Raw genomic sequence first — 144,179 nt, 5'->3', positions numbered from 1 at the left:
TCGCTCTCCCTTTTTTGGAGTCACCAGATTTGCTTGATTTTTAAATGGAGGTTTCTCATGCATTTAACCCGAATTCACGGGTATGGGTCTTATCAAACCCAGATATTTCTTAAACGAGTTATAACATCTCATTAACTTAAAAACTAATCTCTTCAAATATAAAAATCCTATAAAGTAGGAATATACTAAAAATTAATATATAATTTATTTAAAAAAAGATATATATATATATATATATAATTTATAAACCAATTTTAGAGTAAAAAAAATAAACGGGTCTTGGGTCTCATCAAGCCCATATAGCTTTTAAACCGGGTTATAACATCTCATTTATTTGTGAAATAATTTATCATTAAACCATAAGTATATTATTAATTTTCATACAATAAAATAAATAAAAATTCAAAAAACTAATAAATATTAAAAAAATAATATAAAATAACCACTTAATATCGGGGATAAAAGATAGTATAACAATATTGGAATCAGAGATGGGCTTCAGGGTCTGATGGGCCAAGTATATTGGAGACCATGGAGCCATAGAGGCAAGCATTACCACAATTAGAGTTCGCTGGACTAGGCCCAACCATTATTCACATAATCACATGATTGAAATTTGAAGTTGAAGATGGTCTTTTAACTGGTGTGCATTTTTTAAGTTGAACTTAAAGCTTGTTTTATTAATAAACAACCAGTGCAAATTAACTCGCGCATTGCGGCAAGACCTTGACGTGAATTCGATCAGCATCGTTTCAGTTTGTTACCAAAACAGAAAACCCATAAATTAAAGTCTTAATATACCCAAAGGATATCAACACGTGTCCAATATTCCAAAAATCTTAACTTAAAACAAAACAAAATAATTGGTCTTGTTTGTTCGTTTCAGCGCGCTACAATTATAAGCTAAAAATAAAAGCTTGTCAGATTTAATAAAGAAAATAAACAAATAACAAATTATTTAGATCATACATGTCATTTTAAAAAACTAGATAGCAAACATACAACATGGGTAAACTTGACGGAGTCTCCATGTAATAAGAATATTTTTCATAATATAGAAACATAGATATTACATCAACATAACAGGTAAGCGGGCAACAAGCTGCGCCGCTATCTCTTTCTGAATTGCAAACCCTAACCTGCTAAAGACATACCCCTGCCCCTTTGGAGTCGACACATTGCTATGCACAACCAGTTGGACCCTGGTTAGGAAATGGATAGCTTTCGGAGCCAAGGAGCCAAAGGTATCAAAAGCCAGAGGGACAAAAACATGTTGGTTCTCTTCGCAGGCTTTAGCATGTTTCTCCACCTTCTTCGTTTAAGCCATTTTCATTGCTTGCCCAGCTACAAACCCATTATTCCTCAAACCAGCTAAGGGAGATACCCATGTGAGGTCAACACAAGCGTGTTTTCCCCCGGCCCAACCACAGACGAGCAAATCTGCCGGTCGTAGAGTGGATCTCCCTTCCGTGGGGACTGTAAGGAAGTTTACGGGGGCTTCCTTTTTAGCTGATATCCCAGCTCGCCTTAAGATTTCCCAAAGAACGTCCCGCACCCAATCATGTCGGGATTTGAACCCAAGCATCTCCTTGCAATGAACCGCATGCTCTCCGAATTTATCCAGGCAAGCCTTATGGCAGATCGGACATGTTTCGTCTTCTGGGTACATTGGGACCATCAAACGGTACTTAAGAATGGCCCTGTACTCCAAAAACTTCTCCCAGACTTTGAGTGATTTTGCCAAAAAGGGCATTCGCCAAAGTTTTTTGAGGCTTTGGTGGGGCGGTGTCCTTATTAGAGAAACCGCCAATGTCAAAGTCTGGGAGAGTGCCATTTAGGCGTTCCAGGGCCTGCACGTAGTCTGAGTCCAGGTTGACAACTCCGCTAATCCTTAAGATGTAATTCTGTAGCTTCCAAGACTGAGCCCTCGACGCTACAAAAGCGTAAACCTCAACATCATGAACCGAAAGAAGGCCTAACCCCCCCAAGCGCATCAGTAAGGATGCAAGTCTTCACTGAAGATCACCAAAGAACGAGCCTCCACATACAACTATGTCTTCGATGGCTTCTCGAAGCCCCTTGTCAAAACAGGATACCGCATCATCCATCATATGGGGGTGGCATGTTCGTAACCCAAAAAGCAACTTAGCAACCCCCATGCAAGACCTAAGCAGGAGGAGTTCGATCTAGGGATCCCTAAGGTAAGGCAAGAGTTTCATAAGATCAACCGCACGAGATGCTCTCCGCCTCGCCAACTCCTTAATAAAGTAGAGATCTCGACTAACAGCCCCTCCAAGGAGCTTTACCCCTCTCTCTGGTCTACCAATCCCACTAGGGAAAAGCCCATCTTTGACTTTCACCCCATTATACGCTGGCCAAAAAACCTCGGTTTTCTTAATATTAAGTTGCAGCCCCAATGATGGCCCTTCCGAGCTGATAATGTCCAGGGCTTTAGCGACTTCGTTGGCACCACCAATAATAGTCCCATCATCCAAGTACCAAGCATGAAATGGGAGGTTACAGTCATTTTGTACCTGGAGAACAAGAGGGTGTAATGCTAAGACAAAGAGGAGGGGCCCAAGGGGGTCTCCCTGCTGAACCCCAGTAGTAGCCCCTATACAGTCATCACCAACGTACAACCTAGCCGGCTGGGCATAAAGGAACTGAACCCATAGATAGATAGACGGGCAATGTTGATGAACCTCCCGGAGAAGGGCTGTGCGGTCGACCATATTGAAGGCGTTGGAGAAGTCCACGGTAAGCATAGCTAAAGAACCGCCCGCATGAAAGGAGTTAAGAAACCGGTTCGCGCTGTGAAGCACCGCCTCTGCCCCATTAGGGGTCCCTACCCCAAACTGAAAGTCCCCTAAATACTGAGTCATTTCCTTCCCAACCATCTTCATAGCCACTTTAGAAACCAACCTACGCCAGATAGCTGTAACACCCCGACCAAAGGCGGATTATACATCGGGGCGCCACATATTGTTTCATTACTCGTGACACTATTGGGTGTCAATATTTAATAAATACATTTATTCGCGCACGCGCAAGGTAAACACAAAATAACATAAATCATCATAAATCAATATATTATAAATCATAATATTCGAACAACAATAACTTGTCTTGATACATTTTAATCTAGGTCCAAAATAAAGAAAACTTCCTAGGTTATCTCGAGCTCCAAAACAGCTACTGCAAACCTGAACATGTGTTAAAATAAACGTCAAACACTTGCGTGTTGGTGAGAAATCAAGTTTAATACAATACATAGGTAACAATAAATCTGCGCGCAACATGTGTATGTCTGGTTTTCAACAAGGGTGTAATCTGATCGGGACCAACTCTAAGATTCATAAGACTGCCAGTGCTCACAATTGAGCTCACAAACAAGACAAACTGTGCATGTGTAAACAAAAGAGAAAATCATAAACGATAGTTCTCCCGTGTTCATCTAATGGTACCATGAAAACTGCGGAATAGACCGACAAGACGGTTAATGATCCACACATACAAATAAACAGCCAAGTCTACGTCCTCAACACATGGGATACTGCGCGACTAAAGTTCATAAACAGTTTAAGACTCTAAGTTTGTATGAACACATGAACATCCCAAAACATTAAAAATAAAAAGGGATTAGGTACGAGATTACTCACTTGATAAAGATGCGGTGTAAGATAAAGCAAGAACCAACTTTAAACAAGCACAAGTTAACCTATAAATAAGATTATTGTTTTAATGATTGGTTCTAAGTCTTGATTATAAGTTAGCATAATTAATAAGCAAATTATTATATATATATTACCGGAAAAGCAGGGCAGAACAGGGAGGAAGACGGAGGCAGAGAGGAGGCGGCAGAGAGAGCAAGGAGCAAGAGAACATGAGAGATTAAGTGTTTTGTGTGTGTAGTGTTATGAAAATATTATTATTATTATTTATAGGAAAACCCTAGGAGACATAATCCCTAGAAAAAGGGGAAAGATCTCAAAAAGCAAAAGATTCCAAAAGCAAAAGATATGGAAAGATATGGCAGCTGCAGAGGCAAGATAAAGCTGACAGGGAACAGTAAAAAGCATGGGCGGGTCAGATAAAGGTACAGGTCAAGCATGGCAAAAGCAGATCTCAAAAGATTATGTCAGTCACTTTATCTGTCAACCAATGGGGTTGGTGCGCATGCTGCGCCGAAAGTAACTTTTCAGACATAAAGCAGATTAGGTCAACAGCTCAAAAGATAAGACAACACAAAAGCAAACGGCTAGATTTAAACAGAAGAAAACTCGAAGGGTTCAGCGCGAGAAGGCTCGAGCGCGAAGGCAGACACAGAAGGTCAAGAGAGCGCGAGCGCGAAGGCAGACAGAACTAACCTTAACGCGTCGCGGAAAGAACTACATTTCTAAGCGCGCCGCGGGAAGAATCACATTTCTTAGCGCGCCGCGGGAGGAACTAAAATTCCTAGCGCGCCGCGGGAAGAACTATAATTCTTCGCGCGTCGAGGGATGAACTACGATTCTTAGCGCGCTGCGAGAAGAACTACAAATCCTTAGCGCGTCGCGGGAAGAACTACCGTTCTTAGCGCGCTGCGAGAAGAATTACAATTCTTAGCGCGCTGCGAGAAGAGTTCGTCTCGCGTATCGCTGAAACAGGTGGTCTTCACGCAGGATTCCTTGTAAGGGGTCTGGCGCGTGGAGCTGCGCAGACAACCTTAGGCGGGAAGGAACAAAGGACAAGCAAAGAGTTAGAAGAAAAAGAGGGAAACAAGGCGTAAGGGCGGGACGGCGACAAGAGGGAAAAGAAGGCGGAAAGAGAGAAGGAGAGGGACGGGACGGCGGAAAGAAAGAGAGAGAAAGAGGCGGGAAGGAAAATATATATTATTATTAAAAGTAAAATATAAGTATAAATATTAAATCATAAAAGAAAGAGATCGGGTCAGAGAAACGGGTACCTGGGTCGGGTCGGATCGGGCAGATGTCACAGTCTCCCCTACTTTAAGAAATTTCGTCCCGAAATTTATCTCGAAGTAGGTTGCGCAGAGAACAGGTGCGGGTACTTGATCTTCATCTGATCTTCCCTTTCCCATGTAAACTCGGCTCCGCGCTTGGACTCCCAGCGAACTTTCACGATAGGGATGCGACTGCGCTTGGTTTGCTTAACCTCGCGATCCATAATCTCAACAGGCTTCTCAACGAAATGCATAGATTCATCAACTTGAACTTCATCAAGTGGAATGTGAAGGTTCTCGTCAGCTAAACACTTCTTGAGATTGGATACATGGAACGTTGGATGCACATTACTGAGCGCGGGCGGCAGGTCAAGTCTGTAGGCAACTTTTCCCACACGCGCGAGAATCTTGAATGGTCCAACATATCGAGGAGCAAGCTTACCTTTCTTCCCAAAGCGGACAACACCCTTCCAGGGCGACACTTTGAGGAGAACAAGATCACCAACTTGAAATTCGAGAGGCTTTCGCCTGCGATCTGCGTAACTCTTCTGTCGGCTTCTGGCAGTCAGCAGATGATCACGGATCTTGGCGATTTTATCGGTTGTCTCTTGAACAAGTTCGGGTCCTGTGATTTGAGTTTCACCCACTTCGCTCCAGCAGATCGGGGAGCGGCACTTACGACCGTAAAGTGCTTCAAATGGGGCCATACCGATACTGGAATGATAGCTGTTATTATAAGAGAACTCAATCAAAGGCAGGTGTGAATCCCAATTACCTCCAAAATCAAGAACACAAGATCGGAGCATATCCTCAAGAGTTTGAATAGTTCGCTCAGACTGACCGTCAGTCTGAGGATGATATGCCGTACTCATGTCCAAGCGAGTTCCTAGCGCAGATTGGAGAGATTTCCAAAAGCGAGATATAAAACGGCCATCGCGATCGGATATGATGCTCAAAGGAGTACCATGGCGGCAGACAATTTCCTTGACATAAAGCTGCGCAAGTTGCTCAACACGGTAGTTTTCACGAATGGGCAGAAAGTGAGCAGACTTAGTCAAACGATCCACTATTACCCAAATACTATCATGTTTGCTTGCTGTCAAAGGTAACTTGGTAATAAAGTCCATCGCTACACATTCCCATTTCCACGTAGGAATTTCTGGTTGTTCGAGCAAACCAGATGGGCGTTGGTGTTCAGCTTTTACTTTAGAACAAGTCAGGCATCTAGCTACGAACACAGCAATATCCTTCTTCATACCGGGCCACCAATAAGTAATGCGCAAATCCTTGTACATCTTATCAGCGCCGGGATGAATAGAATACCGAGATTTATGCGCTTCACTCAGGATATCAGCGCGAAGATTCTCATCAAAGGGAATCCAGATGCGATTGAGATAGCAGAGAATTCCACTCAGATTGGGCACAAAATGCGCTTCCGCGCCACACGCTAACTCGGCGCGAAGGTTACCATTACTGATGGATGCGCGCTGCGCGTCACGAATACGCGATTCAAGGTTGCTTTGAATCGGCGCGAAGTGAAGCTGGGTGCGCGGCAAGATACAGTTAAGTTGGCAGGGTTTTCGGCTGAGCGCGTCGGCTACCACATTAGCCTTACCAGGATGATACCGGATCTCACAATCGTAATCGCTGATGAGTTCGTTCCATCGGCGTTGTCTCATGTTGAGTTCCTTTTGATCAAAGATATGCTGAAGGCTTTTATGGTCAGTGTAAAGGATACACTTAGTACCATAAAGGTAGTGTCTCCAGATCTTCAAGGCAAAAACAACTGCACCAAGTTCGAGGTCGTGAGTTGTATAATTCTTTTCATGAACCTTAAGTTGCCTTGATGCGTAAGCGATAACCTTGCCTCGTTGCATAAGAACACAACCGAGACCTTGGTTGGAGGCATCGCAATACACGACAAAATCATCATTACCCTCAGGTAGCGCAAGAACAGGAGCTTCACACAACAATCGCTTGAGCGATAGAAAGGCTTCTTCTTGCTTCGAGCCCCAAATATACGGTTTACCTTTGTGCGTTAAAGCTGTTAAAGGCAATGCGATCTTTGAGAAGTTCGAAATGAAACGCCGGTAATAACCAGCTAAGCCCAAAAAGGAACGGATCTCGGTAGGAGAGGATGGCGTAAACCAGTTCTTGATTGCTTCAATTTTGGATGGGTCGACATGAATACCCATCTTATTCACAACATGACCAAGAAACTGTACTTCATCAGACCAGAATTCACACTTGGAAAGCTTAGCATAGAGCTGCTCGGTTCGAAGCTTTTGCAACACCAACCGGAGATGTTGCTCATGCTCGGCCTTGGTCTTAGAATACACCAGAACATCATCGATAAACACAATCACGAAACGGTCCAAGAAAGGCCTACACACCCGATTCATTAGATCCATGAAAACGACGGGTGCGTTGGTTAGACCGAAGGACATGACCAAGAATTCAAAATGGCCATAACGAGTTCGAAAAGCAGTCTTCGGAACATCTTCATCGCGGATGCGCAACTGGTGATAGCCAGAGCGGAGATCAATCTTGGAGAAACAAGAGGCACCTTGGAGTTGATCAAAGAGATCGTCAATACGCGGTAAAGGATACCGGTTTTTAATGGTGAGTTTGTTCAACTCGCGGTAATCGATACACATGCGAAACGATCCATCTTTCTTTTTAACGAACAACACCGGAGCACCCCAGGGCGAAGAGCTAGGGCGAATGAATCCTTTAGCATTCAACTCTTGAAGTTGGCTTGCCAATTCTTGCATCTCAGCGGGCGCAAGACGATAAGGAGATTTGGCTACGGGGGAAGCACCAGGGACAAGATCAATACGGAACTCAACTTCACGAGCGGGAGGGATACCAGGAAGATCATCAGGAAAAACTTCAGGGAAATCACGCACAACAGGGATATCGCGAAGCTTCTCTTCAGCAGGTTTGACCACATGGGCTAAGAATGCAATACACCTTTTCCGCATGAGCCTTCGGGCTTCGGCGCAAGACATAAGTTTAAGACCGCGGGAGGGTTTTTCGCCGTAGATATGAAGATCACCATTTTCTCGAGGAATGCGAATCAACTTCTTGGCGCAAATAACTTCGGCGCGATTATGCGTAAGCCAGTCCATACCAATGATAACATCAAAGCTTCCAAGAGGCATAGGGATGAGGTCGATTAGAAAATCGTTTTCGTTAAGGTTAAGCGTGCAATCTTTAATCACAGAGTTAATTAAAACAGTTTCGCCATTAGCCAATTCAACTGAAAAATCTTCTTTTAAGTCGCTGCGCGGTCGCGCAAGCTTCTGCTCGAAGGCGCGAGAGATAAAACTTCGATCGGCGCCAGTATCAAAAAGTACAGAAACATAAAATCCGTTAAGCAAAAATGTACCATTAACTACGTCATTATTCGCTTGCGCTTGGTGCGCGGTTATGTTAAAAGCTCGTCCACGCGTTACTTGGTTTGAAATCTGGTTTACCGGATTCGCTTGTGTGATTTGCACTTGTAGTCTCGGGCACGCGTTCCGGAAATGACTGGGATCACCGCAGTTAAAGCACGATCTGGGTCGTGGGTTTTGGTAGGTTAGTTGTGGGTTCTGCGGGTAGACTGGTGGTGTTGGCGCAATTGGATTGGCGGGAAGGACTCTACAGTTTTCTGCAGGGTGACCAGCGCGGCCACATCGGGTACAAAGTCAACACGGGGTTTGGGTTGGGTGGTGAAATCTACAGGTTGGGCAAAAGGGATGGTTTCCTGTGTAAGGTTTCTTAGTTGGCGGGGCAGGGAGTGCTGGATTGGTTAAGGCATAGTTGTGAACTACAGGGGGAGTTGGGTAGGCTGACAGAGTGTTAGGCGCGTAAACTGGGGGTTGGTAGATGGGTTGCTGGACAATGGGCGGGTTGGTAAGCGCATAGGCCTTGCGCCTGCGCTTGAGGTTGTTACGGTTTGAGGGTTCAGGTTTGGTTTCTGTTGGTTCAGGGGCAGTCTTGGTGAGTTTGGTCTTCTCAGTTCCCCGCAGGAACAGGGTTCCTGCTCTGACATGGTTGTCGCTGAGCACAGCGGCCAACTCGATGGCGTCAGAGAGGGTAACTGGGTTTCTGGCCCATACAGAATCTTGAATTTCCATGGGGAGACCCCCAAGAAATTTCTCTATGGCTCGGCGGGAAGGGGTAACAAGGTGAGGGACAAGCAGGCTTAGTTCATGGAAGCGCGTCGCGTACTCGCGCGCTTCACCGCTGTATTGCTTCAAGTTCCAGAATTCCTCCTCCAGGCGCTTAACTTCGTTGGGAGGGCAGAATTCTCGCGTAAGAATTTCCTTGAATTCCTCCCATGTCATGCTAGAAGCAGCCTCTGCGCCACGCGCATGAGCTACTCCATTCCACCATGTAAGCGCTCTGGATTCCAGGACACTGGAAGCATATAGGGTTCGTCTGTCTGAGGGGCATTGGGTGTGGAGGAAAGTGTTTTCTATTTTCTCAAGCCACTGGAGCATCACGGTGGCTCCTTCAAGACCTGTGAACTTTGGAGGGTTACCCGCGTTGAAGGATTTAATGTTATAACTGGAGGTATTATTTTGGCTCAAGGCTTGGGCTATCGCGGCGGCCATTTCCTGGGAACGTTGCTGTCTACGCATGCGCGAGGCTTCTCTTCTCTGAAATCGGCGAGATAGCGGAGGCATTCTATAAAAATTTTAATTTTAGTTAATATCTTGGTTTTATCGCAAAGTATAACTTTATAAAGCTTGGTTTCGCAGAGTTAGATACTATCAAAAGTTAAAGTAGATTAAATGACCCTAAATGCAGACTTAATAAAGGTAACAAATTCGAATCGAGAATCGATAATTCATGCATCACCATGACTTTCCGAATTCCCAATTTAAAATATACGGGCAAACGAGTATTGGAGATTGACGATTCATGTATCACCATGACTTTTCAATCTAAAATATAAAATATACAAGAAAATGAGTATTGGAGGTTGACAATTCATGTATCACCATGACTTTTCAAGTCTCCAACCTCAGAACATAATCGTAAATGGAAATTGAAAATCAACTATTCATGTATCACCATGACTTTTCGGATTTTCAATCCCAACAAACGAATATGTAAGTAAAATCAATAAAAATCGAAATTCAACAAAAATCGAAATATCGCGAAATAAAACATAAAATCATATACTGCGCAAGCGCGAGCATATTTATAAACAACGAGTAATTAACAATAAGCGCGCAAACATGAGATTTCTCTCATGCGCGAGAAGGGACTCTTAGGTATTCTAGGCCGTTACGTCTAACCACCTATCCTAAAGTCAACGAGCTCTGATACCAATCTGTAACACCCCGACCAAAGGCGGATTATACATCGGGGCGCCACATATTGTTTCATTACTCGTGACACTATTGGGTGTCAATATTTAATAAATACATTTATTCGCGCACGCGCAAGGTAAACACAAAATAACATAAATCATCATAAATCAATATATTATAAATCATAATATTCGAACAACAATAACTTGTCTTGATACATTTTAATCTAGGTCCAAAATAAAGAAAACTTCCTAGGTTATCTCGAGCTCCAAAACAGCTACTGCAAACCTGAACATGTGTTAAAATAAACGTCAAACACTTGCGTGTTGGTGAGAAATCAAGTTTAATACAATACATAGGTAACAATAAATCTGCGCGCAACATGTGTATGTCTGGTTTTCAACAAGGGTGTAATCTGATCGGGACCAACTCTAAGATTCATAAGACTGCCAGTGCTCACAATTGAGCTCACAAACAAGACAAACTGTGCATGTGTAAACAAAAGAGAAAATCATAAACGATAGTTCTCCCGTGTTCATCTAATGGTACCATGAAAACTGCGGAATAGACCGACAAGACGGTTAATGATCCACACATACAAATAAACAGCCAAGTCTACGTCCTCAACACATGGGATACTGCGCGACTAAAGTTCATAAACAGTTTAAGACTCTAAGTTTGTATGAACACATGAACATCCCAAAACATTAAAAATAAAAAGGGATTAGGTACGAGATTACTCACTTGATAAAGATGCGGTGTAAGATAAAGCAAGAACCAACTTTAAACAAGCACAAGTTAACCTATAAATAAGATTATTGTTTTAATGATTGGTTCTAAGTCTTGATTATAAGTTAGCATAATTAATAAGCAAATTATTATATATATATTACCGGAAAAGCAGGGCAGAACAGGGAGGAAGACGGAGGCAGAGAGGAGGCGGCAGAGAGAGCAAGGAGCAAGAGAACATGAGAGATTAAGTGTTTTGTGTGTGTAGTGTTATGAAAATATTATTATTATTATTTATAGGAAAACCCTAGGAGACATAATCCCTAGAAAAAGGGGAAAGATCTCAAAAAGCAAAAGATTCCAAAAGCAAAAGATATGGAAAGATATGGCAGCTGCAGAGGCAAGATAAAGCTGACAGGGAACAGTAAAAAGCATGGGCGGGTCAGATAAAGGTACAGGTCAAGCATGGCAAAAGCAGATCTCAAAAGATTATGTCAGTCACTTTATCTGTCAACCAATGGGGTTGGTGCGCATGCTGCGCCGAAAGTAACTTTTCAGACATAAAGCAGATTAGGTCAACAGCTCAAAAGATAAGACAACACAAAAGCAAACGGCTAGATTTAAACAGAAGAAAACTCGAAGGGTTCAGCGCGAGAAGGCTCGAGCGCGAAGGCAGACACAGAAGGTCAAGAGAGCGCGAGCGCGAAGGCAGACAGAACTAACCTTAACGCGTCGCGGAAAGAACTACATTTCTAAGCGCGCCGCGGGAAGAATCACATTTCTTAGCGCGCCGCGGGAGGAACTAAAATTCCTAGCGCGCCGCGGGAAGAACTATAATTCTTCGCGCGTCGAGGGATGAACTACGATTCTTAGCGCGCTGCGAGAAGAACTACAAATCCTTAGCGCGTCGCGGGAAGAACTACCGTTCTTAGCGCGCTGCGAGAAGAATTACAATTCTTAGCGCGCTGCGAGAAGAGTTCGTCTCGCGTATCGCTGAAACAGGTGGTCTTCACGCAGGATTCCTTGTAAGGGGTCTGGCGCGTGGAGCTGCGCAGACAACCTTAGGCGGGAAGGAACAAAGGACAAGCAAAGAGTTAGAAGAAAAAGAGGGAAACAAGGCGTAAGGGCGGGACGGCGACAAGAGGGAAAAGAAGGCGGAAAGAGAGAAGGAGAGGGACGGGACGGCGGAAAGAAAGAGAGAGAAAGAGGCGGGAAGGAAAATATATATTATTATTAAAAGTAAAATATAAGTATAAATATTAAATCATAAAAGAAAGAGATCGGGTCAGAGAAACGGGTACCTGGGTCGGGTCGGATCGGGCAGATGTCACAATAGCCCCCACAGCAATGGGCCGAATTCCATTATCCGGCTTTAATTAAGGGGTAAGGGGGGCTGAAGCAATAAACTCAGCGAGCACCTTGGGGCACAGACCCCCTAGCCATAAGTTGACGACTTCAGTGATGGCTGAGAGCAGACCCATGAAAGTCACTGATCCCTCACCACTAAGAGCGTCCAACAAGTGTTGCGCCCGCATCTCGTCTCTCCCGCATGAGGTCCCTTTAGGAAATGATCGGATACATCTAAGCACACAGTCCCCATCCACAGAGAGAGTAGGCAGGGCGACAGAGCTAGAAGGCAAGGACGGAGGCGGCACCACTGGGTGTTTATCAATGAGGGCTTTCATGGTTGAATCTCCGAAAGAGGCAACCCCACTTGAGCATAATACCTTGACTGCAGCTGTGAAATGACCATCCCTGACTTTCCTGAGACATTGTTTAATATTGAGGTTGTTTTCAGAACCCTCCTCCCCTCCCACCTCTCTTTTAGAGAAAGTGCTCCCCCCACGTTATCAAAGAGAGAAAGAACCAAGTCAGCAAAACCAGATCCATCTTTCCATGTAATTAACTTTAAAATCTATATTTAGTAATTTATTTAAGAAAATCAAAAGTTATTCAAAAGCATCTTTTTAGTGACGAACGCTCTTGTAATTATTTCTATTGCACTGTGTTAAAGGGTACACTATTTTATCACTAGAATATTAGCTGGTTTTGTATTCTCTACTAAGTATATTAACGGGTGCGATTGTTAACTCTTAGACCAAGTGTAGTGGTGCATGGCTGGGCACCAAACCCAGCCTAGTTAGCAAAAACCAGGCGCCACCATCATTACACCGAGCAAAAACCAGGCGCTACCCCTCTCCATCGCTCTCCATCGCCATTCTACTCACGCCCAACATCGTCATCATTAAAACTCTTGAATTTTTTTTATTGGTTCATCCATCACCATCACCATTATTAATAACTTGTTAACTAACTCCCATCCATTACATAAGTTTGACAGGTTAGTTAGTTAATGCCTCACTGTCTATGTGGCGATAACGTGATGACAACTTTAATAAACTAACCATGCTTCATAACAGATAGTCTTAATGAAAACATGTAACTGAGCCATTTTAAAATAGGTGATGAACAAAGGCATGCCACCATATTTTTCATCTTTACAATAAACTTAAACAAGGTTTTATGTGGTCTTTTTCTCAAGTGCAAATGATAACTTATTATGTGGCCCATCTAATCCTTTAGCTTACAAGTTTCAACTTGTTATAAAGCTAATCAATGGTGCAATTTACTGTAGAAAAATTCATAACAAAGTTTTTTCGTGTAATCTATTAGCGTAATGTATCTCTAGAAATATTATATAAAATTATACATAATTATAACTCAACATGTATCACACTAACTTGTTTTGAATGTGCCATAAGTCCATATCATAGTATCGGGTTTGTTTGGTTCGACTTTAGTTTTTGTTTACAGTTTTTCATGGTTAAACTAAAAACCATCTAGTCGGACCATAAACACCATACATGCAAAAATAAATATTTATATTCGTGTAACCAAAATTTAATGTAGACATTTGAATACTTAACCTGACCAATACAGCTACCCAAATATGTTGAGAGAAGAATTATCTTCTTTTAATTATTAATTTTAATGATATGACCATGAAAACCAAGCGTACAAACAATTAATATATATTATAAAACATGGGTTATACTCAAATTAAAAATCAAGATGATAGTTATCTTGAAATCTACATAAGAGAGAAAATATTAAACTTAGAAGCCAGGGTTGTCACCAAAATAATATAAGTAAAAGATTACATCTATTAGGCTATATGTAGTGGAATGACTATAAAATGGAGGTTTTGCGTCATATGATGCCCAGTCAGCAAATGATGAGTTTTTGTTTTTAATGTGTAATGGTGTTGTAGCTCAATATATATATATATATATATATATATATATATATATATATATATATATCACACTCACACCATATTATAATAATAATATGATGTGCACGAAGTGATATATAAAATTTTAGCCAATAATGACCAAGCACAACGAGTAATAAAAACCTAGAATACCTTAAACCAAACCACTAGCAACAGGCAAGTAAACCTATCGGGTGTAGAATAGATATGGGAAGACCGGGAATATCGAACCCTAGAGACACTTATTAAATTAACGAAACTAGTTCTAAAAGCTATTTAAAGTAATAATTAAGAAAATATATATTTTGGATTTTTTATTTATGTTATTTTAAAAACTAATAATTAATTAAACTAATTACTTATTTAAATTGTAGTAAATTAGAAAACTAAACTAACTATACCAAATTCAAATGAGAGCAAGAGTTACCTAGGCAAGGAATCCGAATTGTGACGACTCAGGCTTTTATCGGTTACGAGAAAATGTTATGGGAACCGGGAATCTAAAAGTATGAAGCTCTAGGAAACTTAATGGATCCTTAATCACTCTCAAGGTGTCACCTAAAAAGAAATCTTAGAGATCATGTAAAAACACCGGCTTATTAGTTCACCTGTCAGTTCACCAATTATGATTAATTACCCTATAAAACAGCTAACCCGTCGGTTTCACTATCTCAATGCACCTAAGTACACGGGGTGGTTTTTGAACAGTGTAAAGGACACGGATAAACAGTGAAATTAAGGCAAAAATAGGCAAACCTCCTGTCAGATAATTTAACCTAAAACCATAACAACGCAGACAAACCCGACAACTTATCACCCTTCGGATATTTAAGCTAGTAAGAATATAAACTTCTAATAATATGCCAAAAATCAGTTTCTATGGTAAATGAGCTCAATAAACCATAAACAAGTTGCAAACACACAGTAAACAACCCTAACATGCAACCTATAATCGAAAAAACAATCAATCAAGTAACATGTGAAACATTCATTCAGACACAAATCAAAAGTAAATACGCATGAGACACATCCAATAAAACTAATCAAAACTTTTAATTAATCAAAATCCCCAAAACAAAACCCAAAACCGACAAGTCCAAAGCAATCAACAAAACATCATCACAAGCCTAGACAGTATAACAGTTTAGTCACTCATAATTATGAATAAAGCAAAAACAAAACAAACAAACTGGTTCATCGAATAATAAAATATATATTTGACCTTCTTGTTCTTGCTTGCTTCCTTGTTTTTCTTTCTTCTTTCTAGCTACTGAACAATGTCGCACCAAACAGGGGTGCCCCCCTCTGACTTTCGTCCTCCTCTTTCAGCCGGCCCCCTCTTAATTCTTTGTGATCTTTTATTTCCTTTTGGTGGGCCTAACCTTATTGTCATATGAGGCCACAACATGAGACGTAAATAATGAATGGCCCTACAATTATTTATCTTTAGCCCAACAAGAATGTAGTAATAATATCCAGATCATTCGTTTATCAAAAATGATAATATGCTCCAATGCTCACGTGAGTCCTGTTTACCAATTCTAAAAACAATTAAATGAGACTTAAATTACATTCAAGTCACAACACTAACTAATATTAGTTTCTCATGTGAATTAAGCATATAATGTTTACGTCATTTAATTCTCAGTATATATTCATTATAAGCAATTACTTCAAATTAGTATTTATCAATATATGAACAAATTAGGGATGAATTATTAAAAACTAACTCAAAAAGCGATTAAATGTGTGAAAAGTATTTATGTAATAACATGTATAATTAAGACCACATCATAATAAAATCAAAAGAGAGAAGAGGCGATAAATATATGCCCCCCCCCTCGCCCCACAATTCGGCAGAGGGGGGGGGGTGTTCTTGCCGGAATTTGCCCCAAGACCACGCACACTAAGGGTGGCCTTAAAGTACTACCTAGTCTTACCGGTTAGTTTACATGAGTGAATGGGTACACCTAAGTACCTAACCAGGCTTACTAGATAATATCAAATCATAGGTAACACTCCCATCTTCCCTAAGTAGGATTTGCATATTGCTTAAAAGCTACATCATCTAAAATCATCCAACAATTAGAAAATTGCACTATCCCATAGGCACTACAATACTACAATCCAAGTCTTACTAAAATTTGAGAATAAATCAAGTTATGTACGTTTCGGTTAAATGATTTAATGAATTAAACTATTTATCAACGAATGTGTTAAGATAAATGATTTAGTTAACTATAAATTATGTTGCGGAGAGGACCTCTCACGTGTCTTCTCGGTTAGTTTGGTCAAGAGTTTTAGTGTCTCTTGTATAGATACCAATAGTCTTTTTGCTATGAATTCGTGTAAGTGGGTGTTGTATAAATGAAATATTTTTGTGTGGAGGCCGGAGCTAAATAGGATTCCTACTTAGGAGGCGCTAAGCAAGATGAATATTCTAACGAACCCCCCAAATTGTATTTTTTTTGTGATCTAGTCGGTTGAGTCGGTGAATGCATCTTCACAACTTGTGCGGTTGTGTTGGTGGTTTGACAAATGTTAGTGATTGGTGTAAGGTGGCTCCTATTTTTGTTTCTCATTTCAAAATCTATTGGAGCTTCATTTTCGGTTTATTTGAAGGGTCACGAGAAGGACGCTTTCCACGGGATCGTGATTTTTGCTTGTTGGAGGATTTGAATTGCTAGAAACGAGAAATTGTTCGAATGCAAAGAGGTCAAAATTGGATAAAATATATCAAGTCGGTAAACTTGTCGAACTGGTGTAAATTTTCTAGTTTCTTTAGTTGTTCCTATACTATGACCGAAAATAAAATATTAAGCAAAAGTCCAATTTGATTAAACTTTACACATCATCTTATAACATATTTACCCAAACAAAATCAATCAACAATCTTGTGACATTTTCTAATAATTTTGCAATATGCCAATATTTGACCCTGCAGAAAATAATTGATGTCAAAACAAAAATAATATATCTTGTTATCATGTCGTGGTTGTAATGATAAAAAGTTTTTGAAAAATAATAACTAAATAAATTATTAAAATTTACCAAAAAAATGAAAGCTTGATGAAGAAAGAAGCTCGAAGATAGTAAAGTCCAAATGGGATTAAATACATACGGCATATCGTATCATAAATTCAACGACATAATGATGAGGCATATCCAGGCTACTTTGAATGACAAAACAAAGTTATAAATGAATTAAACATGATTATCGAATTAATCATGAGACCCGTCACTATGTAGCTAACCAACAAAACTAGAAATCATTACTTGTTGCTGGACATATTTCCTTCAAGAACCAATGCGCGAAAGGTTTGAACATGAACCTTAAATATCTAATAGAACTGAATCATGTGTCAGTGCGGATCCAGAATTTTTTTTCCTATGAATTCACCTTTTTTCAGTGTTCAAATTTCACACAATCAAAAGTTGAATTTTTCGGGCTATTTGGATCAGGGAATATTAATATTATATAGAACATTGTGTTAATTTGAAAAACATATAACTAAACTACAAGGTCGTTACAAATGGAGGAAAAAAAAATACAATTAATGAGTTGTGGAGACGTAAAGTGTGAATAGGTTTGAAAGTAATCGGAAGCAAACACACTTTTTTTAGCTATTTAAAACATGAACACCGAAAAAAGGTTAATTCATAAATGGTTCATTTGAGTTGTGCTTGGCTAGAATGTTACCTTACATGAATATATATGAGTGACTAGAAAATGAAATTGAATATAAATAAAGATTGAATGTAGGGTTGAAAGTTGAAACAAACTTGTCCACTTCATGTTTGCTTTATTGGCTAAAATAACTTGTCACCTTGACGTAAATTGTTTACTTTCTACCCATAAATAAATGATTACTGTAACTACAATACTACATGAAGACACTAAACCATTTGGATTGATTTCAATAACTAGTTGTATTTTATTGTATACATTTTAAATCAAAATCTCAATAATCATTGGTATAAAATCAAATCATAATAATTAATTTAACTAATGGGATTTCGTTATGGCATTATGCATTTTTTGATAATTGAGTTTTAAGGTTCGGTTATGAAAATATGGCATACCTATAAAAATCCGAAATAACCAAACTACAAGTCTACAATCGGAAATCAATATTCTAAAAAAAAATATATTTCATGTTAAAAGTTTTTATTACAATTTGTTGTAGGTAATATATCTCATTATCTCTTGCCTTATTTTTCTCCTGTTAACACGTTTGTTATTTTTTGTTTGACCAAAACAAGCTTGATATTGCTGAGTCTCTATATCTGGACCGAATCATTCATAACAAAAACATATATTTTGTAAAATCTAATAACCAAAATATGAGGTTGACTTTTGACCTAGAAACCATACCAAACTAACTCATCCTATATACCATTCAAAATATCAACTTTTACACCTTTTATATTCATTCATAGTATTAGTTATCAGTTCTATTTTGTTAATTCTTTCTAACAATATATTAACTAACAATATATTAACGAAGTTATATTGGTCGGGATTAATTTTAACTTTTAAGTTTCTAACTTAACAATTGTTTATAGACATCCTAATTTTAAATGTATTTTACTAACTTAAAGTTAACCATTTAGTTCTTATTTTTTTATGATGTGGACTACTTATGCACCAAAACATATATCTTACTACAAACTAAGAGAGAAACTCACACATATGGCCTACATTTCTAACGAACACTCGATCGTTCACCCTAAAAAAACTAACGGTCTTAACTTTCAGTTAGTAACTATTAGTTACTTGGCCCACATCTCTAATAAACATTCAATTTGCAGTAAGAGACATGCTTTTGCCACACAAACAGCCAACATCATAAAAAAAGCTAATGAAATTAGCGTTTAGTTAGTGTGTGCTGCTAGAGAAAAAAATACATTCAAAATTGGGACTATCTGTAAACATCTCCTGAGTTAGGACTAAATCCAACCAATAAACAACAGTTGAGATTCTTAAAACCCAACAACCCTAAAAAACATATTAAAATCAGAGGCTACGGAATCATACACAAGTTCACCAAATATTTATTTCAGTATAGATTAATCATCTTCTCTGCTTACCCGGTAACATATCGGAACCCCTCACCCCATAGTTAATCTTGAAACTATTGGGACTATAAATGTACCATTTCAAAAGCAAAGGTACACATTTGCTAAAACCACATTTTTACACTCACTTGTTATATGAGCTGTCTTTCTCTTCCCCATAAACACTTCACTTCACTTCACTTCACTCTTTTAACACTCAATTAATCATTTAATGTGATTACATTACACATTAAGATCTTTAATTACACCAAAAACAATAACCACAATCACCTTTATTATTATTATTATTATTACTTGCTAAATCTAAATCACACTCTACTTGTGAACCAATTTCATGTTTATATAAACTCAAAACCCTAATTCCAGACCTATACATTACAATGACTTATTACATCATTAATTAACTATGGCACAAACCTCCGACCCGAATACCCGCCCCAAACCCGACGCACCTGCAATACCTCCGTCTTCATGGGCCAAACGCACCGGTTTTCGCCCTAGGTTTTCCGGCGAGACCAATGCCGGTGATTCCGGTCAAATTAACAAGCCTCCGGTTGATCCACGTGTCAACGGTGATGCTCCGGTGACGGCGCTGGTGAGTTTGCCGGTGGAATCCGGTAAGGATGAGTCGGTGAAGAAGAAGAGAGATGAGACGCCAGCGGCTAGGGTTACTGCTAAGCCGGCGGCGGCGGCGGCGGTGGCTCCGGTGGCGGCTCGGGGTGGACAGAGAGCGGTTAGGAATGGTGACATGGAAAATGCGTTGCCGCAGATTGTGGAGGATGAGTATGTGACACGTCATCCGCATATGAAGTATGAGCTTAGAGATACTCCTGGTCTTGGTAATTATTATTATTATTATTATTATTATTATTATTATTATTATTATTATGCCGTGACGTATAATTTATATATGATTATTATACGTGACATGAATACACGAGCGTGTAGCAGTGAACAGAAGACGAATAATTAAAGGAATGAGGTTTTCTTGTTCGTGTTCGTTGATGTTCGTTTGTTTCCGGTACAAACGAACGGACATAGTTGAACATAGATGAATGAACATAACCGAATATCTATTAGAACTTAGAAATAAAAGTGATTTAGTGAATTTAAACAAACATAAATTAACGGACATAAATGAATGTAAACAAACCGTTTGTTTAACTAAACGAATCTCTTGCGAACGGTTGACTGAACATTTGGTTCGTTTACGGGCCTAATTAGACACTCTACAAAATTTAGTATGGCTTCCAAATTATTCTAAGTTGTGCAAAAATTCGCATCATTTTGTTAAAATTCATTATTTTTTCCTGTATGTGTAATAATTGCTCTGCTTTTATTATTGTGTTCAGTGCCCATTGGTTTCTATGAATTGCAACACTATCTATCAATGCTGGGCTCATTGGTTTTAATCCCTCTTGTTATTGTTCCTGCAATGGGTGGTGATCATGTAAGCACTCTGGTTAGCTTTAATACTTTGTATTTTCACTTGAATTAGTCTGATGAGAGTTGGTGGTTGTAGGAAGACACATCAAAGGTGGTTTCCACTGTGCTTTTTGTTTCCGGAATGACCACACTTCTACAAGCTAATTTTGGATCAAGACTACCGCTCATACAAGGTCCATCTTTTGTATATCTTGCTCCTGCCCTCGCGATAATAAAATCCCCTGAGTTTCTTGGATTGAGTGGAAATGTAAGCATACGTTTTTATTATTAATTTTATATTATCTATCAGCATGATTAAGCATTTTCTCCTTAGATTACCACTCATGATGACTCTTTTGTTTTATGCTTAATGTGGATTTGAATACGTTATCTGATATTGTGATGGTATATAATTAATGCTAGGTGAATATGCTTGCAAACCCACATTAGCATAAAAAACTTGTATGGTTTGTGTGCTTGTACTATTTGAAGATGATGACTTTAATAGAACCATAAAATTTAAGGTACACCTAAAACCTAAAAGTCCTCTAGGTAGCCAAGAAAGTAAAACATCAACTATATATGTTACCAACTTATCATTAACATACTTAGTGGCGGTTATCATTTATCAACCAGTTGGATTTTTTATTGCAAAGTTCTAGATTCATTTGTCTACATAGTACATACACCTGTTATATGTTATGTAAAAGTACAAGAATAAGAAAAGAATAACTCATAGAAGCCCAAAAAGATATAACTCATGCTAGGTGAATCTGATTGCATACCCACATTAGCAGAGAAGAACTTTAATAGTTTGTGTGCTTGTGACTCTTTGAAGATGATGACTTTAATAAGACCATAAAATTTAAGGTACACCTTAAAACCTAAAAGTTTTCTAGGTAGCCTAAGAAAGCGAAACATTAGCTATATGTGTTACCATTATTCCTTTAACATACTTTAGTGGTTATTATCATTTATCAACCAATTTGTTTGTTATTGCAAAGTTCTAGATTCTTTTGTCTTTATATACCTCAAAATTGACAATTCATTTGAACATTATTAAGTAAAAGTACAAGAATAAGGAAAGAATAACCCATTGAAGTCTAAAAAGATACAAAAAGGTTGCAAGTGGGCCACTTTTTTTGGCTATTACTAATGCCCTCCATCTGGCAATGTTTCTACTTTCTGTTTAGACACAATGTGGAAGTCTATATTCCTTGTTACATTCCTGCTTTGACCATCATTGTATGTCCTTACAGAGTTATAGTTTGACCATCGCATGATGTATCATACTATCACGAACCACATATTGCTGTATAACTAACGTTTACTATACTACAGAATTTTAAGCATATAATAAAGGAGCTTCAAGGGGCCATAATTATTGCATCAGCCTTTCAAGCATTACTTGGATACAGTGGAATAATGGCACTACTCTTGAGGTATGTGTCACTTCTCTTTCATTTAATGGCTTGTTCTTATGCACAAAGTTTGAAACACTATACAAACGGTTAGTTTTAGGATAACGGATTACCTTTCTTTTTTCCCCAAAACGGCTCACTTTAACCTGGCCAATCCTGTTTTGGCCCGAGTTCATTATGCTTAAACCCGTTTCCTGTCGAACTTGATTTGATCAGAACCCATTCTGAACCAAACCCGCTCTGACCCGTACCTGCCCAGTTTGTCCGGACTAACTTATGTCTTACTCTTCCAGATTGATTAACCCTGTGGTAGTATCCCTAACTATTGCTGCTGTTGGACTTTCGTTCTACAGTTACGGTTTCCCACAAATGGGTGCGTGTCTTGAAATCGGCATGGTGCAGATTCTAATTGTTATTATCTTTTCTCTAGTAAGTTATCTTCTACATTTCTCGTTTTGCTCTTGTTTACTGATTAGCTTAGAAATCTCACAATACTATATGTTTTTCTCATCTTTCAGTACCTTCGCAAGGTATCTGTTTTGGGACACCGCGTATTTCTAATTTATGCAGTAAGTAAACCTAATATCAATTTCAAGATTTAAACAATTTTGTTCAAGTGACAAATTGACAATGTAATATCTAATACTGTAGTTATATATTATTAATTTATGATTTATGATTTATGTCGTTAGGTACCTTTGGGTCTGGCTAGTACATGGGCTGTATCTTTTCTTCTAACTGAAGCCGGGGCCTACAAGTATGATGGCTGCGATGTAAATATACCAACTTCAAATATGATATCCGATCACTGCAGAAAACATGTGGCCAGGTGTTGGTACATAATGAATCCGTCGGCTACAGTATATATAGACACGACAACTTCGCCCGATATGTTCAGGCGAAGTTGTCCATAACTTCGCTCGTTCAACAAGTTCGCCTAGGCGAACTTGTCGACAACTTCGCTTGTTCAACAAGTTCGCCTAAGCGAACTTGTTGACAACTTCGCTTACATACATAAACATAAACTTAAACATAATTACATTACAGACTCGATTACAAACGCTAGACTATGAACTACTGACATTTATGTACCAACAGACTCCCCCTTGGCAGTAGCTTCATATCTTGATCTTCAAAACTTGTGTCTTGTAATCTCTTGTCTTCTCTCTTCAAGCATGCACTCCCTGTCTAACACATACAGAAACCAACTTCTGGTACTTCTTAGCTTCCTCTTTCCAAGCAGGAATGTAGAAAATCTTCTTAGCATGTAGTACCTGCAAGTCAGCTTGAGACAGATTGACTAAGTGCATAGGATCATACACTCTCATGATCTCTTGCTCATCTTCATCCTCCATGACCGCTTCAGCAGTTTCACAATCCACGTACCACCACTTCAAGTCTTTCAAGACGTTCTTGGGCATCACCTTCATCGGCACTTCTTTTAAATGACGGACTGGTTTATACTTCATAACCATCCATGGTTTGCCGTCTGCCCTCATCCCTCTATCTTTGTCTTCTACTAACTTCCCTTTCTGAGGCTTCAGAAGTTCAAACTTTTTATCTTTAATGGCCTCCTTCCAAACAATTTTCCCAATTACTCTCGCCATGTTATCATCACTTCTGTTTATCAGCCCCAGTCTTGCTAAGTCTTTCACCTCACACTCCGGTAAGGTATTCAGGGATCTTAACATCTTCTTGAAGTACTGAATGCCGTCGTAACGTTTGATCACAAATAGTTTCACACTCCGGTAATCATATGCCGTCGTACAACCAGCATATGATTCCCTTCTTTGATTCTGCATATCCCTTTATATTATAAAACTTTTTGAACATCGTCGGTACTGCTGGCTTCTTCGTCTTTACAAACCACTGAGCGCAGCCTTCCTTCCAGTTTGGCTGATCTTCCCACTCAGTGTTGTCAACCGCAGCATCTTCACATATAGTCGACTGTTCAACCACAGGGATCTCATGCTCTACATTTTCTTCAACAATCTCTCCTTCTTCTATCACATTCTCAACCACAATTTCTGCACCAATCTTTTCGATCTCATCGATTGGCAGAACATCATCTTCATTTATCAACTCATCATCCTCTAACATATCGTCTATCTCTTTCAGCGCATCAATCATATCATCAACAATCTCAACATCTTCAACCACATCCACATCATCACCAACAGCAACCACATCATCACCAGCGGCAGACTCCCCCTCAGCTGTGGAAGCCCTAAGAGCTATAGTAGTTCTTGGTAACTCACCACCTGCACCTTCCGGTGCATTGGGATCATCGTCTTGATCATTTCTTCTTTTCGTCCTCAGCTCGTCGCCTCTACAGCTCATCTCCCCCTGAGATGCCAAGAACACCTTCAAGGCATCTATAACTTTCCCGTGCTCAACCAGGAGGGATGCCTGCAGTTGATTTGCTTCCACTAGGCGTTGAATAGTCTTGGACTGCTCAGCAACGATCCGCTCTAGTGAAGCTATTCGTTCCGAGTCTGAAGTGGGCGTAACCGCAGGTGGTACACTTGGTAACCCTGCTGTGGTAGCAACAACTGTCGACTCTATGAATTGTGCAACAACCTCCGACGTAGTGAGCGTTGGAGGCGGCAACGATACGATCTCCGGAGCCGAGAGTTGTGCTGTGGTGGATGGGATGCTAACAGATGCAGTAGTTGCCACCACAGGAACAACTGTAGCGCTTAAGCTTGTAGTCTGTGCTGTAGAAGGGACCAAAAACATACCAGACAAGGCAGATGGAGCAAAACGTACCAACCGTGAAGTCTCTCCAGCTCCTACACCCATACCTGTCCTTTCCCTTCGTGAACGCTTTCTCACCAGCTGCACAGCTTCTTCTTCATCATCTTCCTCGTCGTCGTCGTCAACAGTTCTCTTTTGTTTCCCTACTGTTCTCTCATGCGTTACCATCATCCGTCTAGCCTCTTCCATCACATCATCAAAGTCAGCCTGTGGACCCGAGACTTGAATATTCTCTTGAGGATCAACTCGGTCCATATCAAACATTCCTTGGCCTCCCAACATGGCATCAAGGTCAATCTCTGCAGCTGACACAGCATCAGATACAGCCTGGGGTGCTGCCTCCTGTTGTGGTCTTGGGTCTCTGAACTCATCCCCTGCCGTAGGCACATACTCCGGGTTTATAAGGTACCCAAAGAGCGGAGTATGCCTGGGACGCAGCTCAGGCTTGCTTCGTGCGCTGGAAGTGCGACACTGTGCAAAGATACGTTTTGTCACACTTTCCACGTATCGAATAGGGCATCGTTGAGGCAGCGTCGGAGCCACATGATTTAAAATCATCTGTAGGAATCGTGGATACATTATAAACCGCTCACGCGCCACAGCCCTTCGTTGCCTATCGATCTCGTAAAAGATCATCTGGCTGAAAGAATATCCTTTATTATAAGTCAACGCCGTCATAGCAGACTGCATTGTCGCACCCATACCATCAGTGCCTGCCTTCCGTCCTGACATACATACGATCATAACGTGCATAAGGAAGCGCCACTGATCTAAAAGGAATCCCTTCCTCCGTTGTGTGTCCCCTAAGGGACCAGAATACCCCATCCTGAGGAACGCCCCATCACTGAATGGCGCAACAAACTCCGTTGGGTCATCCCTCGTCTCTTCAACAAACCGCAACGCCACCCGTATTTGTTCAGAAGAAAACTGAACAACTTGACCGTTTACGGTGGCTCGCATAACCGGGGGCTCAACCCGGCAATCGTACTCTACCGTCTGCCAAAAGTCTTCAATATTCGGTAGGGAAATAGACAGGGTAGTTGTTATTGCGTGATATATCCGTGAGCGCAGGAGAAAAGTAATTATCTCCCTATAGTCCTCCACGCCATTTGCATCTGGGTCAAGTGTTATGAACTGGTTATGAGCTGGGAAGAATTGTCTGTGATCATCACCGTCATCACCTGCAATATCGGAGCTCAAGTTCGCTGTATATTGTAAATAATGAAAATTTTACTGTTTGAAATCCTTATATAGGGTCAGAGTTGGTCAGGCGAAGTTACGGATAACTTCGCCTAGGTGAAGTTATCCACAAGTTCACCTGATTCAATAACTTCGCCTATATTTTCATAACCAAACCTTATAATTTTGAACAATTTGAATTAGCTCTTTAAAACTTTCCTTTAAGAAATAAACGACATGATGAATTCTAAGTAACCAGTTAAAAATTAATACAACTACAAAACTAAGAAAAACTTATAAAAATTTAACGAATAAGGGATCAAATTTCATTTCCCCAAAAAAAGTAATTTCATTTCCCCAAAAAAAAATTTTGACTTCAATCGCCCCGATCACGTCAAAGTCTTCAGGTAAACGGCAATCCTGAAGATCCAATGGATTAACTGGACCGACCACATACAAGTATGTGTCCTTCTAACTAAGTATGAACGACTAATTTTCAGCGACAGAAAGAAAACACATCATAACCGCCCCGGTCACTTTCAGTCATCTGGTTAATGGCGACCCTCATTCTCTACACGTAGAAACGAGGACCAAAACATATCCGAGGATATGTCCATCAAACTGAGGTAACCGACTAATTTTAAACAATAGTGACGTTTTTTTTTTTTTTTTTTTTTTTAAATAAACACAAAAAAACATGGTTACTCGGGATTGATCATCCCGTTCAGCTCAAATAGGTTTTGAAATCTGGATTTATCAAACGCTTTTGTAAATAAATCTACGAAATTTTCTAGCTTATCGACCTTTTCGACCTTAATCAGTTTCTTCTCAGCACAATCCTGTATGAAATGATGACGAATGTCAATATGTTTAGTTTTACTATGTTTCACGGGATTGTTAATTACTGAGATGGCAGCAGTGTTATCAATAAAAATAGGAGTGAGTAAGAAATTCAGACCATAGTCGCGCAATTGTTGCTGAATCCACAAAACCTGAGAGCAGCAGTTGGATGCTGCCATATATTCAGCTTCGCACGTTGAGATTGCGACTGATGTCTGTTTCTTGCACTGCCAGGAAACTAATCTTCCACCGAGAAACTGACATCCTCCTGTTGTCGACTTCCGACTCTGATTGCACCCTCCATAATCAGAATCTGTATAAGCAACCAGTTCCACGTCTCCTCCCTTCGGGTACCACAACCCTAGCTTCGGCTTGCCTTTGAGATACCGCAAAATCCTCTTCACACCCTTCATGTGAGATTCCTTTGGGTTTGCCTGAAAACGAGCACAAAGACAAACAGCAAATATTATATCAGGCCTAGAAGCAGTCAAATACATCAAAGAACCTATTATAGCCGATACTGAGTTGGGTCCACATCTGCGTCACCGTCTATTTCAGCTCTCAACTTGTGGTTGACGCAAATTAGAGTGTCAAATGGAGAACAGTCCTCCATCTGCTCTGGTATCAAAGCAGATGTGATACCCGTGTAAGATTCCGCACCTACGTAGATAGCGATAACCCGGGGTATGTGCCTGCGGCAGGGGACGAGTTTAGAGACCCAAGACCACAACAGGCGGCAGCACCCCAGTCGACAGTTGTTGCTACCACTGCAGGGTTACCAAGTGTACCACCTGCGGTTACGCCCACTTCAGACTCGGAACGAATAGCTTCACTAGAGCGGATCGTTGCTGAGCAGTCCAAGACTATTCAACGCCTAGTGGAAGCAAATCAACTGCAGGCATCCCTCCTGGTTGAGCACGGGAAAGTTATAGATGCCTTGAAGGTGTTCTTGGCATCTCAGGGGGAGATGAGCTGTAGAGGCGACGAGCTGAGGACGAAAAGAAGAAATGATCAAGACGATGATCCCAATGCACCGGAAGGTGCAGGTGGTGAGTTACCAAGAACTACTATAGCTCTTAGGGCTTCCACAGCTGAGGGGGAGTCTGCCGCTGGTGATGATGTGGTTGCTGTTGGTGATGATGTGGATGTGGTTGAAGATGTTGAGATTGTTGATGATATGATTGATGCGCTGAAAGAGATAGACGATATGTTAGAGGATGATGAGTTGATAAATGAAGATGATGTTCTGCCAATCGATGAGATCGAAAAGATTGGTGCAGAAATTGTGGTTGAGAATGTGATAGAAGAAGGAGAGATTGTTGAAGAAAATGTAGAGCATGAGATCCCTGTGGTTGAACAGTCGACTATATGTGAAGATGCTGCGGTTGACAACACTGAGTGGGAAGATCAGCCAAACTGGAAGGAAGGCTGCGCTCAGTGGTTTGTAAAGACGAAGAAGCCAGCAGTACCGACGATGTTCAAAAAGTCGTATAATATAAAGGGATATGCAGAATCAAAGAAGGGAATCATATGCTGGTTGTACGACGGCATATGATTACCGGAGTGTGAAACTATTTGTGATCAAACGTTACGACGGCATTCAGTACTTCAAGAAGATGTTAAGATCCCTGAATACCTTACCGGAGTGTGAGGTGAAAGACTTAGCAAGACTGGGGCTGATAAACAGAAGTGATGATAACATGGCGAGAGTAATTGGGAAAATTGTTTGGAAGGAGGCCATTAAAGATAAAAAGTTTGAACTTCTGAAGCCTCAGAAAGGGAAGTTAGTAGAAGACAAAGATAGAGGGATGAGGGCAGACGGCAAACCATGGATGGTTATGAAGTATAAACCAGTCCGTCATTTAAAAGAAGTGCCGATGAAGGTGATGCCCAAGAACGTCTTGAAAGACTTGAAGTGGTGGTACGTGGATTGTGAAACTGCTGAAGCGGTCATGGAGGATGAAGATGAGCAAGAGATCATGAGAGTGTATGATCCTATGCACTTAGTCAATCTGTCTCAAGCTGACTTGCAGGTACTACATGCTAAGAAGATTTTCTACATTCCTGCTTGGAAAGAGGAAGCTAAGAAGTACCAGAAGTTGGTTTCTGTATGTGTTAGACAGGGAGTGCATGCTTGAAGAGAGAAGACGAGAGATTACAAGACACAAGCTTTGAAGATCAAGATATGAAGCTACTGCCAAGGGGGAGTCTGTTGGTACATAAATGTCAGTAGTTTATAGTCTAGCGTTTGTAATGTAATTATGTTTAAGTTTATGTTTATGTATGTAAGCGAAGTTGTCAACAAGTTCGCCTAGGCGAACTTGTTGAACAAGCGAAGTTGTCGACAAGTTCGCCTAGGCGAACTTGTTGAACAAGCGAAGTTGTCGACAAGTTCGCCTAGGCGAACTTGTTGAACGAGCGAAGTTATGGACAACTTCGCCTGAACATATCGGGCGAAGTTGTCGTGTCTATATATACTGTAGCCGACGGATTGTTTAGTATAATGAGAGAGGAATCAGTAGTTGAGTTCAGTGAACGTGCCGAGAGTCTGTAATAGACGTGTTTCAAGTTATAATATATAACGTGTTCGTTTGTATCGCGTGTGATTGTTTTACGTATTCTACGCTCGTAACTACCTACGCAGGGATTCCGCACCTACGTAGATAGCGATATCCCGTGTAAGATCCGTACGGGAACCTACACCAGGATGAAAAGTTGCAGAGCTGATACATCACACGCGCTAAAATCTTCACCGTGGTTTAGGTTTCCATACCCGTTACAATGGGGAACGCCTGTTTTCAACTGGAAAATGTCGATTGTAATGTGCATGGTGTCTGTTATATCTTCAGTTGATTCAGTAAGTTTCAAAACTAAAAGTAACTAGTCGAATTCCCTGGTTTGATTCGTTACGGTACTGGTACAGTACTGGCACTCAGTATGACAACCAAAAGAAAAAAACCAAAGAAATATGGTCGTGATATGCCCAAGAGGATTTCGACGTGTTTTAAATTGATCGAAAACAATAAAAATGAACAAACTCGTGTTATGCCCATAAGGCGCCGAGACGTGTTTTACTTTGATCGAAAATTATAAAAACGAATGCGGGTACCGATGTCTTCAGTATCAGTTCATCACAAAAAAATATACCAGAACGTGGGGAATATAAAATTTTAACACACCTGCATTAGTCTTTTTTAAAATCAAAATTAAAAAGTAAAACCTTTGTGGCTACACTTCAAAGCATAAAAACATGGTGGTCAATCTATAAAAAACGAAAACTATACTATTTTAAATTAAAAAATAAAAAAACCGTGGCCTAACTTTAAAAACAAAAATTTTGTTGTCACTTTATAAAAAGATGAATTCTATACTAATTTAAATCATTAAAATAACCTTTTGTGGTCAAATTATAAAGCACAAACCTTTTATGGTCAATTTAAAAAAAAAAGAAAGAAAAACTTTACTATTTGTGGTAAAAATTCTCATAAATTGCTAGTGATTTTGAATTTATGGAAGTGTTATTTAATTAATATAGGTCGGATCGTACCATGCATCATCTTTATTGGTGGCAGCTAGACCACCTACACCAGGCGTCGTGAGCCGTGGGATTGGTCTCGAGGGTCTATGTAGCGTCTTGGCTGGCTTGTGGGGAACCGGGACTGGGTCAACTTCTTTGACCGAAAACGTGCACACGATTGCTGTCACTAAAATGGGGAGTCGTAGAGCAGTTGAGTTGGGTGCATTAGTTTTGATCATCTTATCTCCAGTAGGTAAAGTAGGAGGGTTTATTGCATCAATACCTCAAGTGATGGTTGCGGGCCTGTTATGCATTATGTGGGCCATGCTTGCAGCACTGGGCTTATCGAATCTGCGTTATAGTGAGGCTGGAAGTTCACGCAATATTATTATTATTGGGCTTTCTTTGTTTTTCTCGTTATCGGTTCCAGCCTACTTTCAGCAATATGGTATCTCCCCAAATTCAAACTTGTCCGTTCCCGCTTACTTTCAGCCTTACATTGTTGCTTCTCACGGTCCTTTCCGCTCACAATATGGAGGGGTATGATATATTGTTATCCATCTACCTACATACTCATAGACTACTTAGTATTAAGATAATACTAAATCAGTAATCACTTTTAACGTGCAAATGGTATGAAGTGAATAAAAAGTCAAGACGATGGCAATTTCGTGATTATGCTGAATAGAGTAATCACAAAAAAAATGCAAGCAGAGTAATAATAATTTCGCTATCCTTTCTAAGTAGCTTAATGATTATTACTCTACGTGTATTTTGTTTTTTGTCGTAGGGTAATACGAAATTTGCCCCTGCGGGTTTTGTTCCTTGACTTCTTACAGTTTGCGCACTATCCTGATATATCCTTTGTGTATATTCTATATTTTCTCATGAAGCTTTTGTTTATTATGCGGTTACAGTTAAATTATGTGATGAACACCTTGTTGTCCTTCCACATGGTGATAGCATTCCTAGTAGCTGTGGTTTTGGACAACACAGTGCCTGGGAGTAAGCAAGAACGAGGGGTGTACGTGTGGTCTGAACCGGAAGCGGCTCGACAGGAGCCGGCTGTTGCTAAAGACTATGGGCTACCGTTTAGGGTTGGGAGGTTGCTCCGATGGGTTAGGTGGGTCGGGCTCTAGGGGAGGGACCGTTAACCGTGAAAGTTTTTGCCACGAAAAGAGAATGGTTTTCTGAGCCGGATTATGGTCTAGAAGCGAGCGTGTTTGCGAATGGGGAGAATGAAGAATTAGGTGGATTTTTGTACATTAAAGAGAGGAGATTTGTGTTGTAATGTTAGAACTGTCAGGATGCGTTTGTATGTAGTTTGTAGTTGGATATTTTTTTTACTTGTTTTAATTGAGCCAACATTTTTCTTCTGGTTTTGTGTCGTTTGTATAATATTGTGTCGATGGAAATAGACCGAATGTGACTTTCGCACATAAAATTGCGAGAGGCGTTCTGTTACATATAATCCGGATTCAAAAGAAAAACGATACAGTGTTGCATGTTGAGTGAATAAGGTGTTTTGATTAAACAAAACCGTGCTCTGTTGTGTGTTTACGTAATAAAGTGATATGTCATTCTCACGTAGACAATCCCATTCACAAGGATGTCGTGGTTTTAACTGATTAAATAAAAAGAAAACAAATAAAATAATATGTGTGTATGTTATTGGTGGAAGGTGATGGATCCTCTTTCAATTCCACTTTTACCCTTTTAAAGCTTCGGCGAATTCTTCAATCTTCATTGGCGTCCCGCTTCGTCTGTACTGGTGTTGGCGCCCATTGATGCTGATGTGGATGACTCCTTAGCTCTCTACTACACAACCTAATAATTTAATTTACCGGCAAAAAAATGTATGGAAAAAATAAAAATATTTACTATTCACTCTTAATTTATTTATTATTTTTATTGGCTAAATGCCTAAATGCACCAATTGCTATCACATTTCTTGCTATATATGTTTAAAAATATTTTTTTATAAAAAAAGAAATACGGAGTTGTGTTGATTTTATCTACATTTAGTTATAACTTGTGTATAAAACAAATTAATATCAATTATTAAATATACTGACTGACAACGTTTTATATTTAATAAGTGCCTTTTTTTTAAAATATTTATATCAAAACATAGATAAAAACAAACATATCACAACACCATATATATTTTACAAAACTTCATATAGATATTGTAGAAATCATGTGTTGGGTAGGAAACATAAACAATCCCATCCCTTGGTTATTAGATCTAAGGGATGAGATTGTTCCAAGCAACACAATACGTTTTTTTATTGTTTTAACGGCAAGAAGGTAAAAAGTGTGGTTTTTAACAAAAAGGTGGCAGGTCTTTCGTCTTCAACAAATAGTCCAACTAACCAAATTGTTCGCTCCCGAATTACAGTCACCTCCGAGTAACCAAATTGAAGATCAAACAAGACAACTGAAGATCATCAACGAAATTTAAAGTGTTAAGTGCCTCTTATTTTTCATTGATTAGAAATATTAAGGTTAAAAAACCCAAAAAAAATTGGCATATGTGCTGCTTTGTTAATGCTGTTTGAACCAGACTGTCCATCTTAATAGTGAAAGATATTGAATATTGGAGAAAATGCCATTGAATGATCATGATCGTATAAGTGTTTGACCAAATGCTGGAAAATTGTAACCATGATTATTGGAAATTAAATAAAATAAGATTTTGCAACATGCCCTTTTTTATTTAATTATTAATTTTCATTTACTCTCTTTTTATAATTCTCACCATAAAAAGACTTTCTATTTGATCCTTCCTCATCATATATATACTAAAAAAGTTTATAGAAGAATGTATAACTAAACCCTATATTTACAATCTAAACCCTAAGTTTATAACTTTTGGTTAAATTATCAACACATAACAATCAATCACAGATCTTCAGCGTTAAAAACTTATCAAACACTTGCATAATCAATCGAAGCTCTTCCAGGTAATGTTTCCGACTTGATGCTGTTTAATTATTGTTTTCTGATACTAAATTTCATTTCACTTTCACCCCATTTTTATAGACTTCAAATTGGTATTTTTAATATGATGCCCACCAGGTGTTTGTTAAAATGCCTCTATGAATTTGCTTGTTTTATTTTTATTTTTTAATGATTGCAACTTATTAGGATGTACCCAGTCATGATTGCTTGTAATAACAAGTAGTATTTGCTTATTTACTAGGCACATATCATAGTTTTGAAGCCAAAAAAGATTGGTTTTTGCCCAAGAAAACAAATTAATGATAAATAAACAAACTTATTACTCAACATGAGTGTTGGAAAACCCTATAAACAAAGATTGTAGAACTCGTTAGTCGCTAGTCGGGCGCTGGGATGGGGACTGGCCATTAACCGGGATTAATTGGATTGGAACTTTTATATATAATTTTCAATTGTATACACACACACATTTTTATATGTAATTTTTTGTATATACACATTTTTGGAAACTGACTGGAAATTGCTGCAAAAAGTCGGCTGGAACTAAGGCTCAACTAGGACCGACTACCGATTACCCAAAAATTAATCAGTCACCGGCCGACTAGCAATTAATCATCCACTAGTCCCGATTTTTCCAACACGAGTAACTGTAAAAAATACTGATTAACATTGCAACCTTTTGTTAGGAAATATGTCCTTTTACATTGTGGTATGGTGGTTACAGGCTCTTTGAAGATGTTCAAGTCATTGGTTTTGAAAGTTAGTTCTACACGGAAAGCTTTCAATCAACAGGTACTATTGCGTACTCCTTCGTCCAGTAATTACAATGTTTGACTTAATGACTTGACGCATTTCAATGAAAATGTTTCACCATTGGTACGAAAATACACTTGTGTATCATGTTCATATTTGCTTTTTCGAAACGGGATTTAAGGGACAGTTCAACATAAAGAGACATGTCATCTTTTTTGTTTCCTTAGTTTTGTTTATCTGTTTGCTTTTACTGTAGCGTGGATTGCACACTAGAAATAAGCTGGCAATGGAATACATTGCAAAAGGGTGGAATGCATTGAAGGAGGTTGACCGAGTGATTGACTATTGTGAACCTAGAGATAAACGCCTCATCCCTCACCTTAAGGTAACTGCGAAATGCATTAACTTATGATATTCTTACTTGAATTAATACCTTTTTTGATATTCTTTTAATTTTCTAATCTTAGACTGCAAAGGATAATTTTGAAATGGCTCTAGAAGTTGATAATTCAAACACACATGCCAGATATTGGTTATCCAAACTGCACCTGAAATACCATGTGCCCGGTCAATGTAAAGCTATGTAAGAAGTTAAATATCTCAAATGTGAGAATATATTTATAAAAAAGCATTTTTAATTTTATTGATTTTGTAACAGAGGAGCTGCTTTATTAGTTGAAGCTGCAGATATGGGCGATGCAGATGCTCAATATGAATTGGGTCGTAATTTAAGAATCGAGGTTTAATATTACTTTTCATTTGTGAATATTTTGTGTGACTTTTTTTTCCCGTTAATTAGTATTATTATGGCTAGAATGAGGGTGTTTACACGGATCAACAAGCTTTTAATTATTTGGAAAAAGCAGCCGATCAGGTATATAAATGATATAGTTACTAATCATGCTTTTTCATGATTTGTTTAGTTTTATTTTTATTTGGGCTTGATATTTTTATGTTTTAGTTGCATCCTGATGCTCTTTATCTTCTGGGAGCTGTTTACTTGACGGGTGATTGTGTTAAGAAAGATATTGACTCAGCGTTATGGTGTTTTCATAAAGCTTCAGAGAAGGTTAATAACTCATAATTTGTTATTTATTAAAAAAAAAGTATATGCACTTGTTATACAGTTTCAACATCAATTAGATGCTCTAAAAATTTAGTATGGCTTCTAAATTGTTCTCAGTTTTCCTAAAATCCTAAGATTCATATCATTTCTTAAAAAGTTGTTCTTTTTTACCTCAAAAATCAAACTTAAAAATTTATTGTTTTTTGTGGGCAAGTCTTGGACGTTGATGAAAATACCATGTAGGTAAAGTTGAAACTTGTATTTTCTAAAATATATTAATTATTAATATGCAGGGTCATGCTGGAGCAGCAATTGCATGCGGGTCTCTTCTTATTAGAGGTATCTTATTAACTTTACACGTTCAGCTAATATAAATGTTTAATATTCAATTATCAAATAATCCCAGCTAAAAATGTACTTTTTGAAAATATTCAAATTTGTTGCGCTCATTTAACTTTTATCATTTTTTGTGCCTCTTTGCTCTAAATGACATGGATTTAATCTGGTTGTTTTTACCAGGCTATGAACTTCCGAAGTCTGTAACGAAATTTATATCAATGAAGGAGGTTACTAGTAGGAAATTAAGGAAGAAATCAAGTGAACCTAAACCTAATCCAATCCAATTGGCAAGAGAACAATTTGAGAATGCTGCCAAATTAGGAAATGATCTTGGATTTAGATGGTTAAAACGACTCGATGAGGAAGAAAAACGCTTTCTGGCTGCTGCATAAAATAGGTAAGCATACATACATAATATAAAAGTTTTATCTTTTATAAAGTATTGCATTGTGATGTGTTGAAAGAAAAATTAGAAGATAAAAAAAATCAGGATCCGTAGATGACACTTGTACTGCATAATAATTGGCTTAAGTTTGATGTATTATCACTTGTATGGTTCTAGATTATGATGCATATTAGTCTTGTTACATCAAAATAATTCTTGACCCGGTATTAATTAACCCAAGTATAGGATCCATCATCCTGATGATGGTTTTATGAAATAAATAGTAAAAATAAGTAGAATAAAAGAAGGTGTATTACTGTCACATTATTCATTTGCTTTTAATCATATGCATCGGTTTTGTGGGCCAACAGTCGGTTTTTTTGCTTTGGAACTGTCGATATCAGTTTAATAATTCGTCGATATCACAAGTTTTTTTTTCTTTTTATTTCTTTTTTCTAAAATGTTTTGAATTGACAAAATTAACAGAAAAAGAAGTCATTTCAAGTCACATTTTAAAATGAATGTTCAAAAATCTGCAAGTTTTCAAAAAACAAGTGTTAATTCATAATATGAATCTTCTCATGGATTATTCATATAATTTAGTTCATAATGTTTTTATATAGTTTTTTTTAATAAGTGTGACAATATATTTCCAGTTGTAAAACAAGATTGGACATGATCCCTATTAATTATTAACTTCAATCAGTACCATTGATGTTTTTAGCATTTAATAGGATTTAATATTCCAATTGAATCTCAACATACCAAGAGTTTGTCTCTAGTGTGATTTCGTTAATAACTCTTATCCAAATATAAAATACCAATTGCATTATTATACTCAGAAAATCTCAGATAAACACAGACATGTCTTCTGACATATTAGAAACAGACATGTCTTCTACCTTGTTCCTATGAATCCACAAAAACACCTACAAAATCACATTCAATCAAAAACCTCAATTCATCTACCAAAAATGTCGGATTTGGTTTCGTGTTACAATCAATACGCGGTTCAAGTGTCGGAATCATCATCATCATGTTCAAGTTACACATGTGTAACTTCCCCAAATTTGATCCCATCCGTCCAAACAGCCGTCACATCCTTATACAAAACCGCCCTCTCAACCGGAGATATCCACCTCATCACCGTCACATGGTATCGGACCGCCACTGCCCAAGGCCTCCACATCAAATCCGGAGACAGTCCCACACTGGTCTTCCGTTTAAACACGCATTCTGGACTCCTCCGGAAGAAAAAAGGCGGGAAATCCTTCAAAATCAACGGTTCAAAGTTTGAAATTTACTATGATCTCTCATCGGCTCGATACGGTACTGGTGTCGAGCCAGTAGACGGGTACTATGTTTTGATCGCGGTTGATTCGGAACTCAGATTATTAATCGGGGACGTGACGGATGAACCTACCGTGAAGAAACTCAAAACACGTAAAAGGATCGGTAAATTTTCATTAATTTGCCGGAAGGAATATCTCTCGGGGAACACGTTGTACTCCACAAAGACTCGGTTTGCAGATGCTGGAAGCTGGCATGATATTGTGATCCAGTGCACCCGGTAAAACGATAGGTTTAGGTATCCGGCTTTACTCGTTTGTATAGACAAATGGGTTGTGGTGCGGGTCAAGAGGCTGCAATGGAATTTTAGAGGGAATCAACCCATTTTTTTAGATGGGTTGTTGGTGGATTTGATGTGGGATGTTCATGACTGGTTCTTTAACCCATATTCGGGTTCCGGGTCTGAGTCTGGGTCGGGTCATGGAGTGTTTATGTTTAGAACAAGAAGTGGGTTGGATAGTAGTTTGTGGTTGGAAGAGAAGGGTGATGATAAGAAAAAAGGATTCTCATTGTTAGATTATGCCACCAAAAGCTAACAACACGGGGCGGATGTGGACCGACATGGAAGAGAGACTGATAGTGAGGGCGATTTGAAAGAAGTCTTCACGGGTGTGAGAAAGAGGGGAATGCGAGAGGGAGAGAGGCCGACGTGTGGATGGTCTAAGTTAATAATTTTTTCTTGCGTAAATAATTTTTTCTAGGCTAATAATGGTTATTAGAAATTTGAATGTTATGTGATAAAAGTTGTATATGAGTATTGGTTGATCCAAGAATCTCAAAACATTTCAAATTCGAAAAGAAAACCCGAAACATTTAACACGGATAATGGTTAAAAGGTGCAAATTGCTATGGTGGTGTTAAAAAGATCTAAATAATATAACTATATAAGTTTGATATTCATCAAGATCTAAATAGTATCAACATCCAATGATCAAATTGTTGTACTTCAATTACAAATTCTAATAAGTAGTTAGTTACATAACATTACAAGCTAAAACTCTAAAACAAATTATTATGTAATATCTGTCAACAAATCATTTACACAAGAAGTACATGTACACATAAATGAGAAGGCTATTGATGACATATAACGGTTGGATACATCATTGGCACTCAATATCCCATACAAAAGTCGACACGTGTCTACGAGTACCTATCCGAGACACTAGCTATAGCCAATAATAGGCACTTGTATCTTCCTCTTTATGGTCATGTACTCATGTAGCATTCATGAGACTCATTATCATGTTTTTAAAGTAACTTGTAAGCATGTGGCTTTTTTTCATGCCCATATGCATGTAATAATGTAATATGTATGTCAGTATGTGTTGCTACCTAAAAGGCTCACAAACATATTGTTTGTAGGTAACAAGAATGATCAAACAATACAACAAACCTAGTAATGTTCAACTAATTTGAATATGTGCTAAAAACTATTGCTTAGTCGTACTCGAAACTAGGGTGAATCGAGTCTAATAGATGACGTATACGTATTGCATACAGACGAGAATAAATTATTTACGTTTAACTGGTTACGGTAATCAGTAGCTTTATTGAATGTAGGTTAATGTTTAACAAACTACATTTCTTTTTTTTAACAGCTAAACGCGCACCCTTTTTATTATATCACCTTGCTTAGGTTTGAAGCTAGGTCACCAAAAAAGCTTAGCTTCTTACCACTAGGCTACAACCCGAGTTTTAACTACATATCTATAGTTAGAATTAGATGAGGTGAGATTCAATTTTTTTTCTGAACGAAAATATATATAATCTTATTTTGACAAATTTAAAGTGCAATGAGTAATTTTTTTTAAACAAGTACATGTATTTTAAACACAAGTGTAGAAACTTTAGTATAGTAAGTTGGGTTGCAAATAGATCTTTCTTTTTGTTGGTGTTCCCGAGTAACTCAAGGCTTAGACGTCAAAATCAGTCTAAACAGTTAACATCCCGTTTTAAGAAGACTTACTAAGACATTGAGGGTTGTTTCAAACGTCGTTATAAAAAGAAGGCTGGGTTGAAGGACTTACCTTTTTTTGAACGGCCAACGAACATAGAATGCCTAGGTACTCCGTACGGGGTGACCCAATGGCAAAAGGCCACCGCCAGCTGGCCCAACCCAGCAGTACAGAGCCCTTAAGCGCCCCAAGTTATCTTCAGTTCCGGGGAAAATCCACCCGCCCGATGGCCCACTGGTGGTAAAACCCGGTCACCCTCAGGATCGAACTAAAAATCACAAAGATCCCAGTCTTCCTTCATTAAGCCTCAAAAAAAAAAATAAGTGGGTTTGAACTTGAGTCTCCATTAAAAAACTTATGCTCTCTACCACTACACCACATTGGAAAGTACGGTTGAAGGACTCAGTGGGTTGTGCTAAATTATAGATGCATGTATTAAGTAACATTCTTGAGTAAAATAAGAAATTATGTTGGTTTGTTTACTATACTCACATTTAATTTTATAATAATTATCGAGGATAGTATATTGTTGGTCCCTGTGGTTTAATCTAACTTACGGATTTTGGTCTTTGAACATAAAAACTTGTGGCGTACAAAACCGAGTTTTTTCTCAAACCGAACCGGTTTGGGTTTTGCATGGTCAAAACCAGTTTGACCCAAGCCGGTTCGGTTTAGAAACATGTTTCGGCAGAACAAGTCGAACCAATCCAAACCGGTTTGATTCGGTTAGAATCGGTTTTAGACACAAAACTGGTTTTCAAACCGGTTTGATTGTGAAAAGGCCAAACCGCTTTACAAACCGGCAGTTCGGTTGGAACCGGTTTAACTTAAACCAGTTTTTTTGCACACCTCTAGGTGTTATTTAAAACTTGTGTCATATGCTTGTGGAGTAATCATGCTCAGTGTAGCAGACCCACTAGACATACTTGATGCTTGGACAAACCCAAATTGGACACATGAAGGGTTAATTTGGAAATGCAATAAATAATACACAAAATCTATAAATTATAAACCCAAACTTACAACAAATACGAGATATGTAAATAAATGTTTTACAAAGCAACATTGAATCCCTAATTTCACCCTCGCAGTATTTTATCTTACAACTAATCACACATTCGTAGTTCTTTTAATAACACAACAAAATAATAACAAATTGATTCATTATTTCTTGACAAATAGCTCAAACTTTTCGTTTAATTCTTCGATTTTCTTCATCCTCACCATTTCGCTTTCAGTAACCAGCTGCCAAAAATTGAACGAGATTAATTTAATTTACATAAATAAATATAATAATGATATACATGGGTGAGCAATAATCGGTTTAGTTTGATTAGGGTTAGAACTAAACCTATAATCGGTTTTTAGTGTAAATATGTTTAATGTCGGTCAAGTTAATTTGATCATTTGTGTACGCATATAACTACAACCGAACCTTACATGTGGTTATAAAATATCATAAACTGAACCATAAGTTTCTTAGTCGGATTAGCTATTTTGGTTATGATTTGCTTATTCTGTCTTCCGTTCATGGTTAAATAATGGTTAATTTATTTAGGTAAAACTAAAAATCGTAAAATAAGTGAAGTTACCTCCATAAATCTAGCAATTAGTTGTGCTTTCTCTTTGTTTTTCTCGTTAAATGCATCCAAAGCTTCTTTATACTCTTTTTCCTACACATAACAACAAAATATTTCAACAAAATATTATCTGAATAAAAAATAATAATAAATAAATAAACTTTTGACAAACAAATTTAGTACAACATGAACACTTTGGAATCCTATGTTTGACCAAGTCAACCTTCTTTGTGACAAAATCTCACCTTCTTTTGACAGTTTTGCCCCAACGACTTTAGTTCTTTATTGACCAAGTCAACCTTCTTTCTTACCATCAACCCTTCTTTCCACCTTGGATCCTCAAGTGCTTCAAGATCCTACACTCACATATATTCTCATTATTCATTTTCATGTTTAATAATTAGTGCTCTACCCGGTGACGGATCCAGAAAATTTATTTCATAGGTATTGATGTCAAAATTTTATTGAATTAACCAGGATTTTTAACGCATATAAAATATTAATTATTCTTTTTACAGAAACGGCCAACTTTTGTCTACCACACTTGGGGTCCGCCCCTGGTTCTACCTTTGGATTGAGTTTAAGTTTTTAACACGAAACCGATCCAAAATCTTAAGTTATAGCTTTTGAAAAAATAAACCCGACAAGTTCGGTTATTTTTTATTTTTTTTTATTTCAGGTATCGGTTAATTGTATTAAAACAATTTGGTTATGGTTTGGTTAACCAACCACTAGACCTTCATACTTAGATTTGGCTTAATTGAGTTAAGTTAATATAGACTTGGTTTTTGAAGTAATATATGTAAACAAATTTAATATATATTTAGTCCTGAATATTGATACGCATGTTGCCCATTAGTCAAGTATTTCCTAACTAAAAAGTTGTGACAACATTTTAATGATTAGGCCACAAGCATGAGTTCTTGGTTAATTCGGTTTTATACTTTTATAAAAACAAGTAAATGAAACCAATTGAGGGTTCAAATCCTGCATAATGCAGATTGGGGCGTATTTATCCTAGAAAATCTAGAAATTGTTGTTTGAAAAAGATAAAGGTAAATTAAACCAAACCGACAACTTCGGTTTTCAAAAATATTCAAATACTCACATTACGAATTTCAGCTAACTTTTTGGTTTCTTGTTCAACACGGCTTAATTGAGCTTGAACCCTCTCCTTGACCTCCATCTTCTTCTTAGTGATCTCTTCTTCTTTGGCCCGAAAAGCAAACAAGGCCGATTTTGATAACTCATCGTCACAATCAGTCAATGGGATAGTGTGACAAGTGCTCGCTCCCGAGCTCTTTAACCGGATCATCTTTTTAGACGATTGTTGTTGTTGTTGATCCAATGTTGTAGACAAGCATGCCATTATATCCAACAATGAAGAGTAACCTTTTTTAAGTACAATAATGGCTCTCTTTTGCCTCTTTGCAAGGTTGTGTTTAAAATGAGAACAAGTACTAGCTAACTTTTTTATATTAAAAATATAGATGAGGTGGAAAGCCCATTATGTGATTATGCCCAACTCACCAATGCATGTATTTTATTTTTTTTATTATAAAAAGGTGAGACCAAATTATTACCATTCATCTTTTTTTAAGTAAAGATGAGTTGAAGGGACCAGGCTTTTATTAAAAAGCAAACAAGATGGGCTCTAAATCAAAGGGTTTGCTCGAAGTTTTGGAATATGTTTTCAAATATTAGCGGGTAGTACTAGTAATATGGCATTCATATATTTTCAAATATTGGTGGAGTTGTGACTAAAAATTTGAATGGGCCAAAATGATATTAAAAGGGCCCAAACGCTAACACTTAAGGCCCACCAAATAAATTAAGTTATATACTAAGAGGGCTAACCAATTCTTGGGTTGGACCGAGGAAACCCGGAAACCGACCCAACAAAAGATAGAAACGACACACATCAGTGTGCATGGTTCGATTCGGTTCGGTTTTTAGCATTAACCCAACCTAACCGATTGGTTATCGGTTCGGTTCGGTTAATTTCGATTAATAACCAGTATCAAACTTGGGCTAAAATTTTGCTTAAAAATACATGAAATATATGTTTAAATACATGAAATGAATGCATAACAACATGAAATGAAGGTTTAAATATATGAAATTGAGATATTAATACACGAAATGGAGATATAAATACATAAAAATGATAGTATTAAACTATTAATGCATATAATACATGAAATAGAAGGAAAGAGGCCTGAAAATATTAAAAAATGAAGTGTTCGGTTCGGTTAATTTCGGTTAATTCGTTTTTCAGTTATATCGGTTCGGTATCGTCGTTTTTCGGTTTACGATTCAATTATTGCTCACCTCTACACTTGTGTAGTTCGGTTGTTCCTATTCTAAGGCTTTCTTGGTTTTGATCTTGGGCTTGGACCGAGATGACCCGATAAAGGACCAAAATGATTCGATTGAATAAGTGAATTATTATAATACAAATACAGTTAGAAACAATAATGGACATTGAGAAAAATAAACTAATGCTATAAATTCTGTCATTAATTTCATAACTAATTCAGGAATTCAGCGTAACTATTCATAACTAACACATAAGGGTTTGGATCAAAATTCAAACTAAATTGACATACTAACTATGATAATCATCACAGTTAGTACAATAATTTAATTTGTACGTTAACTTTTACAATACATAGAATAGAATATTGTTCACAAATTTCACCTGCTTAATCATTCCACGCTACACAAAGAGTCACGCCAATGGAAAAAAAATCGCACAAGTCGTTGCTATCCCCGTTCAGTTAAAAAGAAATTAAAAATTTAAAATGAACAAATGGAAGTTGAAAAAGAAAAAATGGTAACCTCTGTGGCCAACAAAACTAAAATGAGAGAATGATTACTCTTAACAATCCAACAAACCCCTTATAATCCCAATATAAAATAATAAATCCAACTAATTCTTATTTTATTTATTAATTATTATTTTTTTAAAAGTTGCGAGTTATAGTACATATGTGTATCATGAAAATTAGAATTTTTCAAAAACACGCTGACTGATATTTTTTTCACTATATTGAGGGTGGAATGAGAGATTCAGCTGATTAATTATTCCACGGTTCACAAATAGTCACGCCAATGAAAAACTAAAATCGCGCAAGTTATTGCAAGTTATCGCGCAAGTTTAGTGAAAATAAAAGCGAAAATTTTAAAATAAACAAATGGAAGTTGAAATGAAAAAAAATGGTAACCACTGTGACCAACAAAACTAAAATGAGAGAATGACCATCTTAATCATCCAACATGCCCCTTACAGGCCCATTATAAAATAATAAATCAACTAACTCTTAATATAGTTATTAATTACTATTTTTTAACATTTGAGAGTTATAATACACATGTGTATCATGTAAATTATAATTTTAATTAAAACACGATTATTGATATTTTTTTCACTATATTAGGGGTAGGGAGTGATTCACCTGCTTAATTATTCAACTGTTCACAAATAATCACGCCAATGAAAACAAAAATCGCACAAGTTGTTGCTACCCCCCCCCCCCCTCCCGGTTAAGTGAAAAAGAAAGCGAAAATTTTAAAATGAAAAAAAATGGAAGCTGAAAATGGAAAAACGGTAACCTGTGTGGCCAACAAAACTAAAATGAGAGAATGATTATCTTAACAATCCAACAAGCCCATTATAAGCCCAATATAAAATAATAAATCCAACTAACTCTTAATTTATTTACTAATTATTATTTTTTAACATTTGCGAGTTATAGTACACATGTGTATCATGAAAATTAGATTTTTTTTTTAAATCGCAATGATTGATATTTTTTCATTATATTGAGGGTGGAACGAGATATTCACCTGATTAATAATTTCCACGGTTCACAAATAGTCACGCCAATGAAAACCAAAATCGCAAAATTCGTTGCTAGCCCCGTTTAGTGAAAAAAAGCGATAATTTTAAAATGAACAAATGGAAGTTGAAAATAAAAAAATGGTAACCTGTGTGGCCAGCAAAAGTAAAATGAGAGAATGATTATCTTAACAATCCAACATGCCCCTTATAAAATAATAAATCAACTAACTCTTAATTTATTTATTAATTATTATTTTTAATGGTTGCGAGTTACACATGTGTATCAAGAAAATTAGAATTTTTATAAAAACGCAATGATTGATATTTTTTTCACTGTATTGAGGGTAGAATGAGAGATTCACCTGCTTAATCATTCCACGGTTCACAAATAGTCACGCCAATAGAAAACAAAAATCGCACAAGTCGTTTCTAGCCCCGTTCAGTGAAAAAGAAAGCGAAAATTTTAAAATAAACAAATGGAAGTTGAAAATGAAAAAAATGGTAACCATTGTGGCCAACAAAACTAAAATGAGAGAATGACCATCTTAATCATCCAACATGCCCCTTATAGGCCCATTATAAAATAATAAATCCAACTAACTCTTAATTTATTTATTAATTACTATTTTTTAACAGTTGCGAGCTATAGTACACATGCGTATCATGAAAATTAGAATTTTTATAAAAACGCAATGATTGATATTTTTTTTCACTATATTGAAGGTAGAATGAGAGATTCACCCGATTAATCATTCCACGGTTCACAAGTAGTCACGCTAATAAAAAACCAAAATCACACAAGTCAGTGCTAGCCCCAATTAGCGAAAATAAAAGCGAAAAATTTAAAATAAACAAATGGAAGTTGGAAATGAAAAAAATGGTAACCATTATGCCCAACAAAACTAAAATGAGTGAATGACCATCTTAATCATCCAACATGCCCATTGTAGGCCCATTAGAAAATAATTAATCAAACAAACTCTTAATTAATTTATTAATTATTATTTTTTAATAGTTGCGAGTCATAGTACACATGTGTATCATGAAAATTTGAATTTTAATAAAACGATGATTGATATTTTTTTTCACTATATTGATGGTAGAATGAGAGACTCACCTGCTTAATCATTCCACGATTCGTAGATAGTTACGTCAATTAAAACCCAAAATCACACATGTCGCTGCTAGCCCTGTTTAGTGAAAAAGAAAGAGACGGTTTTAAAATAAACAAATTAATTTCTTAAATTAAAACTTGGTAATCACAGTGGCCAAAATAAAATTAAAATAAGAGAAATCACCATCTTAACCATTCAACTAGCCTGTTATAGGCCTAATATAAAATAATAAATCTAACTAATTCTTAATTTATTTATTAATTATTATTTTTAACAGTTTCGAGTTATAGTACACATGTGTATCATGTAAATCAGAATTTTTAAAAAAACGCGATTATTGATATTTTTTCACTATATTGAGGGTAGAATGAGTGATTCACCTGCTTTATTATTCAACTGTTTACAAATAGTCAAGCCAATGAAAAACCAAAATCGCACAAGTTATTGCTAGCCCCATTTAGTGAAAATTAAAGCGAAAATATTGAAATAAACAAATGGATGTTGAAAATGAAAAAAATGGTAATCACTGTGGCCAACAAAACTAAAATTAGAGAATGGACATCTTAATCATCCAACATGCCCTTATAGACCCATTATAAAATAATAAATCCAACAAACTCTTAATTAACTTATTAATTATAATTTTTTAAAAGTTGCGAGTTTTAGTACACATGTGTATCATGAAAATTAGAATTTTTATAAAAACATAATTATTTATATTTTTTTCACTATATTGAGGGTAGAATGAGAGATTCACTTGCTTAATCATTCCACGGTTCGCAAATATTCACGCCAACGAAAAACAAAAATTGCACAAGTCGTTGCTAGCACCATTTAGTGACAACGAAAGCGAAAAATTTAAAATGAACAAATGGAAGTTGAAAATAAAAAATGGTAACTTGTGTGGAAAACAAAACTAAAATGAGAGAATGATTATCTTAACAATCCAACAAGCCCCTTATAAGCCCAATATAAAATAAAAAATCCAACCAACTGTTAATTAATTTATTAATTATTATTTTTTAACAGTTGCGAGTTATAATACACATGTGTACCATGAAAATTAGGATTTTTATAAAAAGGCAATGATCGATATTTTTTCACTATATTGTGGGTAGAATGAGAGATTCACCTGTTTAATCATTCCACGGTTCACCAAGAGTCTCGCCAATGGAAAACAAAATCGCACAAGTCATTGCTAGCCCCATTAAATGAAAAAAAGAAAGCGAAAATTTTAAAATGAACAAATGGAAGTTGAAAATGAACCATTGGTAACCTGTGTAGCCAACAAAACTAAAATGAGAGAATGATTATCTTAACAATCCAACAGGCCCCTTATAAGCCCAATATAAAATAATAAATACAACTAACTCTTAATTTATTTACTAATTATTATTTTTTAACAATTGCGAGTTCAAGTACACATGCGTATCATGAAAATTAAAACTTTTATAAAAACGCAATGATTGACAATTTTTTTCACTATATTGAAGGTAGAGTGAGAAATTGATGACCGTCGTCAAGTCAATCAAAAACCCAATTTAAACTAAATAGTTATAGCAAGTAGGGTATCGTATCACAAGGAGTATGTGGTCAATGTAATTCGTGTACAGAATTAATATTATGAAGTAACTAGTGTTTAGTGCTGATCACACGAGCAATTAGTTTTAGTTTAGAATTAAGCAACGAACAAGTGAAAAGTTTCAATCAATTAATAAAAGCAAATCACATCCGGGACTTCAAGTAAATAACTTACAGTAATCTCATGCAACCTAACAGATTAATCATTAACGGTTAACTACAGACTGATCAACTAGACAAAACCTTAGACATCAATAATCGCTTTACGCACGGCACTGGTTATCAAACAGTCCCTGCCAGTGTGACTCAGTTAAGGGCAATCATATGTTTTATCGTATTCAACCAAATCAAAAAGTCCTATGATCAATTATTATAGCAACTGGTAGCTAATCGTTCAGATCAACGTAAACCTAAACCGATTGAACAAACAGAAATACTAAACATCAATAATCATAGATTAACCATAAACAATTATATATAAACGTTCTTAGTTACATGAGAAAACTGAAAATAATACAAACTTTACATCGCGGGTATGATTCGGAGAAGTTAGCCGAGCCTCGACATCATGGAATGTTCAATTATGATGATATGGAACATGTATGTCATCTCGGTATGAATCTGAATGGTGGAATCACCCTCTCTAAGATCTGGTAACTGCCTGGAAGAAGTTCTCAGTGAAACCCTAACTTTATCCTTATATAGGGTTTTAAAATAGCGACTCCCGTAGTTTTACTTTGGTCCAACATATGATACTCTAGCTTCAGCAAATGGTACTCTGGCTCAGCAAATGGTACTCTAACTTTAGAGTATGATCTCTAATTCGGCAAACCATACAATAAAACTTCCTGATGTGCGTTGCTTCTCTACATAGCATAAGATACTCTGATTTCAACAAATGATATGCTAAACCAACTTTTACCCAGATCCTCCAGTTTTGATCATACACTATCACACATCATCCCGGGTCTTCATCTCGTGCTCATACAGGTCCAAATTAGGCACTTTAACGTCTATGACCTAAAATACAATAAACACGTATGAAGTATCGAGTTCCCACAATAAACAGTTAAAACTAATAAATAAACGAACTTAATTATATACAAATTAACCAACCATCACATCCCCACACTTATCTTTTGCTTGCCATCAAGCAAAATCTAAAGCAAACATCAACCTCCATCATAGGTATATAAATTATCACTATTAATACTAGTAAGGCTTAAGGTCATACCCAGTTTCCCAGACTGAAACTTTCTAGATTGACATCCCACAAATAAGGTTAAATGATATTATTAAAACAATTGAGCCGCCCAGACGAGTGTACTTTGTTTCCGGTTAAGGCATACATGTTCATACCCCTCACACTATCAACACTCCTCTCGGTTTAATATCTGGACTAGCAAAAGATATGCCAGTATATGTCTCTGCCCTCAAATACCAAATATGAGTCACAACTTAATAAGCTTGCAGGTCAGTCTTATCTCCACCCATTACCCACCGGTTGCATAAAGACTCGGACTAGGGTTTTTCTGAGGCTTAGGTTGGGTGCGGAATAGGCATATTTAGTGACTAAGGTGGATGAAACTCAGTAAACAAATACACAGACAAATGATAAAAAACAAACAAACTGCTAATTACAAAACTGAATAAGAACTGACTTTCTTTTTGGCTTTTTGCTGTTTATTTATTTATTTTTTTGCAAACTGATAGATAATACACTGAAGCAAATAATTATACAACTCTGACAAACACATATATACAACTCAACCGAGACATACGTACATTGTGTACTATGCTCAACAACTGACTATATACAACTCGATAACGAACTGGTTTTCATCACACAGGGTTAAAATATAATGAAGGCCAAGGCTGAAATGGTGTGTAATGTCTGGTTTATCAAATAAACAGGAATGAGGTCCAAACGGGCTCCTAGAGGGACAATGTAGGGTAAGGAAATTTATTTAGTGGAGGAAAAATGTATGTAAAGGTTTTCTAAAGTCCTAATCTCCATACAGGTGGTGGTATTAAGATCTCGATAAGAATGTGACAAGCAATTTCTAACTCTGTAAAATATACCGGTTTCCCTCAATCAATAGTGTAAGACATGTTTTATATCTATTATATAATATGTGTATTAAGTATAGGGGGCCATCTCACAATATGTCTGGAATAATGGGCTGCCGATATGAAACATGTATACCCGCCTCCTTGACTCGTTATCCCTGCCTAAACGACCCCATTTTCAACTTCTCTTTTTGAAAACATTTGTGAGTAAGACTATCGAGAAGCTGAAAAACCAACAATGACCAGAAACCTATAACTTGGCATTAATGACAATAATTAATAGTTAACAACTTTGGTTTCTCTACGAGGTACTATCGGGTTAAAATTTTCAAATTTCCCCCATCCCCACACTTGAGGTTTACATTGTCCTCAATGTTAAAATACTTAAACAATTAACGAACATTTGAGGGACGGGGTCGAAATTGACTTTTTGACTGTTAAGCAATTTAAAACTCGGGGCTCAAATGTGATGGTTCTACTAGTAATTATACAATTATACTTTTAAAATTTAAACTTATAAATACAAAATAGGTTATGAAACTGAAATCACCTGATATTAACGAGACTGGAAAGGGCCAGACCGCTCGCGAACTCTCGTAAATACTCGTATACTCTCGTCTCAACCAAGTACCAAAATTGGCAACCGACCCTGCAAAATCTCGAGACGTGTAGAAGCAAGTTTTTCACAAGTGTAAGACATAAGTCTTTTAAGAGTTATAAAAATGATTTTCGGTTAATTTTATTAAAACAATTACCGAACCAAATTAAATCGTTTCATAATAAATTTAGTTAAACAAGTTAAAACGTTAAAAGACCTAACTCACTTTCGTAGGAATCACGATTGCATTTAGCATATGCAACAAGCCTTGTAAACCTCCCGATAGCCCGGGAGGACGAGTGTGTGACATCTGATCCGACCCGACCCAGGTACCCGTTCTCTGACCCGATCTCTCTTTTATTATTTAATATTTATACTTATATTTTACTTTTAATAATAATATATATTTTCCTTCCCGCCTCTCTCTCTCTCTTTCTTTCCGCCGTCCCGTCCCTCTTCCTTCTCTCTTTCCGCCTTCTTTTCCCTCTTGTCGCCGTCCCGCCCTTACGCCTTGTTTCCCTCTTTGCTTGTCCTTTGGTTCTTCCCGCCTAAGGATGTCTGCAGCTCCACGCGCCAGACTCCTTACATGGAAGCCTGCGTGAAGACATCTTGTTCCTGCGATGCGTGAAGAGAACTCTTCTCGCAGCGAACTAAGAATGCATGTTCTTCCCGCAATGCGCTAAGAATGTATGTTCTTCCCGCGATGCGCTTAGAATTCTTGTTCTTCACGCAGCACGCTAAGGATTTGTGATTCTTCCCGCAGTGCGCTAAGGATTGTTGTGCCAGCCTTCGCGCTCGCGCACTCAGCCTTCCCGCGCTTAACCCTTGTATCTTCTGTTTAAATCTAGCCGTTTGCTTTTGTGTTGTCTTATCTTCTGTGCTGTTGACCTAACCTATCTAATGTCTGAATAGTTACTTTCGGCGCAGCATGCGTACCAACCCCCATTGGTTGGTAGAAAAAGTGACTGACATTATCTTTTGAGATCTGCTTTAGCCATGCTTGACCAGTACCTTTATCTGAACCGCCCATGCCTGTTACTGTGCCCTGTCAGCTTTATCTTGCCCCCTGCAGCTGCCATATCTTTTGATATCTTTTGCTTTTGGATTCTTATGCTTTTTGATATCTTTTGCTTTTTGAGATCTTTTCCCCTTTTCTAGGGATTATGTCTCCTAGGGTTTCTCTATAAATAATAGTATTATTTTTCCTAACACATCACACACAAAACACTTAATCTCTCCTGTTCTCTTGCCCCTTGCTCTCTCTGCCGTCTTCCTCTCTGCCTCCGTCTTCCTCCTTGTTCTTCCTGCTTTTCCGGTAATATATATTATAATTTACTTATTAATTATGCTAACTTATAATCAAGACTTAAAACAAATCATTAAAACAATAATCTTTAATTATAGGTTAACCTTGCTTGTTTAAAAGTTGGTTCTTGCTTTATCTATCACCGCATCGTTTATCATGTGAGTTATCTCGTATCTAATCCCTTTTTATTTTAAATGCTTTGGGATGTTCATGTGTTCATACAAAACTTGAGTCTTAAACTTGTTTTTGAACTTTAGTCGCGCAGTATCCCATGTGTTGAGGACGTTTACTTGGCTGTTTATTTGTATGTGTGTATCATTAACCGCTTTGTTCGGCCTATTCCGCAGTTCCGTTGGTACCATTAGTTGAACACGGGAGACCTATCGTTTACGGTTTTCTTTGTTTACACTTGCACAGATGTTTTCTCGTTTTTATGCTCAATTGGGAGCATGGATTGAACTATGATCTATGAACTATCTTAGGCTTGATCACAATCTGATTACACCCTTGTTAAACTCTAGACATACACGTGTTGCGCGCAGATTTACTGTGATTATCTATGATTATCTATTAAACTTGATTTCTCACCAACACGCAAGTGTTTGACGTTTATTTTAACACATGTTCAGGTTTGCAGTAGCTGCTTTGGGAGCTTAAGGACACGTAGGAAGTTCTTTATTTTGGACCTAGATTAAAATGTATCAAGACAAGTTTTCGCTGTTCGAATGTTATAATTTATAATATATTGATTTATGTTTGATTTATGTTCTTTATTTTCCCCGCTGCGCGTGCGCGATAAAATGTGTATTAATAAATATTGACACCAATAGTGTCGCGAGTAATGAAGCAATATGTGGCGCCCCGATGTATAATCCGCCTTTGGTCGGGGTGTTACAGATTGGTATCAGAGCCCGTTGACTTTAGGATAGGTGGTTAGACGTAACGGCCTAGAATACCTAAGAGTCCCTTCTCGCGCATGAGAGAAATCTCATGTTTGCGCGCTTATTGTTAATTACTCGTTATTTATGAATATGCTCGCGCTTGCGCAGTGTATGATTTTATTCCGCGATATTTCGATTTTTGTGAATTTCGATTTTTATTGATTTTACTTACATATTCGTTTGTTGGGATTGAAAATCCGAAAAGTCATGGTGATACATGAATAGTTGATTTTCAATTTCCATTTACGATTATGTTCTGAGGTTGGAGACTTGAAAAGTCATGGTGATACATGAATTGTCAACCTCCAATACTCATTTTCTTGTATGTTTTATATTGAGGATTGAAAAGTCATGGTGATACATGAATCGTCAATCTCCAATACTCGTTTGCTCGTATATTTTAAATCGGGAATTCGGAAAGTCATGGTGATACGTGAATTGTCGGTTCTTGATTCGAATTTGTTACCTTTATTAAGTCTGCATTTAGGATCATTTATTTTACTTTAACTTTTGATAGTATCTAACTCCGTGAAACCAAGCTTTATAAGATTAAAACTTTGCGCTAAAACCAAGATATTAACTAAAATTAAAATTTTTATAGAATGCCTCCGCTATCTCGCCGATTTCAGAGAAGAGAAGCCTCGCGCATGCGTGGACAGCAACGTTCCCAGGAAATGGCCGCCGCAATAGCCCAAGCTTTGAGCCAAAACAATGCTAATACCTCCAGTTATAACATTAAGTCCTTTAATGCGGGTAACCCTCCGAAGTTCACAGGTCTTGAAGGAGCCACCGTGATGCTCCAATGGCTTGAGAAGATTGAAAACACTTTCCTCCATACCCAATGCCCCTCAGAAAGACGAACCCTATATGCTTCCAGTGTCCTGGAATCCAGAGCGCTTACATGGTGGAATGGAGTAGCTCATGCGCGTGGCGCAGAGGCTGCTTCTAGCACGATATGGGAGGAATTCAAGGAAATTCTTACGCGAGAATTCTGCCCTCCCAACGAAGTTAAGCGCCTGGAGGAAGAATTCTGGAACTTGAAGCAATACAGCGGTGAAGCGCGCGAGTACGCGACGCGCTTCCACGAGCTAAGCTTACTGGTCCCTCACCTTGTTACCCCTTCCCGCCGAGCCATAGAGAAATTCCTTGGGGGTCTCCCCATGGAAATTCAAGATTCTGTATGGGCCAGAAACCCAGTTACCCTCTCTGACGCCATCGAGTTGGCCGCTGTGCTTAGCGACAACCATGTCAGAGCAGGAACCCTGTTCCTGCGGGGAACTGAGAAGACCAAACCCACCAAGACTGTCCCTGAACCAACAGAAACCAAACCAGAACCCTCAAACCATAACCAGAAACGTAGGCGCAGACAAGCCTATGCGCTTACCAACCCGCCCATTACCCAACAACCCATTTATCAACCTCCAGTTTACGCGCCTAACCCACTGTCAACCTACCCAGCACCTCCTGTAGTCCACAACTATGCCTTAACCAATCCAGCACTTCCTGCCCCGCCAACTAAGAAACCTTACACAGGAAACCAACCCTTTTGCCCAACCTGTAGACTTCATCACCCACCTCAAGTCCCGTGTCGACAATGTAACCGATGTGTCCGCGTAGGTCACTCCGTTGAGTACTGTAGAACCCCTCCCTCCAATCCGATTGCGCCAACACCACCAGCCTACCCGCAGAACCCACAGCCAACTTACCAAAACCCACGACCCAGATCGTGCTTTAACTGCGGTGATCCAAGTCATTTCCGGAACGCGTGCCCAAGGCTACAAGTTCAGATTACTCAAGCGAATCCGGTGAACCAAATTTCGAACCAAGTGACGCGTGGCCGAGCTTTTAACATAACCGCGCACCAAGCGCAAGCGAATAACGACGTAGTTAATGGTACATTTTTGCTTAATGGATTTTATGCATCTATGCTTTTTGATACTGGCGCCGATAGAAGTTTTATCTCTCGCGCCTTTGAGCGGAAGCTTGCGCGACCGCGCGATAACTTAAAAGAAGATTTTTCAGTTGAATTGGCTAATGGCGAAACTGTTTTAATAAACTCGGTGATTAAAGATTGTACGCTTAACCTTAACGAAAACGATTTTCTGATTGACCTCATCCCTATGCCTCTTGGAAGCTTTGATGTTATCATTGGTATGGACTGGCTCTCGAAGAATCGCGCCGAAGTTATTTGCGCCAAGAAATTGATTCGCATACCTCGAGGAAATGGTGATCTTCATATCTACGGCGAAAAACCCTCCAGTGGTCTTAAACTTATGTCTTGCGCCGAAGCCCAAAGACTCATGCGGAAGAAGTGTATTGCATTTCTAGCCCATGTGGTTAAACCCGATGAAGGAAAGAAGCTTCGCGATATCCCTGTTGTGCGTGATTTTCCTGAAGTTTTTCCTGATGATCTTCCTGGTATCCCTCCCGCTCGTGAAGTCGAGTTTCGTGTTGATCTTGTCCCTGGTGCTTCCCCCGTAGCTAAATCTCCTTACCGTCTTGCACCCGCTGAGATGCAAGAATTGGCCAGCCAACTTCAAGAGTTGACTGCTAAAGGATTCATTCGCCCTAGCTCTTCGCCCTGGGGTGCTCCGGTGTTGTTCGTTAAAAAGAAAGATGGATCGTTTCGCATGTGTATTGATTACCGCGAGTTGAACAAACTCACCATTAAAAACCGGTATCCCTTACCGCGTATTGACGACCTCTTTGATCAACTCCAAGGTGCCTCCTGTTTCTCGAAGATCGATCTCCGTTCTGGTTATCATCAGTTGCGTATCCGCGATGAAGATGTTCCGAAGACTGCTTTTCGTACTCGTTATGGCCATTTTGAATTCTTGGTCATGTCCTTCGGTTTAACCAACGCACCCGCCGTTTTCATGGATCTTATGAATCGGGTGTGTAGGCCTTTCTTGGATAAATTCGTGATCGTGTTTATCGATGATGTTCTGGTGTATTCTAAGACCAAGGCCGAGCATGAGCAACATCTCCGATTGGTATTGCAAAAACTTAGAGCCGAGCAACTCTATGCTAAGCTTTCCAAGTGTGAATTTTGGTCTGATGAAGTACAGTTTCTTGGTCATGTTGTAAACAAGATGGGTATTCATGTCGACCCATCCAAGATTGAAGCAATCAAGAACTGGATTACGCCATCCTCTCCTTCTGAGATCCGTTCCTTTCTGGGCTTAGCTGGTTATTACCGGCGTTTCATTTCGAACTTCTCAAAGATCGCTTTGCCTTTAACAGCTCTGACGCACAAAGGTAAACCGTATATTTGGGGCTCGAAGCAAGAAGAAGCCTTTCTAACGCTCAAGCGTTTGTTGTGTGAAGCTCCTGTTCTTGCGCTACCTGAGGGTAATGATGATTTTGTCGTGTATTGCGATGCATCCAACCAAGGTCTCGGTTGTGTTCTTATGCAACGAGGCAAGGTTATCGCTTACGCATCAAGGCAACTTAAGGTTCATGAAAAGAATTATAAAACTCACGACCTCGAGCTTGGTGCAGTTGTTTTTGCCTTGAAGATCTGGAGACACTACCTTTATGGTACTAAGTGTATCCTCTACACTGACCATAAAAGCCTTCAGCATATCTTTGATCAAAAGGAACTTAACATGAGGCAACGCCGATGGAACGAACTCATCAGCGATTACGATTGTGAGATCCGGTATCATCCTGGTAAGGCTAATGTGGTAGCCGATGCGCTCAGCCGAAAACCCTGCCAACTTAACTGTATCTTGCCGCGCACCCAGCTTCACTTCGCGCCGATTCAAAGCAACCTTGAATCGCGTATTCGTGACGCGCAGCGCGCATCCATCAGTAATGGTAACCTTCGCGCCGAGTTAGCGTGTGGCGCGGAAGCACTCTTTGTCCCTAATCTGAGTGGAATTCTCTGCTATCTCAATCGCATCTGGATCCCTTGTGATGAGGATCTTCGCGCTGATATCCTGAGTGAAGCGCACAAATCCCGATATTCTATTCACCCTGGCGCTGATAAGATGTACAAGGATTTGCGCATAACTTATTGGTGGCCCGGTATGAAAAAGGATATTGCTGTGTTCGTAGCTAGATGTCTGACTTGTTCTAAAGTAAAAGCTGAACACCAACGCCCATCTGGTTTGCTCGAACAACCAGAAATTCCTACGTGGAAATGGGAAGGTATAGCGATGGACTTTATTACCAAGTTACCTTTGACAGCAAGCAAACATGATAGCATTTGGGTAGTAGTGGATCGATTGACTAAATCTGCTCACTTTCTGCCCATTCGTGAAAACTACCGTGTTGAGCATCTCGCGCAGCTTTATGTCAAGGAAATCGTCTGCCGCCATGGTACTCCTTTGAGCATCATATCCGATCGCGATGGCCGTTTTATATCTCGCTTTTGGAAATCTCTCCAATCTGCGCTAGGAACTCGCTTGGACATGAGTACGGCATATCATCCTCAGACTGACGGTCAGTCTGAGCGAACTATTCAAACTCTTGAGGATATGCTCCGATCTTGTGTTCTTGATTTTGGAGGTAATTGGGATTCACACCTGCCTTTGATCGAGTTTTCTTATAACAACAGCTATCATTCCAGTATCGGTATGGCCCCATTTGAAGCACTTTACGGTCGTAAATGCCGCTCCCCAATTTGTTGGAGCGAAGTGGGTGAAACTCAAATCACAGGACCCGAACTTGTTCAAGAGACAACCGATAAAATCGCCAAGATCCGTGATCATTTGCTGACTGCCAGAAGCCGACAGAAGAGTTACGCAGATCGTAGGCGAAAGCCTCTCGAATTTCAAGTTGGTGATCTTGTTCTCCTCAAAGTGTCGCCTTGGAAAGGTGTTGTCCGCTTTGGGAAGAAGGGTAAGCTTGCTCCTCGTTATGTTGGTCCATTCAAGATTCTCGCGCGTGTGGGAAAAGTTGCCTACAGACTTGACCTGCCGCTCGCGCTCAGTAATGTGCATCCAACGTTCCATGTTTCCAATCTCAAGAAGTGTTTAGCTGACGAGAACCTTCACATTCCACTTGATGAAGTTCAAGTTGATGAATCCATGCATTTCATTGAGAAGCCTGTTGAGATTATGGATCGCGAGGTTAAGCAAACCAAGCGCAGTCGTATCCCTATCGTGAAAGTTCGCTGGGAGTCCAAGCGCGGAGCCGAGTTTACATGGGAAAGGGAAGATCAAATGAAGATCAAGTACCCGCACCTGTTCTCTGCGCAACCTACTTCGAGATAAATTTCGGGGCGAAATTTCTTAAAGTAGGGGAGACTGTGACATCTGATCCGACCCGACCCAGGTACCCGTTCTCTGACCCGATCTCTCTTTTATTATTTAATATTTATACTTATATTTTACTTTTAATAATAATATATATTTTCCTTCCCGCCTCTCTCTCTCTCTTTCTTTCCGCCGTCCCGTCCCTCTTCCTTCTCTCTTTCCGCCTTCTTTTCCCTCTTGTCGCCGTCCCGCCCTTACGCCTTGTTTCCCTCTTTGCTTGTCCTTTGGTTCTTCCCGCCTAAGGATGTCTGCAGCTCCACGCGCCAGACTCCTTACATGGAAGCCTGCGTGAAGACATCTTGTTCCTGCGATGCGTGAAGAGAACTCTTCTCGCAGCGCGCTAAGAATGCATGTTCTTCCCGCAATGCGCTAAGAATGTATGTTCTTCCCGCGATGCGCTTAGAATTCTTGTTCTTCACGCAGCACGCTAAGGATTTGTGATTCTTCCCGCAGTGCGCTAAGGATTGTTGTGCCAGCCTTCGCGCTCGCGCACTCAGCCTTCCCGCGCTTAACCCTTGTATCTTCTGTTTAAATCTAGCCGTTTGCTTTTGTGTTGTCTTATCTTCTGTGCTGTTGACCTAACCTATCTAATGTCTGAATAGTTACTTTCGGCGCAGCATGCGTACCAACCCCCATTGGTTGGTAGAAAAAGTGACTGACATTATCTTTTGAGATCTGCTTTAGCCATGCTTGACCAGTACCTTTATCTGAACCGCCCATGCCTGTTACTGTGCCCTGTCAGCTTTATCTTGCCCCCTGCAGCTGCCATATCTTTTGATATCTTTTGCTTTTGGATTCTTATGCTTTTTGATATCTTTTGCTTTTTGAGATCTTTTCCCCTTTTCTAGGGATTATGTCTCCTAGGGTTTCTCTATAAATAATAGTATTATTTTTCCTAACACATCACACACAAAACACTTAATCTCTCCTGTTCTCTTGCCCCTTGCTCTCTCTGCCGTCTTCCTCTCTGCCTCCGTCTTCCTCCTTGTTCTTCCTGCTTTTCCGGTAATATATATTATAATTTACTTATTAATTATGCTAACTTATAATCAAGACTTAAAACAAATCATTAAAACAATAATCTTTAATTATAGGTTAACCTTGCTTGTTTAAAAGTTGGTTCTTGCTTTATCTATCACCGCATCGTTTATCATGTGAGTTATCTCGTATCTAATCCCTTTTTATTTTAAATGCTTTGGGATGTTCATGTGTTCATACAAAACTTGAGTCTTAAACTTGTTTTTGAACTTTAGTCGCGCAGTATCCCATGTGTTGAGGACGTTTACTTGGCTGTTTATTTGTATGTGTGTATCATTAACCGCTTTGTTCGGCCTATTCCGCAGTTCCGTTGGTACCATTAGTTGAACACGGGAGACCTATCGTTTACGGTTTTCTTTGTTTACACTTGCACAGATGTTTTCTCGTTTTTATGCTCAATTGGGAGCATGGATTGAACTATGATCTATGAACTATCTTAGGCTTGATCACAATCTGATTACACCCTTGTTAAACTCTAGACATACACGTGTTGCGCGCAGATTTACTGTGATTATCTATGATTATCTATTAAACTTGATTTCTCACCAACACGCAAGTGTTTGACGTTTATTTTAACACATGTTCAGGTTTGCAGTAGCTGCTTTGGGAGCTTAAGGACACGTAGGAAGTTCTTTATTTTGGACCTAGATTAAAATGTATCAAGACAAGTTTTCGCTGTTCGAATGTTATAATTTATAATATATTGATTTATGTTTGATTTATGTTCTTTATTTTCCCCGCTGCGCGTGCGCGATAAAATGTGTATTAATAAATATTGACACCAATAGTGTCGCGAGTAATGAAGCAATATGTGGCGCCCCGATGTATAATCCGCCTTTGGTCGGGGTGTTACAGAGTGTGGTTTCGTGAGGGTTTATAGTGAACTACACCCACAAAGTTCCAAATACAACAAAATATACACGTACCTGGATTAACCACGGCAAAAAAAAGAACACGAAAGCACTCTGGGTTGCTTAATTGAAACCTCGTATATTGTCAAAAAAAACTTTTCTTAACACATGAAAATCCCAATTTTCCTGTGTGGTATCCCCACACTTAGCTTTTGCTATGATGGTACGCTTAAAATACAGTTAGTAATATAAAAAAAAAATAAAACAAAATGCAAACTTAAAATATACAAAATGTACAATTACCACCCTTTTGAAAATTTTATGACATTCAAGGTGCAGCCTTCTCGTTACATGCACGCTCCTCAAGATATTTCTCCCAACCTTTTGGAACGCCATGATCCTGCCATTTTTCATTTACGTCTGGCGGTTTCTTTACCTATTTCTTTTTCGTCTTCTTTCCCTTTCTTGTAGTTGCTTCCTCACCATCTCTAACTCCATGCAACATCTCATTCCATCCTTTCTCCTTCATGCTACTCCTTAGCTCATTCCTGTCAGTCACAAAACATTTCTCTTTTGTGTGATCCTTTCTCAAGGATTCACACTTGTCAACAACATGGTTAGTAGCATTTTCAAACAATGGTAACCGTTTATCAAGATCCCCACACTTAATCTCCAATATCCCCTTAGCACAATCAATTACCGCATGTGCTGTGGCAAGGAATGGCCTACCCAATATGACTTGCGGTTGTGTATTATTCACACGTTTGGCATAGTCAAGTTCAAGAAAGTCAACTGGGTAGAAAAATTCCTCCACCTGAACCATTACGCTAGTCACCATGCCCTGAGGAAGTGTATGAGTTTGGTCTGCCAACACCAAGGTGGTGTTTACCCTTTCTAACGGGCCAAATTCATACTGATCATATAAACTACCGGACATGATACTAACACATGCTCCAAGATCTAGAAGTGACCAATCAGTTTTAAATTTCCCTATTTGAATTGATAAAAGTGGCACTCCTGGGTCTTGGAGTTTACTTGAGGTGGTATTATTCTCCACATCCTCATCTCTCATGTTGGTCAACTTTTCATTAAAACATTTATCACAAGAACAATTTTCACAAAAAGATGTTTTATTTGCTTTTAATTTTGAGCTATTTTGGAAAATTGTTTCATTTTGACCAACACAATCATTCTCATCACTAACATCTTCCACCACCCCTTCAACAAACTGTGGTGGTGAATTAACTTCAACACTATAAATTTCAAAATTAGGTAAAAGACTTACCGCATTGATGTGCACATTGTTTCCCTTCTTGGAGCTTGAGCAGTAATGGTTCGGGTTGACTGTAGTATCGCTCGGGAGTTGACCTGCGCTCTTTTGCAACTTTGCCATATCTGTTGCGAGCTGACCAATCTGCTTTGACATTGCCTCTGCTGACTTATCATGTAACTCAAACTGTTTCTTTGTCTCAGCCTTATGATCTGTCATAAACTTCATCAATGCATCCAACTTGAGTGCACCGACTCATCCGCATTTCCCGAGGACCCCCTATGCTGGTCCTCATTACCCGATGAATTTCCACCCCAGTTACCGACTCTATTATACCCCGATTTTGATCATACGAACCCTGCTACTGTTGATAACCGCCATGGTGGTAATTACCCTGCGACCTGTTCTGGCTCAATCCCTGAAAGTTCGGGTTCAACTAAGTAGACGCGTTCCCGTAAAGAAAGTTCTGATGATTCCTCAGGCCTGGGTGATAGGTATTTGAATTCAACCCTTGACTATTGGAATCCCCGTAAGCATAATTAACTTCCTCGGGTTCATCCTCCTCGTCATCATAAAACTCGGGGCAATTTTCCGCCTTATGCCCGAGCTTACCACAATCTTCACAAATAGGGAATTTCACTCCAACTTTCCCGACTTCTTTCTTTTTACCCTTTTTAACCCAGCCAGTTCACGCTCTAATTCAACAATTCTCTCAGATTCACTCGTGACTGACTTAACTGACCTGGATGAAGTACCCCGTCTTCGTCTCTCAGCTGCTGCTGCTGCCTTGGAATCTTCACTCATAAACTCTAAAAATCCCAATCATCTTCCTCTGGCTGATTCAACAACTGACCATTACACGAGGCCTTAAGATGCTTTCGGTCCTCGTATGTCAAACCATCAACAAAACACTTTACCAGTTCCCACAGATCGATTTGATGATGTGGGCATTTTCTGATCATATCTTTATACCTGGTAAAGGCTTCGTGAAATAATTCACCCGATAACTGTGAAAAGTTTCGGATCTCCATTCGGGCTTCACTTGTCTTTGATTGCGAATAATTCTCATTTAAAAACAACTGCTGCATCTCGGCCCAATTCCTGACATTGTGCATCGGTAGCGAGTTAAACCAGTTATTTGCTTTGTCTTTTAATGAAAACTGGAACAACCGCAACCGCACCTCATCTTGATCATAAGTACCATCCCCAATTGACTCGCAGATAGCTGAAAAGTCAGTCAAATAAGAATACGGGTCTTCAGAATCCATCCCGTGAAAATGAGGTACGATGTTGATGTATGACGGCCGGGACTTAAAAGTCGGTTGTCCCTGCACTCGCACCTGTGGAACTAACGAGGATGTTCCATCTGAGATAGCCGGTCTGAACCGACTGTTAACACTATGAACTGGGGCCATATAATTCCTCCTTAGCCCCCCGGGGTTTCCCAAACCGCCCCGGTTAACCTGAATACCACGAACACTTTCGGGCCGTTCCGCCCGAATTACCCTTTCTCGACCCCTTCCATTTCTTTTAACTGGTTCAACCCGTCTTGGATTAACTGGCTCTTCTACCTCTGCCTCCAAATTTTCATTCCCTTCATTTTCCCTTTCATACCCCTCGTTCTCGGGCTCAACATCCCGATTCCTTCTAACCCATTGATCAACCTCGTTCTCAATCTCAAAACCCACGTTCCTATCATTATTTTCCCCCTCTTCTTCATCTTCTGTCGGAATACTCGGTTGAACATCATCGATATTTATCCGAACTCTATGGTTGGGGTCATTATTCGGAACAGCTGGCCCCGCTTGGTCAAAGTTGAGGTTTAGGTTTCGGTTTAGGTTTCAGTTTCGGTTTTGATTTCGGGTTATGGAAGCATGAGCTGAGTGGTTTTGGTCATTTTGGTTATTAAAGTTTGGTGGGTCAAGTATGTTATCTGGGTGAAACGCGTTATTTTGTGGGAGTGGGTCTTGGTTTTGGTTATTGTTCTGGTTCTGGTTTTCGTTTTGGTTCTGGTTCTGGTTCTGGTCTTCCATCTCTGAATTTCTGTTTTGTACTCGGTTCTGCCGAGCTAACCTATCGATTTCGGGCTCGTAAATTAACGGAGACTGTCGGCCCGAATGGCGGGTGTGCATAAACATGTAACCTGCACAACTAACACAACCCGAGTAAAATACAGAAAAATAAAATTAAAATTAAAACTAAAATAAACACAAAAATCAATTAACACGAAAGACACTAAGTGACTAACTCCCCGGAAACGACGCCATTTTTATGACCGTCGTTCAAGTCAATCAAAAACCCAATTTAAACTAAGTAGTTAGAGCAAGTAGGGTATCGTATCACAAGGAGTATGCGGTCAATGTAATTCGTGTACAGATTTAATATTATGAAGTAACTAGTGTTTAGTGCTGATCACACGAGCAATTAGTTTTAGTTTAGAATTAAGCAACGAACAATTGAACAAGTTTCAATCAATTAATAAAAGCAAATCACACCCGGGACTTCAAGTAAGTAACTTACAGTAATCTCATGCAACCTAACAGATTAATCATTAACGGCTAACTACAGACTGATCAACTAGACAAAACCTTAAACATCAATAATCGCTTTACGCACGACACTGGTTATCAAACAGTCCCTGCCAGTGTGACTCAATTAAGGGCAATAATATGTTTTATCGTATTCAACCAAATCAAACAGGCCTATGATCAATTATTATAGCAACTGGTAGCTAATCGTTCAGATCAACGTAAACCTAAACCGATTGAACAAACAGAAATACTAAACATCAATAATCATAGATTAACCATAAACAATTATACAAAAACGTTCTTAGTTACATGAGAAAACTGAAAATAATACAAACTTTACATCCCGGGTATGATTCGGAGAAGTTAGCCGAGCCTCGACATCATGGAATGTTCAATTATGATGATATGGAACATGTATGTCATCTCAGTATGAATCTAAATGGTTGAATCACCCTCTCTAAGCTCTGGTAACTGCCTGGAAGAAGTTCTCAGTGAAACCCTAACTTTATCCTTATATAGGGTTTTAAAATAGCGACTCCCGTAGTTTTACTTTGGTCCAGCATATGATACTCTAGCTTCAGCAAATGGTACTCTGGCTCAGCAAATGGTACTCTAACTTTAGAGTATGATCTCTAATTCGGCAAACCATACAATAAAACTTCCTGATGTGCGTTGCTTCTCTACATAGCATAAGATACTCTGATTTCAACAAATGATATGCTAAACCAACTTTTACCCAGATCCTCCAGTTTTGATCATACACTATCACACATCATCCCGGGTCTTCATCTCGTGCTCATACAGGTCCAAATTAGGTACTTTAACGTCTATGACCTGAAGTACAATAAACACGTATGAAGTATCGAAGTTCTCACAATAAACAGTTAAAACTAATAAATAAATGAACTTAATTATATACAAATTAACCAACCATCAGAGATCACCTGATTAATCATTTCACGGTTCACAAATAGTCATGCCAATGAAAAACCAAAATCACACAAGTAACTGCTAGCCCCAATTAGTGAAAATAAGAGCGGAAATTTTAAAATAAACCAATGGAAGTTGAAAATGAAAAAAATGATAACTATTGTGACCAACAAAACTGAAATGAGAGAATAACCATCTTAATCAATCAACATGCCCTTTATAGACCCATTATAAATAATAAATCAACTAACTCTTAATTAATTTATTAATTATTATTATTTAATAGTTGCGAGTTATAGTACACATATGTATCATGAAAATTAGAATTTTTATCAAATCGCAATGATTGATATTTTTTTCACTATATTGATGGTTGAATGAAAGAATCACCTGCTTAATTATTCCACGGTTCCCAAATAGTAACGCCTATAAATAACAAAAAATCGCACAAGTCGTAGCTAGCCTCGTTTAGTGAAAAAGAAAGCGAAAATTTTAAAATGAACAAATGGAAGTTGAAAATGAAAAAATGGTAACCTGTGTGGCCAACAAAACTAAAATAAGAGGATGATTATCTTAACAATCCAACATGCCCCTTATAAACCCAATATAAAATAATAAATCCAACTAACTCTTAATTTATTAATTAATTATTATTATTAATAATTACGAGTTTTAGTACACATATGTATCTTGAAAATTAAAATTTTTATAAAAACGCAATGATTGACATTTTTTTCACTAAATTGAAGGTAGAATGAAAGATTCACCTGATTAATCATTCAACGGTTCACAAATAGTCACGCCAATGAATAACAAAAATCGCACAAGTCGTTGCTAGCCCCGCTTGGTGAAAAAGAAAGCGAAAATTTTAAAATGAACAAATGGAAGTTGAAAATAAAAACGGTAACCTGTGTGGCCAACAAAACTAAAATGAGAGAATGATTATCTTAACAATCCAATAGGCCCCTTATTAGCCAATATAAAATAATAAATCCAACTAACTCTTAATTTATTTATTAATTATTATTTTTTAATAGTTGCGAGTTATAGTACACATGTGTATTATGAAAATTAGAATTTTTATAAAAACGCAATGATTGATATATTTTACACTATATTGAAGGTAGAATGAGAGATTCACCTGATTAAGCATTCCACGGTTCACAAATAGTCACGCCAATGAAAAACCAAAATCTCACAAGTTATTCCCTAGCCCCATTTAGTGAAAATAAAAGCGAAAATTTTTAAATAAACAAATGGAAGTTGAAAATGGAAAAAACGGTAACCATTGTGGCCAACAAAACTAAAATGAGATAATGACCATCTTAATCATCCAACATGCCCCTTATAGACCCATTATAAAATAATAAATCAACTAACTCTTAGTTAATTTATTAATTATTCTTTTTTATTAATTGCGAGTTATTGTACACATGTGTATCATGAAAACTAGAATTTTTATAAAAACGAAATGATTGATATTTTTTTCACTATATTGAGGGTAGAATGAGAGATTCACCTGCTTAATCATTCCACGGTTCACAAATAGTCACGCCAATGGAAAACAAAAATCGTACAAGTTGTTGCTAGCCCCGTTCAGTGAAAAAGAAAGCGAAAATTTTAAAATAAACAAATGGAAGTTAAAAATGAAAAAAATGGTAACTACTGTGGCCAACAAAACTAAAATGAGATAATGACCATCTTAATCATCCAAAATGCCCCATATAGACCCATTATAAAATAATAAATCAACTATCTCTTAATTAATTTATTAATTATTATTTTTAATAGTTGCGAGTTATAATACACAACTGTATCATGAAAATTAGAATTTTTATAAAAAAACACAATTATTGATATTTTTCTCACTATACTGAGGGTAGAATGAGAGATTCGCCTGCTTAATCATTCCACGGTTCACAAATAGTCACACCAATAGAAAACAAAAATCGCATAAGTCGTATCTAGCCCCGTTCAGTGAAAAAGAAAGCGAAAATTTTAAAATAAACAAATGAAAGTTGAAAATGAAAAAAATGGTAACCATTGTGGCCAACAAAACTAAAATGAGAGAATGACCATCTTAATCATCCAACATGTCCCTTATAGGCCTATTATAAAATAATAAATCCAGCTAACTCTAAATTTATTTATTAATTATTAATTTTTTACAGTTGTGAGTTATAGTACACATGTGTATCATGAAAATTAAATTTTTGATTAAAACGCTATGATTGATAATTTTTTCGCTATATTGAAGATAGAATGAGAGATTCACCTGCTTAATAATTCCACGGTTCACAAAGAGTCACGCCTATGAAAAAAAAAATAAACACAAGTCGTTGCTAGCCCCGTTTAGCGAAAAGGAAAGCGAAAATTTTAAAATGAATATATGAAAGTTGAAAATGAAAAAATGGTAACCTGTGTGGCTAACAATGCTAAAATGAGTGAATAATTATCTTAACTATCCAACAAGCCCCTTATAAGCCCAATATAAAATAATAAATCCAACTAACTCTTAATTTATTTATCAATTATTTTATTTTAACAGCTGCGAGTTATAGTACACATGTGTATCATGAAAATTTGAATTTTTATAAAAACGCAATGATTGATATTTTTTCACTATATTGATGGTAGAATGAGAGAGTCATCTGCTTAATCATCCCACGATTCGCAGATAGTCACATCAATTAAAACCCAAAAGCACACAAGTCACTGCTAACCCCGTTTAGTGAATAAGAAAGATAGATTTTTAAAATTAACAAATTAAATTCTTAAATTAAAAATTGGTAACCATGGTTGCCAAAATAAAATTAAAATGAGGGAATGACTATATTAATCATCCAACTAGCCCCTTATAGGCCCAATATAAAATAATAATTTCAACAAACTCAATTTATTTGTTAATTATTATTTTTTAACAGTTGTGAGTTATAGTACACATGTGTATCATGTAAAGTAGAATTTTTATAAAAACGTGATAAGTGATTTTTTTTTCACTATATTAGGGTAGAATGAGTGATTCACTTGCTTAATCATTTCACGGTTCACAAATAGTCACGCCAATGAAAAACCAAAATCGCACAAGTCGTTGCTATACCCGTTTAGTGAAAGAGAAAGCGAAAATATTCAAGTGAAGAAATAGAAGTTGAAAATGAAAAAATGATAACCACTGTGGCCAACTAAACCAAAATGAAAGAATGACCTTCTTAACCATCCGATAGGCCCTTATAGGCCCAAAAAATATGTATAACTAACTCATTATTTATTTATTTATTATTACTTTTTCAAACAATCGTGAGTTATAATACAAATGTGTATCATGTAAATTAGAATTTTTTATAAACTTGATGATTGATATTTTTTTTTACTATATTGACGGTAAAATGAGAGATTCACTTGCTTAATCGTTCAACGGTTCACAAATAGTCACGCCAATGAAAGGCCAAAATCGCACAAGTCATTGCTAGCCCCCATTTAGTGAAAAAGAAAACAAAAAATTTAAAATGAAAAATGGAAGTTGAAAATGAAAAAAAAGGGTAAACACTGTGACGAACAAAACCAAAATGAGAGAATGCCCATCTTAATCATCCAACATGCCCCTTTTAGGCCCAATAGAAAATAATAAATCCAACTAATTCTTAATTTATTTATTAATTATTATTTTTTAACAGTTGCGAGTTATAGTCCACATGTGTATCATGAAAATTAGAATTTTTATAAAAACGCAATGATTGATATTTTTTTCACTGTATTGAGGGTAGAATAAGAGATTCACCAACTTAATCATTCCATGGTAAACAAATAGTCACGCCAATGAAAAACAAAAATCGCACAAGTCGTTGTTAGCCCCGTTCGATGAAAAGGAAAGCGAAAATTTTAAAATGAATAAATGGAAGTTGAAAATGAAAAAATGGTAACCACTGTGGCCAACAAAACAAAAATGAAAGAATGACTTTCTTAACCATCCACCAGGCCCTTATAGGCCCAAAAAAAATAATAAATCTAAGTAACTCATTATTTATTTATTTATTATTATTTTTTAACAGTTGAGAGTTAAAGTACACATGTGTATCTTGAAAATTAGAATTTTTATAAAAACGCGATGATTGATATTTTTTTTCACTATATTGATGGTAAAATGAGAGATTCACCTGCTTAATCATTTCACGATTCGCACATAGTCACGTCAGTTAAAACCCAAAAGCACACAAGTCGCTGCTAGCCCCGTTTAGCGAAAAATAAAGAGACACTTTTATAATAAACAAATTAAATTCTTATATTAAAAATTTGGTAACCTCGGTGGCCAAAATGAAACTAATATGAGATAGTCACCATCTTTAATCATTCAGCTGTCCCTTATAGGCCCAATATAAAATAACAAATCTAACTAACTATAAATTAATTTATTAATTATTATTTTTTAACAGTTGCGAGTTATAGTACACATGTGTATCATGTAAATTAGAATTTTTACAAAAACGCGATGATTGATATTTTTTTCACTATATTGAGGGTAGAATGAGTGATCCATCTGCTTAATTATTCCACGGTTCACAAATAGTCGCGCCAATGAAAAACCAAAATCGCACAAGTCGTTGCTAGCTCCGTTTAGTGAAAGAGAAAGCGAAAATTTTAAAATGAATAAATGGAAGTTGAAAATGAAAAAATGGTAACCATTGTGGCTAACAAACAAATATGTAAGAATGACTTTCTTAACCATGCGACAAGCCCTTATAGGCCCAAAATAAAATAATAAATCTAACTAACTCATTATTTATTTATTTATCATTATTTTTTAACAGTTGCGAGTTATATTACACATATGTATCTTGAAAATTATATTTTTTTTATAAAAACGCGACGATTAATATTTTTTTCACTATATTTATGGATTAGAGATTCACCTGTTTAATCATTTCACGATTCGCAGATAGTCACGTCAAGTAAAAGCCAAAAGCAAACAAGTCGCTGCTAGCCCCGTTTAGTGAAAAAGAAAGAGACACTTTTAAAATAAACTGTCGGTCCCGTATTTCTCACTCAATCGCTCACAATCGTAGCTCACACTCACGTGTTGACAAGAAGGCTACGACATACTATTTTGTGAAAACAACAAAAGAATATTAAAGGCAAGTCTATCTCAAGTTGTGTGTTGATGAAACATCATATTGACTGCTAAATATGTAGTGGCAATGTTGTCACGTCATAGTGTAGGTGAATTAGTAATAGGATATTGACAAAATGGCAAAAGACGTCCTTTATGTTTGTACGGTTTTTCAATGGACGTCCTTTGGCAATCTTAATGACATAAATCATCCTTTACGTTTAAAAAGTCTATCACATCATGTCCTTTCGCGCTAACTCAGTTAACATTTTCCGTTAAATACAGTTATGTGCAAGACACGTGAGGGTACTTTTGTAACTTTACACATTTATTAAATAAATGAAAAATTATATATAAAAACAAATAAAATCTCTCTCTCTCTCTCTCTCCAGTTGTTACTCAATTTCGGCCGCCATCAATCACCACCACAATTTCATGGTGACGGTGGTGTTTCATAACAACCACCAAACATAGCCCCCACCATAACTTTGATTTTTCATAGACGTTTGTCACCACCGCAACTTAGACTTCTCACTGATCGTCGCCACCACCATCACGGCCGCCACCGCCAAGACACGGTTTTCTCTCGTCTACATATCCAACAAATTTTAGCCCATCATCTTAGTTTAGGTAAGATTACGAGTGTTTGTACAGGCTTAATTGAAGTTTCATCCACGAAATCAAACTATATCTGAGTTCTATCAGATTTCGAGATCTAGGGTTTCGATGGGTTGCGACTGAAGGGTTGTGTGGAATCGATTGATTTTGGGGGGATTTTGGGTTATGGACGATGATTATCCTCGTCGCTGGCAAGAAAATCGTCACCGGCGGTGGTGATTGGGCGGACGGGAATCAAACAAGAGGGAGACAGAATCAGAGTGGACGGAGGGAGGGGATGAGAGAGAGAGATAGAGAGAGAGAAATTATTTATATGGTGGATGCAGTGGTGGTGGAGGGTGATGTTGACAGCGGTGGATGTGGTTGACAGTGGTTGAGTGGTGGCAGGTGAGGGCGGCGATGGTGAAGGTGTGGCGGTGAACGATGGTGTTGATAGTTATTGCAAGTGGGTGGTTGCAGATACATGGTGTCCGGAGATGGTTTAGTGAGAGGGGATGGTGGTGGCCGGAGTCGGGATGGTGGTGGTCGGAGTCGGAGATGATGGTTGCAGAGGGAGAGAGTGCAGATTAGGTTAGAGAGAGAGAGGGCAAAAGATATTTAAATATTTTTATTTTTATCTCAAAGTTTAAGTTGTAAACACAAATAGTCCCTCAATGAGTAAAAGACGAATTTACCCTCATGTGATTTGCACATGATTGGTTTTAACGAGAAAAGTTAACTGGGTTAGGCCCAAAGGATATACCCTGATAGACTTTTTAAATGTAAAGGATGATTTATGTCATTAAGTTTGCCAAAGGACGTCCATTGCAAAACCGTGCAAACATAAAGGACGAGTTTTGCCTTTTGTTCTAGGATATATGTAGCTCATGAATCTTAAGAGGTAATCTAGAGAAGCTAATTTTGATTTTAAAACCGGTTTAAGTTAAGAACCGTTTTTTATTTCGGACCCGTCCGCCTAAAACACAAATCTAAGGATCTAACATACGACACATGTTGTAAAGGGTTAACCAAAAGAGGAACATTAAAAAAGAATTGATAAGCCCAAGAAAACAACAATGGGAAAATTGGCAAGCCCAATAAAACCAACACTGGAAAAAGTAGACAAGGCAAGAAAACCACCAACATGTCATTCATCAATATGCATGAGTATTGAGAAGCCCAACATTGTGATATAGTATTATTAAATATTAATTATTGTTTTTTAACAAAGAACCCATTTTTTAACCATATTTCAAACTAACCCTAATACCCGAGTGAACATTCATAAGACGAAATGTCAACCGAGATTTTGATGTTCCAGGAGGCATGACTCACCTAGAAACATTATCAAGGAAGAAACCCATCATTGTAGGAAAACTCCCTTAAGTCAGGTTTCGAACACGAGACCATTCAAATCTCAAACCTATTATCACTCCTGTGTCATTGAGCCGCAATGACCGGGGGTTTTTATCGTATTGGATAACAGATTGTTGAGTTTATTCTGTTCAGATTGTTCGGATTTAAATTGTTAGGATCTTATCTGAAATCCGATCAAATCCGAATTAGAGGTGTTCCTATCCGATCCGAATTGATTTTGGATGGATTTGGATTTTACGCAACCATTAAGTATTTCTTTTTGCTCTTTTGGTCTACACATCAGCCATTTGATATAAACATTTTCTTTTCACATTCCTTGCAAGATATTGCTTTTTTTTTCTGTTTACATTTAAACATTAAATATGCTTGTTTACAACATAATTGAAAGCTTACAACTTGCTTCAAACAATAACCACTCAGTTGCGAAGAAGAAAACGCAACGATGTTGCTATTTTCAAAACATTTGTTAACATTTTATCAATTTTTCTACCCTACACTACACTCAATTAAATCATTATTTGTTAAATTTACTTTGTTAAATAACATTTTGGTTTATGCTAATAACATTTTATCATTTAATGAATTAAATTCTTATAGATACACCAAATATTTATATATGTACATCACAAATTACATAGGTTTTGGCGACGCATTCGGGCTCAGTAACTTGCATCTTCATAGCCCATGTATATATCTATACCTCAGACAAAATTACAACCGTCGTCTATTGTTAGTTTCACGCTCGATGATGACGCCAAACCTCAGACGAAGTGCTGCTGGACCATAAGGTCTTTGGCACTTAATGTAACATCCCCAAAATTTTGATCCAAATTTGACAACTTAGGAAAGTTGAGGGATCAAAAATAATATCAAGACAAGACATGAGAAAATATTAAATAAGGAATTATAAGAAAAATAAGGAAATAAAAATATTTCCTAAGTTAAGTTTACTTACATGAAAGAAACTCCATCCCACATTGGAAGATGCAAGAAAGTGGAAGCATTCCGCTAAGGTATAAATAAGAAAGATGGAATCCATCCCACATGGAAAATGGTAAAGAAATGGAAGCTATTTATAAGGAAGAGATTTTCCATAGTAATATTCTTTTATGAATATCATGCACCAAGTAGCCCTAGCGGAGGGTGCGTAACACCCGACGCGCACGCGCTCGGGCTCGGGCGAGGACGACGGCGAAAGGCGTTGGGCGCAATGTGGCGCTTTGATGACGCACTTTGAACGCATCGTGCTACGCGATGAGTCCAAGAAGACGGCCATCGCGTATCGCGATGGGCCGTGATGACGCATCAACACGTGTCACACTCTGGTGACACGTGTCAGCATGACAGGACACGTGGCAGACGTGTCAGGCCACGTGGCGACACGTGGCAACGCCTGATGGTATCGCGATGAACATGAGAAAGGAGCCTATCGCGTATCGCGATAGGATCCAATTTTGGCTTCACGGCATTTCACACACACACATTCCCACTCTCTCTCTAAAATTTATACTCTCTCTACCTCGGTTTGTGTGCCGAACATTGTTTTGCGTGCCATCGACCCGACAAATAACACATCGTAATCCGTGCCAAATACCCGGTGTTTTCCTCGAAGTGCGTGCCACCCAAAAGTAACCCGACATCCGCCTTGCAGTACGTGCATGACCCGGCGACCGAACATTGCCTCGATTTGCGTGCCAAGAAAGGTGGATCAAGAACGCCTCGATAAACGTGCAGATAGAGTAGAAGTACTGCATGTATAAACTTAGGAAATCTAACTCCGAATACCCGTGCGAGGTAAGGGGTTCTGCCTAAGTTATTATATTATTATAAATGGCTTAAGACCATAGTCAAAGTTATAGCCAAACCTTGTTTACGATTAAGAATAAAATAACTTTTCTTAAGCAAAGGTTATTGTTAAAAATATAGTTTCTTCTTGATTAAGAAACGTAAGCAAGTTTATTCAGGGGATATAACTAAATAGTATTTCTTTATTGTTAAGAAATATAATATTATAAAGTAATGTTTCTTCTTGAAGAAGAAACATCGTGTGTAAATGATAAACAAACAAAGGGACTAAAGGTCCAAATGTTTTGAATAAACAAATGCTTTTATCAAGGTTAAAGCTATACGAAATAGACTAAAGGTCTAAAGCTAGATCGTTGATCTATTTATTTATACAAAATGTTATTCTCGTACTATAGGTCTGAGGTAACAAAACAAGAAGAAGAATCAGAAAACAGGAATCGGTAAAAGAAACTGATTGTATACAGACAAGGTGAATACGCCCCAAACCTTTTATATTGAGTCAGAATGTTTGCATAGGATTTACGAATCCTTAAAACTTTGTGTACAATAATAAGAAACGGACACTCTGATTAAGCGTATACATGTGTCTGGATCCAAACATACATGGTGACTCGGCATTTCCCCGAGGCCATGCATATCATCAACATGCCTCTGAAGGTCTACGGGACTGTTAAGAGAAATGATATTGTGTATATAATTAATTGTACATGGTACTTAGGGTAATTTGATCCCAATTTAGTTGGGTGCCTAATGAGTAGTCACAAAGTATTATTGTTGGTTTCACAAAGGTATTGAAAAAGAGATTTTAGAGTCAGCGTTATTCACCAGCTTTGTGCTGACGTATTTTCCCCCATGTTACAGGGAAACAAGAAAGGTTAGAACATACAAGCAAGAGGAAATAGAAGATTGGAGTTATAGTCATTAGATGCTATCTGATGGCTCAGATATTTTATTGCAAAATATTACAAAGAGTTATGTTTTCTAAAGAAATGTATTGTAAACGATGAACGGGCATTTAAACCCGACTTTTTAATAAGTTTTCAAAGTAATAATATTTTATTAAAGATTTCCGCTGATATAAAACCCGCAACTCTGATGTATTTACAAAACAGGTACCAACTTGTGGTCACACGCCTAGGCCCCAAATTGAGGGTGTGACACTTAACTTAGTTTGTTAAAGGTGTATTGGCTTTTAATAATCTCAATTATCATCTTTTTGTCGCTACTGGTCCCAACCAATGAATTGTCTACTAAATGTCTCATCTTTTAACGTATTTGTTCCCAGTGATCAACGACTAACAGAATACTAACGCTGTTAGTTGCAGGCTACCGAAAAACTCAAAAAAAAATTCTAGAAAACTAAACATTTTTGTCCAAAACATCTTTATAAGCTTGGATCGGACCTTTAAGAGTTTTTTATATAGTAAAAACCTCAAATATTGAAGTCCCCAAAATCCTAAAACGATCGCTCGAATCAGTTGGTGGTGCTCAAGCAGTCAAGTGGTGATTTTTGGTTGGTGGTGCTTCAGCTAACGGTGGTGGGCCTAGTGGCAGTGTTTAAAGTTGAGTTTTCCTACAAAAAAAAAGACTTTTCTGGCCAAACCGTTTTTTTCTGGCGACCTGCAAGCAACGGCGTTAAGATTGTGTTAGTTGCAGACCGTTGGTGACAAATATGTTATAATATGAGACCGTCAGCAGCCAATTCGTTAGTTGAAGCCGCCAGCAACCAAAACAATTCGTTAGTTGGGGCCGTCATCAACCAAAAGATGATAGTTAGATTAATAAGAACCAATATACATTTATTAAAATCAAATTTTCCAGGTCTAATTTAACTTCAGAGTGAATTCAAATGAAATTTTAAAATTTAAATAAGCAGACCAATAACCACCATAACAAAACAAAAGATAATAAAGGAAACAACATAAAAAAAATAATAAATGTTTTAAAATAAGAAGACATGCCAAATAGAAAGACACCACCCATTATGCCTTAACAGACACTGAACCTTTATTGAGGTGAGTATTGAACATTTTTAAATCCAAAGTCATTTGTCTCACGTAGTTGTTGTGGAGACAACTCATGCCTTAATTCACGTCACATGTTCACTTGTTTACTTAAATCATTTAAAGATGTATTCTAGTTTTTTGAACAACATATATTTAAGACCACGTGTAATTTTTTTAATATGTATACTATAAACTAGTAGGATTTTTTCACATTACATTGCGGGTATTAATCAGTCGTTATTCGATTCATACAAGTTCTTGCTAAAATCGACGGCCTTCCTTGCCGCATGTACTAAAAGTTGATTTGATCTACTCTTGGTGATGAATTTCAAATCGTTTGAAGTTTAAGAATTAAGTTAATTACACAAATATTCTTTTAAGTATATTTCAGTCAACTGATACAACCTTAACAAAAGTCACTTTTGGACCCAAACATTAATGCCAAATTAAAGCAGTAACCCTTAAGCTTACAATCTTTAAAAGTAATATATCAAACGTATGATCAAGCCGTCTGGTCCAATACATGGTGGTGATGGTTATGGTGGCTTGTAAACGAACCAAATGAACATGAACACAAACACCTAATTAAACACATATTTTATGTTCGTATTTGTTTATTTAAAAAATGAACATGTTCGTGTTCGGTTGTTTAAAATCCAAACGAACAATTCACGAACATACATGAAAATAACTGAAAAAAAAAAGATAAACAAATATAATTGAACACAAAGAAACATGAACAAATACGAACACACTTAAATGAACAAATATAAAACAATGGAATAGATTACTCTTCCGGATAATATTTAATTGTTTTATATTAATATGTAAACAAACATAAATAAACGAACGTTCATTAACATATAAACACAATTTTTTGTTCATGCTCATTCGTTTATTAAAAAAACGAATATAAACAACCTTCCTGCCGAATAGTTCATGAACAGTTCACCAAACGTTCTCTTCATTTACAAGCCTGGTTTCATGTTCAAAACATAACTGAGTGGGTTTCTAACTTTCTTCTTTGATGGTGATGTTTCTTGATAAATCAAACCTAAAATATCCAAATCAATATATATGGTATTTATTCCGTTTCAGAAAGACTTACCTAGGTATTATGTGAGATTTCAGACGTCGTTAAAAGAAAAAAGAAAAGAAAAAAGATATCAAATGTATGCGATACTCAAAATCCCACCATTTATGTAAATCACTAATCAACTCAAAAACATATTTTACCTTTCACACTCTTCTTATTCTTAACAAGCAAACAACATATTATTAATATCTCATTACTTCTTATAACCCCCAAACCCTCTCATATCTTCCACCATCCATGGAACCACCACCATCATCACCACCACCACCGTGGCTTGACGGTCTCATTGATGACCTTCAAAGCATTAGTTTCAAATCCACCGCCACCGACACCGACACCAACCGCAGCCCAAGCTCCACTTCCTCCACCACCACATTTTCCACCTCCACCAACTTATCCTTCTCTGACCTCCGTTTCATCCACCATCTTGGCGCTGGCGATATTGGATCAGTCTACCTATGCGAGATCAAGCGGTTTTCTTCGCCCGCGTTGTTTGCCGCAAAGGTGATGGATAAGAAAGAGTTGGCGAGCCGTAATAAGGAAGGACGAGAGAAGACGGAAAAGGAGGTTTTGCAAATGCTGGATCATCCGTTTCTACCGACTTTGTATGCGTCGGTAGAGTCGCCCAAATGGTCGTGCTTGTTGACGGAGTTTTGTCCTGGTGGTGACCTTCATGTTCTCCGTCAACGGCAGCCACGTAAACGCTTCCCTGAATCCACCGTCAGGTAATTCATTCACATCATGTACTTTTTTCCATTGCGCTGCGCTTAGTGGTCCATCTGGTCAACTACTCTGACCACTGAACCAGTAAGCACAGGTAATTTTTTTTCATAAGATTTTTTTTCCTCCCAAAATACTTCTTTAATTTTATTAATAAATACTTGATCTGGTTCAGGTCGGGTCGCGTAAAAACTAATATATTGTCGCTGAAACTGATAAAACTAAGAGTCACAATAGAGATTTTGTAACTGAAGTATTTAACAGAATTTAAAAGTTTTTTCTAAAGTAAGTTTAAAAAAATAAAATTGACGCTAAAATCTCAAAACGTCTTTTAGAAAATTGTAATATACGCTACATGTAAAATGAAATAAAAAGCTACATGTCAGTTAACCCCGCACGCTATACCACGCTCTGGTTATGAAAACATTGGTATAATGAAAATCGAATATTAGTGTTAGTAACGTTTCGTGAGGTATGCGATCACAAAGGAAGAAAGTCCATGTGAGTTCGTGTACACGCAGGAAATAAAAAGTCAAACTTTTACAAGTCTTGGTTACTGCCATGTGGCTTATTATTTTACCAGTTGATTTAGTATTAAAAAAAAATAAGAATACATATCTTTGTTGAAATGAATCAATATTTGTTACCAAAATAAAGTGATTTTTGAATTTGTTTTTTTTAACTTAAAAAGAAATATTTGTTTGTTATGTGACGATCGATTTTAATTATGGAAATTATATCTAGGCCAATATTAATTTAATTATATTTAATTTGTGACAGGTAATGTGGGTAGGTTTATTGAAATTCATTTAAATATAAAAATTATTGCTTGTTGTCTCTACAACTACTAACATTTAAAGTTTCTATGTTTTGCTCATTGGCCACAATGATCACGACAAATAAATTTCTATTCATAGTTAATTAATAGTGATACAACAATCTAATATCAAATTCAATTTTTTTTTAAAAAAATTATGTTATATAACATAACCTTAAAACAAAATTGTATAGTACGTAGTTTAAACTTAGTTATTTCATTTACCATTCTTTTTTTTTGTTATAAAATTGTAATTTTAGGGTACGTATAAAAAAATTTAGTTTTAGGATAGCACATATCTTATTTGGTTCAAGTACTTTATGTGTCTGAAGTGAGTTTCTCGTTTTTTTTAAGATTTGTGTTCCGTATATTATCACTACTATGAAACAACCCCCCCCCCCCCCGACTTCCTCTTTAGAAGCGGTTTCTAACTCTCTTTCGATTTTAAACCGTTTCTAAATGCTGTACAAATCCGCTTCTAATGATTCTATAAACCTCCTCTAAAGGGAAAAAAAGACGCCTCTAAAGCCCCATTTTATACCGGTGTATGTTACTATCGGGTTTGATAAGCCAATGCACACGACCCATTTAACAACCCTACCAGTATTGTATAGTTTTTTTATTTCTAAACATACATTAAAACATATTTTTTTTTCTATATTCTTGTTTTTTTACTGTACTTAATATTTCAAATCATATAAAACAAAAACGTGACATTTTTATATAATCACGTACAATATTCCATTCCAAATTAACCCTTAAATTATGGAGATTAATGTGATTCATTAACCAAAGTCTTTAATTTCAATCCCATGATTCAAGCGAATTATTAATATCATAACAATAAACATATTCGGATGCAGGTTTTACGCATCGGAGGTGGTGGCAGCCCTCGAGTACCTTCACATGTTAGACATTGTCTACCGCGACCTCAAACCCGAAAACGTGTTAGTCAGATCCGACGGTCACATCATGCTCACCGACTTCGACCTCTCGTTAAAATGTGACGTCTCCGCAGCCACACCAGCTCAAGTCTTCACCAACACCAACCGGCCCGACCTACCACCAGACCGCGCTTTCGACCCACCAAAAGCCACGTCATCATGCATTATCCCAACATGTATTGTCCCATCAGTCTCATGTTTTAATAAAAAACTAAAAAAGAAAAAGAAGCACGGAACCCGTGATCAGGGCCCACAGTTAGTTGCTGAGCCTCTGGATGTACGGTCAATGTCATTTGTTGGGACCCACGAGTATCTAGCGCCAGAGATTGTGTCGGGCGAGGGGCACGGGAGTGCTGTGGATTGGTGGACTCTAGGGGTATTTATTTTTGAACTTTTTTATGGTGTGACGCCTTTCAAAGGGGTGGAAAATGAAATGACTTTAGCTAATATTATTGCGCGGGCTTTGGATTTTCCTAAGGAGCCGGTTATTCCGGCTGCCGCAAAGGATTTGATATCACAATTGTTGGTTAAGGATCCGGTGGGGCGATTGGGGTCTACGATGGGGGCGTCGGCGATTAAACAACATTCGTTTTTTCAAGGGGTGAATTGGGCGTTGTTGAGGTGTACAAGGCCGCCATTTGTGCCGCCACCGTTTAACGGACGGGAAGTTGTGTTGGATGATAGTTGTCCGGATACTCCGGTGGAATATTATTAGTGAGACTAGTGTTGAGTTGTGTTTGGTTGATTACTAACTTATGAATCTAACTCACTTTCAAATGTTTATGTTTTTGGTAGCATGTTTTTGGCTTTGTATCACAAGTAACATGTCACTTATCTAAAATGACCAATAAAACTGAACCTAAATAGCAAACTTGTTTGAATGTTTGTTATTGAATTTATCATTTATCCTCTAATTTTTATTAATTTGATAAAAAAGTTTGATAACTATTATTGTTTTAGCCAATCTTTTTGTGTCCAAACATTTTGAGCCAAAATGTAAATCGAAAACCGACCATTAACCGAATTAAACTGAATCAATACGCAAAATCGAAAAGAGAGATACCAAGACAACCCGTTAGTTCTCTAAATCCGAAAAACTTAAGTTTTGGTGATTGTTCGCTTTGAGCTCAAAACTAACCTAAATTGACTTATTCACACCCCTAAGTTAAAATTTTAAAACCTTGAAATTTAAAATAAACGGACCCCACAGAAACAAGTGACGCTTCAACCCACCCTAATCGAACCGATTAGTAGCCCGGTCTGATTTTATCTTATTAATTAAACATTTATTTTGCTAAATCATTTAGGTTACATTATCACTAACCTTGAAAGTTGATTAATACTTATAGTTCTTGTTTTTATGTTATGATTGTAGTTTTGTCTCTAAACAAAGATATAATGAATTAAATATTGATGATTTTTATTCAAGAAGAAAAAAAAATGTATTTATATACAAAAATACACAAATCGAATAATCTTAGGTCCAATATTAAATACAAAAAGTGTATTTAACATGACTTTCTCCCGTTTGCTTTTAATACATTTGGTTTCCTGGCCCCAGAGGCTGTATTTTTTGAGTAGGGTTCAGCGTGTCGTACACAGAACCTCTTCAACTCCTAGGTCTCAAAACTTCGTTTTTAGTAGGATTGACTTTGTTATTCAAAAGTGGGTAGTGGCGCAGCTTGTTGCTCGTTTGTCTGCCACTTTATTGTAAACGTTTTCTAGAAATGATGTTTTCAATGAAATTGAATATTAAATGTTTGAAACACCAAACATTTATATATGTCGATATTTTTGTTCTCTTTGAAAAATCTTTGTGGATATGATACATTTGTTACAACAAATTAATACCAACAAGTCATTGTGTAAGTGTCAACCACAATCATCATCATCATCATCATCATCATCGTACTCAGTATATCCCACCAATAGCAAAGCTATGGTATGGTCTGAGGAGGGTAAGATGTAGACAACCTTACCTCTACCCTTTAGGAATAGAGAGGCTGCTTCCGGTGAGACCCCCGGCTCGATAGTAGTTTTGCATCAAGCCTTGGACATAAGGCACATGACACTCAACCATCGGGACCTCGCCGATTGGTGCTTGTTCCGTTGTCTTTCGGCTATCAGCGCCACCACATGATGCTTGATCAACCTTCCGTCACTTTTAACGTTATTTTCACTTGATTAGTAAAATAACGTCAAAATTAGTGCAATTTCACTTTTGCCCACCCGAGGGTTCACACATATATACATTATATGCGCGCACCGCAAGCAGGGCGATAATAGAAAGGTACGTTTGTGGTTGAAACTTTTTAGAAGAGGAGAGCTAAAGGTGGCCACCGCGACGGGTGGTGGTTCGACGGCGTCCCCACCATGTGAGTGTGTTTCCAGCGACGGTGCAATGGTGGGGTTTGGAGGGTTTGTCATTTGTCTTATGATTATTAAAACAAAAATGACATCTTGTTTTGTGTATAAACACTTACTTGGGTTGGTAGGTTGTTGAAAAAATGGTATGAACAAAATTATGTGACAAAGATCATTACTATGGTTCAGCTGTCATACACCTATGAAATTATTATGGGTGTATATGGGTTTGGTTTTCGGTTTATTCGGGTTTGATTTTTTTTCTAAACCGAAAAACAAAAGTAAAACGAATATAGGAAGTTCAAAATCGAATTTCGATTTTAGTTTCTACTTTCTAGTTCTAGTTTTAATTATCGACTAAATAAACAGAACAAATCGAATATATTTTTTATTTCAATATTTGTTATTGGATTGAGTTGGACTTGAGGAAAATAAGACTCGGCTATCGTTTGGAGTGGGCTAGATGACAAAATTTATATAATTATTAGTTGATTCGGTTTGAAACGAGCACCAAAAACCCAGTTGAGTTCGACTAGAAATCAAATATGTAATTTTAATCGGTTTTTTAACATTGGGTAAAGTTCGTTTTTGATTTAATTGGTTGAAACCTAATATTGAACACATAAATATGGCGATGTTCGTGTAGCGTAACCGGGGTCATCCCTCATGCTGCTCCGTGGAAGTAAAAAAAATAGCCCCTAATAATGGTTTCTAGGTCAAACTATGAGTGAATGATTTTTTACGAATTGAAAATCGAAACTGAACCATTTCAGGGTAAAAATAAACAAACCGAATCGCTGCTAACGGATTGGCTCTGGTTTGATTTTACACTTCACACAAAATGGTTTTCCAAAAATTAAAATAACTTCAATTTAATTTCAATTTCATAAACATCAAAACAGTAACATGGAGTGATAAAGTTCGAAGATTTCAAAACTGACCAAAATGACTTTTTAAAAAAACGAAACCAAACGTAAGACCAGTTTGGACAGTTTCACGTTTTAATCAAACCATGAACACACCTACGCCTACAAGTAATTCAAACTTGGTTGTTTATACAACTCTCCACAAATTCTTTTGTATATAGAATACATAAATAATGTTATATTTTTAGAGTAAATAGTTGCATACTAATAAACAAATAGAAGCAGTAGTAAGAAGAATTTGAAATGAAACACTTGATTACTAAATGTCATGAAAAACTTTTGCAAAGTCATACAAAACTCAACATTTGAGCACAACACTAACAAAACAACTACCAAAAATACTTGATTCCATGCTCCTCAGTCAAACAAACTGAATCCCATGTCCTGCAAAACAAATCAACAAAATAATCAGCATACAATGAAATAAAAAACAATCATTTTTTCTTGAACGGCCAACAAAACTTACGTCATCTGACTCTTCTTTCTCTTCAACCTTTTCTTCTTTCTTCGACTCCGCAGCAACGGCTGCAGGCGCAGCACCACCACCACCAGCTACAGCAGCAACCGCAACACCGCCGCCACCTGAAGGTACTGAAGCCAACTTCTCCCTACCGGATGCAATTAGTTCGGTGATATCTTTTCCCTTAACTTCTGATAGAAGCAATTCAATTCTAGCATCATCGGAATCAGCTCCAACTGCATAACATATAACAAGTTTCCACCAATTTATATTAAAATCTCAACATTTTGAAGCATAAATATTGGAAAAACCGAGTTCAAATGTTCCTCTCTAGTTCTACTACAGAATGCATTATTGCCCATAAACAGAAATCATAATCTACTTATAACACACAAAAAGACCAATACCACGTATTTCACCAAATTTATACAAGTGTATAACTTACATGAAAAGCAGCTTAAAACCGCTAGAAAACAGAACCAAAACTAACCAAAGATCAGTTTTGCTGTACCATCAATTAACCATAATAAACAAAACCCAACAAACCATTCACACATTCCGTCTACTTATACCTCCACGTATTTAAACCTATGCAGTCAATCACAGTGGTATCCCGGCTATCGGTCCTCATGTGAAATATCGGTACCGATAATATCAGCGATATTGACCGATATTTCACTGATATTCCCGATATCAGTGTTCCAAGTCTTGATTTTCAACTTTTTGTATTTTATGTTGGTGTTTTGAGTCTTAATAAGTTCCTACTAGCTACAAATGTTGGTGTTTCGCAAGTTGCAAAACCATAATTTGTTAATAATAAGAGAGTATAGTGAGTTGTTAGTGTTAAAGCGCTCTATATAACAATTCTGCATGACATTATAATTACCGATATCTGACCACGATAACCGATATACGATATTTTTCGGCATTAACTGCTTAGATTTAAACCTCCATTATAATCTACTTATGGCTAACAAAACCAATAAGTTAATAAAATAAATTAACCGATAACCGAACAAAACCATGCACAGCCCTACTCAATTATAATCTACTTATGGCAAAAAAGAAATATAATCTCTTAACTCACATAAAAGTAAGTAGCTAGAATACAACAATGACTTATTATTCATTGATCAATTAATTAAATATCTTTAAAATCATGAAATTGTGGTTATAATAACTAAATTAATAATAATAATTTACCTGAAGCAAGAATGTTCTTCAAATCATCAGCAGATGGTGAGGTGTTACTTCCCAACAAAGCCAACAAATATGCAGCCACAACCTTCATTTTTTCTATAACAAAACACAAATCAATCAATTAATAAAAAGTTTAAAACTTTGTAAATCAATCATAATAATAAGATTGGATGAAAACGAAACCTGTGGTGATTTGCCTTGGATGTGCAGTGTGTTCTATGGCGGCCGTTAAACCCTAACCCTAGTTATTTAATATTTTAACAGTTAAGCTGCTGATGGCTGATGCATCGTTACTGGGCTAGGTTTTTGGTTGTGTGGTAACTGGGTTGGGCTATACGTTTAAGCCCATTAAGTCATTAACCACACGCCATTAAAGGTGCACAGAAATATACCCGGCCCGGAACAGGTTTCCTACCCGTACCCAACCTGCAGGTACGACCTGGTTTAGGGTTTCTCCCCGGAACCAGTTCTACCTTTTTTACCCGGACCCAAAACCTGAACAAAACCGAAAGACCCGGTCAAATACCTGACTATACCAGGAATTCGGGAACTGGTTATGGTTTTTGAAAATACCCGATTTGTGAACCTTTGCACGTCATCGTTAAAGTGTCACGTTAATGTCACGTAGACAGTGAGACTTTAACTAAAATCATCAATTCATAAGGGTGTAGTGGTTTTTTAAGTTAAAGACGTTATTTTATTTTTCAGTTAAAATTTTTAACTGGAAAATATATTAATGAAGAATAAAATAAAATAATAAAAATGTGCGAGAGGTTGGATTTGAGTCGGCCCTATAGGCCTATACCCTCACAATCTTCTTTTTGTTAAAGCTTTGGCGAAATGGTGACGGGTGCCCGTTTTGGCGTATGCTGACGACGTTAAACGTGATGTGGCATGGTGGTGGCGCCCCATCTGGTTTCACTACACAGTCTTAGGTGACACACTTAAGACCGGAGTATCTGCAATGTTTTCTCATAATTTTGTTTTAACTTCTCATAGTGACGACATAAAACCGATCTGAACTTCGACTTGTAAAACGATCTACCATCTACTTGCATCTAACTTCGACTCAGTAACTAAGCTTTAACCAATCATGAAATCAAAAGAAACATAAATAAATCAAAACTTGATCTAACTTTGGGCAAGCTTGGAGCACTAATTTAACTTTAAAAGAAAAACTAATATCAAGTAAATAAATAAAACCATTTCCTACAAAACACCAACAGATTCAAAAGATGTGTCCATCTAAAAACCCCAAAATCAACCCAACTACAATAACATCAAATCTGTTCTCAACATACCCAAAACTCAAAACCATACATTCTTTCTTTCTTACTCTTATGATTTCTTCTTTTTCTTATCTTTCTTCTTACTCGGTTTTTCGGTTTCCGCTTCTTCATCATCATCAGCATGCTTTCTCTTCTTTTTCTTCTTCTTCTCGACATCCTCCTCTTCAACAGCTTCTTCGGTTGCTTGTTTCCTTTTCTTCTTGTCTTTCTTCTTACCAACATCCTCAACTGCAGCTGGTTCGTCTTCATCGGCAACGTTCTTCTTTTTCTTTTTGTCCTTTTTCGCCTCGTCGGATGATGGGACCGCCATCTCTGTGTCTTTCTCAGCCTCTGCTTCTATCCGCCCTAGAACCGAATCTGCCGATGCATTGTAAGTCTGCAAAACATCCCGATATCAGCTTAGGACATCACTAAGTTAACATTTTAAGTAAAGGTGACAACTTTACTTATAAAACAGGTAAATGAGCAACGAAAAAAGAGTTAAGTTAAACAAAATCTTATAACTTATTCATACAAAAACCAACATTTGAAGTAAAGATGAGACTTTATGTATACAAAGGTCAATAGAAAGTTGGATGCTTTATGTATACAAAAACCAGCATTTGAAGTCAAGAAATGAAATTGACAAGTTTACTTATAAATAGGTCAAATGAGCCAAGTAAAAAAATGGTTACAAAGAATCAGGTTGAAAGTCAAAACAAAGTCTTGTGCTTTACGCATACAAAAACCAACATTTGAAGTAAAGATAACTTTACTTAGGATAACTTTACTTATAAATAGGTCAACTGAGCCAGGAAACCAAATAGTTACACAAAGAAGAGTTGAAAATCAAACAAAGTGTTATTCAAGATTTAGATATGTATATCCCAAAGGACTTAACTTTTTATAAAAAATAATGAAAAAAACAATAACGCAGACTAAAAGAAATCACCTTTGCGGGAGTGATCATTGCACCATCTCCCTTCTTGAAATCCTTGTTGTAAGCTTCAATCTTGGGCTTGCCTTTAGTTGATCCTGCTGACCGACCAAGTTCCCGGCCTTCAAGATTTCTTAATCTTGCTTCAAGCTAAAAATAAACAAAGAAAAATATTTTTAACATTTTTTGTAAAAAGAAACATGTGTAGTAGGCTATTAAAAGAACAAACAGTCAGTGAATTGTTCGTGAACCGCGTAGTGGAAAGTTCGTTTAATAAAAGTACAACCATGAACACAAGTCCTGTTCGTTCATTTAAGTTCATTACGTTCGTAAGCTTTAAAATGCATTACAATTAGTTTTAACAAATTGTAGGCTCAATACAATGTTGTTCACACGTACTTTTAACTTATTTTAGATCAATTATGTTCTCGTTCTCATCTATGTTCAGTTATGTTTGTTTGGTCACGCCCGTGAACCAGTCGTTTATAGTGTTAGCAAACAAGCATACACGAAACGAACACATGCATTCTCTGAACGAAAGAACACAAACAAAAAAACCCTGTTTGTTTAGTTGTTCGTGTCCAATCGATTGTTTGAAAGTCGTCATCTTTTGCATAAAGAAACATCACATGAGCACAGATAATATCAAGAATACCTTGAGACGATTCTCCATCCCCATAGAATTATCTTGGTTATCACCAAGAGCATCATATCTAATAGCCAATGCGGTTTTAGCAGCAAGCGATCTTGAAATTTTCCCCTTATGTTTTGGTGCAGCTTGACCAATCAAACTCGCATGATAAATAAGCCCGTATTTAGGGGTGGCGTGTTTTGTCTTTAAAGCTCTAAAAAGAGCCTTTTCAGCACCAAGAATCTGAACCGTACTCCCAGGCTGTTTTGCAAGATTCAACAAACTACCACCATGAGCAATAAGCCGAGCACCAACAAGCTCTCCAACAATAGCAGTCAAATTTGGTGCAATTGTATTCATCCTACTTTTTAAATAATCATACAATTGTGCTCGGTACTCTGAAAGAGATAACACTTGATCACAAAGATCCTTAATATTCACCAAATCAAGATCACTAACTTCAGTTCCCATCGAAACCACAGCGGCCTCTTTTAATTCCACCTCAACCTCTTCCGGTAGAATCTGTTAATAATTTTGAATTCATTTAAATAAAGCTGTGAAATTTATGCATAAAAAGCCAAAAAAAAATAAATAGATACCCACCTCAGAAAAATCAAGTTTTGCAGCGTTTGTGCGGTAACCCATGAGCTTTACCGCCTTCGCATAAAGAATATTATCTTGTACAATCTTGGCAAGCTCGGGAAAATGCCACCCGTACCATTCGCGAACCCTCATAGCGTAAGTGTTAAGCTCTTTATCAAGATCATCTAACAAACCAATAGCTTGAATAATCATTGTATCCACCTAATACATGATCATATTTACAATACAAACTTTTCAAAATTATATTCAAACATAGCTAATAATAATATTGAATGAAACAAAGGTTACCTTATCAGGGCTGAACTTAAGCTTGTATCTAGACAAACTATGAGATAAACCTAAGCTCATTGGAGCTAAATCTTGTGCACCTAAACCGGTTATGAGTTCGGTCAACTGACTTCTTACTCCCCTCATAAGCTCCATAACACCTTGGTTATGAACACAGTCGATTTGCTGCAACAAATTGTTTCAAGTCAAAACTCAATCCAGACATATTTATACGGAGTACAACTATTTTACCAGTATGCACAACTTACCAGTTTTTCCTTGATAGCATTTCCAAGTTTGGAGTCCGCAACAGCTAACGACTCACCATCACAATGTACGCGCAAGAACTTGCGCAAGTCTTTGCTAGGCTTGCTTTCGAGTAACAATGTAGCTGCTGATAGTGCTTCCGATGTGTTCTCAAATTTGGAGAAAGCTTTTAGCTTTACAATCTGTTTGTGTTTAAATTGAGTTCGTAAGTACATGTTTAATGATATTCATTAGACCTAATTATTACTAACTATGAGTGTAAACAAGCCAAGCCAACTATGAGTGTAAACAAGCCAAGCCATTCCTGCAAGCTACTTGAGATCAGCTCGAAAAAGCTTGAATCGATCCGAGCTTCAATGAAGTTGAGCCAAAGATTGAGCCTAAAACTAGGGATGAGTTTTGACCGGTAACGGAACCAATACGGACCGGTAACGAAACCAATACGGTATGGTACCGGTACCTATATTTCCCAAATTTTACACAAAATACCGGTACTGAACCGAACACTTCGGTACAGGTACCAAATATTTCAAATTTTCAGGATCGGTACCGGTACCATCCCGAGCTTCACTTATGGAGCTCAAGCGGATAATAATATTTATTTATTTAATAATAACTATTACATAAAAAAACTATGACAAAAATAAATAATATACATTATGTTAAATATAAAACTTCAATTAAAAATAATAAACAAGCCAAGTCGAGCATGAAAAACCACTCATGAGCCGAGCTCGAGTTTTAGAAATAGAGCTTGAAACGAGCCGAGCTCAAGCTCTATTGTTAATAAACAAGAATGTATGAACACAAAATCAATGAATTAAATAAATATGCATAATTGATAATACTCATAATCATAATATTCAATAGAATACATATATTAAAACAAACAAACAAACCTGTCTAGCTGAATCAGCAGATGAAAACTCCTTCCACAAATCCTATAAACATATAATAAACACAATCAGAAACACACAAATACCTTTACATATGTGTATATACATATACATATATATAATAACTTACATCAATTTTTGAAAGCTTTCCTTCATCAAGTACTTTAAAAAGAGCAAACCCAGCTGGGGTTTCAAAAAGAACCAACATTTTGTTGGTTTCTTGAACTTATTACTGAAAACAATACATAAAGCAGTGATTTTTATTGCTGTTTTTGACTAGAAATCATAAGATTAGTGATAATAAAGGAACCACAGAAGTTGATTTACCTGTGAAGAGTTGCAGCCGCTTGTGAAGAAGAAGAAGAAGACGAGAGGCGAGAATTAGGGTCTAGGGTTTAAAGAAAAAGGAGGCAGTGTGTATGAGTTATAAATATACATTTTTTTATTTTCTTTTTACTAAATTATTATAAGTCATGTGTCAGTTTTTTTTTTACTTCGATGGTAATGGGCCAAGTTCGAGTTAAGCATTTGAAATCTTAGTTACATACATGATGTGTTTCATATTCAAGATTGTAAAGGTCGTTAAACGGATCTTGGGCGGTTAGCTGAGGAGTTAAATATATAAAGAAAATTAATTTTTTGATATTATATACATGTCAAATATCATAAGTTATTAATATTTATAACAAAATAGATGAATATCAATATAAATAACATAATATGAATATAAAAAAAACAAATGTTTGTTATGTCAAAATATCATCATTTGTGATCATAAGTTACTAGTATTTAAAATTAATTTTGATATTATATACATGTTTGCGCCCAGGATAGATTATGTAATGAGTTTTTTTTTTACTTTGGCTTAGCTTTTTTCAAGTAAGAAATTAATACAAGGATTTTATGAATTTGCAAATTTTTTTATATAGTTAATAATCACAAAGATGATATTTTGACAGAACAGACATTTGTTTTTTTTTTTATTTACTTCACTATTGTAGAAATATATGAGACTTAATATTGCTAATTATCACTCAAACTCGTTGTTTTTTTTAAAAAATTCTGCGGTAAGCTTTCAAGTGAAGCCCTTAGGGAGGCAATTACCCAGATCATTACCGATGCAAAAGAAAAGCAACGTAACTTAACTGAACCCATCAAGATCCAACTCGGTTTGAAGAATTGCGACCCACCAAAAGATAAGCGTTTTAGTGGAACCGTGAAATTGCCTCACATTCTTTGCCCCGAGCCTAAGGTTTGCAAAACGAAAATAGAGAAAAAAATGCATTAATTAAAAGAGGTGGAAAGGCAAAACTACTAGGAAAAACGAATTGACTGTCCAAGGTTTCGAATTATATATATCTGATCATATACAGATGTTTAGATTATTTGCCATTGACAAATCTTTCAAATACAAATAACAATATATGCATTATACAACATTGTCTTTATGTAGTCTTAAATCAGTCAAAATGGGCAACGTTAAATTAGTCAACGTGTCAAAGCGGGTAACTTTTATATAACTTGTTAATTTAAAAAGTATTCAAATGTGTTAGTAATTTAGTACCACACTAGCACCCATGATCATTATTTGTTTTCACCTAAGTGGGGGTGGTAATTATATTTTTCACTAAAACTACTCACTTATACCCTAGTAAATAAATAAGATTAAATTCAAAAACACTGAAAAAATGGAAACTAATGTTTTATAAATATAAGAGTAGCAAGATAAAACCGAAGGATTGAACGAACATTTAGTAAGAAAATACGCAACCAATCATGTTGATTTATAACTGTTTGATACCAAATTTGAACTTTAATGTGTATAGTATATAGGGGTGTCAACCGAGTCGGGTTGGCGTGTTCACGGGTTTATGGGTTTCTGGTTGACGGGTTAGTGTGTTGAGATTTTTCAAACCTAACCCAACCCATATTTTATTCGTGTCGGGCCGTGTCGACCCATTTAAATTCGTGTTGTGTTTGGGTTGTGTTTCAGGTCAACCCATTTTACGTTTATATTCGAATATGAGTAATATTTATTGTCTTAGTAATAAACTAAACAATTAATTACTCTTATTCGTATAAAATTTGTGATAAATCTAATTGTTTTTGTGTATTTATCTCTCATTCTCAATTAACAAACTTATGTTTCACATATTTCTCTCAAGCAGGGGCGGACCCACATAGGTCTTGGGGTCTCAAGACACCAATGTTGTTTACTTAAGAAGTGGTATATTAAAATTTTATAAGAACCCCATAAAAATTAATACTTTGAACCCATACTATTTAGACTGAATACGTGCATGTTCAAGCCTCACCACACTTTGTTTTTGTTTTTTTATATCCTAATCAATATTGTTATTTAGTTAGGGTATTTGTGTTTTTCGTAGTTTCTCCCATATAGGCATCATCAACATGCAACATATATAATAACAACATGGGTTTTGCATATTCTTTTATTATTTATCTTATGTATGTATATTATAATTTATTTGTGTTAGAGTTAGTTTTTCATGTTTTAATCATGTATGTAAGACTATATATTCAAACCTAATTTTAACTATGCGGATGTTTTTTTGTCTAGAAAGAAATAGTATGAAGTCTGAATGAATCAGATGTTACCATCTGAATGGTTTCATTTATATGTAACAAATAGCCCTTAAGTCTGATCGCAAAGTTTTGGTCGTAATTAAGCCGTTTTATAGCAATGTGATATTTTTATGAAATCTAGGAAGACCTAGTCACCTAACCGAGGCTTTTAAGTCTTTTGTAATTCATATTCATAATACATGGCTCATTTTGATCAATTGAATTTGAATTACCTAATTCCTTAATTAGCAGAGAAAGCATACAAAGTACATATTTTTCACTCTCTCTTAACTTTGTATTCTAATAGACCAATCAATAGTTGTAATTTACGATAAACAAAAGTTACGAGAGTACATATGAAATTAATCGACCAATCAATTACAATTAAAGCAAATTATAATTTACGATACATAAAAGTTACGAGAGTATGTATGAGATTGATAACTCACTATTGTGAGTTATAAAATCATTTAAACACATGTTTGACAGCACCAGGCAGGTGTATGTGCTCGAAATAAACATCCCATTTGATCGTCTTCGGATTCAAGTAAAACATATTGGCTTCAACATCGTTTTGTCTAACCAACTGACACAGTTTTCGGGTATTCGTATCATCGTAGCTGTTAAAAGAAAAACGAAAACAAACTCAAATCACATTTGGATATCAAACATTATCCATAGGCGATGAACTGAAATCTTACACGCTTTTAGAGAACAAATACGGTTTGTATAACTCCACCACCCGTAGCACAAAACTTATCTTTCTTTTAAGATCTGAATAAGTTCCATTGAAAGCATGACATGTTGCTGAATTCACAACATGCAACCCCTAAAAATAAACAATAATTTATGTAAACATCCATGTAATGAGATGAAAACATGACTAAAGGAGGTGGTTTAGGATTCCTTTAAGAACATTTTAACAATTTTTTTTTTGGAGTTTGCTAGTTTGGCAAACGAATTCCATAGTGTTTAACAAAGTTAACATTGCTTATAGGTTTTCATCAAACACTATGGAGTTCGCTTGCCATCCAAGCGAACTTGTCATGTTGCTTGTAGGGTAGCGAATTGCCAAAAATACAAGAACTTAATAAACTATGATTAGTTATATTCAGCTGAATTTTAAACCACCTACTAACCCAAAAGGTTCTAGTATGAGTTAGGGTTAACCTGTAACGGAAGCAAGTAACGAAGAGAAAAGTATCTTTGAAAGCTCTCCATGGAGTTCAAGACCTTAATCTTGCCTACACTAATTGGCTTGCCATCTTTGTTAATCCATGGATGCCTTGAAAAGTAGTTATAACCACTTTCTTGAATTGATTTGTACTTTAGTGGGTTTGACACCGAAGACCCAACATGATAGATTGTTTCACATGGTTGATTCGCATGAGCAACCATTGCTGTGATCATGGCATTCACCACCATGTCTGCAGGGGTCTGTCATTTAATTTTTGAGATTACAACGTTGTTAGTGATTTCAAGGCAAAATTAAACAAATGTTAAGATGAATTTGTCATTTTTAAAGAACTCACCACATCAATTACAGATTCGGGGTCACCAAGGAAACATGCTAACCGGCCCTTGCCATAACCGACTGCCAAGCTATCAATCGTCCTGTAGTTTTGAAATTTGAAGATGCTTTGATTAAGTAATTGCTTATAAAATATGATTTTTATGACATAGGAATTATTGTAACATCTTATACTAACAAATATTGTGTGGTTTGCCTATTGTAGCTAACTAATTAGTTTTTTTTCTTTTCTTTTTAACATTGATAAGAGTATAAACTTTTTGAATAGTCATCCATATTGCTTCCACTTAAACATGCTTAATCATGAAATTCTTTTATCCACGGTCAATGCGCCTAAGTGTGTTAATAATGATATATGACACATGACATTCTTTATGTCACAATATCTCTTATGTGAACGTAAGAGAAGAAAACAACGCGATATTTGCCTAAGGTGTTACAATTACCTTATGCCTTCGATCCAGCCGGGGAAGGGTTCTTTATATGTGCTAGTGATGATTGTTGGTCTAAGAATAACTAGCGGCATATTTCCTTTCAGGTGGCCGAGTATCATTTCCCCTAATGCCTTCGTAAAAACATATGTATTCGGCCATCCAAATTTATTTGCCCTATAACAAATGTTGGGAAAATATTAACAAAATTTTGGTACAACAACAAAATAAATAAAAATTAAACCATTTTACCTATGAATCCCTAAATCTTTCATAGCCAACGTGATCGATTTATCAGTGCTTGTTTCATCAGAGCTAAATTCTTTTAGTTTCTCTTCGATGATCTTCTTCTCCGTGTTGATGTCTAGCCCGGGTGCCTGGTTAAGGGCCTCTCCCAAATGGTATGGAGTTTCTAGCATGACCCCGGGTTTCTCACCCGAGACATAAGCTGAAAGAACATAACTTTAACTTCAACATATGTAAAATTCATATAGTTACATCACACAATTTGATGTCACAATATAACTAACCAGTGGATACGTGGAGAAGCAACTTTATATTAACGCATTTGGCAGCAAAGTTTAACACATTTTTAGCTCCAAATGTATTTAGAGCTAAGGCAATATCATATCTACAAGAAAACGATGATGTAATTAGATAATCACATTCATATAAATTATATCGGTTATAAGATGTTTTAAGGGTGTAAACGACCCGAGCTTGACTAGGCTCGAGCTCAGCTCTTTAGGAGCTCTTTTCCTATAGCTCAATCTCGGTTCATTTTATTACGTTGTTTTTTCAAGCTTGGGCTCGTCTCGTTTTGCTAATTAATTTATATACGTTTTTAACTATTATCACATATTTTGAAAAAAAAAGTTTAAATGAGCCTAAGTTCGACTCAAGTTCAACTAGGTAATGTAAAATTTGTAAAATGATATTATAGAAGTTCAAAGAGTTAAAACATTAACCTAGTAACCTACAAGGCTCATTAAGGATCAACAAGCTTAAACGTGTTTTCCATACAGAGCTTAATATCCGGCTTGATAACTAAATAAGCTTTATTTGAGGCTCGAGCTCATTTCGAGCTTTTTATCGATCAAAGCTCAAGTAACTCTCATATCTAAAACATAACTCATTTAGTTTTTTTTTTCCTTTTTTTTTAATTTAAAACAACTTTTAGTATTAAGAGTTTTATGATTTTAATACTATGATTTGTAGAATTTATAATGTTTAAATAAGAAAGTAGTTGTACCTTTCATCAAAGTTGGTGGTTGCAGCTACATTAACAACAACATCAATATTTTGCCACATTTCTTCAATCAAATTAGAGTCTTTTACTCCCAAATTTTCACAGGTGATGTCTCCGGCAACCAGAATAACCTTTTCCGACAAGAATGACTGCAAATTTGTTCCGTATTTCTCTTTCAAGACCTTGAACAGGTCCTTTGCCACCGCCTATAAATGCCAAGCAAAAATTTATATGATGTGAACTATGAACTATTATGTATCATTTTAATTACTTTTACTATTGGTTATTTAAACTCCAATGCATATTAATGCATGTGTTTGGGTATATGCATTATTAGATGTATGTTTGTTTGTGCATGTCCGTGCTTGATTTGGCTAAAATCAATAAATAAACCGAAGTTCGTAGCCTCAACATATATACTAGAGAGGTGTTGCAGGTGCACATGTGATACGACGGATAAAACAAACACCAGTAATCATGTAACATGTTAACTTTTTTTTTCATTGAATTTAAAAAGAAATACTATAGTATTATTAACAATTTATTGTGTAATTTTTAGGAAAAAAAATATTTATAGTTATCTAAAAGTTATGGAGGAAGTTGGTTTAAAAATGAAATAAAAAATACGTATATAAGTAAAGATAAGAGAGGAAAAGTGTAAATCTTTTTTAAATAATTCAAAATTAGGTAAAGACGGGTAGACAAAAGTTTAAGCATTTTTTAAATGACTGATAGATACGTTGATAAATAATTGATTATACTACGCAAATCTAATTTGTTCCCTTAAACTATCAACAAAATACGCTACTTATTGTAAAATATAAACATTAGCAATTGTTTAATATAGTGTAGATATATATTTTGAAATGCATTTAATATTTTGTTGAACAAGTTAATAAATATGTCTACGTGTAACTTGAACTACCACTGTACAATAATTTTCGTGAAATGAACAAAAATTATTGTAATACGTCTTGGATTTTGTGCATACTCTAAACGGTATATGCCAATAAAGTCATGAATGGAACATATGCATGGTTTCATCATCGTGACAGTACAATACTGAATCATGAAAATAATTATTACTTTTGGACGGAGTGTTATTACTCTAGTAAATAGTAAATACATGAACAAATATTAACCTACCCTCTTAGATATTCGAAAATAAAATACCCACCAAAGATAGTTATACATAACTTAAGTTTATTACTGTAAATTTTAAGATATTTATAATAACATATAAACATCTCTTGCGTGAAATAATTTGACGTATTTCGCTACTATATGTATAATATGGTGTTGAATTTTTACACACTAACGAACTCGTAAGTGTATGATTGGTAACAATAATTAAGAACAATGTAATATAATACGTATACCTGACTTGAAACTAATGTATACTTGAGAGTGATACACATACCTCTGTATTGAAACGTTGCAAAGCGGATTTGGCATCATTAGCCCTCACAAGAAGATATAGCTTGTTCACCTTTGGTTGAACTCTAAGTATCTTCTCTACAAATACTACATACACACAAAATAACCAACCTTAATGAACTATATATGCTCTTGAAAATATATTCCAAATTTAAAGACAAGATCAAAGATAGGATATTTGCTAAACCAACTTTACAATCCGGTGATGAATATTCAAATAATCACGTTTTCTCAGTTTATGAGGCTTTTAGGATAAAATTATATTTGTTTGTTGGTTCTTCCAAGTGATTTTTTTTTCTTTGGATCTTTCTCAATGAAAATAACACGATAACAATTAAACCAACCAAATAATGTAACAAGTGTAGTATTTTTAGTAAACATACTAGAGTTTAAGAAAACGTTATATTTTAAAAGCAAAAAAAAGTATGTATTAAAAGTTATAGCCAAATGGCTAGATTGATAAATATTTCTGTTAAAATGGCCTTTCACTAGATTTTTCCTTTGGAAAATGGAAATAAACACCAACAACACACTTGCTAAAACTTCAAAAGATCACATTTACATAATTAATACGTACGAAATTGTACGTACTTCATTTGACAATAATATCTAATATATAGCTAGTAACTAACGGTAGACGTAGTGGGCTCGGCCGCTCGGGGAAGGGGGCGGTGCCACTCTGTACCAGCAGGAACACCAACACCGCCCCACCCTCCTTGGTATACCACTCAAAAATCTTGGATAAATAAATAAGAAATTGATCTATATATGCATGGTGGACTTTTGGGATAGACTTGGGGTGAGATGGACTGATGGGGTGGGAACACCACCCCGCATCTCTAGGGACCAAAGCAAGATATTCGGGGTGGTGAAAGTGAAACCACTCCCACGGTCCCATCACCCTAATATCTTGCCAAGGATATCATTTTGCTACATACTAGTTACTACAAACACATACACATATACATACACATATGTATATCAAGATATATAGTGAGAAAGAAAAGACTATACTTTTAGCAAGGAAACCGGTGGCGCCAGTGACCAAAATGGTCTTATGGCTAAGAAATTCTAGAACACTACCAAGCTCCATTTGTTGTAAGTATGGAAAGAACAGAAACAGTTTGAGAGAGATGAAGGGAGATTGGTGAGGAATAGAAGATAGGATGCATGTGATATATAAAGATGGAAACTAGATAATTAGAGTAGAAGAAACAGTTGACAATTGGTGGTGAATAAATATGCTGTACACCTAATTAATGTTTTGTCAGACATGTTTGGTAAAAGAACAGAAATATTTGTTGTCAACCTTTCTCAATACTTCCCAGATCCCACGTGAGTACTTGTAACAAAAAAATAAATATCGAACTACACAAATGATCAAATGGTAGTTTTTAGTTTTGGTTCTTTAAGGATGGAAAGGGTACGAAAAACGTCGCTATTGCCCCATCGCTATTGACACAGGATCGCCACTACTGATGTCGTCGTGGATACATATGGGTCTTTAAGGAATCTTTTTTTTAAAGAGGGGCTAGATTTTAAGGATTAATCACTTGAAGGTTGAAAAAATGTTTTTATTGGGGGGGGGGGGTGAGGTATTTACATTTGTAATGGTGAGTCATTTGAATCGCTATAAGTGTGTTGGACTTTATACGGAATGTTAGAAGATTGTCGTGTATGAGGTTGTCCTCGACATTCCCATAGGCGTGGAGTCTTACAGACCTGACTCTTGCACTTCTTATTGGCGGGGAGTCTTACACCTCAAGCTATGTCAAATCATCATTGTTCGTTTGTTTAACATCTAAACAAATAGTTCAAGAACATAAACAGACATAAGCAAACAAATGAACTTAAGCAAACATAATTGAACATATAGACGAACACAAATAAGCATAATTGACCAAACATAAACGAATACAAACAAACATAATCAGCATTAACTAACACAAACGAATGAGTCTAATACACCACTTATCCATAAACACATCCAAATTAGTGGTTTAAATTTACATGATTCATTCCGGATATACATATGATTCTACCCCAAAAAATTATGATTCCCAAAAACGCGTGTTCATGTGTATTTCGTAAATAAACGAGCGTAAGTAAACGAACATAAGTTATCAAACATAAATGGACATTCATGAACATAAATGAACGAACAAAACATGTGTTCATGTCTATTCTTTATTAGTTAAATGAACAACATATTTTATTAATAATATGTTCGTTAATTTATTGTATAAACGAACTTCTTGCCAAATAGTTCACGAACAATTCATGAATTCGTCTACAGGTACATTGATGGTTCAAGTTTCGTTTTGAATAGTTGTGTAAGAATATAGCGTGTGTGAGCTAGTTGCCTTTTAAAAAAACTAAAAGAAAAAAAAATAATTGATGGGAATTCAAACAACTAGCTCAAAAAATTGACTAACATGATTGTATGTTGTTTATATGGGCACCGATACTCGGTGGTGCTCCACGCCCGGATCTACAACGTCCGACGAATGTGAAAATAAAGGCGTGGTTCTATGACTCTATCGTATCGCTAAAAGGGTGAGAGCTTTTCCTCCAACTTGGCGTGAATCTGAATATGTAGACGTGGACCACTACACATGTCCTTATTAATATCCACAATTGTTAAAAATTGAAGTAAAATTAAGTTACAATGATATTAATATATTTCCCTTTTTAACTTCATGATATTTTAGTTTTATTTTCAAATACCAAATAAATCTCAATATTGTATCGAAAAGGAACATAAATATGTACATTGAAAATATGCAAACTGTACGCGTAGGCGGTGTTGAGTGGTAATTAAAATAGAGATCCAAATTAATGATTCGGACCGCCCATTTACTACGTCACCTCCAATTTATTGGTGAATAGTAGTTTAGAATTCAGACCCCAACATGGGTTCGTAAATCAGGTTGTTGTAAACTTTAACTACCTCAATTCCAAACTCTCAACTCTTTCTATTTACCTTTTTAGATTTTTTGAATGAAAATTAATTTGAACAAAAAAATAAAAAAGAAAAGATAGTCTTTACCCGGCGCAAGTCGGTAAAACTCAGGGATGGTAAAACTCAAACATTGTCAGTTTTGGGCGTTGAGGCGATAAATTGAAGCAAATTTGGTTGGTTTCCGTTACAAGTGTTATGGAGCCGGAACCACATATCATAAATAAAACAAAAAAGAAAAAATTAGTAAAATTGAGTGGACCAAAGGGATGAGCTCGGTACCGGTACCGAAAATACCGATCCCGAAATTTGCAAATTCTTGGTACCGGTACCGAAATATTCGGCTCCGGTACCAGGATAATACCGGTACCGAAGGTAAAAAGTCGGGAAATACCGGGTACCGTCCCATACTGTACCGGTACCGGTACCGATCTCGAAACTCAAAACTTTGGTACCGATTCGGAACCGACGTTACCAAATCGGTACCGATTTCGGTACCGGTACCAGTCCCGAATTTGCTCATCCTCATGTAACATTCGTCGGTAAAATCCGAGTGTTGTCAATCCCGACGGTTGAGGTGATGAATTTACGCAAATTCGGTTGGTTTGCGACACTTTCGTTACGGTACAAGAACTAAAAAAGAAAAATCAAAAACAAAATTGACATTCGGTCGTACAAGAACTAAAAAGAAAAAAATCAAAAACAAAATTGGCATTCGGTCGGTTTTCATTACTTTCGTTACGGTTACAGAATGATAACAAAGGGCAAAAAGTCTACGCGAATTAAAAGAAAATAATTACGGTACTGTAATTAATACAAAAAAATCGGCATCCGGTCAGTTTTTTTACGTTCGTTACACTACCGAGACTAAAAGCCAAAAACCAAAACAAAAATAAAAAAGAAGCAACTTGCTGAGAATTAAGAGGGTGCCGCAAAGTGGTCCAATGACGGCTTTGCGTAACCAAAGTTCTCATTTGTTATTGTTATTAATTGCTCGTTTGACGCTTTTCCAACACCATTGTGTGTCACAAACTATCAGTTTTCTATTAGTGCATGTGTTCAAAAATCGCGTTAACTTGCAAACTTAACACGAACCGCATATTTCTGGGTTAATATGCATGTAACATATTATTACTCTAAAATTAGAAATTTACTATAAAATATGAAAAACATGAATGTCTACATACAAGATAACTACGTTTAAAGTTTAAACTATACAACCAGCCACACTTTTCTTCTTCTAACTTTTATTATTACACATAATTAAATACTACTCAACCGTTGTTTAAATTGTGTCATAATGTACCACGTATAAAATTTATAACAATGAACAAGTCAATCGTAGTTGCTTTTGGTCCAATGGCACGGCTGAGGTTGATGTTTAAGGCTTGCAATTTTACGATCACATGTTCGAAACCTGACTCAAGGTGGTTTCCACCTTGATGGTGTTCATGAGTGAGTCAAGCCTGAAGCGTCAAAATCAGTGTAGACAGGTGACATCCTGTCTTAGAGACACTCACTTGGGTATTATGGGTAATTCTAGATGTTCAGGGGCGGATCTACAGTGAAAACGGGTGGTTCCGAGGAACCACCCGAGTTTTGAAATAATAGTGTTTTATATATAGAAAATAATAAAGGAACCACCTTATAAATTAGAAATGAACCACCTTACAAACATTTGAAGCCTTTGTCCAGCTGGAAACCTGTTGGTTACAGGTTCGATTCTGGTTTTTGAAACATTTTTTTTTACTTAGGGTTTTATAATAAACACAACCAGTGACCAGTCCACAAAACACCACACAGCGCCTCCCCAGTCTCGTCGTTTAACCGCCGCAGATCTTCTCCGTGATTCCAATTTATCAAACTATTACTTCTCAAAGCCACCACCATCAGATGACTTCGAAGCTGACTTCCAGGGATTCAAAGACCGAATTCAGGATAACAATAAGCCTAAGCCTTTTGTTTTCTCAGCCAGCAATAACTCATCTGGTAATTCACTTTTTATTCATTAATAGTTTAAGGAATTTGTTATAGGTAAATTACAAGTCATGAACTTGAAGCTTCTAGATCTGACTTATCAAACTAGATTGATGACATAGAAACTAGTCTGTTCTTTCTTGTTATGAATTTCGTATTCGTAATAATATATATATATATATATATATATATTGAAATATAAAGCTTTTAGAATACCAAAACTAAGTCATTTGAAAATTAATTGATCTTTAAGTTATTTGTCCCCAGCCCCTGACCCTCTTCAGCCCCTGACTGCCGGCAGCCTCACTCCGTCAGCCACTCGTCCTCGTCACTCCGACCATCGTGGAACGTCGGCAACCTCACTCTGTCAGCCACTCAGCCGTCCCCGTCCTCTTGCCACTGCCTACTCTTACTCGAATCCTCTAATCCTCCCACTTTGAAGGTAAGTTTACATTCACAATTCATTGTTAAATGTTAATTGTTCTTGACTTCTTGCAAAATGTTAATTGCTCTTGATTGTTAAGCTATTTGTTAAATTTAGTTTTAGTTTGTTAGATTGTTGGTTTTAATTTGTTAGTTTTTAATTTCTAATGACGGTGTTTTTTTTATTATTTTATCGTATTTTTATTATGTAATGAACTTTCTCGAACCATCGAACCGACCCAAACCTTAAACCGACCCGGATTTTTTTATACCCGACTCCATGAAATTGAAACGTCTAAAAGTAGCGCACCACCCGGAAAAAAATCCTGGATCCGCCACTGTAGATGTTGTTAAAAAATGAACAAGTCAGGTTAACACGCGCTCGACCCGTTTAGCTAAATGTGTTCTTGAGTTTGTCTCAAATATGAGGACATGTATTATGTAACATACATACTCAAGATAATTAAAGTTGTATCAAATTCTTAATAATAAAATATGACATTTTAGAAGTTGATTCTAGATGTTTTTTTGTTGACCTACCAGTTTCCTTAACTACTGTATAGCGCCCCATACACCGAAATCATTGCAGCCATGTGTCTTATACTTCTATTACTTATTAGATTTGTACTGTATTTATTTATGGCCTACTAAAATACTGATCATTTTGTATAGTTTAGATGTAAAGTTAGAGTCAAAATACATAACTTTATACATGACTGGAAACAATAATAATAATAATAATAAGTTATACATATATGTATATCGATATCACAAAACTTTTAATTTGTTTACATTTGTAAACAAATTAATGTAAACAAAGTCTGAGTTTGCTTAACGATCTTGCAACAACAAAAATTCCTATTATAACATACAGCTTCAGTCACTAACGGGTCCCCACCTGTAACAACTCGAGCTTTTCGGAGCGTATAAACCCGACCCATTTTGATTTTTTTTTGAGAAATTTTATCGCGTTTATCGATTAATTATTTTTTATATTTATAACCATTTATTATATTTATTCACACTTATTAAAATTAACTTTGAAAGTTATACAATTTTAACCCTTTTATAAACATTAACCTATTTATGTTTCCATCCCCTATTTGAAAGGACCAATTAGCAAATTCTGGATATCATATCAAATCCTTAACCCATCACCCATACCCGACCCACATCACAAACCGGACCCGTTTGATTTCCTTGAACCATAATTTTCGTAGTAGTTTTGGTAATTAAATCATGGGTATTGATCCTCATACCAAAATCGCCGCACTGACACCTCTAATTGTGTTATATCAATTAAACTTGATTCCGTTTTCCATATTAACCAAAGCGACACCTACTCGTTCTTAATACACTTGTTAACTTATGCTAGCGCCAATCTTAACCCTACAATTAATTGGATTAACATCGTTGATTTATACCATGTTCGTCACCACCCTCAGCCGTCCACTGTTCTTCGCGATTAAGCCACCAAACATCGTCGTATCAGGATTCTCGTCAGTATTTTCCCGAAGCGCGTATTCACAATGTTTCTCCTTTCAATTTTGTTCGTCTATAAAGGTGAGTACCATATTCCCCTATTTTACTTCTTTATCCACGTTTTGGGGACATATGCGTAAATTATATTTTTTATATATACTTATACTCAAAAACTGCAACTTCGTCTTATGTGTTAACAACTTATACCTTATTTGTTTATGTGCTTATTTGCTTTGTATGCTTCCGCATTCGGAGAGGTCCAACATAATCTCAGTCTAGTATGATAATACGCCAGTCGTTAGCCTTTGTGCTTCTCGACATCTCAGTTATACTTGCTCATTTGGTTAATTTGTTATTCTCATATGACTTGTTGCAACTACTTTTTTTATATATACTATATGTACATTTAAACTGGTGTGTTGCTCACTCAACATTACACGCATATGCAGGTTATCGTAGGAATTTAATTCAGGTTGGTGAAGACTTAGTGAAGAATTTAAGTTAGAAAATAATTAATCAAGAATTTAATTTGTAATTGCCGTTTGTTTAATAAGTTGTATTTTGTACTTGAATTATTTGAATTATTAAATCGAATTAAACAGATATTGTCATGTTGCATGATAGTAACCTTTGAAAAGCTGTGAGCAATCAGTTCGCCACTGCATTTCCGCCGTAGGTTGGGATGTGACACCACCTATTTCAGGCATTTAATTATTTTCAGAAAATAGTAACCTACAAGATTAAGTGTTAACGTTAAGGGTGGTGGGAGTGTACATCTCTTCCCTAATCTTTCACGCTTTCTCTAGTACTCCACGTCAGCATCGCATCATTCCATCCTTAACCATCTTTCAACCATAGAGATGTTCGTCTTTCATCTCAATCCATCTTTCAACCAATTTGTACATATATTTTTTATCGTTTAACATATTTACTAAATTATTTTCAAACTAAAAAAGATAAATAAAATATTAAAAATTTAACATTTTCTAAATATATATAAATTATTTAACTAAGTTGTTTTTTTAAATAAAACTAAAAAAATGGTAATATTTAATTGTTTTTTTTTACATTTAATCACTCTTCAAAAATAGTTTTTTTTAATGAAAAAAAAACAATTAGATATAATAAACATAAACAATTAAATATAGTAAAAAAAAAAAGAACAATTAATTTGGACCACTGATATACCCTATATTAATAAGGGCCATATAATAAATAATGGGCATATCGCCTTTAATAAATCCACTATTAAAGATAAACGTTAAAAGTTCGTCATTTTCTTCATGACTTAATCTGCAGTCACCAAAGCTAGCCACCACCCGTGCTTTTGCTCGATTCAATGCCCACGAGGCGGTGTTACGTACCGTCGGTACCAAGGTGGCACCAAGCTCCTCCCGTGGGCACTCCTCCACCCTAATAGTAACAAGTAGAGTTTTGATGCGGGTTCAAGTCCTACAAAGGGTACAAAGCGAATCTCATAAAAGTAAATTTTACGGGATGCATGTTTATCAATCTAAAATTACAATAAGTAGAGTCCTTTTATTCAACAAAATGGTGATATTTTGAATATAACTCCATTTTCAAACAACTTTATACCGAAACATCAATAAAGAAATTTACACAATCCCATATAATTTTTAAAAATGTATTTTTTATGTTAACAAACTAAATGGATTAAAGATGTATACTATATATAGTGTAAGATATAGGTGAAATTGAAATTAGAAGAAAAAAAAACAAAATATATACTAAACCTATAGATACAAAAATAATTGTAAGGGTGTACTCTTCATAGTTTAACTTCTGTAATATACATAGTTTTCCTAGCAATTTGCGTTGCATACCAGAAAGCCTTTTCCCATTTTTGAACTTATTATATAAGGTGGTTTGATCAAGTTATACATTATACATAAAGTATAGTGGAGAGGATCCATAGGAATTATTCTCATGTCATCGATCTTAGTTTGGTAAAGTGTTGAAAAATGGGGTAAGTTGGCTCCTATTTCACATAGGAGAGGATTCCTACCAACCTCATGTCGAGTATCGATCTTAGTTTGGTAAAGTGTTGGAAAATGGTGTAAGTTGGCTCCTATTTTGATAGTGGAAACGATCCCTACTAACCTTATGTCAAGCATCGATCTTAGTTTGGTAATGTGTTGGATAATGGTGTTAGTTGGCTCGTATACTCATACCGGAGAGGATCCCTAGTAACCTCATGTCGAGCATTGATTTTAGTTTAGTAAATTGTTGGAAAATGGTGTAACTTAGCTCCTATTTTCGCTTTCTTCACTAGTGATATTCTAGATTTTCATATATAGATTAACAAGAAATAATTAATACAAGCTATATATTTTGCAATAATGTTCTTAGGTTGGTGGCCCAGCAACAAAGATAAAGTCTTTTAGTCACCCAAAAGACTTGAGTTCGAGTTCTAAAAGTAAAATAAATTTGTGATTGAATATTTTTAATCAATAATATGTTGGTGTACATGAAAAACTTGAAATAATATACAACCAACAATTGTTTTTACTTTTTTTTTAACAGTAATAATATACAACCAATAATATGTTGAACAATTGTTTTTACTGTATTCAAACAATTTACTTATTATATTCCATAATCACCTTCATAATTCTCAACAGTTTTATAAAACTTTCCCTACACATGATTATTAATTTTAGAATTAAATTATTTTCAGACATTCTTCGTTTCTTTATATACAACCTTTTAATAAGAGTAAATTGTGACACCCGGTAAATTCCCAATCCCTTAAACCAAGTAATCAACCTAAATATTAGGTAATTATGTTATGTGCGCCCTGCGCGAGCGCGCCATGTTAGTCAGCGCGTGCATTTGTTATGTGCGCCCTGCGCGAGCGCGCCATGTTAAGAACCAGCGTGAGCATATGTTATATGCGCCATGCGCGAATGTTTTGGCTTTATGTTTTCATGTACCTTAACGTTATGTTGTCTAATGGGTTGACCGTCACGCATGATGCTAAGGCGGGTGCACCCTAAATCGTTTATGCGCGTGCGGAAGGGAACTAACCTCCCCGCATGGCGGGAACATTGAGAGCTAGTTTGTCTGAAGCTCCAAGATGGAATTGACTTCAACATAACTGATCACTATGTTGAAATACCAAGACCACCTGGAGAATCTACAAATGAAACTCAATGTCCCTAACTGCGAGAAGGTTACGCACCTACCCGCAGCAAAGAAATGTCCTTCACGCAGAAAGCTATGCGCACAAAGTGATACGCACGGAACACTTAGTCTACTCTCCAGACTTAAGGAGATTACTCCCGCCCAAAAGGAAACAGTAGCGTGTTTCAGAGATTTTCCACTTTTTACTGTACACTGACAAAAGTACCTGAAAAAGCACACTGTAACACGAAAAGTCAACTGTCAGCCACCCTATTCTCACCAACCCCAGACCTGCATGTCCTGACCAAATCAAAATCAAAATCTTTTATCCACTACTCCACTTTTAAATAAATAATAATAATTTCCATACTTTATCATCATTACCCCTAGATATGAAAAGATTACAATCCCCTAAAGCAAGGGATTGTGTTCCCTTGAGTTTGCCTATAAATATGTAACATAAATTATCACCCAAAACACACTTCAAAGAACTGCAAACTTGCACTAATCCTCTCCCAAGCATCCGTTGTTTTCATTTCCGATCCTGTTACTAGGTAAGCCGAGAATATAACCTTGAGATCTACTTTCCAACCCTTATATTCTCCCATTTCTTGATCTTAATATATATACTTCTTGTTATTTAATCGTATTCTAGACCTTCGATTCCGAGGCCAACACCAAGAAAACCCGAATCTCGATTAATCCCTTAACAAGAACCACAGGTGAGTCTCACAGCCCCTATTTTCACTGTTTTCACTATTTTTAAACTGTTTTCGGGGCGAGGGACACGTACTTAAATAATGTTTTATCATGGTATACTTACAAGCTATGCAAGCGATTATGTGTTTAAGTTATGTTTCATGATGAGCAATGCGAACGGTTATCTATGGTTTTTCGATGTTAGTGCACCAGATTCGAGTAAGTGATCACTTTACCATTGGAACTCTAAGGGTAGGGACTGCTGGTTTGATCCACCCACTCGTAGGGGTCGCACCTCTTTGCATGGACGAGTGCCTAGTATGGTCATGGGGCAGTACTATGGGTTTGAGCCCGCTCGTAGGGGTCGCGCCTCTTTGCATGGACGAGCGCCTTGTTTTCCGGCACAACGTCCGCGCGTAACCCGCGGGACGGAATTATTGATTAGCTCGTAGTGGCAGCGCCACTTTGCATGGACGAGCACATTTTCCTGAAACGTTCGCGCGTAACCCGCGGGACGATATTACTTATTTTAGCTCGTAGTGGCAGCGCCACTTTGCATAGACGAGCACAGTTCCCAGAAATGTTCGCGCGTTACCCGCGGAACGATTTTATCAGAATATGTTGATAGAACTATGTTTTACCAAGCATGTGTTTTAATGATGCTATCAGAATTATGTTTCAGAATTATTTGTATCAAGATTATGATGCAATACGATTTATCAAGTTACTAAAACTTGTGAACTCACTCAGTTTATACTGATTCAAATGTTTTTACGTGTCTTTCAGGAGATAACTAGGTAGCGCATGGAGTCACACTTAGAGCACCTCACGCTGAACATCTAAAACTAGCTTTTTTGGAAGATTTTAGTTCTATCCCTTCGATGCGCGTGGTTGTTCCCGCCGTGCAAGGGGATATGGCGTGGAAATCTTCAACAGTTTTTATACTTGGATGTTTTTATGTAATTTTTAAACAATGTAATGTATTTGTATTAAACATTTCATGCGCAATGAAAATCTTTGAATGTTTGCAATGGCCCGTGCTTAATTATCAATCCCCACTTGCGCACGCCCAGCTGTTTCCGCCGCTCAGGGCCGGGTGTGACAGATTGGTATCAGAGCACCGGTTATAGCGAACTAGGAAAAGAAGTTTTAACCTAGACTATAACCGTTGGGGAATCGCATGAAATATTTTTCAAAGAAAATATTTTCAAAAGAAACTATACACACACTTAGGAACACGGGTCACACAGTGTAGTAAATAAAGAAAAACATTATGTGCTCAGAGTACATGCGCTAAGTTTGATATATTTTCATTCTCTTTTAAAGCGAGAATGCCTCCAACTAAAGCCAAAGGAATTACCATGACACCCGAGGAACTCGCGGAAATAATCGCGCAAGCAATCGCAACACATGAGGCCAGCAAGGCCGAATCAAGTCAGGGTCGTTAGAATGAGACCCCAGAACCCGAATCAGGAGCCTTGGACAAAGGATGCTCCTACAAGACATTCATGGCCTGTAAGCCTTGGCCATTCAAGGGTACCGAAGGGGCCATTGGGCTCTACAACTGGATTGACAAGATGGAGACAGTTCTCTCCATTAGCGGATGTAGTGAGAACCAGAAGGTCCTTTACGCGACCTGCATGTTCCAAGAGGCAGCTTCGTCTTGGTGGAAGCTTCAAACGAAAACATTGGGGCGAGAAGTTGCTCTCCACAAGACCTGGGAGGAACTGAAGGAAATGATGATGAGAAAGTTCTGCTCTCGCGCAGAAATCCAGAGTCTACAACAGGAATTCTGGAACCACACCATGGTAGGAACGGATATCGACGCCTACAACAACCGGTTCAACGAGCTTTGCCAGTTGGTGCCAGACATGGCAAACACGGAGGAAAAGAAGATCGAGAGGTATATTTTTGGGTTACCTCCTGTTGTTAGGGTTCCGCTCAACGCCGCAGCGCCTCCAACCTTTGATGAGGCGGTAGCGCGGGCCATCACCCTTACAAGGGATACGGTCCGTGCGGGTATGTTGACTACGCGCGGAAACGAGCAGCGAACCTCTGACTCCAAGAGGAAATGGAACTCTCACCACCGAGGGTCCGACTCCAAGCAGCCACCGTTCAAGAAGCAGGAGAGCGTAAGGGCTTACGCGATCCAAGCCGCGGAGCCATCAAGGAAAGGATACAACGGGCCTCGCCCATGGTGCAACAAATGCAAGTATCACCACGAGGGTGAATGCGCAAGAATCGAATGCGCCAAATGTGGCAGACCAGGGCACAAGACGATGAATTGCCGTGTCAGAGAAGCCGGAGCAAGCGACAACTGCTACGCATGCGGAAAGCCAGGGCATTTTAGTCGGGATTGCCCGCAAAAGGGAAACCAAGCTCGCGGGAGAGCTTTTGTGATCGGCGCAGGCGAAGCTAAAGAAGAGCCGAATGTGGTAACCGGTACGTTTTTGCTTAACGGACATTTTGCATCTGTCTTATTTGATACTGGCGCTGACCTAAGTTTTATATCCGCTGAGTTTAAAGACTCCCTAGGCCTAGCAACCAGTAGGCTAGACACGCCTTATACTATAGAACTAGCCAATGGTAGGCAGTTATGCGCGAACGAAAGAACTGAACAATGTGTAATAGTCATGGGAGGTCACGGGTTCAATATTAATTTGTTGCCAATAGACTTGGGAAGTTTTGACATTGTGGTAGGTATGGATTGGTTAGTCGAGAACCGCGCGGAAGTTATTTGCCATGAGAAGCAGGTTCGGATCCCACTGTTGAACGGAGAAGCCTTGGTAATTCAAGGGGAAAGAAGGGGAGTTGCGACGAAACTGATTTCGTGCCTAAAGGCGCGTAAGTGCCTAAGGAAAGGGTGCTACGCCTTCCTGGCGCATGTCGTAGAGAAGAAAGGAGATGAGCGAAGAATTGAAGACTTACCAGTAGTGCGCGAATTTCCAGAAGTTTTTCCTGAAGATTTGCCCGGATTACCGCCGCCGCGACAAGTCGAGTTTCGTATTGATTTGGTCCCAGGAGCTGCGCCAGTAGCTCGAGCGCCTTATCGACTAGCTCCATCTGAGATGCAAGAGCTATCCAATCAGTTACAGGAACTATTGGATAAGGGTTTCATACGCCCAAGCTTTTCACCTTGGGGAGCTCCAGTACTGTTTGTTAAGAAGAAGGATGGTTCGTTCCGGATGTGTATTGACTATAGGGAGCTGAACAAGCTGACAGTCAAGAATCGGTACCCCTTACCGAGGATTGACGACTTATTTGACCAGTTGCAAGGATCCAGTTATTATTCGAAGATAGATCTACGGTCCGGATACCACCAACTTGGGGTCCATGAGGAAGATGTGCCGAAAACAGCCTTCCGAACTAGATACGGCCATTATGAGTTCTTAGTGATGCCTTTCGGGCTAACTAATGCGCCGGCTGTATTCATGGATCTGATGAACCGCGTGTGCAAACCATACTTGGACAAGTTTGTGATTGTGTTTATAGATGATATTCTGATTTACTCTCGGACCAAGGCCGAACATGAGCAACACCTGAGTTTGATTTTGGAATTGTTGAGGAAAGAAAAGTTGTATGCGAAGTTTTCCAAGTGCGAGTTTTGGCTTAGAGAAGTTCACTTTCTCGGTCACGTTGTAAACGAGAAAGGAATACACGTTGATCCTTCCAAAGTCAAGGCCATCGAAAACTGGGAAGCGCCAAAAACCCCAACTGAGGTGAGGCAATTCCTAGGACTAGCTGGCTACTATCGACGCTTCATTGAGAACTTCTCCAAGATAGCTCTACCTCTGACCGCGCTAACTCAGAAAGACAAGAAGTTTGTTTGGGGCGAAAGTCAGGAAGCAGCGTTTCAAATGTTGAAACAGAAGTTATGTAGTGCGCCAATTTTGTCTTTGCCCGAGGGGACGGATGACATCGTTGTTTACTGCGACGCTTCACATCAGGGACTTGGATGTGTCCTTATGCAGCGAGACAAAGTCATAGCGTATGCCTCGCGTCAACTCAAGACCAATGAAAAGAACTACACAACGCATGATCTGGAACTTGGAGCGGTTGTCTTCGCGCTAAAGATTTGGCGCCATTACCTCTATGGTACAAAGTGTGTAATCTTTACGGATCACAAGAGCCTTCAACATATATTTGATCAAAAGGATTTAAACATGAGGCAACGAAGATGGGTGGAGTTGTTGAATGATTATGATTGTGAAATTAAGTACCACCCTGGAAAGGCGAATGTGGTAGCAGACGCGCTAAGTAGGAAGGAGCGAATAAAAACGCTACGAGTCAAGGCTCTAAGGTTGACCATTCACGCAGATCTCTCTACCCGCATCCGAGACGCTCAGCAAGAAGCCTTGAAACCAGAGTTTGTTAAAAACGAATCCCTTGGGGGTATGATTAAGGGTTTGGAACTTAAAGAGAACGGCAATCTATATTTCGCTAACCGCATATGGGTCCCTCTCAGGGAAGGATTGCGCGAGCAAGTACTAAACGAAGCTCACAAGACGCGGTATTCCGTACATCCTGGCGCAGACAAGATGTACCAAGATGTTAAAACGCTGTATTGGTGGCCCAATCTTAAAGGCGCCATCGCGACGTATGTCAGTAAATACCTGACGTGTTCGAAGGTGAAGGCTGAATACCAGAAACCATCAGGGTTGCTTCAACAGCCAGAAATTCCCATGTGGAAGTGGGAACAAATCTCTATGGACTTCATCACCAAACTGCCAAGGACACCTGGGGGTTACGACACGATCTGGGTTATTGTGGATCGGCTAACTAAGTCAGCGCACTTCCTGCCGATCAAGGAAACCGATAAGATGGAAAAGTTAGCCCGATTGTATATTCGAGAAGTAGTTTCAAAACATGGAGTCCCAGTGTCCATCATTTCTGATAGAGATAGTCGGTTCACATCAAGGTTTTGGAGATCGTTACAAGGAGCTCTAGGTACTCGCCTTGATATGAGTACAGCTTATCATCCTCAAACGGATGGGCAAAGCGAGCGAACAATCCAGACATTGGAAGATATGCTGCGCGCGTGCGCAATCGATTTCGGAGGTAGCTGGGATACTCATCTCCCATTGGTTGAATTTTCTTACAACAACAGTTATCACACAAGCATCAAGGCTGCGCCGTTCGAAGCTTTGTATGGGCGCAAGTGTAGATCCCCACTGTGTTGGGCTGAAGTGGGTGACAAGCAAATGACTGGTCCAGAATTGATCCAAGAAACAACAGACAAGATTTTTCAGATAAGGGATCGCCTTAAGACAGCGCGCAATAGACAGAAGAGCTACGCAGATGTGCGAAGGAAACCATTGGAATTTCAAGTAGGGGATAAAGTACTTTTGAAAGTCTCTCCATGGAAAGGAGTCCCCCGTTTCGGCAAGCGAGGAAAGTTGAATCCGCGCTTCATCGGACCATTTGAGATCCTGGGAAGGATCGGTCCGGTTGCTTATAAACTCCGTTTACCCGCCGAACTCAGTGGAGTTCATGATACGTTTCATGTGTCCAACCTCAAAAAGTGTTTATCTGATGAAACGTTGATTTTACCGTTGGAAGAGGTTCACATCGACAAACAACTGCACTTCGTAGAAGAGCCTATAGCCGTAACCGATTGGAAAGAACAAAAGTTACGCAGAAGCAGAATCAAGTTAGTAAAGGTTCAATGGAACTCGAGGCGTGGGCCTGAATTCACTTGGGAAAGAGAAGACCAGATGCGCATGAAATACCCACACCTCTTTCAGAGCATGGCTTCTGCCAGCAACGTCTCCTAAATTTCGGGACGAAATTCGCTTAACAGGGGGAGAATGTGACACCCGGTAAATTCCCAATCCCTTAAACCAAGTAATCAACCTAAATATTAGGTAATTATGTTATGTGCGCCCTGCGCGAGCGCGCCATGTTAGTCAGCGCGTGCATTTGTTATGTGCGCCCTGCGCGAGCGCGCCATGTTAGTCAGCGCGTGCATTTGTTATGTGCGCCCTGCGCGAGCGCGCCATGTTAGTCAGCGCGTGCATTTGTTATGTGCGCCCTGCGCGAGCGCGCCATGTTAAGAACCAGCGTGAGCATATGTTATATGCGCCATGCGCGAATGTTTTGGCTTTATGTTTTCATGTACCTTAACGTTATGTTGTCTAATGGGTTGACCGTCACGCATGATGCTAAGGCGGGTGCACCCTAAATCGTTTATGCGCGTGCGGAAGGGAACTAACCTCCCCGCATGGCGGGAACATTGAGAGCTAGTTTGTCTGAAGCTCCAAGATGGAATTGACTTCAACATAACTGATCACTATGTTGAAATACCAAGACCACCTGGAGAATCTACAAATGAAACTCAATGTCCCTAACTGCGAGAAGGTTACGCACCTACCCGCAGCAAAGAAATGTCCTTCACGCAGAAAGCTATGCGCACAAAGTGATACGCACGGAACACTTAGTCTACTCTCCAGACGTAAGGAGATTACTCCCGCCCAAAAGGAAACAGTAGCGTGTTTCAGAGATTTTCCACTTTTTACTGTACACTGACAAAAGTACCTGAAAAAGCACACTGTAACACGAAAAGTCAACTGTCAGCCACCCTATTCTCACCAACCCCAGACCTGCATGTCCTGACCAAATCAAAATCAAAATCTTTTATCCACTACTCCACTTTTAAATAAATAATAATAATTTCCATACTTTATCATTATTACCCCTAGATATGAAAAGATTACAATCCCCTAAAGCAAGGGATTGTGTTCCCTTGAGTTTGCCTATAAATATGTAACCTAAATTATCACCCAAAACACACTTCAAAGAACTGCAAACTTGCACTAATCCTCTCCCAAGAATCCGTTGTTTTCATTTCCGATCCTGTTACTAGGTAAGCCGAGAATATAACCTTGAGATCTACTTTCCAACCCTTATATTCTCCCATTTCTTGATCTTAATATATATACTTCTTGTTATTTAATCGTATTCTAGACCTTCGATTCCGAGGCCAACACCAAGAAAACCCGAATCTCGATTAATCCCTTAACAAGAACCACAGGTGAGTCTCACAGCCCCTATTTTCACTGTTTTCACTATTTTTAAACTGTTTTCGGGGCGAGGGACACGTACTTAAATAATGTTTTATCATGGTATACTTACAAGCTATGCAAGCGATTATGTGTTTAAGTTATGTTTCATGATGAGCAATGCGAACGGTTATCTATGGTTTTTCGATGTTAGTGCACCAGATTCGAGTAAGTGATCACTTTACCATTGGAACTCTAAGGGTAGGGACTGCTGGTTTGATCCACCCACTCGTAGGGGTCGCACCTCTTTGCATGGACGAGTGCCTAGTATGGTCATGGGGCAGTACTATGGGTTTGAGCCCGCTCGTAGGGGTCGCGCCTCTTTGCATGGACGAGCGCCTTGTTTTCCGGCACAACGTCCGCGCGTAACCCGCGGGACGGAATTATTGATTAGCTCGTAGTGGCAGCGCCACTTTGCATGGACGAGCACATTTTCCTGAAACGTTCGCGCGTAACCCGCGTGACGGTATTACTTATTTTAGCTCGTAGTGGCAGCGCCACTTTGCATAGACGAGCACAGTTCCCAGAAATGTTCGCGCGTAACCCGCGGAACGATTTTATCAGAATATGTTGATAGAACTATGTTTTACCAAGCATGTGTTTTAATGATGCTATCAGAATTATGTTTCAGAATGATTTGTATCAAGATTATGATGCAATACGATTTATCAAGTTACTAAAACTTGTGAACTCACTCAGTTTATACTGATTCAAATGTTTTTACGTGTCTTTCAGGAGATAACTAGGTAGCGCATGGAGTCACACTTAGAGCACCTCACGCTGAACATCTAAAACTAGCTTTTTTGGAAGATTTTAGTTCTATCCCTTCGATGCGCGTGGTTGTTCCCGCCGCGCAAGGGGATATGGCGTGGAAATCTTCAACAGTTTTTATACTTGGATGTTTTTATGTAATTTTTAAACAATGTAATGTATTTGTATTAAACATTTCATGCGCAATGAAAATCTTTGAATGTTTGCAATGGCCCGTGCTTAATTATCAATCCCCACTCGCGCGCGCCCGACTGTTTCCGCCGCTCAGGGCCGGGTGTGACATAAATTGAGGTTTTTGGTTTGTTTTTTTTTTCAAATATGTCATTTCATCCCGACTTTTGTTTCTGTGGTTTTCCCTTTTAAAATTTGTTTTCCTTTTTATATTTTCAAATCCGCTATTTCAGTTCAAAAGTTAAGTGTGGTTTTCATCGAGTGGTTTTCCTTTTTTAAAATCTGGTTGGGCTGGAATGAAAGTCTAAGCAAGGAAAAGCAAATATTAAATATTATGCCGGAATAACATATTCGAACAAATCACATGAACAAACCGTACTCCTTTTTATTATTTGCATTTATAGCCAGTTATTTAATATTAAGATTTTCAATAAACCTACTAAAAAGGTAATTTATATTTTATATTGATTTCAATAACTTAACTAAATGTTATTAGTACAAAAAAACATATACAATGTATAATTTCCATTTTATTATTTAATACAATAAAGAACCAATTTAATTAATTTTATCCAATAGAGCTATGGCCAAATCATGCACTCATGCAGTAGATATCCAAAATAATATTAGATGGGTTATTACTTATTTCAAGTGATGGGCTCAGGGTTGTGCTGGAGATTTAAACCGGCCCACTCCAGTGGCCGTGTAAGACTGCAAGATGGCCGAAGGCCCGAAGAAATCATTAACCAGACGATGATTTTCACTATTTTATATAAAATGAGTCATTTAAGTTTTTGTTGAAAATTTGTTAGAAACCCCATTTTTCAACAACTTTCCTACAAAATGTTGCGTGAAAAACCACATGTTAGCTAAAATTATATCTAACGATTATCCAACAACTTTCCAACAAAACCTAGCTATTTTATTTTATTTTTTGTTTATTTTTCTAATTTGCTATTTGCTATAACTTTCCAACAAAAGTGTAATGCTATAGATAACATAAATAATTATATATAATGTTTTACAACAGTTTTCCAACGAAAATAACTAACTTAATTGATAAATGTATATTTTTTGTTGAAAGGTTAGCAACAATTTGAATAAATAAAGTAGTTTTTTTTTCTTTTATAACATTTATGAATTTCCTTAAAAGCAATTCAGTTGATTTCTTAAATCTTTTATAGATCCTCAACATGTTGTTGTGGAAACCTTTAAATCAAACAAGTCAACTCCTCAACATGCTATGGATCCTTATTTAATTCTGCAGTATTGAACATCAAATTGTTCTACAGATGCATGTTATATTATTATTTTTGTGTGTACAACTTAGTTTTGTTTTAGTTTTCATATTTATGTGTTGAAATGTTAGTTCTTGGGTGGCAAAGGGTGGATTAGGTAGTCAAAATTTGTTTAGGCTAAAACATATAATATTATTATTTTTATATGTAGGTAATCGGTCGATATATATATATATATATATATATATCCTCTGAGTTATTAGAAACTGAGAACTTGAAAGAGCAATATTTAACATTTTTTTTTAATTTTTTTATATGTATTTTATGTAGGTTATATATAACTTATTTTAACATTAGTGTCACAAATATTTACATTACGCAAATAGTTACTATTCTTGTTGTAATTTAAGCATTTGCTTAAAATTTGATTTACAATAGAAAAAGGGTTTTATTTATTTATTTTTAGATATAACTAATTACTTATATTACACGTGAATTTTCTTTTTAAATTATGATAAGTAAAGTTCTTTTTAATTCCAAGAATTCAGAAGAGTTCTCAAATACTTCACGCGCGCGGTCACGTGAAGTAGTATCCTAGATCGTTGGGTTTGGCACAAGTCAACGATTCGTAGGCATATTCTTGGTGGCTGCAATGAAGCATCTTCTGTTCAAGATGTCTAATCCCCTAGTCTCGTTTAAAATGAAATGGAATAGTTGGGTTTCGTTAAAGGTCAATATTCCTGCTTGAAAGATGGAAATGGATTGGCTCGCGACTCGTATGGCACTCTCAAAAGGAATTATTGAGGTGAATTTGGAGGAGTGTCGTCTATGTGGGGATTAAGAAGAGTCTAGAGACCATCTTCTCACTTCATATTACTTTGCCACGTTAGTTTGACAATCCGTTAGTGTAACTGCTGTCATATTTTTAATATAGCAACTTGGGTTTGACCATCTTCTCACTTCATGTTACTTTGCGAAGTTAGGTTGACCAACTTGGGTTTGCAATCCGTTAGTTTGACCATCTTCTCATTTCATGTTACTTTGCCACGTTATTTTCGCTTAGTGGCGATGCTTAGACTAAGGTACCGGGGGGGGGGAGCTCAAAATGTATACAAAATTTCACAAACGATGGGGGCCGGCCTCAAATTTTTGGCCGAAAAAGGCTAAACTTACACTATATATAAAATCTAAACTACGTACATCTATATCTATATATCTCTTTGACCATCATGACTTGTTATGCCAGGTTGGTGTGTAAGTACCATGCATGAACCATACATATATAAGAGGCTATACTTTATAGAACGTACTGCTAAATTTGTCGGGTACGTTGGATGGGCTTGTATGATCAGGTGAAATGAATTTAGGTAAAAGTAAGTTTATATATATATGTTCTTTTAACAGAGGTCGAACCTGCACGATTTGGAAGGTTCTATATATACAAGAATTATATATGCTATTATATTTTTATAGATTCACTTAAGAGTTATTATTATTATTATTATTGTATATTTGATAACTTTAAAAATGTGTATAATAAATATATATAATAGCTCTGTAGATCCCCATATATAAATCACAGTGAATAATTAGTCCTAAAAAAGTATAATTAAACATGTTTATTATTCAACTCAAATGGTAAGCATAGTCGTTGTATGTCCCAAAACCGGATCTAAACAATAACACATATCAATCCGTGATTTCAAAAGCGAAATATGATCATGAAACCACACGAATCTTAGATCGAGAGAGAGAAAACCGTAGAGAGAATAATTCCTTAAAAGTGCCAGAGGTCTAGAGTAACTTGTAGACTTACAATAAAAGTTCATACAATAAATGAAAACGCAGATACATTAAACTAACCATTACACAAGTCTATATATTTGGCCCCACGCCCTACAATCTCTCCTTTTATGTGTTCTTGAAGGTGATCATCTCCTTTTATACCCATCGAACCGACCCTTTCTAGGCTTGTATCGGTTCATTATACCGATTCATATTAAACACATGAACCTGGTACAATCTGGACTCTATACTTATGTAGATACTAAATTACATAATAAACATTGTTTCTAATAATTACACCATGCCCCTTAAACTTTGTAACTTTAACAATGAATACAATTAACGTCACAAGTAATAGAAATTATAGAATAGTAACTGAAAATCAAGAAGAAATTAAAGGGAGATCTCGTACATAATTCGGCCAATTTTGTGATATAATAGAGGTAAGTTAACATTACACCCCACTTCTTTATTCTAAACACCCAACTTTTAAGATACATAAACTAGCAGCAATCATACATTAACAACCAGTCCATGTTTGCTTATATAATTCATACATAACCATCATTTTTTAGTTAAAGTGGTAAAATCGTGTAACGATCAGATCAGCGTCTTCTTGCCGCAGTTTCTCTTTGGCAGTTAAAGAAGACACCGGCAACAGGCGGTCCTAATTCATTTTCATGAGAAAAATTGCGCGTGTTGAAACCATGCCTTGAAGGTGGACAATTAACAGTCTGCCTTCCCCTTTGCTTGAAAAGCAGAAACACAAACCTGTGAATGCCTATGTTTGGCCTTGGTATTTCATAGCTCACTACCTCTTTTCCTGTTTGACAACATTAATGGTAACAAATTATGTATTTCATAAATAAATCATTATTTTTCTGCTTGCTATCATTATAACATTCTAACCACTGTTAGTTATATATGTTATCTTTCTGAAGTGATCATAAACATTTTTTTAACGATCAACAACGCTTGGTCACCCGGGTATACACCCATCGACAAAAGACCACCCACGTCCACCATCACATACAACGCAGGTGACCCTGCCTGCCACCAATTCCAAAACAAACCCACCGCCCAAAGGCCCACAGTGATAAAGCCCCTAGCTCACACATAACATTTTGTCACCCCTAGAGAAAATCATCACGGTACTGCTCTTTCCTATAGTGAAGTGGTAATGTTAGTTAGACACCATGATTATTATTAGAGAGAAACTTGAAAGAATTAAAAATTATCATTAAAGTTTTATTTTGTTATGATTTTTTTTCTAAAAGATGATATTTGATTAGGTTTTCTTTAATTTACCATTTATCGTATCTTATGTATATTATATTGATCAATAATATTGTATTCACTTGTGATGAATTTTTACAAATCCTACATTGTCTCAGCCCAATAATACGAATCTCTTCTCTCTCCGCTCTCATTTTCTTCTCGGCTAGCAACAGTCGGCTAAGCCGCCGATTTCTAGAGTATTTTACATAGTTGTTTTTTTTTTTGTTTCTTTCTCTTGTGGTGAGTTTTCACAAACCCTATTGTTACTAACCTTGCATTGTCTCGGATCAATATTTCATGTCAATAAGATAATTTATTATTTTGTTATATGCAATTAAGATGACTAAAAGAATGTGTATTCAGACTTGACGTGCATTAATATACAAAACAATAAAGCTTAATTATATGACACGTGAAAGAAAGAAAGAAAGTCCTACCTTAGGGTTTGAGTTAAGCTAGAGTGATGGACTAGGACCAAGTTATGAAGCTATTCACCTTTTGATTTTTGAAAGATTGTTTTTCTATTCATTTCATCAACTACAGTTTTATTCTAAATATGCATCTATGAATATTGTATGTTCTTAACCATTTTGGGTACCAGTGTCACATGAAGAAGCACCCAAAGAACCATATTCATATCATCCAATTAAATGATGACACATCATTTATACCGAAGCATCCAACAGTTTACCAAATTGGTAGAGGCGGTATTTCAAACTACCCGATGCATACAACTTAATTTCCACACAAATTCACTTGTTTCACATTCGGTTTCTTAACCTTTTTTAGTTTGTTGAATCACTTGAGATGGTGTTGCCAAGACAAATGAAACCAATGAAGTACACCCAACCTATTATAAATAATCCCACTACTAGAAACATGAGATGTTTGTCTACAACTGAATTCGTAGGAAATTTGTTGGAAAATCTCATTTCTAACAGTTTTTCAACAAAAAGTTACGTTGGAAAAACACATGCTTGAAAATCGTTTTCCAACAACTTTTCTTACCAAAATGGCTACAAAAACATGTGGTTGTAAACTTCCTAAAACTTTCCTACCAAAACTATTTTAACTTAACATAATGTTTATTAGATAATATTGTAGCAAAGCTGGAGCTTATTTTTGTTTGTTGAAAATCTGTTGGAACTACTTGTCGTAGAAAATTTGTAGGAAACTTTTGTGAAAAAATAACTTGTTTTCTAGTAGTGTCTATAATGGCCGTGTTTATAAAACCAAAGCTGAAAGTCGCTTTTAGGGTTAGGAATTTCGGACATCCCGAAAACTTATATTTTTCTTGGACCCATCGAATTGAAGCTAACTTATTAATCCTATACATAATAAAACACATAACAAGGTATCATATTGTTTTATGTAAAAGTAAAGATTGTAGGGTTAGGGTTTTGAATAAGACTAGCATGCCAGTTGTCAATTTAACCCATAGCTTAAAAATCATGCATGTTTGATCTAAAGTGAAATAAAAAGAAGTGAATAATGTATGAAGAAGGTACCAAATGAGGAGTCCGTGGTGCCTGGGATATCTGTGACAATCCTGTGAAAGAAAAAAACGTTGTCAAAGCATTATTGGTCGGTCCAATGTTAAAACAGGTAAACAAGATGAACCTGACATATTGCTTTTCTAGTAGACCCCCTTTAAACAACACTCTTGCTTTTTTTACTTTGTTTGTTCAGATTGTTATTGTGTTCAGGTTTCACATTCTCTGGTCTGGTCAATATTCCACAGTCACTTAGGATATATCCATCTATTTCAATTCTTCTTGTATGTTTTCTACTGTTATACCATTATCAAATGATCATCATGGATTGTAGACAAGATCTCTCCAGAATCCAAAACTATTTTATCAAGGGAAGATGTGACATGCATATATACAATCTTTTCTTTTTATTTAATTCCTTAATTGGTATTCATGTTTTAGAAAAATGAAATTGGATTAATACATCTATTGCGCGGTTTGATCAATAGAAAATATTGTATAGAAATCATAATAAGAAACCATTGAGTTGCTTCAACGGATCGACCTAGGTAATACTACTTAGAGCACCTGTAACGGACATCAAAGTCGTGGTCCGGCTGATGTGGAATTTTGCACACAAACCAAACACCAAACTCCACCCGTTGTGGAGTAGAAGTCCTTGGATCTAAGATCTATTGGTTGAGATTAGTAGTTTTCAAAATAACAAATAGTTTCATAAGATATAGGATTGAGTTAAGTGCCACTTTGGTACCTGTGGTTTGGTCAACTATGCAACTTTAGTACTTATTCTTTATTTTGTATAAATGGCTACCTCAGTTTCAAAAATCTTGCAATTTTAGTACTTATTTCTAACACCGTTTATTTTATTCGTTAAGTCAGGGGTATTTAGGTAATTTTGCTTTTTCTCTCCCCCTGTCATCTACCACATCTCCCCTTAATATTGAAAGAGATATTATATAGGGTTTTATACATCAAATCTCACCCCACCACTACCAAACACCATCGCCAACCACCACCGCTGCATCACCGCCAGACTCCACCACCACCTGCACCGTCTCTCTCTCTCCCCCATGAGCCACAACTGCCACTCGATTTTCCGGCTATCGGATCAACCCCCACCATTTTCCGGCATGTTTTGTCTGAATCCACCATCGCCGCCTTCTCTTGCAAACCAACCCCCTTTTTCAATGGCGCCACGAAATCAAGTCGCATCCATCTGAATCAGATGCAAAAGTAGTGGTGGGCCGGCAGCTTCTACCAGATGTTCGTCGGATTTACTCCGCCGTTAACCATCGCCGGATTTATGTATGAAAAGAAAGAAATTTGGTGGAGAGAATAGGTGATTTAGGTGTGATTTGCTTGATATTGTATGGGGTTCGATTTAGGGATTTGGGGATTTATGGTTAGAGATGAAGATAGGTTAGAGATGAAATATACAGTGGGATTTTATTAATGGAAAAGATAAAATAAAGGAAATTACCAATTTAACCCTGACTTAACGAACAAAATAAACGGTGTTAAAAATAAGTACTAAAATTGCAAGATTTTGAAACTGGGGTAGCCATTTGCACAAAATAAAGAATAGGTACTAAACTTTCGTAGTTGACCAAACTACAGGTACTAAAATGGCACTTAACTCTATAGGATTTAAGCTACATAGTTTTATAGATAGATTCACATAGTTTCCTAACTTTAAATTTTATGTTATTCTTACCATTTTTAGAAAAACTTTATATTTTTATTTTAACAACTATATATACATATATAATTCGATAAGTTTTAACGTAGTTCGTGGAGGTTTGTTGTTGTGAAAATAAAAATGCAGGTTTTTAAGAAAAATTTGGAATATAAGAAGTCTGTTTATATAGGTTTATTGTTATGGATACTCTTGTTGTATGAAACAAGTCTTTCACTTAATCGATGTAGTAATATCCAAAATGGTGTTGTCAATTAACTTGATGATCATCTAGATCTTTATTTTTATTTTATTTTGTAATAAAGGTAGAACCCTTGATTAAGATGAAGTAAAAAGAGAGAATCATGAATATGAGATCCTAAACATGGCTTTCTTTTTGGTGTGAGAATAGTGTACAGGTTTACTTCTAGCTAGCCCCCCCGGCCCTAGCTTGGTTACGTGTAATCTTTTGGGCAAGAGATCAAGAATATTATATCGATACAAATATATTCAATATATTTATATATAGTTACTTGCTTTCGTTAGTCAATAATGAAGCAAAAGAACAACTTCATTGACTGTATATCAGAAGTATAAGGTTCCTTGCACCTATTAATATTCGTGAAGTTAAATAGTATACTTTGAACTGTTATACAGTTATAGTGTGTGTGTAATTATACTTTGTTAGTTGAATGTTCAAAATAACCATAAAAACATATAATAAATATTTTAGCACCAAAACATAAGATATAAGGTTTTCAAGAAACCAAATGGCTATTAATTATGATGTCAACTCCTTTTGAAGTTGAGGGTTTGAGGCTCATTTTGAATATGGGTATGCATAGATTTATAATAGGATTATAGAGATTATGTTTCAAGTATTTAAGAAACATGGTTTCAAGTAATAGGTAAATAAAAGATTTGTTCATCAAGAACTTACCCTAAAAGTTATTATGTTTTATTTAAGACAAACTAAAAAGAAGTGTTGCATTTTTTCCCAAAAGCAAAGGAACTACTAACATCCAACTTATACTAGGATTTGTTATCTGCCAAATTTTAAAAATTATATATCGCTTTTATATGACAAATACATAGAATTAATCAATAGAGTAGCATGATCATAGTTGACATCTTGTCTCTGTAAAGCTTACTTAGGTATTAAAGATAGTTCCAAACGCTATTAAAAAACTAGCATAACTCGAAATGCAAGATTTAACATACAAGTTGTAAATAACCTTCTTAAACCCTTAGCAATGTTATTATATATGTTAATATCATATGGCATATACGTGTAATTCGTTAGATATAGATGTTTATGTATTAATTAGGGTTTGAGGACATGACTAGTTAACTTTACAGCTAAGAAGATGGTGTATACTCTATATATAGGTCCATACCCTCACCCAAAACAATAAAAAATTATGTTATGAAGATAATATAGTTATAGAAACTAAACACACACACAAGATTAAGAGTTTGGCTACTGAGTTCATATATAATTGTACCAGTGCAAGTGCTCCCTGAGGTACGGATCACTTGGACCAGGAACATCTGGGTCTGTCATAATCTGGAATTCCAACACAAAAACAACATTAAAACCAAGAAAATCACTAAAACATCATAGCGTTTACATCGAAATAGTAGACAAACTATTAGTTTGCGTTTTGAAATAAACAAAGTAGAAGGTAATGTACCGGAGTAAAGAAAACAAATTCTTTGCATTAAAAAGTAGTGTTAACTGTTTACATCGAAATAATAAGCAAATAAGCACTACGCAAGTTGTGCCGCGGCCCTTTTTGAACAACAAAACAAATTGTTTGTGGTTTGAAATAAACAAAGTGGAACTGAAGGTAGTGTACCAGAGTAAAGAAGGATCTCAAATCACCGCCACGAACATCAACCTTTGGTTTAGAAGCGACCGATGAAGGAAACAGCTCGTGCCCGTTGTAAACTTGCTCCAACGAATTGTACATGACAGACATATCCACACATTGAGTGAAGTTATCTACTACATCTCCCACCACCCTACCAATCACAAGAGGATCTGACATTTTTGCCATTTATTTCTAGTACCTCACAAAAGACTTGGTACACCACAAACTATTATAGTTTGAGGCTAAGGGTAACAAAGTATATATGTAGAGGTTTATGATTCGACCCAAAAAAAAGGCAAAATAAACATTAAAACGTGGGAGAATTTGTGCGCAGGCTTTTGTAATCAGTGTATATAAATATTATAATTCCGTTAAAATAAATTTAAATATAAATATTTAGCAATTGGGAAACAAGTCTATGTTTTTCTCCCCACAATGAGTTTTTAGTAATTATTGCTTTATTCGATCTTGCATTTAGTGTTTTGCACTTTATTATTGCATAACCACGTCAGATTATACCAACTTTGTTACTTATTTTTAACGGGGATCATAAACCAAAAAGGATAAAGAAAAAGATGGAATTACTGGAAGGAAATAACTCAGCTAAGATTATTATTTGCTAATGCATAAAAGATAAGATTATTTTAATCCATTTTGCCTTTTTATTTATAATCATAGCAAAACCATTTTTAGTTATTTATTTAAACATATTTTATGAGTAAAATAAAATGGTTAAAGCCTTCATTTGATTCATGACATGTTAATGTTAATATATATATAAATTTTTTTTTCTCAATAACGATATATAATAATTTTTAAAAAGCGATTACAATAAAGTGGCAGACATACGGGCAATAAATTGCGCCGCAAACCATTTTTGAATAGGAAAGCCAATCCCACTAAAAACGAAGTCTAAAACTTCATAATGGTTCATGAAAAGACTTAAATCATAACCAAAACATCCATGTAATTCATAAACATGAGTTTAAACGTAATTAGTAACCAAAAAAAAAAGTCTAAACATCTATTTGATATCTTGATGTATGACAAAAATAATTTGTTAGGATTAGTTCCAAAGATGTAACAAATTCTATTGGAGTCCCTCAAGTTTCGCAATATTCATTTCAATCACTCAACTTCGAGCATCCTTACGATTCATCTTAGTTCTGTTTTGAATACGGTTTCATTCGTTGTGAAGCTCTCAACACAAAAAATACAAAACCAAAAATAATTATGTATATACCCGCATATAGAGATACAATTGCTTAAGTCCAAAGACTTTTTTATTTTGTTAAAAACTCATTTTAACAATTTCCCAACAATTAAATCATGTAGTTTGGCCTCTCTCTCTCTCTTTTTTTTTGGCTAAATGAATGAATCCAAATGGAGTGGTTTGATCTTTAGGAAAGAGCAAATTACAAATAGAACAATAATATTAATTAGTTATGAATAATTCCTTGAAAATGGATGATTAAATTATGCAATTCGAAATAGAACTTTTCGGCTCTGCACTGTTGATTAGATCATTAGAAAATTAAGCCATATAGAATATGATTCTGTAATAATAATCATTGAATTCTTCATCTATTACATTTATTAAAAAAATTAATAACGAAAATATGGAACTCGCTACAAGAAAACAAAGCATTAACCACGGAAGGATATGCTAGAACACCGTTGGTGAAAATCATAATCAACGAGTATTTGTAGTCGAAGCTCTATTGGTATAATATTAATCGTGGGTGATTTTCTTTCCAATGGAACAGTGATGGATATTTAATTCTCATGGATTTATTGATGAACACCTTACCAACTGGTTATTGTATGACATTTCTACGACCAAAGCGTAGATTTATCGGTAGATTACCAACGCCTTTTCTCTGGTCAATTTTTAACTTCTCTCGCCAATGTTCGTCTTTTCTCCAACCAATTTTTAACTTCTCTTGGCAATCTTTAGTAGACAAAAATAACATACTAAACCTCTATAGCGAGATTATAGTATTGGTGATCCCTAATATTTTAGGAGATAACTAGTGAAGAAAACTCTTGATCAAGGATAGGATGAAAGGTGGATTAGTTAACATACGCTAGAACCTCTATAAATCCGGTTGTATTATCTCTTACCCTTAACTCTTTATTTACTTTGTTTGATTTTATAATTTGTGAAAAGAGTTTAACAAAGTCGTTAGCTCATAAAAATGGTATTAAAACCTAAAAAAAACTATTCACCCCCTCTAGTTTTATACTATGATAATAACTAAATCCGACATAAAATAATGAGGTTGATATGGTCGAATTTAATAAACATTCTGCTTTTATAGTTGGTTGTAGATAAACAAGTTGATTTGATTTTTAGATTGTGAATCAATTTAACCCTATTTTAACTATGTTACACCCGTTGCTTACGCCCATATAGTAACATACTTACATCCCGATGATTTACTATGGTAAATGGTGTATACTCGAATTTTTTTCTCATTTTTTACCATATTTAGCTAAGTTGTCTAGAACCCCATACATACATACATACATATATATATATATATATATAATATTCTAGGAATATTATATGTATTTGTCAAAAAACCTATATTGTTAATAAAAAATGGCTCAAAATATATGATTTGACCTTTATGAATTAGGCTAAAATAGATCATACAAGGTATAATGTACTACTATTTTAGGGCATTCTCAATCAAACTACCACATAAAGCATTAAGAACTTTTGCAAATATGGAAAAGTTAAAATATGAATATACAAATAAATAAAAACGTAATAAGCATACACAATGGTATTGTTCGAACCTTCCAAAATAGATGATTCTCAATAGACCATTTACTATAAATGGAAATAAATTAATAAAAGTTTATTATATAAAAAGGTGGAGCATAAAGCTATTCCACCATCATTATAATTATAAATATTAAATTTTATAAGAAAAACAAAAGGGGAATTTGAGAATGTAAAAGAGAGGTTGTGGTGGTGTGAGGTCATGTCATCAAAGCAAAAGAGTTCATTGACTTCCATTTTCCTAAACATAGTTTAGTTTATCACACATTTAGCTTTGGGGGCATTTTCACTAATCTAGTACATAACATATTGATATCACTCTTCTCATAATCTGAAAGCACTAGACACATATGCATAAGCTGTCCGATTCAGTCGCTTGAACCATCTTCTTCACATTGATATTGATGGGTGGTCAAAAGATTTTTTGAGGGTAACTTTTTAGGGGTCTCAGGTTCAATTATCGACTTATGTGTGTGTTCTGAAATATGCACATCAGCACTATAAAGGGGATTCAAACTCAGGTAATAAGGATGAAAAGTGTTATAACCATTTGGGATATGCGTTGATGCCACAACAACGGATGCCTTTCAAAAAAGATATTTTCCTTTTTTTAACAGCATTTGGAACTCCCCTCAATGCCCGAGTGAGCCTTCCTGAGATGAGATATCAACCCTCCACACTATTTTGGCACTCAAGCCTGACTCATTCAATAACACATCAAGGAGGAAACCTACCACTGTGAGAAAACCCTCTTGAGTCATGTTTCGAACCCGTGACCTCAAGGATTGCATGTGTTAACCATTACCCCATGCCATTGAAACATAAGGCTAATTGCAATATATATATTGGGTTGGTTTCTTTTAAGAAATTAAAAAAAGTTAAAAACTTTTAGGTTGTCTTAACAACCAAACATTTTTTTAATTTGTTTATATATCAACATTATTTGATAGTATTTTTATCGTATTTACATATAACTTTTTTATTACATATATAAATCACAAGTATACATATGTTTAAAAAAAATTAGATCTGTATAAAAAGCTAACTTGCATAATTGTAGTCGTAAATATAAATATAAAAGGTGATAAAACTACACACTAATAATATTAATATACTAAAAAAATAAAGTTGGTTGTTAAGAGTATAAAAGTTCTTAAATAATTTAGGAGTTCTATAATGAAACACATCCTCTATCTGTATAAATTTTATATCTTTATAAATGTATGTCAAAAAATTCTATATGTCACTCTTTAGGTGCTTCTCAATTCCTCTTAAGTCACCAGATTGTTTGATTTGTGATTTAAGAGTTCTCATGCTATTCAACAAAGTCACGGGTATGGGTCTCACTAAGTTCGGATAGTATTTAAATGAGTTATAACATCTCATTTATTAGTGAAACTCTTTTATAATCAAAAAATAATTTTATCGGGTTATGGGTCTTACCAAACCTGAATATCTCTTAAACGAGTTATGATATCTCATTTATTTGTGAAATAACTCCTTAATCATCAAACAGTAATTTTCGCAGGGGTTTCACCAGACCTGGATAGCCCTTTATAAACGGGTTATAACATCTCAATTATTTATGAAATCCTTTAATCATCAAACTTTAATTTAATTTCTCTCCTTACATATTATCTGTTGTCGATATATCATTTCCATCATCGGTTAACTTCCTACCACCCTTTGTCAACCTCTCCTCTCATACATCAACCACTATCGTCATCTACATCAACTGCTCTTTTTTCATTGACAAATATTTGTATTCATGCATGTTTGTTTGTTTAAAAAAATACATGTCTGTGTTCATTTATGTTCATTCGTTAAAAATCTGAAAAACTACACATCTCAATTGAAACAACCTAAACATTAAAAAATATATATATAATAAACATAACAAACTAATATATACGTATCAAATTAAAACAACACTACGCCAAAAAAATAAACAAATCATTATAAAATATAAAATAGCAAAATTATTAAAGATAGAAACTTAAACAAACCTTCATAATACACACATACATACCGTTACAAAGACATGTAACTTATTGTGATACTTTTGATAAGTTCAATATGTATGACACGGTAAGAAAAAGGATACCTTTCATCATTTTTCAAAAAGAATATTATATAAGGGCTTAATTTATTTTACTCGCATAAGACATCCACTTCCATGTGAAAACTATGAAAAATTTTATTCCTTGAGGAAAAACCACGTATAAAAATTGATGAGTTCTTTTTGTCTGTTTAGTTATTCTTGTTGACACTTAAATACCTACATAGCTTCTTCCATATATGAGTTGAGTAATTGATTCCTAACGAAATTTAACATAAAATTTACAGAATATTAATCATTTGGAATATCAATTAATTGATTTGACATTTCATTGTGATTCATTCTTTTTGATATCCATCATATCTTTTAGCAATAAAAAACAGGAAAATTATACTCTTTTTCACTCCGAGAAGAATGTATCAATTTTAATTTTTTTAATAAAAATAATTATTAATATATAACTAATATATCGTTGAATAATTAACATGTAATAAATATTATACAGATAAACTGTATCTTGATAGTTGTTAGAGCATTCACGTCCCATTCCATATATTTTCCATATAATTTAGCTAAAAAACACCATTTCATAAATTTATCTATCATTTTTCAAAATTCTTTCACATTCTATTCTCTATTTATATCCATAAATTAATTCTTTGTTACTTTTTCTCTTTTGTCTTATTATATAGTAAATGGTGATTGAGAGATATGTGATATATTATATGATATGGATAAAAAATGAGTCCCTATATTTAGGGATTTACTTTAGTTGCCATATAACTCATCCATATAATAGAGAATGGATTGGAGAGGTGATTTTGATGGTTTTTTTAAAATTTACCATAAATTATATGGGTTTGACAACTTTAGAGAATGGATTGGGAATGCTCTTATAACAATTGATATATTTTAGAATAAGAATTTAGACTTAAATAGCCTTAACTATAGACTATTAGCAGATAGCAGTCTTAATTAGCGGATTTACTGCTAACTTGGTCTTTATTGAATATGTTATTAAATTAGCCGTTTATAGAAATAATTACATAATCATCAGTGGTGAAATAAGTTCTAAAGAAAGGATCACTTCAATTATCTTTTATTTGGCCAACTGGATTCATTGTTGTAAGAATTAGGATTATAAGGCCGAGTACTCTCTGAGTACTTGCTACAAGGTATGTCGCCGAGACGAGTTTCTGTAAATTCTCCTAGATACTAAAAATCGTTCAAATGTGGTCAACCTCAGCCAGAACCACATCTTAAAGGTGAACTTGGACAGATTTTGATTCAAAAAAATAAAACATATTTCGTATCTCAATAATATTAAAGAACAAATATCATTTTTTTAATTAATGATTAGTAATTTTTAGAATATTTTGTTATTTAAAAATGTATTTTTTATTTATATTTTCCCCTATTTTGTTATAAATATTAAGTAACTGATGATATTTGACATATATATAATGTTCAAAAATTAATTTGATTATATTTACCGTCCCCGAGTACTCCGAGTACACCCAACTCCCAATCGACCGCCTAGGGTCCGCCTAGCGATTATTGCAACCTTGACTGGATTACAAAAATGTTCAATTGGATTACAAATATGCCTTGCTGCTTTGAAAAAATAACAAATTTAAGAAGGGTTAGAAATGTATACAATCGATCTATGATCTAGTGCGGAGGCTAGGGGTGCAAACAAGCCGAGCCGCTAGCGAGCTATTTAAAATCGGCTCGTGACAAAGCTCGATTGAGTCGAGCATCAACGAGCCCGAGCTTGAACCTAAAACTAAACTCGTTTAATAAACGAGCATGAGCCTGAGCTTCACTTACCAAGCTCGAGCCAGCTCGTGAGCCTAAATGAGCATTCTATTTATATAAGTTTTATATTTTATACATATAAATATATGGATTATTGGATTAAAATAATCCCCCCTTTAATTAGTTGGCCAATAATAATTTCACCTCAATTATTTCCCTTTGACAGTTTCATCTTTTCCATGTTTTTTTGTTTTATGATCCCCGTTAAAAATAATTAACGGGGTTAAGTTTTTGCTGATGTAGCTAATGACTTGGCATTTTAAAATCCAACGTGGTTTTTTTCTTTATTATTATCTATAAAATAAAGTGCTAGATCACAACAATGCCCCCTCCCTCATCTTGTTCACCACCAACGGGTCATCGTGCTCATTAACAATTTAACATTAACCACCAAGGCACCAACCGGTCACACCTCCCCACCCAATAAAACTAGTAGCCCACCGAATTGTTTAAGATGATTTAAGGTACTTTCAGGTGGGTTTCAGGCATTGGCGTTGATGGGGGTGGTGTTAATAACCACCGATCGATTGCAGATGGGGTGATAGAAGCGATGGCGGGTTTGAAACCGATTGATGGAAAAGACAATCAGCAGATTTGGCAGGCCGTTTGACACAGATATGACGATGGCGGGTTTGAAACAATGGTGCTTCTTTCCGTTTGACACAGATGTGCGGCTGCGATGGCAGGCCGTTTGACACAGATCTGACGATGGTCTTATGTGTAATGATCGGCGATTGCGGCAGCGACAATCGCGGGTTTGAAACAATGGTGCTTCTTTCCGATTAAGAATTGCATATATGTGGCCTTGATGTTTAGGTGCGGTGGTGCGGTAGGAAGAGGCGAGGAGCCGACTTATGGCGCAGTGGTGTCAGGCCGCCATAAACTTGAAGTCGCCGGAGGGAGTGCCGGATAAGCAGAGGGGCAATGAACATGCTTGGGGTAGAGGCCTAGAGGGTCATAGTTGGGGTTTATTTATTATTGTGCCTTTGAAGATGTGGATTCCACGTAATTAATCAGAGAGGGGGAAAAAAATTAGTAAAAGCCATGTAGGATATTTAAAATGCCAAGTCATTAACCATATCAGTAAAAACTTAACCCCGTTAGTTATTTTTAACGGGGGATCATAAAACAAAAAAATGAAAAATGTGGGACTGACAGAGGAAAATAACTGAGTTGGGATTATTATTGGTCAACTCATTAAAGGCAGGATTATTTTAATCCAATAATCCTAAATATATACATATATATTTAAAATTATTAATTTATATATACAACGTTTTGAAAAAATAGCTAAATAATGTATATTATGTTATTATATAAAATTATAATTGAAAAAAATAAATAAAACTAATTATAATTAATAAAGTAAACGAGCTAAGCGTAAACTTGAAAAAAATACTCACGAGCTGAGTTCGAGCTTTAGAATTAAAGATCGAAATGAGCCGAGCTCAAGCTCGAGCTTTGTTTAAGTTAACGAGCTGAACTCTAGCCTGGTTGAGCTCAGGCTTAGCTCGGCTCGTTTGCACCCCTAGCGGAGGCTATCGACCCAAATGGTAGCCAGCCCTAGGAGCAGTGTTGGTAGTCTGCCTTAATTGGCATTATTGATGCATGTTACCAAATCTCTAGCAAAATACCGTATAATAGAGATTTTCTAGCCTTGAAGAGTAGTTGAAGTTATACACAGTAGGAAACCAATTCTTTAGTCTATAAATACTAGTCCTTAGAATTGTAATTCCTCAACAACGTTGATAATAAAATTGACTCTCTGGTGTATAGGTCTCATCGAACCACGTAAATCTTTTGTGCTATCTTCTTCATCAAGTTTACGTGTTATCTTGCACGCGAATTAACTTTCTATTTGGGAAAATCGTGATAACCAAACCTAACAAAAGTGGCTTCATAGCTTAGCTCGGCTCATTTAATCGGTTCTCATAACATAAGACGGGAAGACCAAGATTGACAAATTTAACGGCCATGACTTTGGGTTTTGGAAGATACGTATAGAACATTACTTATCTCTAAATAATAATATACATTTGCCTTTTGTCAAGTCATAAACCAAAAGATTTGATAACTCAAACTGGGATTTGATGGATCGTAAAGCCTGAAGACCGGTCAAACTTTCATTAGCGAAGACCCTTGCGTACAACATCCTTAACGAAAAGACCACATCTTTATTTGGCATTTAGTCGATATCAATGTTGTTTGGTTAGAGTCGGTTCAGTTCATCATGGTACGCTATTTTGAGCATATCTTCGTTTTAACAAAATTAATTCGTGAACGTCAAGAAAAAGATTAAAGACATCCGTGGAACCATAAAAAATAAATAGCGTTACTTGTTTCGATAATACTTATACCGTACCGATGTTCGGTCGAAATTGTTAGGTTCATCAGAGTGCCAACATTCATATCGTTCATACTAGTATTTAAGGGAAATGTAAAATAGAATACTAAATAATGTGTATATTACCAATGGTGTAAAATGTAAAAATAAAATTAAAAAAAACAACAACAATCAATATGGTATGTTCATGTCCTGTGATTTTGGTCAGGTGGTTAGTTGGTCTGCCCTTCAAAGTGGGGATACAAGTCGGATTCTTACGTGAGTCATTTCTATGAACATCTGGATGAAGGGACAAATTAGGCATTTAACCACGGGTTTTAACCCGACAGTGGGCGAGGGTTTACAAATTCCATCCGGTTTCAGGGGATCGGGGACTACGGTCTCACGGCGATCGCGGATTCGACATTGGACATAGCACCTAGTAGGGTAGGTTTACACATGATATCCTATGTCGTTAAAAAAATAGTATTGTTCATACTTACATGTGAAATTAATGCAACGTATAATGTTATTTATAAATAAATAAATCGTATAATATCATAAAATTAAACAGTATTAGGGGTTGTTTGTCAACTTGTGCCGAAGCATTAAGATGTCAAACTGATTAAGAGGTAGTCTTTGAATTATTCCACATGTATGTGAAACATAACTATGAACAAGTTTCATTTTACTGAACCAAACACACATTCCCTCTTAGAGGTGGACAAATAAACCAGTTACCGAACCGACCCAAAAAATAGAACGAAATGAACCGGTTTGAAACCGATTATGTAGAAACCGGTTTGAAATCGATTGAAACCGTAGGTTCAGAACCAGTTTGAAATTGTTTATACCTAAACCGGTTCCAAACCGGTTAACCGAACCAAAACCGGCCAAAACCTTAACTAATTAACATGGTCAAGAAACTAGTTTCAACCCGAACCGAAACCGATCATTAGAAACAATCCTTACTTTTCATATCCTCAACTAGAGGTGCACAAAAAACCCGAACCCGAAACTGGACCCGAAAAAAACCCGAACCGGTTATTTTTATACTCGGGTTTTCAATACTTGAACTTGTATCTGACCCTACCATAGGGTATGAATAGGGTATGCATTTCAGTACCAAAATCCGTACACGAACCGGACCCAATATGTACCCGGTAGTTTCCGAAAACCAAAACTAGTTCCATACCCGGAACCGAGTTTTTCCAAAACCTGAAAAATATCCAAAAAATACCCCTAAAATGTGTAACTCCTTATAATTCAATCTATACCCCCAAAAAAAAAAATCCAAAAATAGGGTTTCTTCAATACCCGGAAATAGGGTATTAAAATACCCGGTTTTAGAATTCTCAGTTCTATACCGCCCCAAACCTAGTACATAGGATATGGTTTTTAGAGACAATAAACTGAAACGAACCCAACCCGAGTATTGAAATACTTGATTTTCTAATACCCGATCATACCCAAACCCGGTTATTTAAAAAACCCGATTTATGCACCTCTATCCTCAACTCAATTTAGGCCATTGTGTTTGATATCCTCACGGCCCACATACTACTTCATTTAACAAAAGAAAACAAAAATGGGCTACTTTAAAGCCCACATAATACAAGGCCCATTCACATCACCATCTAGGGTTTAAGTTTCAACCTCATATATTTTTATTATTATTATTAATATTATTATTATCAGCTGTTTTTATTGATCTTATCAGCAGTATTAAACCCTTACCAGAGGTACTACTATTTCTTCATTTTAATTTGATTTTATTCATCTGTATGCTGCATGTTATTCTTGTTCTTACCTTGATAGTATATAATGACGTATTTGTTGATTATTGTTAATTAACAAGCTTCTTCTTAACTTGTTATCAATCATATGAATATGAATGAATTTAAATGTTTTTTTTTTGCAGAATTGAAGTTGCAGAGAAGAAAAATTGCTGAAAATGAGGTATGTTTATATAATCAAATTTTATTTTTTATATTTATTTCCTTGTAGATTATTTTGATTTTTGATGCATTAAGAAATAATGTCTGCCAAGTGTATAATGAAATATTGACTGGTTTATATATATTGAGTTATGAGAGCTTGTGCTTGGCTCGTGAGTTGTCTTTTCAAGCTTATTTATAGTTACTTTATATACATTTGAATTGTTTTTATATGTTGAGAAAAACCTTAAATGAGCCTAGTTTGGCACGGCTTGACGAGAGCGTAAACATTCTTCCCATACAAGTTTTGCGCCCGGGATCGATAACTTAACGAGTTTTAGTTTAATATTACTTTGGCTTGGCTTTTGTTAAGTAAGAAGATTATTTGAATTTGCAAATTGTTTTTTTTATATCACAAATGATAATATTTTGACAGAGTTTACATATGTTTTTTGTTATTTAATTTATTATTGTAGAAATATTACACTTAATATTGCAAATTATCACTCAAACTCGCTGTTTTTTTTAATTCTGCAGTAAGCTTTCAAGTGAAGCCCTCAGGGAGGCAATTACTACGATCACTACCGATGCAAAAGAAAAGAAACGTAACTTCACTGAAACTATCGAGCTCCAAATCGGTTTGAAGAATTACGACCCGCAAAAAGATAAGCGGTTCAGCGGAACCGTGAAATTGCCTCACATTCCTCGCCCTAAGCTTAAGGTTTGCATGCTTGGAGATGCTCAACATGTCGAAGAGGTAATTATTCATATTTACACAGAAAGCAAACGGTATCTTGAATTTGCGATATGACAGACATTTTAAATTTTTAATATCTTGTTTACATAACCACAGGCTCAAAAGATCGGTCTTGAGTATATGGATGTCGAGTCTCTGAAGAAACTGAACAAGAACAAGAAGTTAGTTAAGAAACTTGCTAAAAAGCATCAAGCTTTCTTGGCTTCTGAGTCTGTCATCAAGCAGATTCCTCGTTTGTTGGGTCCCGGTTTAAACAAAGCAGGCAAGTTCCCGACTCTTGTTTCCCACCAAGAATCTCTTGAGGCAAAAGTCATCGAAACAAAGGCAACAGTTAAGTTCCAACTTAAGAAGGTCCTCTGCATGGGAGTTGCTGTTGGAAACTGCAGCATGGAAGAAAAGCAAATCTTCCAGAATGTTCAAATGAGCGTTAATTTCTTGGTTTCTTTGCTCAAGAAGAATTGGCAAAACGTAAGTCGTTGATTCCACTTTTGGCGATTGCTTTGATGTTTTATGCCCGTGTTTCTTATGTTATGGTTTTAATGGATTCAGGTTAGGTGCTTGTACTTGAAGACAACAATGGGAAAGCCGGTCCGCATCTTTTAAGGAGATTGTTATGTTTTTGTTTATGGTTAATGTTGAGGTCAGTACTGGAAGACATATTTCCCACGAACAGGTAATAATTATCTTTTTTGGCTTTTTACATGTTTTTTTGGTACTATATTTTTGGATCTTTTTATATCATGTTTTGATTTTGTTTAGTTTAGTGGTTAATGTCGAAAGTTTGAGAAGTTTAATGTTCGGTCAAAAAAGTATTCACACCGTGATTCATATTTATGCGTTGTTCTGGAAACCAACCTATGGCTGTCAAAGAAATTTGTGTATATTTTCTGAAAATAAAACGTACATCGAAAGTCATTTGCATAATTTGTAAAACAGTTCAATGATTCTTGAATGTGGTTGCTTGCAGAGGTTATAAAACGTGTTTACAGTTTGATTACAATTTATTAACAAAGTTGTCGAATGTTTAGTTTATTAAGCGACATTTGAACTTTAGAAAACACAATCAATCACCCTGGCTCATAAGCGGATCCAATGCTGGTAATTTTAGTGTCATCAGACTACTTACTCTGGGTAGTTGGATGGTCGGACTTTATTTGAATATATATGTAACTGCAACATTAATTCCAACTGTCATAATTGTTTATGAAACGTTGCAACACAAGCTCCAATGATACCTATCTAAAGGTTCATCAATGGATCTCCACTTGTTTAGAGAAGTATCGTCTTCTTCGTAAGTGAGAGAAGAGAGTAGAACACGTAACAAAATTCCCAAGCTAATACAGACAAGTACATAATGCATCAAAAATTGTATTTTTTATGCGAAAACCAAGTTTTTGCCAAAAAAACATATATATGTACTAAAACAATGTGTAACCACCTTTGATTCATCAACAAATGATTAAGCTTTTTTATATACGCAAAAACACACTAAACCTCTTTAAGATCTTAAATGCCAAAGCATATAAGAAAAAAGTATTTCTATTATTAGTGATAACAATTTGCTAAATCTTTAACATAACACCTTATTCCATGTATAATGAACCAAAGTTATCCTTTGAAAGAACACAGCATTTCTGTAACTTAAGTTTCCCTTAATATCTCAAACTTCCACTCACTATTTTGTATAAAACCGACACCTGACAACATAGTTTGTCAGTTGTAGCACCCTATCTATACGTCAGCAAGCGCGATAAGTTGGTCAACAACACTTGGATCTGCTAATGTGCTTGTATCCCCAAGCTCATCTAGCTGCCTAGAAGCAATTTTCCTCAATATTCTTCTCATTATTTTCCCACTTCTTGTCTTTGGAAGTCCCGGCGCCCAATGAATTTTTTCGGGCGCTGCAAACGCTCCAATCTGATTAAAACCAAAGTGGATGTTATAAGAAGCCTCAAATACGATTCGAGATATACAAAATTTTCAATCTTTTTATACATGTCGTTAAAAACTTACATTGGTTCGGACAGAAAGAACCAGGCTTTTTTTAAGTTCATCACTATACTCGACGCCCTCAACTGGTGTCACAAATGCATATATACACTGACCTTTGACCTATTATGACAAAACAAACAATGAGCCTCTTGAAATAATTTTATTAAGTTTCTATTTATTTATTATCATATATCGTACCTCATGCTCGACACCAACAACTGCAGCTTCGGCACATTTAGGATGTGAAACTAGAGCCGATTCAACTTCTGCTGTGCCAATTCGGTGTCCACTGTTCATGTTACAAAATTGTAAACTAACTGCTTTATATTATATTATAGTTTTAATGCAGTCATAATTAAGTTTAACAAGTTACCTGACATTAATTACATCATCTACTCTTCCAGTGAGCCAATAATATCCATCCTTGTCTCTGTAAAACAAATGAAGCAATACATGTTACCAACATGCGCTTTTACCATAATGGTTCTTTGTAGTGGTGTGCATGAAACCGAAATAACCGAATTCAACCCAAAACTGACGGTTTGGTTCTATGTTTATTCAAAAGCCAAATTTCCGGTTAGGTTGCAGTTTTGCATGTACTAAAAAACCGAACAAACTGAACCGATTTTTATAACCGAACCAAAAACAACCGGCTTTTGTTATGAAATATCTGAATTATAATTCTATTTTGGAATTAGGTAACTTGCTCAAAAACTTTATGCCCAAATGATTAATAATCTATTAATCATTAATTAACAAAAAAGTTTAGACCCAAAGTTTCATGTCCAAGCTCATTATTTTGGGCCAGCCCAATGACAAAACCAAACCGAACCCATTGTGAAGACTAGAACCGAAACCAAACGATTTTCAAAAACCCAAAAGCCGTTTTTTTCGCTTTTTGGTTCGGTTTAAGCCCAAAATCAACCCATGCACGCCCTAGTTCTTTGTTTGATGTCTTTAGCTACTGAAAGTAAAAATAATAAGGAAATATAAAATAATATTACCTACTGCAGCCATCACCACTGAAATAATAGCCGGGGAATGCGCTAAAATAAGTTGTTTCATATCTTTCATGATCCCCAAAAAGAGTCCTGAATGCTCCGGGCCACGAGGCTTTAACACACAGATAGCCACTGCACTCGCCTTCCAGTTCCTTTCCCTTGTCATCCACTATAGCTGGCTGCATTTATTAATATTTAGATGGAACAGTATAAAAATTTATAAAATAATATTATATGCTCAATACATACCTGAACCCCGAAAAATGGAAAAGTAGCAGAACCAGGTTTTTGAGGCCATGCACCAGGCAAAGGAGTGATCTAATAAGCGAAAATGGTTAAGCACGGTTTTTATAAATCATATAAAGAATATAACAAATATTGATTGTTTGTGTATACATACCATGAAACCGCCTGTCTCTGTTTGCCACCAAGTATCTGATATTGGACACCTTGAATCTCCAACTACAATGTAAAACCACCTGCATATCGATAAAGAAAAGTAAATTAAAGCTCGATAAATGAATATTGTTTTAATTAAAATATATAAATATATAATAAAATAATAAAAGAACCTCCATGCACTTGGATTGATCGGCTCGCCTACACTACCGAGGACTCGTAAAGACTTACGAGAATAACGAGCCACATGCTGAAAATTAAAAGGAAAATTATAGATGAGCAGTGCACAAGCTTATCGGCTGTACAAGTTTGCCAGCGTAAAGGGCAATTCAAATAGCATAACATGATGACGAAAAGAATCCTTGCCTCGTCACCATCGCGCATAAGCGACCGCACCAATGTAGGAGCCGTGTAGAATATTGTCACCTTGTACTTGTCAACAATGTCCCAACATCTTCCAGGATCTGGATAATTAGGAACCTGCACATTTATGACATCATAAAATATTATTATTGATATATCATTTACCATGATGTTCAAGACTCAGTTTTACGGTTTTACCCCTTCATAAAGTACAACTGTTGCTCCATTAAGCAGAGGTCCATAAGCAACATAACTGTGTCCGGTAATCCAACCACAATCAGCCGTACACCTAGAGAAAACAAGTATTTAAATATAGCCAATAATTGGCATAAATTAATTAAAAAAATGTTATGAAATTAAGAATTACCAGTATACATCAGATGGTTTGTAGTCGAATGCATATTTGAATGTCGCTGCAGTGTATACCATGTATCCTCCCGTGGTATGTAGAACACCCTATTAAATGGACCAACATGATTCTTTAAAAAACACAAAACATATCATTTCTACATGTTTATTTACGAATGGGTCAATTGGGTTGCGTGTTATCTAGGGGCAAACGAGACAACCTACTCGCGAGCTACTCGAGCTCGGATCGATAAAAAACTCGAAATGGGCTGAGCCTTAGCCTCAAACGAAGCTCGTTTAGTTATCGAGCTCAAGCTCAAGCCTTGTATGTGAGGCTCGTCAAGCGTTAACGGGCCTTGTGTATTTTTAATTTTTTCGCTCTTTTGGACTTCTATGTATTAAGTTAACGCTTCACAGCCGAGCTTGAGCCGAGCTTTGGGTCGTTTAAGCTAATAAACGAGCTCGAGCTGAGCTTAGGCTCGTTTAAGGTTTTCCTCAAAATAATAATAATAAAACGTATATTAATTAATTAATAAAAAATAAACGAGCCGAGCCCGAGTTTGAAAAAAAACTCACCACCTGAGCTCAAGCTTTAGAAAAAGAGTTTGAAACGAGCCGAGCTTGAGCTCGAGCCCTCGTAAATCAATAATGAGTTGACCTTGGTCTCGGCTCGGCTTGTTTACACCCCTAGTATTGTCTCAACGGGTCAAATAAAAAATAATTACCTTAGGTTTTCCTGTGCTTCCACTTGTATAGAGAAGAAAAAGTGGATCCTCACCATCAACCCACTCCACATCACATTTAGTAGAACATTTTGGAACAACATCCTGAAATTTTATAAAAATCAAATAAATGATGCTGATGTGGCAATTAAAGGTATAATAAAAGAATTTAAAATACCTGCCACCAAACATCTCTTTCTTTTTGCCATTTAGTATCTTCCCTTTTCATGGCTAATTCATTTGCATAAGTTAAGCATAAACCTGTTTGCGAGCAAGTAAACAATAAGTTTCAAACAAAAAATAACCGATAACGAATGACTGATAACACATATAAGATATGTTTTAACATAAGAAAATGTAAATATCTTACCAACATGGATTCCACTTTGAGATGATTTCGAGAGTGCAGAGTCAACAATATCCTTAAGATTGATGACTTTCTTGCCTCGCTTAACCGCGTTACAAGTGATCACAATCTTCGGCTTGCAGTCAACAATCCTTTGTTCAAGAGAGTCTGCAGAGAATCCGGCAAAAACCACCTGAAATCCAAAATGGTATAAAAATTTTATAAATATAGTCACGAAATGAAGACGGTACTAATAATTCAAAAAATAAGAAGTAATACCGAATGAACAGCTCCAATACGAGCACACGCGAGCATGGATATAGGCAGTTCCATGAGCATAGGTAAGTAAATAATCACGGAATCGCCCTTTTTAACTCCATTTTCTTTCAAGTAATTTGCAAGCTAAATTCATATAAAATCAAAAAATTTCAATCAAAATCAGTAAAAAGAATAAAAATTCAAAAGTTTTAAGATTTATTAAAGAATCAAAAGTATGAACCTGACAAACTCTATCTAACAACTGATTATAAGTCAAAGAATCATCAAAACCAAGATCATTTCCTTCCCAATAAACCGCAATCTTTTCACCGTTTCCGGATTCTATGTTTTTATCCAAACAGTTGTAACAGATATTGGTAATTCCACCCTTGAACCACTGCATCAATTTTAAAACACACACAAGTTTTTAAATATTCTATATAACTTCACAGGGAAAACATGACCATTAATTACTGATTACCTCTATACTGATATTCCCTTTTGTGATATCAAGATTCTCAGAGTTGACCTGTTGACCCCATTTCTTCTTCCAGTAAAATCCCGCAGCCATTTCGGACCAAAATCCGGCCGGATCTTCGATTGACCTCTTATACATCTCCAGGTACTAAAACCAAGAATAATGAAAACCACGTAAGGTATTACGTGTCTTTTTTTTTTCCGGAACAGCAGGGCATGCATTACGTATTATTAATCAACTATAGATATAGAAGCAACACGAATAATTACAAAAATAAATAAAAAATAAATAAAAATCGAATAATATCATTCAACAGTAATAACAGGAAAATTGGATTTTTAATCATCGTAATGCCTATTGGCCGATAATATGCCATACTTACAGTTTGACCAATAATAATCTTAATTGATTGTCACTCGATTTATACCAAGACTACCCCAAGAGCAGTCCGGTAGCAAAATCAACATAGATTTATACTTGATTGTCACTCGATTTCTGTCACAATAATAATTTAGAACGAAACGGAGAAACATACTCCAGCGAAATCGAGTTTTTGACAACAAAAGTGAAAGGTAGGATTACTGGTCAAAGTGTAAGTATATATTATTATTGGCTAACAGGTGATAGTTTTGATTATTAAAATCCAGTTTCTCCACAATAACATATAATAATAATAATAAACCCTAACTAACTGTCTTTTGGAAATAAGATTTTAATAATCCAAACTATGACTTAGCTGACCATAATCCATACTAACAATTTGACCAATGATACGCTAAACTTTCTTTTTTCTTACCACGGGCAATCCCACTAGCATAATCATCATATACTTACACTCGATTTCACTAGCATAATCATCATAAAAACGTGTCGAAATCAATTGTAATTATATAAAATATAAAAAACATAAAAAGTTATAGCACCACAAGTGTCAGTTCCAAATAGTTTGGATTATTAAAATACAGTTTCGGTTTCCGATAATAATAATAATAATAATAATAATAATAATAATAATAATATTAATAAAACAACCTTTTGGAAATTAGGAACATGAGCGTGGTCAGCAAACTCTTGATTTGGGTAGATAACGTCATCCTCATCGGACGCCACCGCATCGCCGATGACCACGGCTGACGGTTGATGACGTAAGCGGTGGTTGGTCATGGTCACCGGCAACCGTAATCTGGGAGCGATTGATTTAAACTGTGAAGCTCTGTTATTGATAAGAGGAAACGGATGGGTGGTTTTATGAAGCTTTGGTGACTGCCCAACTGTGAAATGACAATAATAATAATAATCATAATAAGTGATGCATGGGTTAGCCGCCATTAATTTGACAGCAGCAAAAGCAGTTTTGTAAATTGATGATGATGATGATGAATATAATGGAATGGTATGGGTTGCATTTATATCAACCTCATTGTTTTAATCTAATAATAATAATAATAATAATAATAATAATAATAATAATCTTACCACTGAAATATACAAACAACTCCTCTTGTGCCCCTGATTCTTGTCGTCTTCGGTTTTGCTTTGGTTATTACATTTACTACTATTATTATTATTATTATTATTATTATTATTATTATTATTACTATTAAGAATAATAATAAATTTGGATTTTTTTTATGGAATTTTTTTTTATTTTAATTTGACCGTATGAAAAGCTAATGATCTCTGGCTTAAGTAGTTGAAGTGAGACTGACATCTAAATACTTTAATTTAAAATGAGAGGTGTAGGATTTAAGTCTCGTATATGACGAAAAATAAATAAATAATGGGTTGTAGGTTGGGCTTGTTTTCTTAACTATTATGGGTTTTTTTTATCTGAGGGTGTTCTCCGGTACTCGAGGAATGGAGATGAGTGGGTGTGCTAGTGATAGGATCGTCTCCGAGAATCGTGAAAAATTTTGGGTCAAAGGTGGGAAAAAATTGGTCGTAAATGAGTTGAGTAATTGTGGTTAAAATTAAGATTTAAGAATACGTATTTTTTTCAAATATATATATTAAAAAAACGGGCCTATCAGGGTGTCGGGTTAATATCAATGCCTCATATTCGGCCTTGATGTAAGGCCCCGTTACCGGTAGCCCTACTTTCGTGTTGGATTTACTCATAAACGCAGTTCTAAATATCAGAGTTAATTAAAACATTCGCGGAATATAAAAGCTTTCATAAAACATTTCATAACAAACACGTCTTGTCTTAAAACATCATTTTGTCTTTCAAAATAAACGAAACATTAAACTTAAACGTCTTGAGTCTTCCGATGCCAGCTTCTTATTCAGTGCCACGTGTCTCCTCAAGCGAGCTGCCTAATCCTACTCACCTGCGTGCATACTAAAAGTCAGCTACGCTGAGTGAGTTCTAGTTAATCATACACTATACAATACACATAAACTTATATTCTTTCATTCACACTTTCTTACTTTCATACTTTCTTTTGTATTAACTTACTTTCATATCTTACATTATAAAGAGCATTACGCCCTACATTCCTCGAGTATTATTAGGGCTCGGTACCCTCCTTCCTCGAGTATTATTAGAGCTCGGTACCCTCCTTCCTCGAGTATTATTAGGGCTCGGTACCCTCTTTCCTCGAGTATTATTAGGGCTCGGTCCCTCTTTCCTCGAGTATTAGTAGGGTTCGGTTCCCTAGTTCTCGAATATTAGTAGGGTTCGATTCCCTCTTCGTTACCATACAACCATCCTTTCCTTCTTTTATTAACTTTATCACATTCATACACATAAGCATACATATCATACTTACCTTATACTTAGCGTTACAACCTGACAGTACGTGCAATATCCGAAGATCGTTCACGTACCATCAAGC

The 144,179-nt window shown here is 36.6% G+C and overlaps 11 protein-coding genes across 11 annotated transcripts; 5 read left to right on the top strand and 6 right to left on the bottom strand.

Moving 5' to 3' along the window:
• The first annotated feature begins 19,530 nt into the window (after window positions 1-19,530).
• LOC143537214 (nucleobase-ascorbate transporter 12-like) lies at window positions 19,531-31,956 on the top strand. The gene is made up of 10 exons (XM_077031034.1): window positions 19,531-20,172; window positions 20,686-20,783; window positions 20,856-21,026; window positions 22,100-22,200; window positions 22,473-22,608; window positions 22,698-22,748; window positions 22,872-23,008; window positions 29,662-29,812; window positions 30,491-31,012; window positions 31,390-31,956. Exons 1-10 carry the CDS (start codon window positions 19,740-19,742, stop codon window positions 31,609-31,611), a joined length of 2,022 nt encoding a protein of 673 aa, XP_076887149.1. The 5' UTR covers window positions 19,531-19,739; the 3' UTR covers window positions 31,612-31,956.
• A 1,330-nt stretch (window positions 31,957-33,286) lies between these two features.
• On the top strand, window positions 33,287-36,039 carry LOC143537187 (uncharacterized). Its single transcript, XM_077031008.1, has 9 exons — window positions 33,287-33,438; window positions 34,161-34,228; window positions 34,446-34,574; window positions 34,657-34,772; window positions 34,848-34,929; window positions 35,004-35,063; window positions 35,151-35,258; window positions 35,549-35,594; window positions 35,775-36,039. Exons 2-9 carry the CDS (start codon window positions 34,172-34,174, stop codon window positions 35,984-35,986), a joined length of 810 nt encoding a protein of 269 aa, XP_076887123.1. The 5' UTR covers window positions 33,287-33,438; window positions 34,161-34,171; the 3' UTR covers window positions 35,987-36,039.
• A 914-nt stretch (window positions 36,040-36,953) lies between these two features.
• LOC143537230 (uncharacterized) lies at window positions 36,954-37,553 on the top strand. The gene has a single exon (XM_077031045.1). It carries the CDS (start codon window positions 36,954-36,956, stop codon window positions 37,551-37,553), a length of 600 nt encoding a protein of 199 aa, XP_076887160.1.
• A 2,752-nt stretch (window positions 37,554-40,305) lies between these two features.
• Window positions 40,306-42,314, bottom strand: LOC143537185 (uncharacterized). Its single transcript, XM_077031007.1, has 4 exons — window positions 41,976-42,314; window positions 41,113-41,223; window positions 40,880-40,960; window positions 40,306-40,532 (listed from the first exon to the last, which is right to left on the bottom strand). The coding sequence occupies exons 1-4, from the start codon at window positions 42,234-42,236 to the stop codon at window positions 40,452-40,454; spliced, it is 534 nt and encodes a 177-aa protein (XP_076887122.1). The 5' UTR covers window positions 42,237-42,314; the 3' UTR covers window positions 40,306-40,451.
• A 34,070-nt stretch (window positions 42,315-76,384) lies between these two features.
• On the top strand, window positions 76,385-79,523 carry LOC143537184 (protein kinase G11A-like). Its single transcript, XM_077031006.1, has 2 exons — window positions 76,385-76,914; window positions 78,590-79,523. The coding sequence occupies exons 1-2, from the start codon at window positions 76,427-76,429 to the stop codon at window positions 79,383-79,385; spliced, it is 1,284 nt and encodes a 427-aa protein (XP_076887121.1). The 5' UTR covers window positions 76,385-76,426; the 3' UTR covers window positions 79,386-79,523.
• A 2,772-nt stretch (window positions 79,524-82,295) lies between these two features.
• On the bottom strand, window positions 82,296-83,712 carry LOC143537183 (large ribosomal subunit protein P2-like). The gene is made up of 3 exons (XM_077031005.1): window positions 83,624-83,712; window positions 82,427-82,656; window positions 82,296-82,344 (listed from the first exon to the last, which is right to left on the bottom strand). The coding sequence occupies exons 1-3, from the start codon at window positions 83,709-83,711 to the stop codon at window positions 82,318-82,320; spliced, it is 345 nt and encodes a 114-aa protein (XP_076887120.1). The 5' UTR covers window position 83,712; the 3' UTR covers window positions 82,296-82,317.
• Window positions 83,713-84,834: 1,122 nt separating this feature from the next.
• Window positions 84,835-88,904, bottom strand: LOC143537213 (putative nucleolar protein 5-2). Its single transcript, XM_077031033.1, has 9 exons — window positions 88,817-88,904; window positions 88,620-88,721; window positions 88,493-88,534; window positions 87,596-87,775; window positions 87,348-87,512; window positions 87,060-87,260; window positions 86,481-86,978; window positions 85,841-85,975; window positions 84,835-85,285 (listed from the first exon to the last, which is right to left on the bottom strand). The coding sequence occupies exons 2-9, from the start codon at window positions 88,695-88,697 to the stop codon at window positions 84,959-84,961; spliced, it is 1,626 nt and encodes a 541-aa protein (XP_076887148.1). The 5' UTR covers window positions 88,698-88,721; window positions 88,817-88,904; the 3' UTR covers window positions 84,835-84,958.
• Window positions 88,905-91,448: 2,544 nt separating this feature from the next.
• LOC143537182 (fatty acyl-CoA reductase 3-like) lies at window positions 91,449-97,160 on the bottom strand. The gene is made up of 10 exons (XM_077031004.1): window positions 96,738-97,160; window positions 95,707-95,810; window positions 94,290-94,492; window positions 93,568-93,668; window positions 93,290-93,485; window positions 93,053-93,214; window positions 92,608-92,689; window positions 92,246-92,512; window positions 91,777-91,904; window positions 91,449-91,695 (listed from the first exon to the last, which is right to left on the bottom strand). The coding sequence occupies exons 1-10, from the start codon at window positions 96,814-96,816 to the stop codon at window positions 91,542-91,544; spliced, it is 1,476 nt and encodes a 491-aa protein (XP_076887119.1). The 5' UTR covers window positions 96,817-97,160; the 3' UTR covers window positions 91,449-91,541.
• Window positions 97,161-118,035: 20,875 nt separating this feature from the next.
• On the bottom strand, window positions 118,036-124,091 carry LOC143537181 (CEN-like protein 2). The gene is made up of 4 exons (XM_077031003.1): window positions 123,736-124,091; window positions 123,382-123,443; window positions 120,217-120,257; window positions 118,036-118,253 (listed from the first exon to the last, which is right to left on the bottom strand). Exons 1-4 carry the CDS (start codon window positions 123,934-123,936, stop codon window positions 118,036-118,038), a joined length of 522 nt encoding a protein of 173 aa, XP_076887118.1. The 5' UTR covers window positions 123,937-124,091.
• Window positions 124,092-134,695: 10,604 nt separating this feature from the next.
• On the top strand, window positions 134,696-136,210 carry LOC143537229 (large ribosomal subunit protein uL1z-like). Its single transcript, XM_077031044.1, has 4 exons — window positions 134,696-134,700; window positions 135,216-135,435; window positions 135,532-135,903; window positions 135,985-136,210. The coding sequence occupies exons 1-4, from the start codon at window positions 134,696-134,698 to the stop codon at window positions 136,036-136,038; spliced, it is 651 nt and encodes a 216-aa protein (XP_076887159.1). The 3' UTR covers window positions 136,039-136,210.
• Window positions 136,211-136,988: 778 nt separating this feature from the next.
• Window positions 136,989-142,709, bottom strand: LOC143537210 (acetyl-coenzyme A synthetase, chloroplastic/glyoxysomal-like). The gene is made up of 18 exons (XM_077031031.1): window positions 142,375-142,709; window positions 141,346-141,489; window positions 141,106-141,261; window positions 140,886-141,008; window positions 140,631-140,799; window positions 140,439-140,521; window positions 140,264-140,365; window positions 139,558-139,646; window positions 139,389-139,479; window positions 139,194-139,307; window positions 139,001-139,077; window positions 138,829-138,907; window positions 138,678-138,746; window positions 138,432-138,607; window positions 137,801-137,857; window positions 137,626-137,716; window positions 137,449-137,547; window positions 136,989-137,352 (listed from the first exon to the last, which is right to left on the bottom strand). Exons 1-18 carry the CDS (start codon window positions 142,669-142,671, stop codon window positions 137,167-137,169), a joined length of 2,202 nt encoding a protein of 733 aa, XP_076887146.1. The 5' UTR covers window positions 142,672-142,709; the 3' UTR covers window positions 136,989-137,166.
• Between the last annotated feature and the right edge of the window lie 1,470 nt (window positions 142,710-144,179).

The sequence above is a fragment of the Bidens hawaiensis genome, unplaced genomic scaffold, assembly GCF_021521415.1.
Source record: "Bidens hawaiensis isolate Kalapana, Puna unplaced genomic scaffold, B.hawaiensis_p1.1 tig00011151_1, whole genome shotgun sequence".
In the NCBI taxonomy this organism is placed as follows: Eukaryota; Viridiplantae; Streptophyta; class Magnoliopsida; order Asterales; family Asteraceae; genus Bidens; species Bidens hawaiensis.
Note: the sequence above shows the minus strand (reverse complement) of the source record. Positions and strands in the feature narration are given on the sequence as shown.

Coding starts and splice junctions, on each gene's coding strand:
- LOC143537187 (XM_077031008.1), top strand. CDS start 34,172: ATGTTCAAGTCATTGGTTTTGAAAGTTAGTTCTACACGGAAAGCTTTC. Junction 35,064..35,150: donor TGGAAAAAGCAGCCGATCAG/GTATATAAATGA, acceptor TTTATGTTTTAG/TTGCATCCTGATGCTCTTTA. Junction 35,595..35,774: donor CGGGTCTCTTCTTATTAGAG/GTATCTTATTAA, acceptor TGTTTTTACCAG/GCTATGAACTTCCGAAGTCT.
- LOC143537185 (XM_077031007.1), bottom strand. CDS start 42,236: ATGGCATGCTTGTCTACAACATTGGATCAACAACAACAACAATCGTCT. Junction 40,961..41,112: donor GGCAAAACTGTCAAAAGAAG/GTGAGATTTTGT, acceptor TGTTATGTGTAG/GAAAAAGAGTATAAAGAAGC. Junction 40,533..40,879: donor TAATTGCTAGATTTATGGAG/GTAACTTCACTT, acceptor AATTTTTGGCAG/CTGGTTACTGAAAGCGAAAT.
- LOC143537183 (XM_077031005.1), bottom strand. CDS start 83,711: ATGAAGGTTGTGGCTGCATATTTGTTGGCTTTGTTGGGAAGTAACACC. Junction 82,657..83,623: donor GAAGAACATTCTTGCTTCAG/GTAAATTATTAT, acceptor TATGTTATGCAG/TTGGAGCTGATTCCGATGAT. Junction 82,345..82,426: donor AGAAAGAAGAGTCAGATGAC/GTAAGTTTTGTT, acceptor TTTGTTTTGCAG/GACATGGGATTCAGTTTGTT.
- LOC143537229 (XM_077031044.1), top strand. Junction 135,436..135,531: donor ATGCTCAACATGTCGAAGAG/GTAATTATTCAT, acceptor ACATAACCACAG/GCTCAAAAGATCGGTCTTGA. Junction 135,904..135,984: donor TCAAGAAGAATTGGCAAAAC/GTAAGTCGTTGA, acceptor TAATGGATTCAG/GTTAGGTGCTTGTACTTGAA.
- LOC143537210 (XM_077031031.1), bottom strand. CDS start 142,671: ATGGCGGCTAACCCATGCATCACTTATTATGATTATTATTATTATTGT. Junction 138,747..138,828: donor CAGAGACAGGCGGTTTCATG/GTATGTATACAC, acceptor TTCGCTTATTAG/ATCACTCCTTTGCCTGGTGC. Junction 137,353..137,448: donor TTCTTTCTGTCCGAACCAAT/GTAAGTTTTTAA, acceptor GGTTTTAATCAG/ATTGGAGCGTTTGCAGCGCC.
- LOC143537182 (XM_077031004.1), bottom strand. CDS start 96,816: ATGGAGCTTGGTAGTGTTCTAGAATTTCTTAGCCATAAGACCATTTTG. Junction 95,811..96,737: donor CACCGGTTTCCTTGCTAAAA/GTATAGTCTTTT, acceptor GTGTGTATGTAG/TATTTGTAGAGAAGATACTT. Junction 91,696..91,776: donor TATTTGTTCTCTAAAAGCGT/GTAAGATTTCAG, acceptor TTCTTTTAACAG/CTACGATGATACGAATACCC.
- LOC143537181 (XM_077031003.1), bottom strand. CDS start 123,936: ATGGCAAAAATGTCAGATCCTCTTGTGATTGGTAGGGTGGTGGGAGAT. Junction 123,444..123,735: donor TGAGATCCTTCTTTACTCTG/GTACACTACCTT, acceptor TTGGAATTCCAG/ATTATGACAGACCCAGATGT. Junction 118,254..120,216: donor CACCACGGACTCCTCATTTG/GTACCTTCTTCA, acceptor GTTGTCAAACAG/GAAAAGAGGTAGTGAGCTAT.
- LOC143537184 (XM_077031006.1), top strand. CDS start 76,427: ATGGAACCACCACCATCATCACCACCACCACCGTGGCTTGACGGTCTC. Junction 76,915..78,589: donor TTCCCTGAATCCACCGTCAG/GTAATTCATTCA, acceptor ATTCGGATGCAG/GTTTTACGCATCGGAGGTGG.
- LOC143537213 (XM_077031033.1), bottom strand. CDS start 88,697: ATGTTGGTTCTTTTTGAAACCCCAGCTGGGTTTGCTCTTTTTAAAGTA. Junction 88,535..88,619: donor GAAAGCTTTCAAAAATTGAT/GTAAGTTATTAT, acceptor ATATGTTTATAG/GATTTGTGGAAGGAGTTTTC. Junction 86,979..87,059: donor CAAAACTTGATTTTTCTGAG/GTGGGTATCTAT, acceptor AATTATTAACAG/ATTCTACCGGAAGAGGTTGA.
- LOC143537214 (XM_077031034.1), top strand. CDS start 19,740: ATGGCACAAACCTCCGACCCGAATACCCGCCCCAAACCCGACGCACCT. Junction 22,201..22,472: donor ATAATGGCACTACTCTTGAG/GTATGTGTCACT, acceptor TTACTCTTCCAG/ATTGATTAACCCTGTGGTAG. Junction 22,609..22,697: donor TTGTTATTATCTTTTCTCTA/GTAAGTTATCTT, acceptor CTCATCTTTCAG/TACCTTCGCAAGGTATCTGT.
- LOC143537230 (XM_077031045.1), top strand. CDS start 36,954: ATGTCGGATTTGGTTTCGTGTTACAATCAATACGCGGTTCAAGTGTCG.